The sequence below is a fragment of the Toxotes jaculatrix genome, chromosome 14, assembly GCF_017976425.1.
Source record: "Toxotes jaculatrix isolate fToxJac2 chromosome 14, fToxJac2.pri, whole genome shotgun sequence".
Taxonomy (NCBI): domain Eukaryota; kingdom Metazoa; phylum Chordata; class Actinopteri; family Toxotidae; genus Toxotes; species Toxotes jaculatrix.
Genome location: NC_054407.1, coordinates 8924899 through 9064961, shown reverse-complemented (window position 1 = coordinate 9064961; position 140063 = coordinate 8924899). Strand labels below are relative to the sequence as shown.

The following is a 140063-nucleotide window of genomic DNA, read 5'->3' as shown; positions in this document are numbered from 1 at the left end:
TGGACCTCAAAAAGTCATAAAAAACGTCATAGTATAGTAAGGCGTCAAAATCGGACAAAAAAAGTAAAAAATTTTTTTGACCTCAAAATGTCATAAAAAAAGTCATAGTATAGTAAGGCTTCAAAATCGGACAAAAAAGTCCAAATTTTTTTTGACCTCAAACTGTCATTAGAAACGTCATAGTTTAGTATGGCGTCAAAATCGGCCCAAAAAAGTCAACATTTTTTTTGGCCTCAAAATGTCATAAAAAACATCATAGTATAGTATGGCGTTTTTTGAGGGCAAAAAAAATAAAAAAAATTTTTGGCCTCAAAATGTCATAAAAAACGTCATAGTATAGTATACAGTTTTTTTCGGCCAAAAAAAGTCAAAATTTGTTTTGACCTCAAAATGTCATAAAAAACGTCATAGTTTAGTATGGCGTCAAAATCGGCCAAAAAAAGTCAAAATTTTTTTTGACCTCAAAAAGTCATAAAAAACGTCATAGTATAGTAAGGCGTCAAAATCGAACAAAAAAAGTCAAAATTTTTTTTGACCTCAAAATGTCATAAAAAACGTCATAGTATAGTAAGGCGTCAAAATCGGACAAAAAAGTCAAAATTTTTTTTGACCTCAAAATGTCATAAAAAACGTCATAGTATAGTATGGCGTCAAAATCGGACAAAAAAAGTCAAAATTTTTTTGATCTCAAAATGTCATAAAAAACGTCATAGTATAGTATGGCGTTTTTTTCGGGCAATAAAAGTCAAAAATTTTTGTGTCCTCAAAATGTCATAAAAAACGTCATAGTATAGTATGGCGTTTTTTTCGGCCAAAAAAAGTCTAAATTTTTTTTGACCTCAAAAAGTCATAAAAAACGTCATAGTATAGTATGGCGTTTTTTTCGGACAAAAAAAGTCTAAATTTTTTTTGACCTCAAAAAGTCATAAAAAACGTCATAGTATAGTATGGCGTTTTTTTCGGCCAAAAAAAGTCAAAATTTTTTTGATCTCAAAATGTCATAAAAAACGTCATAGTATAGTATGGCGTTTTTTTCGGGCAATAAAAGTCAAAAATTTTTGTGTCCTCAAAATGTCATAAAAAACGTCATAGTATAGTATGGCGTTTTTTTCGGCCAAAAAAAGTCTAAATTTTTTTTGACCTCAAAAAGTCATAAAAAACATCATAGTATAGTATGGCGTCAAAATCGGACAAAAAAAGTCAAAATTTTTTTTGACTTCAAAATGTCATAAAAAACGTCATAGTATAGTATGGCGTTTTTTTCGGGCAATAAAAGTCAAAAAATTTTTTGACCTCAAAATGTCATAAAAAACGTCATAGTATAGTATGGCGTCAAAATCGGACAAAAAAAGTCAAAATTTTTTTGATCTCAAAATGTCATAAAAAACGTCATAGTATAGTATGGCATTTTTTTCGGGCAATAAAAGTCAAAAATTTTTGTGTCCTCAAAATGTCATAAAAAACGTCATAGTATAGTATGGCGTTTTTTTCGGCCAAAAAAAGTCTAAATTTTTTTTGACCTCAAAAAGTCATAAAAAACATCATAGTATAGTATGGCGTTTTTTTCGGCCAAAAAAAGTCAAAATTTTTTTGATCTCAAAATGTCATAAAAAACGTCATAGTATAGTATGGCGTTTTTTTCGGGCAATAAAAGTCAAAAATTTTTGTGTCCTCAAAAAGTCATAAAAAACGTCATAGTATAGTATGGCGTTTTTTTCGGACAAAAAAAGTCTAAATTTTTTTGATCTCAAAATGTCATAAAAAACGTCATAGTATAGTATGGCGTTTTTTTCGGGCAATAAAAGTCAAAAATTTTTGTGTCCTCAAAATGTCATAAAAAACGTCATAGTATAGTATGGCGTTTTTTTCGGCCAAAAAAAGTCTAAATTTTTTTTGACCTCAAAAAGTCATAAAAAACATCATAGTATAGTATGGCGTCAAAATCGGACAAAAAAAGTCAAAATTTTTTTTGACTTCAAAATGTCATAAAAAACGTCATAGTATAGTATGGCGTTTTTTTCGGGCAATAAAAGTCAAAAAATTTTTTGACCTCAAAATGTCATAAAAAACGTCATAGTATAGTATGGCGTCAAAATCGGACAAAAAAAGTCAAAATTTTTTTGATCTCAAAATGTCATAAAAAACGTCATAGTATAGTATGGCATTTTTTTCGGGCAATAAAAGTCAAAAATTTTTGTGTCCTCAAAATGTCATAAAAAACGTCATAGTATAGTATGGCGTTTTTTTCGGCCAAAAAAAGTCTAAATTTTTTTTGACCTCAAAAAGTCATAAAAAACATCATAGTATAGTATGGCGTTTTTTTCGGCCAAAAAAAGTCAAAATTTTTTTGATCTCAAAATGTCATAAAAAACGTCATAGTATAGTATGGCGTTTTTTTCGGGCAATAAAAGTCAAAAATTTTTGTGTCCTCAAAATGTCATAAAAAACGTCATAGTATAGTATGGCGTTTTTTTCGGACAAAAAAAGTCTAAATTTTTTTTGACCTCAAAAGTCATAAAAAACATCATAGTATAGTATGGCGTCAAAATCGGACAAAAAAAGTCAAAATTTTTTTTGACTTCAAAATGTCATAAAAAACGTCATAGTATAGTATGGCGTTTTTTTCGGGCAATAAAAGTCAAAAAATTTTTTGACCTCAAAATGTCATAAAAAACGTCATAGTATAGTATGGCGTTTTTTTCGGCCAAAAAAAGTCAAAAATTTTTTTGACCTCAAAATGTCATAAAAAACGTCATAGTATAGTATGGCGTTTTTTTCGGCCAAAAAAAGTCAAAATTTTTTTTGACCTCAAAATGTCATAAAAAACGTCATAGTATAGTATGGCGTCAAAATCGGACAAAAAAAGTCAAAATTTTTTTGATCTCAAAATGTCATAAAAAACGTCATAGTATAGTATGGCGTTTTTTTCGGCCAAAAAAAGTCAAAATTTTTTTTGACCTCAAAATGTCATAAAAAACGTCATATTGTAGTATGGCGTTTTTTTCGGCCAAAAAAAGTCAGAAATTTTTTTGACCTCAAAATGTCATAAAAAACGTCATAGTATAGTATGGCGTTTTTTTCGGGCAATAAAAGTCAAAAAATGTTTTGTCCTCAAAATGTCATAAAAAACGTCATAGTATAGTATGGCGTTTTTTTCGGACAAAAAAAGTCAAAATTTTTTTTGACCTCAAAAAGTCATAAAAAACATCATAGTATAGTATGGCGTTTTTTTCGGCCAAAAAAAAGTCAAAATTTTTTTTGACCTCAAAAAGTCATAAAAAACGTCATAGTATAGTATGGCGTTTTGTTCGGCCAAAAAGAGTCAAAAATTTTTTTGACCTCAAAATGTCATAAAAAACGTCATAGTATAGTATGGCGTTTTTTTCGGCCAAAAAAAGTCAAAATTTTTTTTGACCTCAAAATGTCATAACAAACGTCATATTGTAGTATGGCGTTTTTTTCGGCCAAAAAAAGTCAAAAATTTTTTTGACCTCAAAATTTCATAAAAAACGTCATAGTATAGTATGGCGTCAAAATCGGACAAAAAAAGTCAAAATTTTTTTGATCTCAAAATGTCATAAAAAACGTCATAGTATAGTATGGCGTTTTTTTCGGCCAAAAAAAGTCAAAATTTTTTTTGACCTCAAAATGTCATAACAAACGTCATATTGTAGTATGGCGTTTTTTTCGGCCAAAAAAAGTCAAAAATTTTTTTGACCTCAAAATGTCATAAAAAACGTCATAGTATAGTATGGCGTTTTTTTCGGGCAATAAAAGTCAAAAAATGTTTTGTCCTCAAAATGTCATAAAAAACGTCATAGTATAGTATGGCGTTTTTTTCGGACAAAAAAAGTCTAAATTTTTTTGACCTCAAAAAGTCATAAAAAACATCATAGTATAGTATGGCGTCAAAATCGGACAAAAAAAGTCAAAATTTTTTTTGACTTCAAAATGTCATAAAAAACGTCATAGTATAGTATGGCGTTTTTTTCGGGCAATAAAAGTCAAAAAATTTTTTGACCTCAAAATGTCATAAAAAACGTCATAGTATAGTATGGCGTCAAAATCGGACAAAAAAAGTCAAAATTTTTTTGATCTCAAAATGTCATAAAAAACGTCATAGTATAGTATGGCATTTTTTTCGGGCAATAAAAGTCAAAAATTTTTGTGTCCTCAAAATGTCATAAAAAACGTCATAGTATAGTATGGCGTTTTTTTCGGCCAAAAAAAGTCTAAATTTTTGTGTCCTCAAAATGTCATAAAAAACGTCATAGTATAGTATGGCGTTTTTTTCGGCCAAAAAAAGTCTAAATTTTTTTTGACCTCAAAAAGTCATAAAAAACATCATAGTATAGTATGGCGTCAAAATCGGACAAAAAAAGTCAAAATTTTTTTTGACTTCAAAATGTCATAAAAAACGTCATAGTATAGTATGGCGTTTTTTTCGGGCAATAAAAGTCAAAAAATTTTTTGACCTCAAAATGTCATAAAAAACGTCATAGTATAGTATGGCGTTTTTTTCGGCCAAAAAAAGTCAAAAATTTTTTTGACCTCAAAATGTCATAAAAAACGTCATAGTATAGTATGGCGTTTTTTTCGGCCAAAAAAAGTCAAAATTTTTTTTGACCTCAAAATGTCATAAAAAACGTCATAGTATAGTATGGCGTCAAAATCGGACAAAAAAAGTCAAAATTTTTTTGATCTCAAAATGTCATAAAAAACGTCATAGTATAGTATGGCGTTTTTTTTCGGCCAAAAAAAGTCAAAATTTTTTTTGACCTCAAAATGTCATAAAAAACGTCATATTGTAGTATGGCGTTTTTTTCGGCCAAAAAAAGTCAAAAATTTTTTTGACCTCAAAATGTCATAAAAAACGTCATAGTATAGTATGGCGTTTTTTTCGGGCAATAAAAGTCAAAAAATGTTTTGTCCTCAAAATGTCATAAAAAACGTCATAGTATAGTATGGCGTTTTTTTCGGACAAAAAAAGTCTAAATTTTTTTTGACCTCAAAAAGTCATAAAAAACATCATAGTATAGTATGGCGTTTTTTTCGGCCAAAAAAAAGTCAAAATTTTTTTTGACCTCAAAAAGTCATAAAAAACGTCATAGTATAGTATGGCGTTTTGTTCGGCCAAAAAGAGTCAAAAATTTTTTTGACCTCAAAATGTCATAAAAAACGTCATAGTATAGTATGGCGTTTTTTTCGGCCAAAAAAAGTCAAAATTTTTTTTGACCTCAAAATGTCATAACAAACGTCATATTGTAGTATGGCGTTTTTTTCGGCCAAAAAAAGTCAAAAATTTTTTTGACCTCAAAATTTCATAAAAAACGTCATAGTATAGTATGGCGTCAAAATCGGACAAAAAAAGTCAAAATTTTTTTGATCTCAAAATGTCATAAAAAACGTCATAGTATAGTATGGCGTTTTTTTCGGCCAAAAAAAGTCAAAATTTTTTTTGACCTCAAAATGTCATAACAAACGTCATATTGTAGTATGGCGTTTTTTTCGGCCAAAAAAAGTCAAAAATTTTTTTGACCTCAAAATGTCATAAAAAACGTCATAGTATAGTATGGCGTTTTTTTCGGGCAATAAAAGTCAAAAAATGTTTTGTCCTCAAAATGTCATAAAAAACGTCATAGTATAGTATGGCGTTTTTTTCGGACAAAAAAAGTCTAAATTTTTTTTGACCTCAAAAAGTCATAAAAAACATCATAGTATAGTATGGCGTCAAAATCGGACAAAAAAAGTCAAAATTTTTTTTGACTTCAAAATGTCATAAAAAACGTCATAGTATAGTATGGCGTTTTTTTCGGGCAATAAAAGTCAAAAAATTTTTTGACCTCAAAATGTCATAAAAAACGTCATAGTATAGTATGGCGTCAAAATCGGACAAAAAAAGTCAAAATTTTTTTGATCTCAAAATGTCATAAAAAACGTCATAGTATAGTATGGCATTTTTTTCGGGCAATAAAAGTCAAAAATTTTTGTGTCCTCAAAATGTCATAAAAAACGTCATAGTATAGTATGGCGTTTTTTTCGGCCAAAAAAAGTCTAAATTTTTTTTGACCTCAAAAAGTCATAAAAAACATCATAGTATAGTATGGCGTTTTTTTCGGCCAAAAAAAGTCAAAATTTTTTTGATCTCAAAATGTCATAAAAAACGTCATAGTATAGTATGGCGTTTTTTTCGGGCAATAAAAGTCAAAAATTTTTGTGTCCTCAAAATGTCATAAAAAACGTCATAGTATAGTATGGCGTTTTTTTCGGCCAAAAAAAGTCTAAATTTTTTTTGACCTCAAAAAGTCATAAAAAACATCATAGTATAGTATGGCGTCAAAATCGGACAAAAAAAGTCAAAATTTTTTTTGACTTCAAAATGTCATAAAAAACGTCATAGTATAGTATGGCGTTTTTTTCGGGCAATAAAAGTCAAAAAATTTTTTGACCTCAAAATGTCATAAAAAACGTCATAGTATAGTATGGCGTTTTTTTCGGCCAAAAAAAGTCAAAAATTTTTTTGACCTCAAAATGTCATAAAAAACGTCATAGTATAGTATGGCGTTTTTTTCGGCCAAAAAAAGTCAAAAATTTTTTTGACCTCAAAATGTCATAAAAAACGTCATAGTATAGTATGGCGTCAAAATCGGACAAAAAAAGTCAAAATTTTTTTGATCTCAAAATGTCATAAAAAACGTCATAGTATAGTATGGCGTTTTTTTCGGCCAAAAAAAGTCAAAATTTTTTTTGACCCCAAAATGTCATAAAAAACGTCATATTGTAGTATGGCGTTTTTTTCGGCCAAAAAAAGTCAAAAATTTTTTTGACCTCAAAATGTCATAAAAAACGTCATAGTATAGTATGGCGTTTTTTTCGGGCAATAAAAGTCAAAAAATGTTTTGTCCTCAAAATGTCATAAAAAACGTCATAGTATAGTATGGCGTTTTTTTCGGACAAAAAAAGTCTAAATTTTTTTTGACCTCAAAAAGTCATAAAAAACATCATAGTATAGTATGGCGTTTTGTTCGGCCAAAAAGAGTCAAAAATTTTTTTGACCTCAAAATGTCATAAAAAACGTCATAGTATAGTATGGCGTTTTTTTCGGCCAAAAAAAGTCAAAATTTTTTTTGACCTCAAAATGTCATAACAAACGTCATATTGTAGTATGGCGTTTTTTTCGGCCAAAAAAAGTCAAAAATTTTTTTGACCTCAAAATTTCATAAAAAACGTCATAGTATAGTATGGCGTCAAAATCGGACAAAAAAAGTCAAAATTTTTTTGATCTCAAAATGTCATAAAAAACGTCATAGTATAGTATGGCGTTTTTTTCGGCCAAAAAAAGTCAAAATTTTTTTTGACCTCAAAATGTCATAACAAACGTCATATTGTAGTATGGCGTTTTTTTCGGCCAAAAAAAGTCAAAAATTTTTTTGACCTCAAAATGTCATAAAAAACGTCATAGTATAGTATGGCGTTTTTTTCGGGCAATAAAAGTCAAAAAATGTTTTGTCCTCAAAATGTCATAAAAAACGTCATAGTATAGTATGGCGTTTTTTTCGGACAAAAAAAGTCTAAATTTTTTTTGACCTCAAAAAGTCATAAAAAACATCATAGTATAGTATGGCGTTTTTTTCGGCCAAAAAAAAGTCTAAATTTTTTTTGACCTCAAAAAGTCATAAAAAACGTCATAGTATAGTATGGCGTTTTGTTCGGCCAAAAAGAGTCAAAAATTTTTTTGACCTCAAAATGTCATAAAAAACGTCATAGTATAGTATGGCGTTTTTTTCGGCCAAAAAAAGTCAAAAATTTTTTTGACCTCAAAAAGTCATAAAAAACGTCATAGTATAGTATGGCGTCAAAATCGGACAAAAAAAGTCAAAATTTTTTTTGACTTCAAAATGTCATAAAAAACGTCATAGTATAGTATGGCGTTTTTTTCGGGCAAAAAAAGTCAAAATTTTTTTCGATCTCAAAAATTTATAAAAAACGTCATAGTATAGTATGGCGTTTTTTTCGGGCAAAAAAAGTCAAAAAATTTTTGGACCTCAAAAAGTCATAAAAAAACGTCATAGTATAGTATGGCGTTTTTTTCGGACAAAAAAAGTCAAAATTTTTTTTGACCTCAAAATGTCATAAAAAACGTCATAGTATAGTATGGCGTTTTTTTCGGGCAAAAAAAGTCAAAAATTTGTTGGACCTCAAAAAGTCATAAAAAACGTCATAGTATAGTATGGCGTCAAAATCGGACAGAAAAAGTCAAAAAAAATTTTGACCTCAAAAAGTCATAAAAAACGTCATAGTATAGTATGGCGTTTTTTTCGGGCAAAAAAAGTCAAAAATTTTTTCGATCTCAAAAAGTCATAAAAAACGTCATAGTATAGTATGGCGTTTTTTTCGGGCAACAAAAGTCAAAAATTTTTTGGACCTCAAAAAGTCATAAAAAACGTCATAGTATAGTATGGCGTTTTTTTCGGGCAAAAAAAGTCAAAATTTTTTTGGACCTCAAAATGTCATAAAAAACGTCATAGTATAGTATGGCGTTTTTTTCGGGCAAAAAAAGTCAAAAATTTTTTGAACCTCAAAAAGTCATAAAAAACGTCATAGTATAGTATGGCGTCTTTTTGGGGCAAAAAAAGTCAAAAAAATTTTGGACCTCAAAAAGTCATAAAAAACGTCATAGTATAGTATGGCGTTTTTTTCGGGCAAAAAAAGTCAAAAATTTTTTGGACCTCAAAAAGTCATAAAAAACGTCATAGTATAGTATGGCGTCAAAATCGGACAAAAAAAGTCAAAATTTTTTTCGATCTCAAAAAGTCATAAAAAACGTCATAGTATAGTATGGCGTTTTTTTCGGGCAAAAAAAGTCAAAAATTTTTTGGACCTCAAAAAGTCATAAAAAACGTCATAGTATAGTAAGGCGTCAAAATCGGAAAAAAAAAGTCAAAAAAATTTTCGACCTCAAAAAGTCATAAAAAACGTCATAGTATAGTATGGCGTTTTTTTTTGGGCAAAAAAAGTCAAAAATTTTTTCGACCTCAAAAAGTCATAAAAAACGTCATAGTATAGTATGGCGTCTTTTTGGGGCAAAAAAAGTCAAAAAAATTTTCGACCTCAAAAAGTCATAAAAAACGTCATAGTATAGTATGGCGTTTTTTTTGGGCAAAAAAAGTCAAAATTTTTTTTGACCTCAAAAAGTCATAAAAAATGTCATAGTATAGTATGGCGTCAAAATCAGACAAGAAAAGTCAAAAAAAATTTCGACCTCAAAAAGTCATAAAAAACGTCATAGTATAGTAAGGTGTCAAAATCGGACAAAAAAAGTCAAAAAAATTTTCGACCTCAAAAAGTCATAAAAAACGTCATAGTATAGTATGGCGTTTTTTTCAGGCAAAAAAAGTCAAAAATTTTTTCGATCTCAAAAAGTCATAAAAAACGTCATAGTATAGTATGGCGTTTTTTTCGGGCAAAAAAAGTCAAAATTTTTTTGGACCTCAAAATGTCATAAAAAACGTCATAGTATAGTATGGCGTTTTTTTCGGGCAATAAAAGTCAAAAAATTTTTTCGACCTCAAAAAGTCATAAAAAACGTCATAGTATAGTATGGCGTTTTTTTCGGGCAAAAAAAGTCAAAAATTTTTTGGACCTCAAAAAGTCATAAAAAACGTCATAGTATAGTATGGCGTCTTTTTGGGGCAAAAAAAGTCAAAATTTTTTTGGACCTCAAAATGTCATAAAAAACGTCATAGTATATTATGGCGTTTTTTTCGGACAAAAAAAGTCAAAATTTTTTTGGACCTCAAAATGTCATAAAAAACGTCATAGTATAGTATGGCGTTTTTTTCGGGCAAAAAAAGTCAAAAATTTTTTGGACCTCAAAAAGTCATAAAAAACGTCATAGTATAGTAAGGCGTCAAAATCGGAAAAAAAAAGTCAAAAAAATTTTCGACCTCAAAAAGTCATAAAAAACGTCATAGTATAGTATGGCGTTTTTTTCGGCCAAACAAAGTCAAAAGTTTTTTTGACCTCAAAATGTCATAAAAAACGTCATAGTATAGTATGGCGTTTTTTTCGGGCAAAAAAAGTCAAAATTTTTTTCTACCTCAAAAAGTCATAAAAAACGTCATAGTATAGTATGGCGTTTTTTTTTGGGCAAAAAAAGTCAAAATTTTTTTCGACCTCAAAAAGTCATAAAAAACGTCATAGTATAGTATGGCGTCTTTTTGGGGCAAAAAAAGTCAAAACAATTTTCGACCTCAAAAAGTCATAAAAAAACGTCATAGTATAGTATGGCGTTTTTTTTCGGGCAAAAAAAGTCAAAATTTTTTTCTACCTCAAAAAGTCATAAAAAACGTCATAGTATAGTATGGCGTTTTTTTTGGGCAAAAAAAGTCAAAATTTTTTTTGACCTCAAAAAGTCATAAAAAATGTCATAGTATAGTATGGCGTCAAAATCAGACAAGAAAAGTCAAAAAAAATTTTGACCTCAAAAAGTCATAAAAAACGTCATAGTATAGTAAGGTGTCAAAATCGGACAAAAAAAGTCAAAAAAATTTTCGACCTCAAAAAGTCATAAAAAACGTCATAGTATAGTATGGCGTGTTTTTGGGCCAAAAAAAGTCAAAAGTTTTTTTGACCTCAAAATGTCATAAAAAACATCACAGTATAGTAAGGCGTTTTTTTCGGACAACAAAAGTCAAAAATTTTTTTGACCTCAAAATGTCATAAAAAACGTCATAGTATAGTAAGGCGTTTTTTTTTTCGGCCAAAAAAAGTCAAAACTTTTATTGACCTCAAAATGTCATAAAAAACGTCATAGTATAGTAAGGCGTCAAAATCGGACAGAAAAAGTCAAAAAAAATTTTGACCTCAAAAAGTCATAAAAAACGTCATAGTATAGTATGGCGTTTTTTTCGGGCAAAAAAAGTCAAAATTTTTTTCGATCTCAAAAATTTATAAAAAACGTCATAGTATAGTATGGCGTTTTTTTCGGGCAAAAAAAGTCAAAAAATTTTTGGACCTCAAAAAGTCATAAAAAAAACGTCATAGTATAGTATGGCGTTTTTTTCGGGCAAAAAAAGTCAAAAATTTGTTGGACCTCAAAAAGTCATAAAAAACGTCATAGTATAGTATGGCGTCAAAATCGGACAGAAAAAGTCAAAAAAAATTTTGACCTCAAAAAGTCATAAAAAACGTCATAGTATAGTATGGCGTTTTTTTCGGGCAAAAAAAGTCAAAAATTTTTTCGATCTCAAAAAGTCATAAAAAACGTCATAGTATAGTATGGCGTTTTTTTCGGGCAACAAAAGTCAAAAATTTTTTGGACCTCAAAAAGTCATAAAAAACGTCATAGTATAGTATGGCGTTTTTTTCGGGCAAAAAAAGTCAAAATTTTTTTGGACCTCAAAATGTCATAAAAAACGTCATAGTATAGTATGGCGTTTTTTTCGGGCAATAAAAGTCAAAAAATTTTTTGGACCTCAAAAAGTCATAAAAAACGTCATAGTATAGTATGGCGTTTTTTTCGGGCAAAAAAAGTCAAAAATTTTTTGGACCTCAAAAAGTCATAAAAAACGTCATAGTATAGTATGGCGTCTTTTTGGGGCAAAAAAAGTCAAAAAAATTTTGGACCTCAAAAAGTCATAAAAAACGTCATAGTATAGTATGGCGTTTTTTTCGGGCAAAAAAAGTCAAAATTTTTTTGGACCTCTAAAAGTCATAAAAAACGTCATAGTATAGTATGGCGTTTTTTTCGGGCAAAAAAAGTCAAAAATTTCGACCTCAAAAAGTCATAAAAAACGTCATAGTATAGTAAGGCGTCAAAATCAGAAAAAAAACGTCAAAAAAAATTTCGACCTCAAAAAGTCATAAAAAACGTCATAGTATAGTATGGCGTTTTTTTCGGCCAAACAAAGTCAAAAGTTTTTTTGACCTCAAAATGTCATAAAAAACGTCATAGTATAGTATGGCGTTTTTTTCGGGCAAAAAAAGTCAAAATTTTTTTCTACCTCAAAAAGTCATAAAAAACGTCATAGTATAGTATGGCGTCAAAATCAGACAAGAAAAGTCAAAAAATTTTTTGACCTCAAAAAGTCATAAAAAACGTCATAGTATAGTATGGCGTTTTTTTCGGGCAAAAAAAGTCAAAAATTTTTTGGACCTCAAAAAGTCATAAAAAACGTCATAGTATAGTAAGGCGTCAAAATCGGAAAAAAAACGTCAAAAAAAATTTCGACCTCAAAAAGTCATAAAAAACGTCATAGTATAGTATGGCGTTTTTTTGGGGCAAAAAAAGTCAAAATTTTTTTCGACCTCAAAAAGTCATAAAAAACGTCATAGTATAGTATGGCGTTTTTTTTCGGGCAAAAAAAGTCAAAAATTTTTTGGACCTCAAAAAGTCATAAAAAACGTCATAGTATAGTAAGGCGTCAAAATCGGAAAAAAAACGTCAAAAAAAATTTTGACCTCAAAAAGTCATAAAAAACGTCATAGTATAGTATGGCGTTTTTTTCGGCCAAACAAAGTCAAAAGTTTTTTTGACCTCAAAATGTCATAAAAAACGTCATAGTATAGTATGGCATTTTTTTCGGGCAAAAAAAGTCAAAATTTTTTTCTACCTCAAAAAGTCATAAAAAACGTCATAGTATAGTATGGCGTTTTTTTTGGGCAAATAAAGTCAAAATTTTTTTCGACCTCAAAAAGTCATAAAAAACGTCATAGTATAGTATGGCGTCTTTTTGGGGCAAAAAAAAGTCAAAAAAATTTTCGACCTCAAAAAGTCATAAAAAACGTCATAGTATAGTATGGCGTTTTTTTTGGGCAAAAAAAGTCAAAATTTTTTTCGACCTCAAAAAGTCATAAAAAATGTCATAGTATAGTATGGCGTCAAAATCAGACAAGAAAAGTCAAAAAAAATTTTGACCTCAAAAAGTCATTAAAAAAGTCATAGTATAGTAAGGCGTCAAAATCGGACAAAAAAAGTCAAAAAAATTTTCAACCTCAAAAAGTCATAAAAAACGTCATAGTATAGTATGGCGTTTTTTTCGGCCAAAAAAAGTCAAAAGTTTTTTTGACCTCAAAATGTCATAAAAAACGTCATAGTATAGTATGGCGTTTTTTTTCGGCCAAAAAAAGTCAAAACTTTTATTGACCTCAAAATGTCATAAAAAACGTCATAGTATAGTAAGGCGTCAAAATCGGACAGAAAAAGTCAAAAAAATTTTTGACCTCAAAAAGTCATAAAAAACGTCATAGTATAGTATGGCGTTTTTTTCGGGCAAAAAAAGTCAAAATTTTTTTCGATCTCAAAAAGTCATAAAAAACGTCATAGTATAGTATGGCGTTTTTTTCGGGCAACAAAAGTCAAAAATTTTTTGGACCTCAAAAAGTCATAAAAAACGTCATAGTATAGTATGGCGTTTTTTTCGGGCAATAAAAGTCAAAATTTTTTTCTACCTCAAAAAGTCATAAAAAACGTCATAGTATAGTATGGCGTTTTTTTTGGGCAAAAAAAGTCAAAATTTTTTTCGACCTCAAAAAGTCATAAAAAATGTCATAGTATAGTATGGCGTCAAAATCAGACAAGAAAAGTCAAAAAAAATTTTGACCTCAAAAAGTCATAAAAAACGTCATAGTATAGTATGGCGTTTTTTTCGGGCAAAAAAAGTCAAAATTTTTTTCGACCTCAAAAAGTCATAAAAAACGTCATAGTATAGTATGGCGTTTTTTTCGGGCAAAAAAAGTCAAAATTTTTTTGGACCTCTAAAAGTCATAAAAAACGTCATAGTATAGTATGGCGTTTTTTTCGGGCAAAAAAAGTCAAAATTTTTTTCGACCTCAAAAAGTCATAAAAAACGTCATAGTATAGTATGGCGTTTTTTTCGGGCAAAAAAAGTCAAAATTTTTTTGGACCTCTAAAAGTCATAAAAAACGTCATAGTATAGTATGGCGTTTTTTTCGGGCAAAAAAAGTCAAAAATTTTTTAGACCTCAAAAAGTCATAAAAAACGTCATAGTATAGTAAGGCGTCAAAATCGGAAAAAAAACGTCAAAAAAAATTTCGACCTCAAAAATTCATAAAAAACGTCATAGTATAGTATGGCGTTTTTTTCGGCCAAACAAAGTCAAAAGTTTTTTTGACCTCAAAATGTCATAAAAAACGTCATAGTATAGTATGGCGTTTTTTTCGGGCAAAAAAAGTCAAAATTTTTTTCTACCTCAAAAAGTCATAAAAAACGTCATAGTATAGTATGGCATTTTTTTTAGGCAAATAAAGTCAAAATTTTTTTCTACCTCAAAAAGTCATAAAAAACGTCATAGTATAGTATGCCGTCTTTTTAGGGCAAAAAAAAGTCAAAAAAATTTTCGACCTCAAAAAGTCATAAAAAACGTCATAGTATAGTATGGCGTTTTTTTTGGGCAAAAAAAGTCAAACTTTTTTTCGACCTCAAAAAGTCATAAAAAATGTCATAGTATAGTATGGCGTCAAAATCAGACAAGAAAAGTCAAAAAAAATTTTGACCTCAAAAAGTCATTAAAAAAGTCATAGTATAGTAAGGCGTCAAAATCGGACAAAAAAAGTCAAAAAAATTTTCAACCTCAAAAAGTCATAAAAAACGTCATAGTATAGTATGGCGTTTTTTTCGGCCAAAAAAAGTCAAAAGTTTTTTTGACCTCAAAATGTCATAAAAAACATCATAGTATAGTAAGGCGTTTTTTTCGGACAACAAAAGTCAAAAATTTTTTTGACCTCAAAATGTCATAAAAAACGTCATAGTATAGTATGGCGTTTTTTTTTCGGCCAAAAAAAGTCAAAACTTTTATTGACCTCAAAATGTCATAAAAAACGTCATAGTATAGTAAGGCGTCAAAATCGGACAGAAAAAGTCAAAAAAAATTTTGACCTCAAAAAGTCATAAAAAACGTCATAGTATAGTATGGCGTTTTTTTCGGGCAAAAAAAGTCAAAAATTTTTTCGATCTCAAAAAGTCATAAAAAACGTCATAGTATAGTATGGCGTTTTTTTCGGGCAAAAAAAGTCAAAATTTTTTTCGACCTCAAAAAGTCATAAAAAACGTCATAGTATAGTATGGCGTCAAAATCAGACAAGAAAAGTCAAAAAAATTTTTGACCTCAAAAAGTCATAAAAAACGTCATAGTATAGTATGGCGTTTTTTTCGGGCAAAAAAAGTCAAAAATTTTTTCTATCTCAAAAAGTCATAAAAAACGTCATAGTATAGTATGGCGTTTTATTCGGGCAACAAAAGTCAAAAATTTTTTGGACCTCAAAAAGTCATAAAAAACGTCATAGTATAGTATGGCGTTTTTTTCGGACAAAAAAAGTCAAATTTTTTTTTGACCTCAAAATGTCATAAAAAACGTCATAGTATAGTATGGCGTTTCTTTCGGGCAAAAAAAGTCAAAAATTTGTTGGACCTCAAAAAGTCATAAAAAACGTCATAGTATAGTATGGCGTCAAAATCGGACAGAAAAAGTCAAAAAAATTTTTGACCTCAAAAAGTCATAAAAAACGTCATAGTATAGTATGGCGTTTTTTTCGGGCAAAAAAAGTCAAAATTTTTTTCGATCTCAAAAAGTCATAAAAAACGTCATAGTATAGTATGGCGTTTTTTTCGGGCAACAAAAGTCAAAAATTTTTTGGACCTCAAAAAGTCATAAAAAACGTCATAGTATAGTATGGCGTTTTTTTCGGGCAATAAAAGTCAAAATTTTTTTCGACCTCAAAAAGTCATAAAAAACGTCATAGTATAGTATGGCGTTTTTTTTGGGCAAAAAAAGTCAAAATTTTTTTCGACCTCAAAAAGTCATAAAAAATGTCATAGTATAGTATGGCGTCAAAATCAGACAAGAAAAGTCAAAAAAAATTTTGACCTCAAAAAGTCATAAAAAACGTCATAGTATAGTATGGCGTTTTTTTCGGGCAAAAAAAGTCAAAATTTTTTTCGACCTCAAAAAGTCATAAAAAACGTCATAGTATAGTATGGCGTTTTTTTCGGGCAAAAAAAGTCAAAATTTTTTTGGACCTCTAAAAGTCATAAAAAACGTCATAGTATAGTATGGCGTTTTTTTCGGGCAAAAAAAATCAAAAATTTTTTGGACCTCAAAAAGTCATAAAAAACGTCATAGTATAGTAAGGCGTCAAAATCGGAAAAAAAACGTCAAAAAAAATTTCGACCTCAAAAAGTCATAAAAAACGTCATAGTATAGTATGGCGTTTTTTTCGGCCAAACAAAGTCAAAAGTTTTTTTGACCTCAAAATGTCATAAAAAACGTCATAGTATAGTATGGCGTTTTTTTCGGGCAAAAAAAGTCAAAATTTTTTTCTACCTCAAAAAGTCATAAAAAACGTCATAGTATAGTATGGCGTTTTTTTTGGGCAAATAAAGTCAAAAATTTTTTCGACCTCAAAAAGTCATAAAAAACGTCATAGTATAGTATGGCGTCTTTTTGGGGCAAAAAAAAGTCAAAAAAATTTTCGACCTCAAAAAGTCATAAAAAACGTCATAGTATAGTATGGCGTTTTTTTTGGGCAAAAAAAGTCAAAATTTTTTTCGACCTCAAAAAGTCATAAAAAATGTCATAGTATAGTATGGCGTCAAAATCAGACAAGAAAAGTCAAAAAAAATTTTGACCTCAAAAAGTCATTAAAAAAGTCATAGTATAGTAAGGCGTCAAAATCGGACAAAAAAAGTCAAAAAAATTTTCAACCTCAAAAAGTCATAAAAAACGTCATAGTATAGTATGGCGTTTTTTTCGGCCAAAAAAAGTCAAAAGTTTTTTTGACCTCAAAATGTCATAAAAAACGTCATAGTATAGTATGGCGTTTTTTTTCGGCCAAAAAAAGTCAAAACTTTTATTGACCTCAAAATGTCATAAAAAACGTCATAGTATAGTAAGGCGTCAAAATCGGACAGAAAAAGTCAAAAAAATTTTTGACCTCAAAAAGTCATAAAAAACGTCATAGTATAGTATGGCGTTTTTTTCGGGCAAAAAAAGTCAAAATTTTTTTCGATCTCAAAAAGTCATAAAAAACGTCATAGTATAGTATGGCGTTTTTTTCGGGCAAAAAAAGTCAAAAATTTTTTGGACCTCAAAAAGTCATAAAAAACGTCATAGTATAGTATGGCGTTTTTTTCGGGCAATAAAAGTCAAAATTTTTTTCTACCTCAAAAAGTCATAAAAAACGTCATAGTATAGTATGGCGTTTTTTTTGGGCAAAAAAAGTCAAAATTTTTTTCGACCTCAAAAAGTCATAAAAAATGTCATAGTATAGTATGGCGTCAAAATCAGACAAGAAAAGTCAAAAAAAATTTTGACCTCAAAAAGTCATAAAAAACGTCATAGTATAGTATGGCGTTTTTTTCGGGCAAAAAAAGTCAAAATTTTTTTCGACCTCAAAAAGTCATAAAAAACGTCATAGTATAGTATGGCGTTTTTTTCGGGCAAAAAAAGTCAAAATTTTTTTGGACCTCTAAAAGTCATAAAAAACGTCATAGTATAGTATGGCGTTTTTTTCGGGCAAAAAAAGTCAAAATTTTTTTCGACCTCAAAAAGTCATAAAAAACGTCATAGTATAGTATGGCGTTTTTTTCGGGCAAAAAAAGTCAAAATTTTTTTCGACCTCTAAAAGTCATAAAAAACGTCATAGTATAGTATGGCGTTTTTTTCGGGCAAAAAAAGTCAAAAATTTTTTGGACCTCAAAAAGTCATAAAAAACGTCATAGTATAGTAAGGCGTCAAAATCGGAAAAAAAAACGTCAAAAAAAATTTCGACCTCAAAAATTCATAAAAAACGTCATAGTATAGTATGGCGTTTTTTTCGGCCAAACAAAGTCAAAAGTTTTTTTGACCTCAAAATGTCATAAAAAACGTCATAGTATAGTATGGCGTTTTTTTCGGGCAAAAAAAGTCAAAAATTTTTTGGACCTCTGAAAGTCATAAAAAACGTCATAGTATAGTATGGCGTCAAAATCGGACAGAAAAAGTCAAAAAAAATTTTGACCTCAAAAAGTCATAAAAAACGTCATAGTATAGTATGGCGTTTTTTTCGGGCAAAAAAAGTCAAAATTTTTTTCGATCTCAAAAAGTCATAAAAAACGTCATAGTATAGTATGGCGTTTTTTTCGGGCAAAAAAGGTCAAAAAATTTTTGGACCTCAAAAAGTCATAAAAAGACGTCATAGTATAGTATGGCGTTTTTTTCGGACAAAAAAAGTCAAAATTTTTTTTGACCTCAAAATGTCATAAAAAACGTCATAGTATAGTATGGCGTTTTTTTTGGGCAAAAAAAGTCAAAAATTTGTTGGACCTCAAAAAGTCATAAAAAACGTCATAGTATAGTATGGCGTCAAAATCGGACAGAAAAAGTCAAAAAAATTTTTGACCTCAAAAAGTCATAAAAAACGTCATAGTATAGTATGGCGTTTTTTTCGGGCAAAAAAAGTCAAAATTTTTTTCGATCTCAAAAAGTCATAAAAAACGTCATAGTATAGTATGGCGTTTTTTTCGGGCAAAAAAAGTCAAAATTTTTTTCGACCTCAAAAAGTCATAAAAAACGTCATAGTATAGTATGGCGTCAAAATCAGACAAGAAAAGTCAAAAAAATTTTTGACCTCAAAAAGTCATAAAAAACGTCATAGTATAGTATGGCGTTTTTTTCGGGCAAAAAAAGTCAAAATTTTTTTCGACCTCAAAAAGTCATAAAAAACGTCATAGTATAGTATGGCGTTTTTTTCGGGCAAAAAAAGTCAAAAATTTTTTGGACCTCTAAAAGTCATAAAAAACGTCATAGTATAGTATGGCGTTTTTTTCGGGCAAAAAAAGTCAAAATTTTTTTGGACCTCAAAAAGTCATAAAAAACGTCATAGTATAGTAAGGCGTTTTTTTTCGGCCAAAAAAAGTCAAAACTTTTATTGACCTCAAAATGTCATAAAAAACGTCATAGTATAGTAAGGCGTCAAAATCGGACAAAAAAAGTCAAAATTTTTTTTGACCTCAAAATGTCATAAAAAACGTCATAGTATTGTATGGCGTTTTTTTCGGCCAAAAAAAGTCAAAAATTTTTTTGACCTCAAAAAGTCATAAAAAACGTCATAGTATAGTATGGCATTTTATTTCGTCCAAAAAAAGTCAAAATTTTTTTGGACCTCAAAATGTCATAAAAAACGTCATAGTACAGTATGGCGTTTTTTTCGGCCAAAAAAAGTCAAAATTTTTTTTGACCTCAAAATGTCATAAAAAACGTCATAGTAGAGAAAGGCGTTTTTTTTCGGACAACAAAAGTCAAAATTTTTTTGGACCTCAAAATGTCATAAAAAACGTCATAGTATAGTATGGCGTTTTTTTCGGACAACAAAAGTCAAAATTTTTTTTGACCTCAAAAAGTCATAAAAAACGTCATAGTATAGTATGGCGTTTTTTTCAGCCAAAAAAAGTCAAAATTTTTTTGACCTCAAAATGTCATAAAAAACGTCATAGTACAGTATGGCATTTTTTCCGGGCAAAAAAAGTCAAAAAATTTTTTGTCCTCAAAATGTCATAAAAAACGTCATAGTATAGTAAGCCGTCAAAATCGGACAAAAAAAGTCAAATTTTTTTTTTTACCTCAAAATGTCATAAAAAACGTCATAGTATAGTATGGCGTTTTTTTTCGGACAAAAAAAGTCAACATTTTTTTTGACCTCAAAAAGTCATAAAAAACGTCATAGTATAGTATGGCGTTTTTTTCGGACAAAAAAAGTCAAACATTTTTTTGACCTCAAAATGTCATAAAAAACGTCATAGTATAGTATGGCGCTTTTTTGGGACAAAAAAAGTCAAAAATTTTTTTGACCTCAAAATGTCATAAAAAACGTCATAGTATAGTAAGGCATAAAAATCGGACAAAAAAATTCTAAATTTTTTTTGACCTCAAAAAGTCATAAAAAACGTCATAGTATAGTATGGCGTTTTTTTCGGCCAAAAAAAGTCAAAAATTTTTTTGACCTCAAAATGTCATAAAAAACGTCATAGTATAGTAAGGCGTCAAAATCGGACAAAAAAAGTCAAAATTTTTTTTGACCTCAAAAAGTCATAAAAAATGTCATAGTATAGTAAGGCGTCAAAATCGGACAAAAAAAGTCAAAAATTTTTTTTACTTCCAAAAGTCATAAAAAACATCATAGTATAGTAAAGCGTCAAAATCGGCCAAAAAAAGTCAACATTTTTTTTGACCTCCAAAAGTCATAAAAAACATCATAGTTTAGTAAGGCATCAAAATCGGCCAAAAAAAGTAAATTTTTTTTTTGCGTCCTCAAAATGTCATCAAATGGTCATAGTATAGTAAGGTGTCAAAATCGAACCAAAAAAGTCCAACTTTTTTTTTACCTCAAAATGTCATAAAAAACATCATAGTATAGTAAGGCGTCAAAATCGTCAAAAAAAAGTCAACATTTTTTTTACCTCAAAATGTCATCAAAATGGTCATAGTATAGTAAGGCCTCAAAATTGGTTAAAAAAAGCGAATTTTTTTTTCACCTCAAAATGTCATAAAAAACGTCATAGTACAGTAAGGATTCAAAATCGGCCAAAAAAAGTCAAAAAATCTTTTGACCTCAAAATGTCATAAAAAACGTCATAGTATAGTAAGGTGTTAAAATCGGCCAAAGAACATCATATTTTAGTAAGACCTCAAAATGTCATAAAAATCATCATATTATAGTATGGCATCAAAATCGGCCAAAAAAAGTCATAATTTAGTAAGACCTCAAAATGTCATAAAAATCATCATATTATAGTATGGCATCAAAATTGGCCAAAAAAAGTCACTTTTTTTTTGGGCCTCAAAATGTCATAAAAATGGTCATAGTATAGTAAGGCATCAACATCGGCCAAAAAATGTCTTTTTTTTGGCCTCAAAATGTCATAAAAAACGTCATAATATAGTAAGGCATCAAAATCGGCCAAAAAAAGTCAAATTTTTCTTGGGCGTCAAACTATCATCAAAATGGTCATAGTATAGTAAGGCGTCAAAACAATGCCAAAAAAAGTCATATTTTAGTAAGACCTCAGTGTCATAAAAAACGTCATAGTGTAGTCAGGCATCAAAATATGCCAAAAAAGTCATATTTTAGTAAGACCTCAAAATGTCATTAAAAACATCATAGTGTAGTAACGTTAACGTTAACTTTTAAGATGAGTTTTGGCAGGGTTTTTTTGGCTTTATTTCTTATGTAGTATGACCTCAATAAGAGATTAATTATTATTTGAAGTCCTATGGTGTTATAGTTTGTAAGGAACTGACCTTCAGGTACGAGCGCTCGCTGTGTGTCACGGTTGCACAGGGTCGAGCTAGTGGGGTCGGACTCAGGGATTGTCGTGTACGCTTGTAGTTACCGCTTAGCTTTTTTGCCTAGCTGATTAGCTGATTAGCATTACGCTAGCTCGGTTGCTCCGTGGTAAGTGGGGGGGGTTCTCGGCCGGCTGACCCATAGAGTAACCGCCTATCCACCAAACATGGAAAGTACATTCCCACTAAAATCCAAGATGGCGCAGCTCAAATGCCTATGAACCTAACGTTAGACTGGGATGATTCCGCAACGCTGGACTGGGTGAAACTAATTTGAGATGATCCCTGTTTCTACTGAAATGCAATTGGCTCAGCCGCTCAGTCAGTCATCAAACTGTCAAAAGAAAACAAGAAAGATGGGCTAGGTAAATTAAGAAAGAAGCCACAGACACACACACACACACACACTTAATTGCTTTTATTTGAGCAATACCACATCCAAGCAATACACAAAGCATGTTCTTTTCCATGTTTTCATGCTACCAAATAAAGCAGAAATTGAACAGAATTTTGCCACCTCAACAGGGAACTACATAATTTCAATTCATCTTTAAGTCCATTCCACAATTTGACACCCAAAACTGAAACACATTTTATATTTGTTCTCACTTTACACATTTCAAACATAAACAATCCTCTTAAATGATAATTTCCTTCTCTTAATTTAAATAAAGTCTAAATGGAAATAGGAACACTATTTTTCACCACCCGAAAAAGCACTTCAAGTGTCTGTAAATACACTATATCCAGAAATTTCAAAATAGAGGATCCTATAAACAATTGATTAGTTGGTTGTTGGTATCCAACTTTGTTTATTATTCTAATGGATCTTTTCTGGAGTTAATAATAATAATTGGGTCTATATTTGTTTTATATGAATTTCCCCATACTAAAGCACATTATGACATGTAAGACAGAACAAGTGAAGAATATAGTACATGCAGACATTTCTTATTTAACAAATCTCTTACTTTATAAAGAACAGCAACTGATTTAGATAATTTAGATTTGATATAATCTATATGTGGCTTCCAACACAGTTTATGATCTATAATCATGCCCAAAAACTTAGTTTCATTTACCCTTTCAATTTCAACACCATTTAAATTCAGTTTTATGTCACAGTTGGCCTTAATTCCACCAAACACCATAAATCTGGTTTTATTTTCATTTAGTGATAGCTTATTAAAATCAAACCATTTTTTCAACATGATCAATTCCCTTTCTATAGTTTTTAATAACTGAGTCATGTTCTCCCCAGAACAAAATAAATTAGTATCATCAGCAAACATAACAAATTTTAATATATTTTAAACTCTACAGATATCATTTATATAAAGTATAAATAACTTAGGTCCCAATACTGAACCTTGTGGAACACCACAATATTATTAATTTTTACATATTGAAACCTGTTGCTTAAATAACTTTTTAACCAACATTGTGCAACACCTCTTATACCATATTGTTCACATTTCTGCAGAAGTAGGGAATGATCGATAGTATCAAATGCTTTACTTAAATCAATAAACACACCCACAGCATGCTCTTTCTTATCTATTGCTGTAGATATATGTTCTACAAATTCCATCAATGCTAGAGATGTAGATCGATTACTCCTAAAACCGTACTGATGGTCATTTAGTAGCTGATATTTGTCGATAAAGACATCAAGTCTTTCAACAAAGAGTTTTTCCAGTATTTTAGAAAATTGAGGTAGCAATGAAACAGGTCTGTAATTTGATACAGTGTGCTTATCACCATTTTTATAAATTGGAATCACTTTAGCTATTTTCATTTTATCGGGAAAAGTACCTGTTAAAAAGGATTTGTTACATATGTAGGTAAATGGTTCAATGACACAATTAATTACTTCTTTTATGAGTGACATATTAATTGTATTACAATCAGTAGATGTTTTATTCTTAAACTTTTGAACAATTTCTAACACGTCACTTGAACAAACCCCTCCAAGAAACATAGAGTTATAATTATTAAAGTCACTATCCGTTTCTCATCTCCAAACCAAGCTCCCGGGCTGAATTTCAACCCCAGCCCGCCCCTGTCTGTCATGGATGAACTTTGCCTCTTTATAATTTTGTATTGTGATTAAACTGCAAGGATTTTTCCCTTTATATTTGTGTATTTTCTTTGCCAAAGTGCATCGCACGTATCACCTGTTTTCCAAGTACCAGTTTTTAAAAGATACTGTGCAAATTCACCATAATAATGCTCATTAGAACGTATTCCCAGTCAGCTGGGCTTGATTTCTCTCTCTACTATCTCTGTACAGAGGGATCAATCACATGTCACGCTCTTATAATTTTATTGTTCTTTGTTTCTACCTTGTTTTTAGTGTTCACAATAAGGAATCTAGCAAAAGCGAGATAATAGTTAATTGATTTATTGTAAAAATACATCAGTCATGCAACATTCAAATGCTATTCAGGTTAAATTTCAGTGCACCAGTGGTTCAAAAATTGCTGCACTCTTGCTTTTTCATTGAATGTAAACTTTGTGAAACAAACTGGTTTATTGGTCATCTCTAATTTAATTAATCATTTAACAACCTGAATTATGCACATAGGAACTACTAAAAAAAAGAATTCAGAAGTCTTGTATTATACTTGAGTCTTATTATTCCATGCATGAAATGACATTTGGTGTCAGGAGGATCTACTCTCATCCTAAGACAAGGTGCAGTTTGCAGTATCAAACCCAGGGCAGATCCACTTGTTGCTGAACTGTTTGTATCCCTCAGCACTGATCAGGTCACTTCCTGAACAGAGAAAAGCACACAGGGGTTGTAAACCATTACTGATAAATCACAGGTTTCACAGATCTGAACTGAATCAAACAAAGAGCTCATTTACCATCCATCAGGTTCTGGAGGCTGCAGTAGTTTGTGCTGTTGTCAGCTGGATCTTTGGAAAACTCAGACACTGCCTCACCCTGAACATTAGAAACACAAGAGGACGCTGATTTTTCGTCAAGCACCAAAAGGGAAACAGTAAGTGAAAGAGGAATGTCAGTGACCAAAGCTGATTAAACTTCTGAACTCTGATTTTCCCCTTTAATTTGCCTTCATGACGCTTTAAAGTCAGGAAAATTAATTTTTCCCACACAGTATCACACACATAACATTTGGTTATTCACTTGAATTAAATTAAATCCTTTGGTCTTGAACAAAGAGGTGGAAACATAAAATAAAGTCAGTTTAAATGGAAGACAGGTTCTACTCATTGTGTAATTCAGAACAATAAATAAATAAATAAATAAATAGAAATATACTCACAGTCACTTTGCAAACAGTGGACTGCTCCAGGAGAAACTGAAGGTCATTCACTTTCTTTGTTCTGGGAGACGTGTGCGTGGCTTTGATCAGGTAAGGAGCTGTCGACACAAGCTGCAGCACATTTCAAATTCAGTCAAGTTTGACAGAAGCGCTGCACACAGCACATTTCAGGCTTGGTTTATTAATAATGGAAACAAGGACATTATATGCATCATTTACAACTGTTTGCAGTGAAGCCCAGTCGCCTCTTGCAAGTAGTAATAGCTGCTACAGCAGCTATTACTATTCTCATTTAAATTAATGCTGAAAATGTGGACTCTTGTAGCAGAACTGACTTGCTGGTGAATTCCTAATAAATTATCTATTAAACCTCAACAGCATGTCAGTGGACTGAAATGTTTCTGACCTCATATGAGCACTTCTCCCCCGCGTACAGGCAGCTTTGCCTGATCTGCCAGGCCTTGATCTGGCTCACCAGCTTTCCATAGACATCAGTACACGAGATTCCAAACAACCTGCAGAGCAGAGCCGTCAGTGTTAGATTTGTTAATACTATGTTCAGTCAGGGGCTCAAAAAGTGTTCATGAGAAAAATTTGACCAAGAGAAGATGAACTTGTTGTATCAGAAAAGAGACGATCACTTTAGATTATGTTAAACATCAAAACTTTCTGTTCCTCTGCACCGGATATGACTAATGTGAGTCTTGTGAACCCATGTCCAAAATAACAAGCATGAGAAATTACACTGCACAGAACTTTGAATTCATAAAGACCATGTCCAGCATGCATTTGACCCTGAATTTCATGCAACCCAGACAGCATCATAAAGCATTATCCAAGCCTAGCTGGTCACATGATGCTGCATCTGCTCTGTGAACCCAAACAGCAAGAACACCGGCTGCAGCACTGCTGTTAATAATCAGACAAAGTAGTAGTAAACAGTTCTGTATATTAGAAAAATACACTGAGAGATTCCATACCACCACTCACCTCACATACATTTTAATTCAACACAGAATTGTGAACAAATACTAAAAAAAAACAGAAAAATATTAACATTACCATTTAATTTTGCACTGAGCGGTGCGGTCTGCCAGTGAGATGGTGAGTGTGGCCCCCAGAATGAGAGCTGAAGCTATGAACAGGAATCTCACGTCCATACTGAAGGCAGGTGGATCAGGCCCCGAGTCCAGTGTGTGGTCAAGTGTGTGGACGTCTTCTGAATGTTGGCTCGATTGGTATCCGAGAGCTTAAAAGGGGACCACATCATGTGGAAAACTGGAAAAAAAAAAAAAAGGACAGTACGACAGTGATTGACACGGACCACAGCATGGCCAAAGATCTCAACACAGCATACACTACGTTAGCCAAGGTTTGTGCATCACTGCTGAACACTTTCCAAAGCATATCAGAAGTTTTTAGATTGATTTGACACCTTTTGCTGCCATTTAGGACAGTCTGAAAATCAACTTGCGGAAAGCTGAAATTGAAAACATATAGCTTATATTTGCTTACTCACTTACCATAGTGGTATCTGAGATAGTTTTGGTTTTGCTTATATATGATGGTTTTAAATTTCTGCCTCCTGTTCTGATACAGTGAAGGTGAACTGACATTCACATGTGGTGCTCACTGAGTTAACAAAATTACATTTGAAAAACACTGAATTTATCTCTTTAGTGTGTGTGTCACTCAATCCACAGACATCACATTTAAACTTTTGCACAGAAAAGCTGTTTCAGAGGGAAATAGCCAAACAGGAAGTAAAAAATAGAAGCAGAAAAGTGGCTTTTCTTGTTCCCTACAGTCAATCATAACAGGCTCGGATGAAAGGGGGTACAGAGTGAGGTGCCTTCACAGAGCAGCAGCACTGACATCACTCTGACTATTAGACTCACACTGACTACAATCAGTCTGCATTGTTGTTTTAACACCATGACATTGATTCAACTTAACTCAAACAGCATTTGTCACGGGGCATGACAGGCCACTGAGAGCACCCTGATGAAAATACCTCCTAAATTCTTTAAAGCGAACAGAGATTTTTGAGAGGCTGCTGCATGCTGCTGGATGTTAAAAAAAAAAAAAAAAAACTAAAGGCGAGAAAAAGGTCCAAATAAATTACTTCATGAGCGGGATGAAAACAAGCAGCTGTGTCAGAGGAGGGTTGAAGCCCATCTTAAAGCCTCAAACACAAACATGCAGTCTGTCCTCTGCTCTTATCACACAGGCTGATATCTGGGCTCAGGCGACCGAGGATGTGTTTTCATTTGTGCATCATGTGTAACATTATCTGCGTTTAAATCCCGTGAACAGCCTTTTGTTTGCAGCCTGTGACATTATCTTGAGTCTAATTCCTCACTTTGGTTCAGCTGTGGTTTCACTGTTCAGGATGCAGATTCAGGCCCATTTCCTGGCCCTGGATCTAAATGACTCTTTGAATTTGAATCAGCAAACAGCTTTTCAGTACAATCCACTATACAACACAACAGAAATGTCCTTTTTCTGCTTTAACCGGATTGTTTAGGTGTACTGAGCTGGAAGTCACTCGCACTCAAGTCATTCTGCTGTACAACTTGCTGCTGCTCCTCCTCCTCCTCCTCCTCCTCCTCCTCCTGCTGTCAAACAGGTTGTATTGACACTAATGATGACCTCTGGTTAGTCACGGACGAATTATTCATAATGACAGGGTTTGTGTGAGTCTCATCTCTCCAACCTTTAAAATAAAACACATCAGTTCCTCCTTAGGACATTTTCATGAACATGAACGTTGTCGTTGTGTTGTTTTCACACTGAAAACTCAAACACTGCATATCTTTTATTAGCCAAGATTCACGAACATGCTGTGTACACTGTGAGCAGAATCTGACCCCGAGTTAATATCCTTATCAGCACCCAATAGATTAAAAGAACAATTAAAAGATTACTTTTAATTTAGTTTACATTACATTGCATGTTACTGAATTTTTCCACAAATTTATTAGCCGGGTTTAACCTCTAACGCATCTCCAAATTGTTATGGTATATAAGTAAAAGAAGCCAAGTGAAATTTACAGCAGCTCAAGTAACTGTGTGTGGTGAAAATGGCACTGTAATGTTAGAACTGCTGGTGATTAAAAGCTGATAAAACAAGTTTTATCAAAGGTTAACTCCACATTACAGTGTCTCAGCTTTCATGCTTAGGTTGTAGACATATTTATTAAACTATTTTTAGCAGGAGCTCGGAAATATGGTAAGAATCAATTTACATTCCTCCTGTGCGTCACAGTGAGATCTAGTTTTAGTTGGAATAATTATTTGTACAGGAAAACGTGTGATTATTGTATGAAACAATGAATCAAGTTCTGATTCTTCAAACCTGACAATACTGTACAGTATTATACATATTAGACAATACAGTATTATCTATTTTTACTCTCTTTGCTTTTTCAAAGCAAATGCAGTAACTGTACCATTATAATTTTAAACCTAATCAGGCCTTGCTCTGTTTAAGACTCGTGTTTTGTCCAGTTCAGCAGCTTTCAAAGACAATAATCTTTAACAAATATAAAAATAGACACTACATTTTCAGGGGTTCTTTAAAAAAAAAAAAAAAAAAAAAAAAAAAAACACCAATGAGGATCCTTCTTATCCACATGGTAAAAGCCTAATTTTCAAGTCCAGTGGAACAGGTCACCAAACACACAGAAAACAGTGAGATGAGAAGGGTTCAGACTTCAGTGAAGTTCTTCACAGTCAGACTGAAGCTCAGATCTGGTTGGAGTTGCTGGATAAGTTCATGGAGCTGAAAGACACAAATCATTTTAAATCCATTAAATTCAAGTCCTGGTTCACTACACAGTTAATCATTATGATGTGAGATTAGACAGTGAACTGCAAAAATCAATATGTTTAATCACAGAAAAAAAAAAAAACAGAATTGGCTATTTAACTCAACAAGGCTGGAGAGTTACCTTGTTCAAGACTGGATCAAGTGTTGTTTCATTCAGCACCAGAGTGGACTGAACAGCCGTCTGAAGGATTGCCACAGCTGTGGCACAGAGAAAAACATGCATAAATTCAAAACCATCAAAATCATGTTCCATGTTGAGGTGAAGCAAGTGTTAAATGCACTTACCACTGTTCACTGAATCAGGCGCTGGGAGGACCGCTGTTGGCTGGACTGTCCCTGAAAAGGGAACAGTTGTCATGGTTGTCACCTCCGTAGCAGACGAGGAAAACTGGGGAGATGCTGATGCTGGAGAGACATTGAAATATTTTAGATCACGTTCAAAACCTAGACAGTTTAAATTTACTACAGACACCAGCTCAATAAATGTACTCACTGTATACACTTTAAAAATGATCTCCTTTAAATTTTCTGTCATTGTACTCACTTGTCTGTGCAGCACATGAGGCCAAAAATCCAGAAAACAGGATCAGCAGCAGCATATTGAAGCTTTATTATTATTTTCGGGTTTTTTTTGTTTTGTTTTTTTAAAGAGTGAAGTGTGTCGTGGGAAAGTGCTCCTTCTGCTCCTACAGAGCCTCTGCCTACTTTTGTTTTGTACGAGGAAGTGACACCCTCATTCAGAAGGTGTGGCGTATAGACAACAATACATTCAAAGGCATCAGAGAAATGTCAGGGCTGGGACGGCTCAAGCAGGAAACCAAGGTCAAAATAAAACCCTCGATATCCAATAAAATAAGAGGAACCTTTTTTTTTAGTCTGCAAAGCACGGCCCTTCTAAGGTTGTGATTTGCTTTATTATTAACCAGTGGAATTCAAAGTCAGGAGTGCCACAGCCAAATACATTCTTGAAAAAAAAATGTGGCTGCTGCTACATTAATAATCTCCTCACCCCGTAATCACTGAAAGATCATTCATGTCAGGAAAGGTTAAGAGAGAGATTTATGCTATTAAATAAAATTTTAGTTCAGTCTGTTTAACATTTATCTAGACATTGTAGGCATATCCAGTCTTTTTTTTTAATCAAGTCTTCATTTCAGGCTACATTGCATTTACATAAATAAACTATAGAGTGGAGTGACCAAAGTCTGCAAAACACAAACTTAAGAACACACTAACACAAACTATCCTCAACCTCCCTTCACAACTTAAACAATAACATATATCAGCAGTGTATTTGTCATGTAATGCAACACAGTTAATCTGTGAAACTAAGGGTTCTTCTTTTTGCTGCTGCAGCTGGAACGTCTGGAGGTGGTGAGAGGAGGGGGGGTCGCAGTCAGATCCAAACCCAGTTCCACAGTCTTCAGTACGGGGGAATGAAGTGCTGAGGCTCTGGGGCTGCTGCTGGCCGAGGATGCAGGAGACCTACAATACAGAGAAAGAACAGTGCCATGAAGATACAAAGGAATAATAATAAAAAGGTACATGATCTTGAACAGTACTAAACTACATCTTAATGTTTAATCTGCACAGATAAATACAAGTGAGCATCTTCAGGAATTCTTTCTTTCTCACAGTCAGAGAGTGTCTCAGCACAACCAGTCTTTCTCAGCTGACAGGTTACATTCCACTAACAAAAGACTTTAGAGTTCAATCATTTTCCTCATGTACAATTTTTCAGTCCAATAATTCAGCCTGTGTAACATCTGTCAGCAACGCCCTCATCACTTCTCTGCAATCAGACTCCCTGGAGAAGAGGTTTTATTAAGAAAGTCTGACCTGAGAGAGGCAGAGCTGCGGGCAGAGTTTGTGGTGGAGCTCCGGTGGCTAGTAGGAGTGGAAGAAGGAGATGGAAGAGACAGATTGGCCTGAGAGAAACAGCAGAAGAAAAAAAAAAAAAGTTAAAGCAACTTTGTTTTTGCCACTGGAAACATTGCAGGGTCAGCTGTTTTATACCTGCAGGAAGTACTTCTCCAGCACTGATCTGAGATCAGGCTTGTCCTCCACAGCCTCGCTCAGCATCTTACTGATGCTCTTGTTGAATTCTTTTAACTCCCTCAGCTTAATGTCCTTCTCTTCAAAAGTCTCAGTCTTGGTGTTTTTTGCGGAGCGGATCTCTTTGGTCAGCTTAGAGCACTGGCAAACCGACGAACAATGCAAAATAAAAATGGGAGCAACTGCCAATAAAGGTTTATATTTCAGGACACCGGTGTTACATACACCCACAACATTCATCCTGTATTTACCATTCACTCTCAGTACATGATGTAAACAGTTTGAAAGATATAAAGTGTAGTTAGCCAAACTGGTACAGACAGACAACACACCTGTTTCGTTGCTCTGTTGATTTTCTCTTGCTGAGATGCGATTTCTTTGTTCAGTTTACTGATGAGAGATTGTTTGTGCTCTATCTTATCTTTCTCCATCTGCTCTTCTTGTTGCAGATTTTCCAAGGTATTGTTCATGTCCTAGAAATGGAGAGCAGTACACAGAAACACTGACACACAGGCACACAAAAGAATGGCATAGAGGCACACACAGGCACAGAGATTCATGCAAGGTCAGTTTCACTGGATGGCTCAGATATTTTTTTTCTTTGTTTGACCTAATACTCTCGCAGGAGCACAGCTAAATAATACAACAAGTTACTTCTGTAATAATGAAGTAGACACACAAGAATTAAGTGATCAGAGTGTGCTTTAAGAAGAAAATATAGGAAGAGTATGTTTTGCTTAAGATTATTTCCCACTGTATTACATGTGGTGCAGTGCTAAGATAGCCTTGTACAGTAAAGTAAAAATGTTCAGAACACAATAAATTTAAAGGATTTGTATTCAGTCCAATTGTTATTATTTTTATGCACAAAGCCATATAAAATTTGAAGACTACATCCTGGGCTGTAAAGATTCATTTTACTTTTGATGCATTTTTTCCCCCTGTTTTTATCTGATTTGACTTTTGGATAACAAAATACCAGATAGTGAGTCAGGTCAACAGAACTCCCTCATTCTAAACTCCATAAACACCACTAACTCTGAAATACAAGTATTTCTCCATGTACACATATATAACTAAAACAAAGTCATGAGCATTTAGCATTAAGTAGTGTTATTGACATCTCCAATGGTACTGGGCCCTGATGCTACAATCACTTCCTGTTTACATAGTTGATTTTTTTTTTGATTAGAGAGCGCTGCAGATGTTTATTGACAACTGATTTACCCTAACGTAACTCTTTTGTAGCTAAGACATTTCTGAAGTTTTACTAAATTAATAGTTTCAAACCAGATGGTTTTTGAGAACTTAGGAAGGAGTCTGCAACCCAGTCTACAACAAGGACTATGAGTTCTTGGTCATGGAAATAAACATGGCAATTATAATAGTTTACTTTATACTGTTTAGACTACAAACTGTTATGAGAATGAATCTATGATAATAAATGAGAACTGGGCAACAAAAAGATGTAAAAAATGTTTGACAGTAGAATTTGGTGTTTAAAATGTGAGCCAGATATTTTCTGTGAGATCTGTAATGGGATATGTTACTGGTTTGGTTTGAGGTATTCAGTAGTCAGGGCCTAATTGCTTCCAGGCAGTCTGCTCAACACTGTCTATAAATAGAAATAACCTGTAAGTCCTGTTGGAGTTCTTGGACCTGTCTTTTCTTATACTTCAGTGTCTCTTCGGCTGCTCTCAGCTGCTCTTCCAACTTCAGTTTTTCCTGGTAATCTGGACCTAAAACAAAAACAATCTAGATTATTCGTGATCAGCGATAGCAGTTCTTTGACAGACAAAATCACGGAACTTCCTGCTGATGAGTGTTGTTGCTGAGTTGCTGGTTTGGTGTGATTCATCATACGTACTGGATTCATTTGCTTTGTTGAGGGATTTGCGAAATGCTGAGTTACTATTGTTGAACAGCTGGATGGTGTTCTCCAGAGCTCTGTTTTCCAGCACCATCTTGCGTATTTTAGCATCTAGACTGTCTCCATTCCGCTTGAGCTCCTCTTTCTCTTGTGCAGCCTGGTGAAAAGCACACAGCTGCAGTCACTCAGAGTGCTGGTGTGCACTACAGGTACAGTCTAACCTTGGCGTGAGTGAAGACCTCTCACCTTTGTGATATAGTAGGCCTGAGACTTCTCTTCTTGCCCCTCAGGAGCTGCCATTGAAAGTGTCACGATCTCAAAACGTTTCTTCATCATGTCGATCTTGGACAGTTTCTCATTCAGTTCGACACTGAAACAGAATCAGTCGCTGAATTTAGCATCCTTTTCAGATCTTTTTCTCTGAAAGTATGCTAATGTGGCTCAGTAGCATTCTGTTATGTCAAAACCAGATGACCGTACCACTGACAGCAAAGTTGTACATATTGAGATTTGATAACATCTGGGGTTTATACCTGAGTTTCTGTCTCTCCTGATCACTGATCTTGAGCTGTTGGCTGAGCATCTCTCTGTAGACCTTGATCTCATCCTCCCTCTCCTTCATGGTTTTCTGCAGCTCCAGCTTCTTCTTCTCCAAAGACAGCACAGTGTCCGCCTTGTTGTACAGCAGATCCCTGGAACGCTTGACCTCTATCTTCAAGATGTTATTCTCCACCATGCTGTCCTGATGAGGCACACATGAGGTCAACAACATTGCACATGGTATCATTTTTGAGCTACATTACATAATATCTGCATTGTTTTTAGTGTAAAATGCAGAACTTTGTACTGACATTTGTGGTCTTTGGAGGAAGAATCCTCTGATTTTTGCCTTTAACACCATCATGAGGTCAAATCTATGCAGTGTTTTCACTTCATTTGTTGAACTTTCAGTCTCAGAGATCCTGTAGGTTCTTAAATGCAATGTGCTGATGTTAAATTTAGTCCAAAGCACGGCTGTGCCTAAATACAGTCTCAGAGAGATGTTAGCCTGGATGCAGAGCAGCAGATCTTTTAACAGTGTGTTTAAGTGAATGCGTGCCCACAGATTGATGCCTGGTAAGATTGCATGAACTTGCTAAAATGTGAATTATCTCATTATCAGATTATTTAGATTGTGTAGTGATATTTTTTTCCATTAACAATTTTGTTTGTAAAATGCCAATAATAATGTAATTGTATCGTTAGTGCTGAAAACAATAGTAGATTAATCAGTTCATCAACGGACAGAAAAATAATCAACTATTTAAATTCAAGTCATTTTTTCAAAGCAAAAATATCAAATGTTTAAAAATGCCACCTGGCAAACTGTGACTAACACCTTACACAGGTTTATATCAGTTATAGGCTATATAATAAATTGATTCATGAAAAAAATGGACAGTTTAGTCGATTAAGAAGACATTTTAGTTCAGTTAGCTGCAGCCCTATGTATTCTTATTAAAAGCAGCCAAAGCCCATAAGAGGATCTTAAAATACCTTATTTTGTGTTGAAATATGCCATTAAATTTACAATGATATGAAAATGGAAAATTCAAAGTTTTGATCATCTGTTTTGATAATCAAACTCACCTACACCTTTATTTTCTGTCAATCAAATAATAGTCTCAGCAAAATGAGATATGACTTCAAATTAAACTTGGTGTGAAGAAGTGCTTACATCTGATCAGTTTGAACACAGGAAGTCCTGAAGTGGTAACCAAACGTCAGCGACTCAGGTGATTTCATGATGCCTGCTATGATGTCAGTCAGTTACCTGTTTCCTGAGTCTGAGTCTCTTCAGCTCCTTTTCATTGGTAGTACGGAGCAGAATGAGCTCCTCCACCTTCTCGGTCAGATCTCTCTTTTGAGCTTCTGACTTTTGCATTTCTTTCCTCAAAAAGCGAATATCATCCTGTCAGAGAGAAAGACACACGTGAGCAGTAATTATTTCACCTGTTCGTTTTGTAGAACAGTGAGATAGCGAAGCAGTGAGACTGACCTCAGACTCCTTCAGCGTGTTGGTTAGCATGCTGGCTGTCTTCTTCTTCTCCTCTAGAGCCTTGGTCAACTCAGCGATCTTCATGTCTAGCATTTGTTTTTCATCAGAGTGAATGTCACCTTGCAGCCGTGCCAGTTTTTCACTCAAGCTGCTGATCCTGGAGTCCTATAATGCAGGAAAGTGAGAGGAAAATCTGAATATGTGTACAGTATTGCAGAGTCTATTCACCGGACTGGTAAAGCTGGGTAGTGTGATTGTAAATGGTTACATTTGGGTGTGTGTGTGTGTGTGTGTGTACGTGTTTCTTTTTTTTTTTTGTAAGCTTGCCTGTTTACGAATGGTCATCTGCTGTTTCATTAAGTCCTCCTCCACTTTTCTGAGCTGGTTGTCCAGGTTGGTAACAGTGGATCTGCTCCTTGAAACGTGGGCGGCAGAGTCCTTCTTCTTTGTCTTTAGGGCCTGCAAATGCTCTTTCCGATGAAACAGCTCCTCTCTGCAGTCACGCAGCTGGACATCCAGCTCCTACAGCAAAACACAGGTCAACACAGGGTTATAAAGTGATATAACAGCACAAAGTTATGTCATTTTCAGCACAATATAAAAAGGCCTTGTCATATGTAATAGTGGTTCCTAAAACATAACTTTTTATTAATTAGTTAGTTTATATTAATGTGTTCATATTAATATATATAAACAGAACATGATGAAGTCATCCTGAATTTTGATATTGTGCTTTGCAGAATAATGGTTGTCCAACAGAAGGAAACAAAAACTGAAATGTACATTCAGTTTCAGAGTTAGATAATGTTGTATTTGCTTCTTTACATCAAAGAGTAACCATTTTTTACTCTTATATCTGATTCATGTTCAATTCTAGTGTTGTTAGGAGAATATTATGTGTAAATGGTAATAATTACATTTTTTGTTTGTTTAGTCTTTGTGTCGTGTCTGCAGCTTTTCATGCCAGACCACATACAGCCTTGACCAATCACAGTATGAAGTCTTGTCTGTAGCCCTGATAGGTGAAACATGGGACAAAATACACTCATAAAGCCCACACTACTGGCATAAATCTTATTGGTGTGAGCAAGGCATGTATTGACATTCTTTATTCTTTAAATTCATTTAGGTTCAACATCAACATGGAGTAGCTCATATTTTGAGCATGTTGAGATGAAAAACTGAATAAAACGTTATAACGTCGGCCACCACAGAAAATCTACAGGTCATGGTTCAGGATGGTCAGACTGCTCACTTTAATTGCCTGTTCCTCGTCCTTGAGAAACTGGTCCATCTGGGCAGCTCTCTCCTCCTCGCTGAGGGCAGTGTGAGCTACAACTTTAAGTTTCTCCTCTAGCGCAGCATTGTACGCCCTGGCCTCCTTGAGTCTACAACACACACATATAAAGACAGAGCTTGTGTAAAGTAATAGAGTTATTATTTATTGACAGAGACATGTCGTAAGATTTCACTCACTTGTTGTTATTATCCTGGATGTCTTTCTTCATTCTGGACATGTTAGATGTCATGGACTCCACATCAGAGGTGGCTCTGTCCAGTGTGCCTTTGCAACTGTCCAGCTGCAACACAAATGAGAATCAATTTGCTCACTTTTAAACATAAAGCCAGAGTACAGATGAGACATAACATGCTTAGAGCACACATTCAGTTATGGCTAAAGCTCTTTGAGAAGCTGACCTCATCCTGCAGCCTGCGGCAGTTACTCTCCTGCTCCTTCAAATCCTGCCTCAGTTTTACAGCCTGTCGGTTGGCTGTGGTTATCTTCCTCTCCGTTTCCTTGTTGTTGTTCCTCTGAGTATCCAGCAAGTGCTTCCTCTCTGTAATGGTGGCGTTCCTTTCCCTGATGTTCTGGTTGGCATGGGCAAGTTGCTGGATGGATGAAGGAACAAGATGGGCATGCAAATATGGGGTGTTATTCAAGTGTACTAGTTAGTGTGCATTTACATTCTGATGGCTTTTATTGTCCAGGAGTTAATAGGGGTTGGTCTACGTCAGCATGTCTTTTATCAGCGGATGTACAAGGTCACAGACTTTACCAGCGCACACTGCTGCATCTCAGCATCACGTTGCTTCATCTGCTTGATGGTGTTTTCCCATTGGTGGATGAGCTGCTGTGTCTCCTGGTGGGCCTGCTGCAAATTCTCTGTAGTCTTATCCAAAGCAATCTGTTAGAAAAGAAGAGGATTTTTTTTTACCCACTGTGTGATACTAGTACCCCCACAGGGCTAGAAGTCAAGACAGGTGACAAACTAAAGGAACAACCAACATAAAATGTCTCAGTAACATGCTGGAACCACCACATGTCACCAGAGCAGCTTCAACGTGCCTTTGCATTGATTCTACACTGTCACGCTTGTTAGCAGACATCCTAAGGGATGTGTATTTCAGTTTCAAACTTTCATCTTCCGTCTTCCTTTCAACAAAGTAGAATTTCCTTCCTCTAAAATATCAAATGTTCATGGTGTGTTTGATTTCTAGCACTGAGTACAAGCCAGACTTGGGCTCTGGTTGCTATAACGAGAACGCTGCGGCACTATAAAAACAGAACGTGTAAATGTGTAAGAAACATCTTTCAGCTGTCGCCAGGCAAGAATTAGCCACATCACAACAATAATACATCACAACACCGACAATGTGCAGTTTTTTTCTTGCTGTACCTGTGCAGACATAGTCTCAGTCAACTCCTTGTCAAGTGCTTTGTGTTTTTCTTTGGCTTCCAGTGTCTTCTTCTCTATAGCGAGAGTGAGGGACTGTATCAGGAGAGATAATAAAGCTATTTAGTTTAGGCAGTTTAGTTTGAATGTAAGTGCTGCTGAAAACAGAGCGTACAACCTGTTCATACTTATTTAATACAGGTCTTTTCTCTTTACCTTGATCTTCTGCTCATCTTGCTGGGCATACTTGATGATGGCCATTGTGTCCTCATCTTTGCGCGCTGACTCCTCCAAAAAGGCTTCCATGGTCTGCTGGTCCCAGTTCATTTGGTTCCTAAACTCCTCCAGCTTCTGTTTGATCTTGAAGATGTGGTTCTGAGTATAAAGACAAAGGTTAGCACATTTAAAATAGCAATTTGGCACCAAAAGCTAAAGTATAGTTGTTTCTGTAGTTATGCTGTGAACAGTATAGACCTCTAGCATGTTTCTCCTTTGTGCTAAAGAGCGTAGCTCATTCTCCATCTTAGCAGTCTCCTGTCCCAGACGACCTGTCTCCCTCTCTGCAAGGGCACTGAGATGTTTCTCCAACTCACTTTCTCTTTCTTTGGCCTTACACAGAGCCTATGTGCAGAAAAAAATGAGAAATTACCAACACTGACACTGTGACCATAACCCAATTGCCAGAAGAGATCCATACCTGTCTGACAATAATAAAAACACAGTCTGATAAACCTACCTCAGTATTTTCCAGCTCTTGTTTGCCATTTTTGAGGAATTCAGTCATTAACTGTTTTTGATCCTTGTTTCTCTGAAGTTTGTTTCCCAGTTGCTCCAGCTCTGTCTCCTTTTTACGAATCTGTTATTGAGGATGTCATCGGATTAGAGGCAGACAATCCACAGCATCTTTGCTCTTGTGAGCTGACTCAAAAGACTGTCATTCACTTTATGCAGTTTCAAACATTTGTCTTAAGACAGTATGTGGAAAGATTTACCATTTACCTAGCAAAACTTTGTTGCCCATTGTGTATTGATGTAAAACGCATATTGGGGCCATGTGGTCTTGGTGCTTAAAATGTAATGACCACAATACTATAACAACAACAAAAAAAACCTGATTACTATGTAGTAAGAGAATCTCACTGCATGCCTCTAGACCTGGAATGTATTTTAAAAAAATAACAAAACAAAAACAACACAAACAAACAAACAAAAACTCTTGTATGGAACCCTATTCTCCATGTGGTCATACTGTAGCTGTAACTTAGAAACATGACATACAGAAGTTATTTTCTGTGAACAGTTCATTATGGATCTTTGAATTCAGATGCACCTCTTATGCTGTAACTTTCTCTTTTAAATGGCGGTGTGTTGTAATCCCGTGTGGGATGGAGCGTTTAGAGTCTGGATCAAATGTCGAATGGACACTGGATCTCTATCAGTTACTCGGTTAGCATTGCTAAGATAAACAATCTCATTAATATTGTCATTAATAATTATTAAGCTATAACTTCCCTTCACTCACCTCCTCTATCAAAGCCCTGTTTTCAGCGTTGGGTTCGGGGATTGCAAAACGCTCGTCCCAGCCTACCTCCGATAAAAGTGTATTGATAAAGCTCGACATCTCCCTGCACTGTTTGACCAAGCCTCTTCGAAGTAACAAAAGAATAATTGACAGTAACAACCGCGACCGCTGCTTGTTTCTCCAGTTCGCTGTGAAACTGTTGCACAGCCGCTGTCTGTTGTCAGTCGCCCTTAGCAACCGCACGCACGTGCCCTGCTGTGTTGTCGCCACAAGAGGGCAGCGCGAGACTACAACGAATGCTGCAGGGCTCGAGACTTCACATTGTCCTGTCCGCTGTGCTTCAGGAGTCTATTATTACTGCTATTGTTATTGTTATTCTATTATTATATCTCATGCAAGTTACTGGATCTATACAACACACAAAGATGACAAATAAGTTTAAAGAGTGTATGTTGAAAAGTCACCATTTCACTACTTCATATCCTTAACCTTTACATGTGGTATCTCCCTGGTGACAAAGCTAATCATTTTTGATTTTACCAGATCGTTTTTATGAGAATGAATTAATTTGACATATCCAAAACCAGCTGTCCTTTAAGTTCATAGGACTTGTCTGTTAACATTACCATGGTCAACTATAAGACGCCCAAATGGACTAAGTCTATCAAAAGATATAACTTTGTGTTGTCCCTTATTCTTTTCAAATTCTGTTTGTAAGACCAAGGTCTGCTTTCAGCTTAAAAAATTAGTTAAATAGGATTCTCTGAGTAGAAAGAATATTGTAATGGTTGAGGGAAAACTACCTGTTAATCTTAAACCATGACCTCTCCTAAACTATTTACAAAACAGCATTTAGTACTGCAGTGAGTGGAACAAACAAGTTCCATTTTGGATGGCATTAGACCTAATTTAACACAAAACATTCCTCAGATTTATGAAAGCTCTAAATCATACCAACTTACAGTATTCATTATCCAATGGCTTACTGTTCTTCTCTCCTACACAGAAATCCACAGAGGACTGAAAACTTTAAAGATACCAAATTGAAACATTTATTTTATCCTTATACATTTGTGTTTAAACAAACAGCATTATGCTTAAAAAATTACCATCAATGTTTTATACTAACTTGTCACACAAATGTATCGTAAAACAAAAGCAAAATCAGGAATACACACAAGAGTGTTAAAATTCAGTATTTAAAGACCGACATCCCCTTGCAAACCCTCGTGTTTACAATTCAAAAGTGTGTCTATCTACCTGCTTCTGAGCAGAGCCCAAACATGTGGGCAAAAATGGTGGCTCCTCTGTAGTTGGCTTGAGCGCACACAAAAAGCCCAATACTTTAGATAAAAGTTCCAAACCACCACAAGTTGACCAACAAAGAGATATGCCTTTTTATATATGTACATACACACACATATATATAAAGTCTCTGCTGTGTAAAATATTTCAGTCCTGAGGGTTGAAAAGGCAACATAGTTCTCAGCTCAGTGTGGTCCCCTTGTCCTCCATTAACAGGGCTCTCTGTTTTGTGGAAACCTCACATGGATACATGGATGTTCCTTCAGTGAGAGCAGCCCTCAAACTGCCGTGCTTTTGGTCCCAATGTGTGGCCGTGCAAACTCCACAAAGTCATCAATAAGGACAGGCCATGCTCCTATTGAAGGAACAAACAAACAAAACTGAATAAACTAACTCCACCATGGTTGAAGACATAACAGTGAGATAATAGTGAGATTTCAATATTATGTAAACCAGTCTTAGAGGTTTTGAGGGAACGACTATGGGTGAAGGATGTTTCCACACAGCTGATTGTGAGCACTATACAAACCTTCCTCATCGTAATTCGACATGTCATCTGTGATCATTGTGCTGAAGTCTAGTAAGAGGTTCCAAGTGTCCTTAGGAATTGATCTTTTGTGGTGCTCCTGCAAAAGATGTAGGGCAAAATTGAAGCAACACAATGAGAAATATTTTCATTTTTATAGAAGTCTCAAGTGTGTTTTGACTTTTTAAACTTACAACTAAAAACCTGTTCCACAAGTCCAGGAACTTGAATCTTCCAGCCAGTACTAAATTCCAATATGCAATTGCCATTTCTAAATCTGTGAGAAAACCAAAAATAGGTCAATATACATTTAAAACAACAACAACAAGTATGACGAGCAGTAAAAGACTCTTACCCAAACCTTTCTGGCCTGGATTCTTGGCAAAATTAAATGTAAACTGGTAAAAGTCCTTAAATTTCCCTTGGTCCTTTAACTCTTGCTCCATCTTTGGCAGCTGAGCTTTTAACTTCTCTATACTGTCACACCTGGGGAAACATTAAGTAAGCTGTTAGTTTTGTTAGTATTACATTAATCTGTGTTTAACCTAAAACTAAGTAATTAGTAAGATTTGCGTGTCCATAACTGATCTGTCAAACAGAAAGTAAGGGCATACAGCATTACACTATAATACTACTTGTGGTCTGTGAATTAATGTTGGACATAAACATTAATTCACAGAAACCAGAGGAGCAGCTCCAGGACAGAACAAAGTTTGTTCTCTCTTGTTTGTACCATCTGAAAAATATACTCTCACCCCTGTTCAGCCATGCCATCCATGAACTCCTGTTTCGAGAACTCGCATTGCGTTGCCGCCCTAAACTTCCAGGCTATGAGGAGGACACTTATACTGGCCGGATCCAAACCCAGGTCATCACAGAACTGCTGGATCCCGTCAATGCCGATCTTGTTGTCATCCTGGGGATCTAGGGGTAAAAGTGTGAAAAGTGACTGGATGGACTATTGATTCACAGCCAATCTGAAAAGTGTTTTCAATGGAAAAAAAGTATTTTCATTTGTTACAATGTGTGATTTATTACTCTACTTTTGATAAAACTCTTTAACAAACTGAAAACTGCCTTGAGAATTGTAGTGGTGCTTTATTCTTCTAAATGAAAAAAAACATTCCATACCTCTATATCTGTTGTACAGTTGCTCGAGTTTCTTCTTGTCTAAGGCTCCCTTTAGATTTGACACGTAGAGCTCTGGATTTTGGAAAAACTTGTCCGTGGCAACATCTAGTTTCCAGTCATTCTGTGACAGACAGGTCAATGCGGTCTTCTCGCTGGATTGTGTGAAAATCATGAACTGGCGAACTTTATCCTTCTGTGAGGACTTCAGCTTGTTCTGCACAAAGACAGGCACCCAACACACAAAAATCAACAGCATTGTTGTTGTTATAATATACGACTGGACTAATGTAAAGAACAGCAACAACACAATCAAACACACCGTTTCTCTAATTGCACTAACTAAAGTTAAAGTTGTCAATTGTTAGAGAATGAATAATTCAACAACAACTTTAATATGACTGCAGGACTTTTACCATCCAAAACGGGACATAACAACCACGACGGTTAGGCTAGTTATTAGCTACATAAACACTGAACCATGGTAAAATACATCTAAATAATAGCCATTAGAGAACTAGCAAAAACATGCGATAATAACAGTAGTGACCGACTTTCAATGTGTTAGCTGTCTGATATGTTTACAATTATGGGAATACCAGACAAACCACCTAGACTTAAACCCTGTTGACAAGATATCATAGCTAACGTTGTTGCAGAATGTGTAATTGTTTGTCAGCTGGCTTAAATGCTAGCAAGCTAAGCTAGCTAACTATGCGAGCTGACTAGTCTCACCGTGAGCTAGTTGGCTAACGCTAACGAAGAGAGCTACGTTTGTTTTCACTATATAAAGGGAATGTTGGATTTTTAATACGCCTTTTTTCACTATATAGTCACCTCAAAGTGGTAGTTTATGTGTGTGAGCAGTGTTTACATGCATTGCATCACGGCAACAGAATAAAAAGAGTCATTTCTTACCATGTTTGTCTTCGCCCGACTCCCTCCTCCCATCCAGCTGGCTAATGCGTGTAAAGTTTTTACGAGTCACATAAACCGTTTTTCCGGTTGAAATATAGCTCTTCAAAATAAAATCACAAAATAAATCGCTCCTCGATTATAGCATTCCGTAAATAATTAAATTGTTCGCTTTCTGTCAATCATACAACATATTGTGCCGTATTGTAACATTTTATCAAAGTTCAAAACTTCTGAAACGAATTTGGAAATGTCAACATGAGTGTTTTTCTTTTATTTTGAAGCCAATTGTCGGAAGTGACAGCAGAAATCTTGAAAATAAGCTCATTTCTTCGTGTACGACTTGTCAGACGTCTGTCTGGATGTTTAGAGTTGTTCTTAAAAGATTTCTGGACAAATGGAAATCGTACAGACACAGATTTGTGCCTTGGGTTGTACTGAACCTTTCTAGAAATGAGAAAACTCTGCGGCAGGTGACGGAGCGCTCCAAAGACAAGCTGATCCTAGATGAGGAGGTTTCGCTGAGCCTACTGAAGCTCTTCAAAGTCCTGCTGAGGAGTCATGGGGCTAATCACGGGGAGCTCCAAGCAGCTGCGACTCACTTTCTCAGGCAGGTAACAAGTGAAGAAGAGAGTGTGGAGGAGTATGGAGGAAATACATTGAGTGGACATGATGCCATGTTAAAGTCTCTGGGATTCTGCATTGCCCGGCAGCCAAGCACTTTGCCCTTTGCCGGAACTGGAGTGTTTGTCACCAAAGGATTTGTACCCATAGGGACTACAGTTGCCATGTACCCTGGCACAGTCTATCAAGCCTATGAGCCTATTCTCCTCCAGTCCATCAGAAACCCTTTTGTATTCAGGTGCATTGATGGTGTTTTGATTGATGGAAATGACAAAGGCATCTCCAAAATGGTGTTCAAGTCATGCAGTGGCAGGGACAGAATAGGGCCCTTCACGATGAGTGACACCAGCTGGTTGACCGCCACTCCACAAAATCCACTTGCTGTGGGTCAATATGTGAACAACTGCTCCAACGAGTGGCCTGCTAACGTGTGCTACCAGGAGTATGATGTGCCAGACAACTTTCCCATTGAGCTCTACCAATATCTCCCTAATGTAAACTACAGCCGGGACACCCAGAGGCCTCTGCGCTGTGTTGTCCTTGTATCACTCAGAGACATTACTGCAGGGGAGGAACTCTTCTCCAACTACTACACCATTGTGCATTAGAATCAAAATGCACTCCACTGGCCTTCCTTGGTGTCAGAACTGAAGAAAATGAACATTTCTGAAACTGAAACATTTAAAATGAAACAACATTGTTATCGTTTTTCATATTTAATGGCAAAGCAACTCATTTTCAAAAATATTCTCTTTGTACACTCAGCAATACTCATTACAGAATAAAGGCAAAGTATGTCTTATGTGGTTTATTGTAATATGCAAGAAACAAAACTGCTTTGACGGGTAATACATGAATATAGAGAAAAATCCAAGATTAGTGGTGTAGCTAAGATGGATGGATGGCTCCAGAATAGCCCTTAAATAAAGGTATTATAGTCTTGTTAACTAACTAAAAAATATATATTTTGTGTAATTAGATTGTGATTACTGATTATTCATGTTTACAACATGCTGTTATAGAGGTAGAGCTTATACTGTTAAGTAGTTTAATCTATAACAGTGCATAAAGGTGTTCATATGTTTTGGATGAAAACTTTAACTTTTAAAGGAACTAGTAACCAGCTGTCAAATAAGTCGAGTGGACTGAACAAATCGATATTTCCCTATGAAATATACAATGGAACTATTCAAGCAAAGTACAAAAATCGTACAATTCTTGAATAGCAGTGCTTAATTACTAAGCACCACCATGGCCTAATAATGGAAACTTGCAAAGTGACTTACAAGCTCAGTTTAAAAAAAAAAAAAAAAAGTGTTCTAACTTTAATATCACAGCGAAATCCATGCACATTATTTGTTCATTCAGGGATCAATGTTAAGTTCGCACACAGAGGGTCAGCAGTGGAGGGGACAATCTTCAGACACAAATACAGTTAAGTTGATTCTAAAGAAGTTGTCTTTTGTACAAAATAATAACCAACTGGTAACATCAAACACAAGAAGAGTTGGACAAATACGTCATGTCTGTTATTATAGTGCAATACAGATCCATGTGAAAAAGAGGGTGAAAGGAAACTGGAGAGAAAAAGCAATGTAATTACTTTAAGTTGGAATTTTACCTTACCCTGATTTTGTCTCACATTGTGCTGTAAAAAGACTTTTAACAGCACCTGAAAAAGAAGTGATTGGTAAGAGAGGTTTGGCTGTCCAATCAAGTTTCTTAAGGATGTCTACTACACACACTAGTCACGTATGGGATTGTATACTTGTCAGTTACTCTTAAGCTTTAAAACCTGCCTCCAAACACTGCATTCACTGCTGCATCTTCTAAACTTCCTCCCAGTGAACAGTGTTTAATGATTATGGAGACTACAACATTTTCTTTTTTGCTCTTAATGGTTTACATTTCATTTTATTACATGAATTCCACATGTATCGGCCTCACACGAACCCTCTCTCCAAAAACGTTGCACAACCTTGTCAGGACGAGTTTTGACCTGTCAGGGACACTGTAGCAGCTCAAGCACCAGCTATTACTGCAATATCCTTCCGCCGAGAAATATAGTCTTAAACAATTTTCACATTTTTATCGGTTATAGACATGCATTGTTGTATATAGCAGATGGTGAATAAAATGTGGTGTGATCCAAACATTAAGTCCGTCAACTGCAACTGCACTGTCAACGAAACCGAACATTGAGTTCATCAGTGAAAATAGTCCGGCTGCATAAAGGCAGTTGGCATCGCCATTAGCGATCTTTCCAGTCGCATGCTGAAGTTGGGAACGGATCATGTCTAGCGATTCTGCTGATTACAACAGGTAAAATATTATAATTGGGTCATATGTTTTCAAACAGTACTCGACATCGGGGTATAGGTAAGCGCGCCACGCTGGTATGTACTGTGTATGTTACCGGATTAGTTATTATCTGGCTAGTTAGGCCCCAACCGCTGTCAGGGCGATCTGGTTGCTAACAGTTAGCTTTGTGACGTTAGCTGCCCAGCTACACCGCAGTTACAAATTACCGTTACGAGCCGTTTTGGATCAAACGTGATTTATAACTGTAGCGACTAATGTAAAACGTGTCAAGACCTGTATCTATTCTTTAAGCAACATTTTTTTCTACTGTCGTGGCCGGCGATTGTGTAAATCAGAAGAACCGTGGGGAAAGGCTACTGCTCGGCGTAGTTCTCAGGCAGCAGGAGCCACCGTTGGCAGCACAGGCCCAACTGTCCGACATATTGGCTAACGGGGAGCTCCATGTTGAGACCTGCCGAACGCGTACAGATGTGACTTTATAGCTTTTGAGACTATAGTTAACAAGAATTACGGGGGGTGTGTGAGCCGGCCTTTTCGAGGTTACATAATCTGGAATTTTCTGAGGGGCAGGTAGTTGAGCCCCGGTCGTGGAATTTGACACGTGCGCCCAGCGAAGCCCCGGACTGTAACGAGATACTCTGGGCGTAACCCGGACCACCGTGAACCAGCTCACTACATATTTGACGTAGCAGTTACGTTTTAATTCCCCAAAGTTAACGTGAAATAGGAGGTTTTATCTGTGGAGCAGCTTGACAGCGTTGACAAGTCTGATTACAGCCTTCTCATGTCATGACACGTGGTATGAATGAACTACTTGTCATACTAGTTTGTATTCAGTAATTTCTTCGCAAGATTTCCATTTCCTTCTTTGTGGTGGTGATATGATGTCAAATTTGACTTCAAGTGTAATTTGACCCATATCACTTCTCTTGTCAACAGCTCAAGAGATAGAGACCATGGGGGGCCAGATGGAATGGAGCCTGATGGTGTCATTGAGGTAAATGCATGAGAAGACCCCATAAATTATTTTCAAAGAATTTACTGGAAAAGATTAAACGATCTTCACTGAATGTACATGCACACTGTCACTCACAAGCTATTGTTTCCTACTATCCAGAGCAATTGGAACGAGATTACAGACAACTTTGATGATATGAACCTGAAGGAGACTCTTCTCAGGGGAATATATGCATATGGTTTTGAGAAACCATCTGCCATTCAACAGAGGGCAATCATTCCCTGCATCAAAGGTATAGAAACTAAATTTACTTAGAAGTGGATTGCAGACATTTGAGTGAAATGATGCTTAACCATCTTTCGGGACTTACCCATTAATGGGGATAACTTTTTTTTCCCACTGATCACTCAATATTGTTAAATTGATTCATCGGTAACTCATCAATAACCTGTAATGTCTGATATGGTCTGTTAACTGCATTTAGACAGTCTGACTTAACATGATTTTGTCAGATTTTGTAGAGGCAAACATTTGTACCGGTGTTTGACATATTCTGTGTTACGATTGATTTGGAATAAATCTTTTTTGTATTTCAAGTAATAATCTGTGTTCCCTTGCCATTAGGCTATGATGTCATTGCCCAAGCCCAGTCAGGCACTGGCAAGACGGCCACGTTTGCCATCTCTATCTTGCAGCAGCTGGACATAGAGCAGAAGGAGACTCAGGCTCTGGTGTTGGCTCCCACCAGAGAGCTGGCTCAGCAGGTATGCTGTTCCTGAGGTCACGATAACCTCATCAGTGTCTCAGACCTAGGCAGCATATTGAGGACACTGATTCAAGTGATAAGGTACCCTTTTTTTAAACTTGTCAAAATTCTGAAAATTTGAAACAAAATATCCTCTTAAGATTGGTGTAGTCTCTGTCCATGGCTGCATTGGTCTAAAAGGTGATCTGGCTTCATTGAAATTATTGTGCTTTGTGTTGTGTGGAAAACTGTGTGATATGATGGCATACCATCTTTTGGGACTGACTCTTGAAATGGAGAGTTCCTATTATTTTACTGATCACTTTGAACAGTTATTCTACACTTGAGTTTGCATGTCCTGCCACTCCATGTGTACCACGTTATCCTGAAACAGTTTGTTGTGTTTTGTTTTTTTTTTTTTTTCTCTTCCCCAATTTCCCCTGATTAGATCCAGAAGGTAATTCTGGCTCTGGGTGACTACATGGGGGCAACCTGTCATGCCTGCATCGGAGGGACCAATCTCCGTAGCGAAATACAGAAGCTCCAGGCTGAGGCCCCTCACATAGTGGTGGGCACACCGGGACGTGTGTATGACATGCTAAATAGGAGACATCTGTGTAAGTATCACAGGTCTGATTCAGAAGGAAAAATTTAATTTCAACTTTATTTTTTTTTGACTTCTAACGCCACACTTCTTGTACAGCCCCAAAATGGATCAAGATGTTTGTTCTGGATGAGGCTGATGAGATGCTGAGTCGAGGGTTCAAAGACCAGATCTATGAGATCTTCCAGAAACTGAGCACAAACATTCAAGTAAGTATCTGTTAGATACAGACACAACACTGACAGTTGACCAGTTAAATGTGATGCCCTTCTGTATTAACAGAAATTTGCTATAATTGTGTGATCCAGATTTGACCTGTTTCATGCAATAATGCTAGCAGAGTATTCCACAGAAGGAGATAATTGTACACTGTACTGAAAATGAGATGTGGTCGAACCTCTTTCTTAATGTTCATTGGCCTCGTTCTCAAGGTGCAGTGCCACAGTGAGGTCTGCATTGAAATCAATTACTTTTTAAACTGCATCATATTTTAACTTGGTGATAGTCTCTTGAGTCTTATGGTAACATGTAATGCTTTCTCTTCAGGTGGTCCTGCTCTCTGCCACCATGCCAGCAGATGTGCTGGAGGTGACCAAGAAGTTCATGCGAGATCCCATTCGCATCTTGGTGAAGAAAGAAGAGCTTACCCTCGAGGGTATCAAGCAGTTCTACATAAATGTGGAGAGAGAGGTGGGTTTACCTGTCACTAACAGTTTATTCAGTAACATTTTAGCTTCCTTTCTTAAAAAAAATAAGTAATAATAATAATTCTCATACTGTTATGAATGTTATAAATTTCCCTTCTCTCTAAAGCACCCTGCTAAAACTGCAGGAGCCAAGCCTCACAGACTTAGCTCATGTGGCCGTGTAAGCATGGGTACACCAGGGAAGGAAATAAAGGCACAGTATCGGAAATGAGGCTCGGATGGACCTCTTTCTTAATGTCCAGTGTCCTTTGTCTCAAGATCCTGTGTTACATGTCAGCTTCTGCTTTATTTTAATATGAATGCTTGATAACCGCCCCGATTTGTTCACTTTCAGTACTTGGCATAACTACTTGTTTTTCATGGATGTCTCCAGGAGTGGAAGCTGGACACCCTGTGTGATCTGTACGAAACTCTGACCATCACCCAGGCTGTCATCTTCCTCAACACGAGGAGAAAAGTCGACTGGCTGACTGAGAAGATGCACGCTAGAGACTTCACAGTCTCTGCTCTGGTACGAGCCATTCTCTGCATGCCTGCCTCTCTACTCTAACTGTTATATTAGAACAATTCACTTTTTGCTTGTATAGGCTTGTTAGTATTCATGCTTCACATTTCTCTTACTAAAATTATTCTCCATTCGCAGCATGGTGATATGGACCAGAAGGAGCGGGATGTCATCATGAGGGAGTTTAGGTCTGGCTCAAGCAGAGTGTTGATCACAACTGATCTTCTGGTTAGTATGTGGGGGGCGTTAATGGGCAATATATAAGAAACGTCAAATGATCAATCAAGTGAAAACCCAAAATGTTGTTAATCCTGCAACAGTCCTAAAATGACCAAGCAGACTAAACTTTTGGGAGATTAGGGCTCGTGCTCCACAGTGGGTTCTTCTAATGTAGGAATCTGCTACTTATACACGGGCGACATTAACAAGTACACAGTGTTCCAGTCCTCTGTCTCTTAGACTTAGAATATAATTGAAATGCCTTTTGTTTCTTATTCTCAGGCTCGTGGGATCGATGTCCAGCAGGTTTCCCTGGTCATTAACTATGACCTTCCTACAAACCGAGAGAACTACATTCATAGGTAGGTCAGAGTCCTGCGTCGCACCAAATGTGCACCTCAGTCTGAGTCTGACGTGAGTGTGAGTCTAATGTGGCTCATTTCTTTACTCTCTCCAGAATTGGTCGCGGTGGCCGTTTTGGCAGAAAAGGAGTTGCTATCAACTTTGTCACTGAGGAGGACAAGAGGATTCTTCGAGACATCGAGACGTTTTACAATACAACTGTGGAGGAGATGCCTATGAATGTGGCCGACCTGATTTGAGCCCTGAGGTTCTGTTTCTTTTTTTTTTCTTTTTTTTTAACGCAGTGATAGCGATCGTCCACTTGCATTGTGCTTATATTATTCGAGGGGGAAAAAACTTCTCAATGCTAAACCTTGGATCAGAATTTTTGGTATGTGTTAAAAGCGAGGTGACTTCTATGGTGGTCCCTCCTGGACAGTTGTAGATTCTAACCTCGACAGACGGCTGGTTGGAGCTACAGAGCCATGGGGTCTGTAAACATTAAGGTCCTTATCAGGTATTTCTTTCCATGTTCAATTAAGATGCGTGTATTCGATGTTCTCCACCATTTAGTAACTTACTTGTGGACTAAAAGGTATAAGTGCTGTATAAAGTCTGCAAATTATGTTATGCTAACATATGTGCGATGTATCGTGGGCCTGCTTAATAGAGGCACTTGTCATGTTATACTGTAGATTCACTTGCTTTTTGTTATCTTTTGTGAATGTGTTAATTTAAATGTATCATATTTTTTATCCCACTTGCTCTATCAGAATTCCTCACTGGTTGGCCATATTTTGCTGACGTGGTTTTACCCTTACCAGAGTATATTGCTACCCCCCCTCCCCTGACTACTTTTCAGATTTCCTCCTCCCCAGAATTGTATGAATGTCTTAATAAACAGAAATTGCTGTAAGTAAACTTGCTTTGTCTGTTATGGAGTACTAGTGTCCACATATGTTTGTGCTGTAAGATCTAGTTATAGTACTTGGGCAAAAACTTGAGTGACCCTGCTGCTGATGGGCACAGTCTTTAAGTAACTGGAATTGAAATGGCAGTGTTGAAGTGAAGCAGGGACAACAACTGAGGAAGATTTGTGACTCAGCACCACCTACTGGTGAGTCAGCAGCAAGTTCTCATCCTAGAATACTGAGGCAAACCAAAGTCTAAAGTGAAATTTTGAATGTATTCTCTCTGAAAAAAACTGCCAAATGTAATTTTAAGTTAAAAGCTCAGCAACAAGACAAAAAGTAGAGATCTTCAAACACACAGTATGACACATCCCTCAATGCACCTATTTTCCATAACCACATTCATGCAGAGCACATTTTCATGATAAAGGACATGTTTCAAACATTTTATTCATCAATGTGTCAGATTTGTGGTAGAATCAAAACCAAATAAACATTTTTAATATAATTGGACTGACTGAATTTTGGTTCATTTTGGTCAGAAAGTTGGATCTATTTTTTACTTTTATTTTTTATTTATCTGTAAATCACAATAATGTTGCAATGTTAATGCTGGTTTAAAGCTGCCTGAAGGGAAACCACCTGAGGCTACTTTTTCACACATGCAGCAGTTACTCCTCAAGACCTGTATACACAATTAGATGTGCAATATTGTACTAAAGTAAATGCAATCCTCTTCAGCCTGCGGGGTTTAACATGCCAGGACTACGTTCTCTGTCAGACCCTCATTTGCATGAGGTTCAATTTTCCATCAGTGGAATAAAATTTTGTTGAATTTGATACCTTTCCTTTTTGGTATTGTCAGCCTCGTGTGGTGCTGAAGAAATGCTGTGGTTTGTTTACGTAAGTGCAGTCGTCAGTACACACAGGTACGGTATGGTGATGGAAAATCCTCATTTAACCATAGTGGAAACAAATAACAAATAAGACTGAGCTGAATACATTTTGTGACCCTGCTGTTATACTCCATTTTTAAGTCTCACAGGAAATTAAATGATGATACCTGCTAACTGTGCAAACACACGTACAAGAGACATATTTGTAATTTTGGTCTTGCTCATGAGAAGGCTGTAGTACTGTCATGCCACATCACATCCCCCAGATGGCTGTGGTATTGGGTGAGTTGGGCTTTGTTTTTTTTAAACCTACAAACCGTTGAATGAGTGGGTTGGGGAAATGCACTCATGTCCCGACTACGCGGTTGTACAGTCATACACACACTATATAAACCGCTTATTTCTTCTTAAAATAAAAGCTTTATCTGCCAGTTTTCCTCAAAAAGTCTGTATCCTTGGGCATTTTCCAAAAATATGTGTCCATAAGTAACAATCATTTACATTTAATACATTACAAGGAATATTTAAGTCCATCCTACCCCCTCAGTAACAGTGTGTAAAGTAGTTTGTGTAGTGTTTTGCAGATAAGAACAGTGAATGTTTTCTGTACAACTGATTCCCACACAGTATCTTCTATATGATGCCCACTTTCACCCTGTCATCTGTTCTTCGTTGTCTGGTGTTGGTGTTTAAACAGTGTTTAAACACCAAATCCTGACATGATGGAAGGAAATCTATGATGCTATCCAAGACGTGTACAGATCTGTTCAGCCTCTTTCTCCTCATCTCTGTGAATTTAAGCTGGTTGGCAGACAAGCCACTTTTTAAAGTGGATAGTTTGACAAGATACAAAGTGTGCATTTTATATGTGATGTTTTATGTGATGTTATATGCGATGGTAACCTGGCTTTCACTACCTTTGGACAGAGCCAGGCTTACTGTTCCCTGTCTTAATGCTGAGATAAGCTAGCCAGTTGCAGGCTGTAGCTTCACAAAAAAAGAGACAATGAAATTACTTGGAAACTCTACTGAATTTTATAACTGACCATAACAAGAGTCCTGTGTCAGTAATCCACAAGTCCTGGATTTCACAGACTGACTAATATTACAATTGTATATGTGGATCCTAGACTGAGAAAGAAAATGATTATCTTACTTAAGCATAAAGAGTCAAAACAAAGGGCATAGTACAAAAGTAATAAAAGTCCACCTACTAGTTTTACACTCAGGAGTTTCAAACAAATGTGACACAACATGAGCTTTAAAGGTGCTGGAGGGAAGATTTTATCTCAGGACAGAATTATATTAGTTTCCCCACTTCCAGTCTTTCTGCTAAACTGTCACCTAGCTATAGATTTATATTGAGCATCCAGTCATGAGTATGCTATCAATATGACTCTTATCAAGAAAGCTAATAAGTGTATTTTCCTAAATGTTAAACTGTTCTTTTAAGTCAGTGGAAGTTATCTAATTTCGTCTGAACTTTGGTGCCTCATGCAAGCATCTTACCTGAATTGTGAAATTAGAGGCAAATTTGGCAACATCTGTAAAGGGTACAGAAACTTTGCACATTATGTTCGTCTTGAGCAAGGTTATTCAAATTTCCCCACATGTACAAATCCTGACCTAAGGTCACGTTCTTCCGGTTTCCAAAAAGAGGGGCCAGTTCTTATTCCAAGACAGTATTTTTTAATAAGGCGCAGTTATAGCTTGCCCGTGGGGCTTAGCTGGTACATTTGCCAGCAGAGTCGGCAGCTATATTTGGCATAACGCCTTTGTCGAGGCAATTATTTTGCAAAGCCACCTCTTGGGAAGTGACTAAAGATGAGTTTCATTGATGAGTTTGTGATGACTTAAGTCAGCGGCTGACTCCTCATGGGCTGATTCTCAGAAATGATCACTTGAGTAAATCTAAAAATAAACAGACCGGTTTCTGTCTCCAAGGAAAATTAGACAAAACAGCTCAGATACTGAACATGATTTGATCAGATTTTCTAGTTTAAATGGACATAAACTGCCTATTCATCACCTTTGAGTGAACACATTAAAATTAACCCACAGGCAGTTTTAAAACCAAGTCAGTTTCTGCAGTTTTAGTAGACAGATGTAGGCAGCTGGTTGTGTTTTTTAGGCCCGTCTAAATCCTTTGCGTGAATTATTCTTCTTTATGTGTTGCCATGGAAACAGAGCAGCTGTTTTGGAGAACAGCTAATCCAGGCAACATCACATTTCAGGATGAGGTGCCATAAATAAACATATAGACAATTCACAGCGAGTCTCGGGGAAGTGAGGAGAGGACAACATTTTCACAACTGGCAGACGCTGACAGACGTGTTTACATGTGTATGAATACCCGTCTTTTACTATTAAAAGATATTCAGTGAGGTGAGGTTTGGTAAAACATTCAGTATTCTGAATGAGGAAACCTTGCTGGTCCTGCAACAGAAAAGAGGATGTACAACACAACACAGTAGGGAATGAACACAGCAGATTAAAACAGACAGTAATTTCAAAATTGTTTACTGAGAATCATACAACAGATAAATAACTACACACCACTGATCCATTGGTGTGAAAATCTTAACCTTTGTGTATTAAAAAGTTTATTGTAGCTCCGAGCTGATAAGCTGGGGACTGGTATTTCCCACGGCCTGTTTTAATCAAAAAAATAATTTTTTTTTTTCTGTTGAGGTTCATGATATTGATCTCACTTCTGCTGAACAGTGACACAGGGCTAACCTCAGTTATTACTGTTAGCAGTGTGCCAGACACTCTGAGGACACTGATGACTTTCTGCCCGATGCCGGGGATATTTTTGGCATGTATCACATGTCAGATGGAAAGCAGCTCAAACGAAATCATAGTGAGCTGTATACACGCTCAGTCAAAAGTCCGTTCTGTTCAGTTCTTTAAAAAAAGGTGTTCGGGTCAAAAATTGTGGAGTGCTTTTCAGGCAAGATGTTTGCACCTTCACTTAAATGGGCCTTGTGTAGAAACCTACACCCCCTCTGCTGCTCAGCAAACTGTTGCTATGGCAAGGAAGGGCAAAGCCAAGCTGAGCAATAATTGGAATCTACGACCAAATGGTTTTAGAGCATTTTTTCTGCACGTAGGTCCTGCACGCAGCTAACCACACTGTGGTTAGCTGCGTGCAGGACTTCCGTGCTAACCACAGGCATGTGGCTCTCCATCTCCACTATGATTCTTTTTTCAAATTCAAATTGGTTTTACATTCATGTGATGCCTTATTTAACTTTTTATTTTTTTTAAAGGCACTTTTAATTACAACTTTTACACAAAATATCATATTTAGCTTGACTGTTTAGAAATGTAAAGACATTTTGGAAAAGCAATTTTTCTGACAGTCATGACAATGTTGTATCTATCGCTCTGTGTCTCTATTTCTCTGTTTTCACCTGGTGTAAAACAAAGTTACAGAAGATACTGAAAACAAAAGTTTGAAATGTGATCTGTAGTAACCACTTGTACCTTGTTCGGAAAGGCATACCAATTAAAGGAATAGCTTCACATTTTTGGGAAATACGCTTATTCACTTTTGAATTTTGTTTTTTATAGTGCACAAAACCATAACATGTCTGTTTTGCACTTAGATCTTTAAGGTAAATAAAGAGTTTTAGAGGTGCTGATTTTGTTACCTTTGCACAGGGCTATTTCCCATACATGGTTGTATTCAAACCACACACTGTGTAACAACATTAAGACGTGTACTTGTAGAAACAAACAGAATGGAAACGTGTCGTCCTCGTGCAAAAATGAACACTTCAACTGTGGGAGAATTTGATGTTCTACAACATTTTGTTGCCTATATGCTTGACTATTCTCTGAGAATGTTTAAAGAATTGAATTTATTTGACAGTTACTGTAACACAAAGTGCTTCATATGTCTGGGTCAGACTGCAGGAATGACATTGTTTTGAGACGCACTGTTTCCCTTAGAGTTGAAATAAAACAGTTCAAAGAGTTGTGCAGCGACACCAGTGAAATCTTCAACTGTTGCGGTCTTTCCTCATAGATACTTCCTGAGCTCAAGTTTCCTGGCCAACTGACTGACATGACTGTTTACTATTACTATTAATACTACTACTACTACTACTAGCAGTAGTAATAAAGTACTTTGACGATATTCAAAAACTAACAACAGAGCGTAGATTTTATTTCATTAAAAAACATTTTTCACAGATGTAATTTCCAAAAAAAAAAGAGAAACCTCTCATAACAAAATTGTCAATTTTGAGCCCACACGTCGCTCAGGAAAAGTCTTTCAAGTTACATGTCTATTCTACTTCACCATGAGGAATCTTGCACTTCATGACACAGAGACATTTTTAGATCTGACACTTCACTGGCCTGTTTTTTTTTTATGTTGACTCACATATAATGACCAACCAAATGTGTTTCATCTGCATCGCGTCACCATTTTAGAAACACAGACCTCCTTACGGGGCTATCAGTCGTTTAAAGAAAGCTTTTAGAAGTGTTTTTTCTCTCTTTTAAGGTAATGAAAGAGGTAAGTGAGGAGGCCCTGTGTTCAGAAAGGTTTGGTTAGAGCTTTGGGTTGAGACAGCAGGTGAACATCATCTTTATAGGACCTATTTTTTAAACAGTTTCCTGCTGCCGGTTCAAAACTAGCATTATTGCATTTTTACACCAAGATGACTATAGGTCATTGATGTGCTGATGATCTCACACTAACAGTGTGACCAACAGAGATAAATCATGTGATCTCTTTGCCTCTAGCAACACCGACCACATGCTCCAGTCTTTTGACAGACATGGGTGTCCAGCTTGAAAGGACTGAGGTAATACTCGCAGCAATGATCACTCGCTTCACTGTGATTCACAGAATGACACACTCTTTCTCTCTCTGTCAAACACTGACACACACTCAAACCTGAAAAATACTACAAAAAGGCAGCTTTGCAGGGGTATGTGTTGAAATAATAAGGTTTACAAAGGAGAGCTATTTTCACAGCTGTGCAGTACAGCCTGCCCATGACTCCAGAGGTCCACTGTTTTACCTGCGGGTGTGTCGCTGCCTCCCACAGGTCATAGATATCCTCCACATGACCGTGTGAGGTCATCATCTGGTCATAGATACACATGTGGTAAGGTGCCTTGCCCTCCCCTGAGAAGTAGACGTGCTCATGGGGGGTCACACCAATGGCGTTGGCGCAGATGCCCATGAATACATCATCTATGTAAAGAGAGGCGTTCAGGGTCAGCGTGGCTTGATAGACTTTGTCTGCTACGTCCCTGGAGACGACATACCCGGCCCCAGCTGTGTAGTCAGGGTACGACATCCACTGGTACATATCAAACGGTACATAGTACTTGCTGTCTTTGCTGCGGATGGGCGGTGCCCCTCTGTGCACTCGACCAATCCAGAAGTGAGTGACGCCTCTGCTGCTCTCATCCTGCAGGTAACTCACCAGGTTGGGCATGTGGACAAAGATGTCGTCGTCAGCGGTCATGAGGAAGCGAGCGTGTGCGCAGCGGCTGTGCATCCAGTGGAACTGCATGATCAACTTCAGGGTTAGGTTGTGGAAGGAGTCTAAGAAGTCTTGTTGGATCAAATCACCATGGAGACGGTCCTCGTGGATGAGCTGCTCCTGGAAGCCCACTCTGGCCCTCTTACTCCCCAAAGGCCCCTCCTTCTTGGTCTGAGGTGCTCCTAAGGCGAACACCACCTTGACTGTCACTCCCAGTGTGTTCTGGATGTAGGTCTCATTACCCCAGGTGGATCTGATGGCTTTCCGCCTCTCAGTGTTCTCTGGGGACGTTTTGACAAAGAGGAGGAGGAGGACGTCCTTTCCGGCACACTTGTCTGGGTGGTCAAGCAGGTAGCGGAAGTTGCTGAAGCTTCTTGCTTGCTCTCGTGGGATGGTGAGGCTCTTGTTGATGTAGATGAAACTGTTGACTAGGTAGCGGTAGGAGTAGGACTTGACGTGGTTGATGACGCTGTTGTCCAGCTGCTCCCAGCAAACCATCACCACTGACAGCACCAGGCAGGTGGTCATCAGCTGCACACACGGGCATCTTCGTATTCGGCGGAACCTCAAAAACATCCTGGAATCTTGTCACCCCTTGGCGGTGGTTCCTGTCTGATGGGCGATGGTGGTGGCAAAGCAGCTACTTGTGTCAGGGTGCGCGGAGGAGACAAGACAACTGAGGCTGTGGAGGGTGAGAGTTTTGTTCCGAGCAGCACGTGGTGGGTCTTCCATCCTAGGCTTTCCACATTCAGCAGGAGGCAGAGGCAGCAGTATGGGGGGATCACTGGATTTGCTGGGAAACACCCTCCATGGCAGCAGAATCGCTCACACGCTCACAGTCACCCAGAAGATGCAGATTCATTTTTCACCCATGAAGCTGTCGTCTGAAAGATCTGAGAAGAGACAGCACATTTACTGTGGTGTTTGACCAATAAATGAAAACAGGAGTGAAAAAACGGTCACTTTTTCTTTCAGCAGCAGAAACTGAAAACGCAAACATGACACGCTTTCTGCTTGGCTAATACCTTCCTCATTTGAAAGGAGTGTATGAAGGATGTTTCCTGTTCTGTCATGTTGGGTTGGGATTTCACAAGCATGTATTTATTGTGTTGTCTCATGTGAAGCATGTTTTTTTTTTTTTAGTCAAAATAGAGTCAAATAGATCATCTGCTGTCAGCACAAGCTATTAATTGTCTCAGGAAAAACAGAGACTATTCATTCCATTAAACATGTTTCTCAGAAAGCAATCGCTCAAATGCTCTCTGTGCTGTTTGTACTGTCTATACTGTGCTCATACTGTGTACAGTGGTTCAATATTGTATATACTGCTCACACTGTGTATATTGTCATATTGTTTATATTATTTTCCAGTAAATCTTATCTTTAGTCTTTATATTTTAGATTTTTTTGTGTATTCTAGGTGCCAACAAACAGACTCAAATGTGTCTGTTTGTTGCTGTGACTGATGCAATTTCCCCATTGTGGGACTAACAAAGGTGTATCTCATCTCATCTTAAATCATTTCAAGTGTTTCTTAGTAGCAGCATAACCGAAACTATGTCAAACGACATCTTAGGTTGTGGCTGGATTTAACCTTTGCATTTGACTACACCAACATGCACCTATGGTTTCTGTGTAAAAACAGTAACGTTCGCTGAAAAGCCAAAAGTTAGTGGGTGGGCTAGAGGGGTGGGGGTGGGGGTCAGCAACTGAATGCAAAAGCCTACACAGCAAATGCTGCAACACAAGCTGGTCCATAATGGAGGGGTTTAAGGTGCAGACCCACTGAAATCGCTGAGAGCCATGGAAAGCATTCGGACACAATGGACAGTGTCAGAATAGCTCTGCAGCACAATGTGGTACAAGAATAGTCTGCTTCCGCCCGGACCTGGGCTAAAACCAAGGGGGGGATCATGATGGGCCCAGAGCCTGGGACTCCCACCGCACCCCGAGAGCTTTTTAAACATCATTGGATGGCCTCTGTCTAATGGGATCACTGGCTCATAAATGGCTTTCTTCTCTCTCTCTCTGATAATGAGAAACTCTGCCTCACCTTTGTTTTATATCAGACTCCTGCTCTTACACAGTTTTCACCCAGTTTTTGTCCAGGCTAGGCCACATCCCTTACAGCCTGCCTGTCATAAATCATGTGTCAGTTACATATGCTCTCACGCTTGCCAGCATTTTGACAGAGGATGATGGATTTTTCGCTAGACTGCTACCTTCACATTTAACATATAAGTACTGGAATATTAGTGGGGTGTAGACATTGGATTCTACCCCTGCACAATGTTGTGTTCACATCACTGAAAAATTATGTTAAAAAAAAACAAAACAAAACATATCTCAGACATGACAATGCCACAGCTAGTAACAAAGACACTGTTTCTGGAAAAACAAGTTGTTGTTGTCCAGGTATGTCCAGCTGTTCAGCCACATGCCTTCTTTAGCTCTTTATAGGAATATAATCATATCTCTATGTATACAATGACATATATCATATATATTTATACATATACAAATTGTTGTATAGTAGTAAATGTAACCTTTTCCGTCATCCATCACAAAAGACTGGTTCACAGTGTGACTGCATGAGAATGCACTGTAGTGACATTAGGAGGAAACTTGCTGAAAAACATATGATGCCACATTATCCACCTGTCTTGTTTGCTCAGTCAGGAAATCGCGATAAACTGAATTGTCTGATTATGACGCCCGTAGTGACAGGGCTCACGTTACAGGTGCCCGGTGTCATCTGCCAACAGTGTGATCCTGCTTAATTGATTTGGCCTTTTGCCAGTATTAATTTTCACTCATCAGTCTGAACTTCTTTTCAGTTTTTCCTTTTTATAATGTTTTTTTTTTTGTTTTGCTTTGTTTTCAAATTTTCTCTGTGGTCCAGTAACAGGCTAGTGCACAATGGTCACCTGTCGTCCCTGAGTTAATTCTGTTTAGCTTATTTACTGAAGGTGTTGTCACTGTCATGTCCTGTAAACAGGTTGTGCTGCTGTCATTCCTAACATAAGTGCCGTGCTACACTGCACATACCAAGAGCCTTTCCTGGGAAACAAATACAAATCTTGATCCTCACTGTCCTGTCTAAGCTGCATCTAAAACAAGCACCGTGAAAGCGAACCACCCCAGTAACATATTTCCAAAGTCACCATTTTTATAAATAGATTTGAAAGACGCAGAGAGGACTTGCGAGGGAGGGAAGAGCACACGCCATAATTCAGCTGATCACTCCAGAACTCACCGGCAAAATAAAATATCTTTGTGTGAATCCAGTACAGAGGCAGCAATGGTCTCCTTTTCCTCACTGAGTCTTCTCTTCCCCCACACAGATCCTCTCCTCTGCTTCAAGTTTACTTTTCCTTCAGATGACAGGAGGTGAAACACTTGTCAAACACAGGCACCAGTCCTTAGTGTAACAGTGAAGCCCTCTGTGTGGGAATACCTGTGAAGGTATGAGAGAGAGAGTGTTTTTTTCTGATCCTTCCTCAGCAGTCAGTGTGTGCACTCTAAAGTTGATTGTAAATGAGCCGGTTGCCTTGGGTCTTCTCACTCCCCTCCCCACAGCGTGGGAGTGGTCAACACTCCACACTGTAAAACATCACTGAGGACTGTGGTGGAATCAACTGGTATCAACTTTAAGTAAATATGTACATTTTGTTCAAGTTAATTCAACTTAAAATGTCTGGTTTTCATTTTCAGCTTCCTTTTAGAACTCATAAACAGGACGTAAACTGAGAAAACTTATTTAATATTTTGCGATCAGTTAACTCACTTTTTTTTTCACGTAGCTGCTTTCTAAGGTGAATGAACTTAAAATAATTTGTGTGGTAGCAGTGTAGTAGTACACTGTTAAATTTTTCACTGTGAATTTACAGTAAATTACTGGCTAATAATTGCCATACTTTCACAGTAACTTCACAGCAATTTACAGGAAATATATCACAGTATTTTACAGTAAATATTTCACAGTAAGTTATTGTGAATATTTCACAGTAATTTCCACTAAAATTACAGCTTTATTGTAACTTCACAGCTAGCTGTAGATCACAGTATTTTTACAATGTTGCTGTAAAAGTAATGCAACTCATTAGCCAGTAATATACTGTAAATTTATAATTTAAATAAAATATGGTACAATATGGTAAGAAAACAAAGGCCATACTCATTTTATCTTAACAAGTAGAAAATTGCAACAATAAACTTACAATAACAATAGACTGGAAATTGCATTTATTTACCATCCAAGCTCAGTTTTCATATTTCATATTTCAAAAATAAAAATTTCATAAAAACAATTTCATAGCAGTTTTTAGGGCATAGACATGGAAAAAAAAAAAGACAAAAATGTCCGAGGAGGGGACCAGGGTTACACGTCTGCATTACCATCCAGTCAAAGTTGCTTTGCGCTTTGTGCTGGACTTTGACCCAGTTTCAGGGTTAATGCCCAGGAAGTATCTGTAAACAATAAGCAAAGACAACAACTTTTGGTTTTACATAAATGTATTATTGCATGGTTTATCCAAAGCACATGCTGTAGAGCCCCTTTCCCTGTAAGTAAATCCAACACCAAAGAAAGAAATTAGTACTGAAAGCCAAGTAAGACTGTTTAGAGGCAAGCATATCAGGTGCGTAGAGATGGAGACAGACATGCAAACATTGAACAACAAATCTGTGACCTAAGCAAGCATGCTTATGTTGTTTAAGTTATCCACCTGACACCCAAGTTAAGAAATGACAATAATACACTAAAATTTATGATACCAAATCAATTTACCAAAAAGAAGCACATGTCAGCTGCTCACAGGTTGTGTACTCTTTGCCATACTATCAAGAAGGAGAAAGTTGAGGAGTGTTAGGCTGCTGAATTTGAATCAACTCAACTGAGAGAATGCTCAATGATAGCACTCACTCCCACTGTATTTAGATTTCAGTTCAGTTTGGAAATATCAGACATTGGCTGAAAGCAATAAGAATGTAGCACTGATAACAACAAATGCTAAGAAGGTAAGAGAGCAAGGTGGGTTATCAAGCAAGAGGGTCAAGCAAGCAGTCCAATACAATACAATGGTAATTTAAGTATTACAATACGTTAGGAAAGTGCGTGAGCTATCCTCAGGATACTGCAGATTTAAGTGGTAGTAGCTTGCAAAAACCGCGGCCATCCCATTGATGAAACCCTCCTGTGGTCTCATCACCGCCTCTCCTTCAATGGACAGCATCCAAAAACTGGGTCTCATAATGTCACCAGAAACGAGCAGATACCAAGCTGCGTTATTGTAAAGAAGTGGAATGCTGCAAATGACTGAGCTACTTTGTTTACTTTAACTTCAACGGTCGCGCTAATTCGCGGCTAAGTCACTGCATCTTCGCCGTCAAATAATTCACAAATTATCGACAAATGGGAACCATAAAACTAAAGAGCATAATTTAAGCTTTAAAAGTTACTTGCCTGTGTAGCAAAGCTTCGCTGAGAAAAACGGCTTTGAAATGATGTGGGGTTGCTAATGCTGTAACTAGGCTACTTAGCTTACTTTAACTTCGACGTTCGCGCTAATTCGCGGCTAATTCACTACACCTTCGCAGTCAAATAATTGACAAACTATCGACACCTGGGAAAATGGCTTTGAAATGATGTCTGGCTGCCGCGGCCGGTGCTACGGCCGCTGCTATGGGCTACTTAGCGTTTACGCTAATTCGCGGCTAATTCACCGCAGTTTCTCAGCCAAATGACTCTAACTATCCCTCCCATCAACATGCGGAGACCATAAAAAAATGAATTCCTTTCATGTACTAACTCGCACACCTAATAGCAAGTCATAACAAGCTATCTAATATTTTAAATAATGTTCACCTTACCTCTTTGCTCTCCTGTGTGCGCCAAGTGCATCTGGTTCACGGCTACGTTGCGGTTCTTTCAGGCGGTTCTATCTTTCACGTTACTTGGTTGGGCTTTTATTTGCAGGCACTCGTCGAATTTCTCTGTGTTGTCTCAAATGTTGATACAGATTGGTCGTATTACCTCGGGACGTAGCGACTTTAGCTTTGCAGGTTTTACACAGCACGTCTTGCTGTTCAGGGTCGTCACACCTGAATCCAAAGTATGGCCATACAACAGAAGTAGCATTTTTTTTTTTCGCCACCAACTCTGCTTGTCCCTCGTGCTCCTCCTCAGCGTCCATGTCGGTTACTACTGTTTGCTGAAAGCCGGGTAGTCACGTGACCATACCTGCGGCTGCCCGCAGCGTGTGGATGTGCCGTCAATTACTTCACATTGGTTTACATTAAACATGACATTAAATCGCAAATTACGTAACCGCACAGCGTGACATCGCTGTTTCAGATTAATCGTGCAGCACTACAGTGTATGGTGGCAGGAGGAAGCAATGAGAATTGAGTAATGAGAATAAGGCCTGTCTGTCTCATCTCTGTCTGAGTGACACATATTTGACGCCATCCTGGTCTGACAAGATCTGTTATTTTTAAAATGATCTTAAAAAATGCATGTGAAGCTGTGGTTTCATGCTCCTGTTTATGTGGTCTTTTGACCTTTTGATCATAATCCAACAATACAACAGGTAACTCACTCATGTGTACGATGACATTTTTGTTTGTCTTGGTGTGTCAGCCAAGACAGCCCAACACCCCCCCCTCTCACCCTACCTCACCCCCCACCAAAACAGTGGCAGAATTAGCCTAAAGTCTGAATATGTCAAACACATGCAAGAGTAAATTGAAAGGGTGATATTAACCTGCACCGTTACTTTGCCTTACTGTGATAAGATCACTGTAGTTAAGGTATTTGCATGCCCTAACGTGATCATGCGGTTGGAAACTGTGAAGTGGTAACTTTTTTTTTTTTAAATTTGCCTTGTTCTTTTCATTACCCTAACAAACACTTATTTTTTTTTCTATTCTAACAGCAGGTTACAGTGCTCCCACTACAAATCCACTGAGGAAATTGCTTTGCATCAGAAAACGTATATGGGGTTCCTCTCCGCTTATTTTCCGTTCAGTGCAGACTCAGATAAACAAGCAGCCTCCAAACTGCCAAACCTCATTTAACAAAGCAGCTGCTCAGAATTTCACCTGAGAGTTTAGCAACCACCTGATACAGTAGATGGGTGTCTAAAAATATACAGAATGGCCTGATTAGAGGAAATGTTTGTCAGGAGGTCACAGATGTAGAGGACTACAGTACAAGATTGCTAAGTGTAGGCCTGTGTGCACTCTTACTCAGAGACACAGACCAAATACACACATGCTTCTTTGTTACAAAAGCAGAACTTGCTTTCGGCTGATGATCGCTGTTTGTTTGCATAAATGAAAACCTTCGACCTGCTCTCTAAAACATTTGCATGTTAATGTGTTCCTTGTGCAACTTTAACGTACAATAAGACACAGGGGGACAAAATCCCCAGTCCTATTTTCTTTTTAGAAACGTTTTATAAAGTTCAGCTGAAGATATCATGGGTCAGATCAAGATCAGATTATTTAATATTATTTCTTTTCCTTGTTTTGCATATGAAATTCCCTGTTTGTGCTTCTGTAGAGTACGTTTCCTGGATGTATGGGCGACGCAGGGATATTAAGCAAGTGACAAACAAGTGACTCATTTTGTAAGACACCCACTTAATTTGGTTAACTCAGACAGCTGAAGCCTCATGTTTGCTTCATTTGAGTTGTGGTAGGAAGAGTTGAAATGTAGACCGGCCAATAGGCCTATAGTTGGAAGCAATTATCACAGTAGCTAATGACACACACACACACACACACACACATATATATATATATATCAGTAAGGTTTTGGCGCAAAATTACACGAGGACACATCTGCGTGAGCTGAAAATGTTTGTAGAAGTAAGTGAAGTAAAATGACTTTTTTTTTTGCTGATTCCAGAGCTTCATGGATCTGCTTCACAAACATACAGAAACACAAGACAGGAGAGAGAATGGAGGGAAATAAAAGGGGAAAAAAACACACATACACAATCTCACAGACATGATCCGTGTGTTCGCTGCTAGTTGTATGGCTAAACATTCGCTAAACGAATAACCACAGATTTGCATGAATGACTGGAGGCAAAAACTTGCTTTGCTTTCTGTCTGAATGCGTCAGATTTTTAGCCACACTTCATCACAGAGCCTGACAGCATGTTAGTGTGTAGGCATATACAGAATAAAAAATGGCGCCCTTTTTTTTTTTCTTTTTTTTTTTTTTTTTTCTTAACTGTTTCGACCTGATGAGGATGTGGTCAAAACAATCTCTTCTTGTAAACAAGACAGTAACTGGGGGGAAACTTGTTCTTTTTCTGGTGGTTTAAACAGTACAATAAGCACTGGTGTTGTGCAGCGACAATATGAATATTTAAAAGTAAAATGTTGAGCCACTACTGACCAAAGAAAAAAGAAAAACAATGTGTTGTGTCATTTCTTAATTTTGTTGCTGTGGTTTATCTGTAGCAAAATATGATCAACACTGAAGAATCAGGCAGAAGAACTGAATCTACTTTGACGCCATTGACACTGAAACCAAAGTGAAAGCTCTCATTATGTTTTACATTGAATTGAGTCCAATTTTCAGTCATGACACTGAATCAGTACTGATTTACACATTATCTAAAAGCGTGCCGTAGATTGAATTGTAGTTGATTTTGATATATTGAAATGTTGCAACAATGAACTACCAGAAACCAGACCTTTCAAAAAAATGCAAACTTTTACAATACATTACTCAATTATTATGTAAATAAAATTGAAGACATGTCCAAAAAAATTCAAATGACAGCAGAATCAATCTAAATTTACATAAAAATATTGACTAATGAAATCATTAAATGTGGCTTTGTTATGACCCCTATGGTGACTTCAGTTTATCCCCTGTGTTTCTGGTATTTATTGCCAACTTGTGTCAGCTGGGTTCACCAGTATATCTCAACAGTGAAGTAAAAATGAAGGGTAAGTATTAATGTGTTCCATTTTTCACAGGGTGAAGGGAGAGGTAAAAATGTTATGTGGCGATAGTAATGATGTATGATAAAACTATAAATTCAAAAAACACCTTTAGGCTACCAGTTCTAGTATATGCACTGGTATTTACATGCATTTATGCTCCTCACACCCCCTGACCCTGGGTCAGTGAATGTGAACATTAGAACATGTATGTGGACGGTGAGCTGAGAGCGGATCGACTCTGAACATAGAGCTCTGCCCTCCAGGGGCCTCAGACTCACCGGCAGCTTCTCTCTGCTGCAGCTGCTGGTTTGGCTCTTTTCATCACAACTTCGTCATGTGAGTTTTGCTTTTTTTTTTTTTTTCGTTTCGACTTTAGAAGGAGATGGAAGTAAAATCACCCCTGACTGTGAGGGAAATCTCTCTGGGAATATAATGATACAGACATCAGAACATCAGAACATCAGAAAAGAGGTGGATGCACAAAAAGCTTTTTGTGGCAGCATATAGTTAATTGTTCTCTCTTGTTAGCAACAGCAGCTGTAATTACAAAGGATAAGTGAGAAACCTGTGAGGTAAAGACAAGGACGCAGAAGACTAACTTGTATAATTTCTCGTCTAAGTGCTTTATAATTGAAATGACATTTAAAAAGGCTGCTAAAGGCATCACTATCCTGATGAACTTGTGGTTGAGAAGCCACAGCCTGGGCCAGAACGACACCTTTAGTGCACCTCAGTATACTACAGTACAAATAACACTCAACAATCTTCAGAGTCTAATGTAGTGTAGATTCATTGCAATCAATATAATAAACTGAGCAGGAGCAACTGAAGCTAGCTCTGTGTGCACTCTCCTTTATGTTTTACATACACTAATCCCAGAGTGGAGCTAATCTATTAGCTATACCCCCACATTCAATTCACATTCCTCCATCATTTCTTATCTGGACACACCTAACCTCACGAAAAAGATGCATATTTTCATTTACTGTCCTCTGTCTTTTCTGCCATTATTTCCACATCACACACATCCCATTAAAACATAAATGACAACCTCTTTTTAGATGATAAGCTGTAATCACTTCTCAGACTGAGGTATCTGAGGTATCACCATAACTTATATAATGAAAAAAATAAAGTTTTACTTCAGTGTAAATGACTGAAATATTTTCCACAAATGTCTTTAGCGGTTTACACCACAGTGTGGAACAGCAGACAACGATTTCCTTTTCTTCTTAAGTCTACCGCCACGCTAATGTCTCTGTGAGTCTGTACTCCCACACTATAGTCCATAGCTAAATGCTAACATGCTTGCTGACAAGCATGCTTGCTAGTTTTATCTTGTTAGCATGGGGGGACAGAAAAATGTGCGTTTGATTTGTTTTATCATTTCCATAGTGTATCAGATTATCCTAGTTGTGCATGTTTAAATGTACATGTAAATGAATATGCTGTTTGTGAATACATACATACATGAAGTGTGCATTGTATGTTTGTCAAGCATGTCAAGCACGTTGAATCTCCCTTGAGGGCTTTTCCTGGAAGCAAGTTTAACAAACTCTGAACCTAACTTTCCTTTGAGATTCTGCAGATTTGTCAGCAGCACATTCAATCTCCTGTTTTACCACCTAACCCTAAAATCCTAACTCCCAAGGGGTTCTGCTGGATTCAGATCTAGTGACTGTGGATATCATTATCGTGTTCATGAGACCAGTTTGGGACGACATTTGCTTTGCAACATTATTCTGCTGGAAGTAGCCATTAGAAGATGGTGCACTGTGGCCATAAAAGGATGAACACGGTCAACTACAACACTCAGAGAGGCTGTGGTATTCAAACCATGGCTGGTATTAAGGGCCCACAGTGAGCCAAGAAAACATTCCCCACACCATTACACCACCACTACTGTTCTGTTTGTGCTGTCTGTTCTTCGGTAACGACACCATAGTCTAACCTGAATGAGATTATTCCTCAGTCATTCACAGGTTTACAGGAAACAGATGAAAGGTGTATGACCTTGGTTGGATTTCACTGAGAACAGTTGCTTTCTGTGCCCATGTGTCTGTTTTGTCTCTGATGCTCACCTGGTCGCCAGTATGAAGTTCATGCAGGTTCTGTGTTCCTCTGTTATAGTAGAACTTCTGCTTTACTTCTTGCTGCTCCTTGGACTTCTTCTCCTTCTCCCCCTGCTTTGTTTCCTGGATGGGCAGGTTTGACCTCAGGCAGCGTCCCATACGGAGTCATGCTAGTGACACACCACACTGAAGCTGTTGTGCTGTGTGGTACACAAGCAGGCACCCGAAGTGAGTTTCACTGCCCTTTATCTTCTTCATCAGCCTTTTCCTCTACAGCGTGGGCAGTGAGAACTTGAAGCTGTGTGCACAGACTTCCTGAAAATATTTCTGTGGCTTTAGTGGCATCTTCAGGAGGTGCTATACAGTTTGAAACTTGACTTGCTCCCATCCATGATGGTTTCATGATTTTATGAGCTCCAACTTCATATCTGTCACAGGCAGTGATCATGTTCACATTTTGTGATCACAACGTTGCTCACGTTAGTGCTTGCTGGCTGCTTTGGGTCAACAGTTCAACGTCACATTCAGAGTGTAATTTTGAAGAATATATAAGGACATTTAATTTTAATTTGGCACATCGCTAATTTTACACAGGATTCCTAATGACTCTGATTTTTTGTTTCCATGTTAATTTATTCTAATCAACTTCTTTTCACTTTACAAAAAACATAAATATAGTTTTCTTAACAATTTATTACCAACAGACCAAGTTTTGAGGATTTCCAAGTCCTTCTCAACATTGTACCAAAGTCCCCACAAAATGTTTCCAAGAGCAAAATAAATTTGTATATGTAAAGTCATTATATATATATATATATATATATATATATATATATATATATATATATATATATATATATATATATATATATATATATATATATATATATATTTATTTATTTATTTATTTTTTTTTTTTACAGCACTGTTCACAGCAGTTATTTTTGTCACAGTAGTGCAGAGGATGCTGTACATCTTTTTCCGTTGACTGGTTTCATTTTCTCTCACACTTTGGGGGAAGTGCTCTTCTTTTTTGACTGCACCATGTGTCTTTTGTCTAAAGTGTATTTCTTTCTCAGTGATTGCAGTAATGCATGTGAAATGTTTTATAAAGAGTTTTATAAAGATGGACAGTAAATAGATTTTAATTCTGAGCTGAGGACGAATCCAAGATGTGGAATATTTGAATGTGGACAGAGGACAGAGACATTAATCTCTGTCCTCACACTGATGACTGATTGATCATAGAAGACTTAACCTTGGTAAAGACAGGCCTTGGGTTACAATCCAGAGTCGAACCGTGATTTTGATCTTCTCTTGACCTTAACTCCAATAAGCTCTTTAATATTTAGAGTATGAATGAGTACATGAAACAGTGAGTCAGACAGCTGAGTAAAACCTGTCAGTGAGACATCAGACTCAGAGTGAAAGTGGTCTCTGTTTCTCTCAGTTCTAAACCCGGTTTCTGAATTTTGAATGCAGTGCCTGTTATTTCAAATAAAATTTGCTTTGCTTTACCCGTGAACAACATGACCATTGATGATTAACATTAAACACAAAGTACATCTGAGGCTGATGGGACTCTCACTGTTCTCACGCGTATTTTGTCTTTAGCTAAAATATCTCAACAAAAGTTAATGCAATCCATCCAGAATTAGTTGTAGTATTTAAATCTAGAACATAGAGCCACGCTGACAGCATGGCTAAAAACTGAAAGTTGTTGAATGTAGTTTGGTCTGTGAACCTGACATTTAACATACAGCTTATAGTATTCTGGTGCATGCTCCCCATGTATAAGGACATTTAGTGAAGAACCCATTTAGTGAAAAAAAAAAAAAGCTGGTGAAGCAGTGATGAAAATTAACAGCAAACGAGCAAACACGTTGATATTATCAAAATAGATTTTATTCTAGACCTTGAGATCTGAGTGATATTACAACAGTCAGATCAGGAGGCTGCAGACTGCAACCATGTGAGTGAGAGAGAAAGAGAGTACAACGTAGGTGAGGGCAAAGACAACACAAAAAAAAAATCTGCAAATTGGTATTTACATGTTCTGTGTTATAATACATCAACAGTGAAATCCAAATTTTATATTTTTTGTTCATTTTCAGTACATAGCTACAAATAAATCAGAATTACAAAAGTTTTGAGAAGTACAAAACCTTCAAGGGCTCTCCGACGTAGCAAAGATAGAATTAACATTAGTACTTTCGGTAGGAACAAAAAATAGCAAACACACTTGAATGCAGTGTAAAAAGCTTATCATCTAAAAACAAACCATTATAAAATACCATTCCACTGTCATAGACATCATCTGAAATAGTGTCTTTGTGGTACAGTCCAATCACTGCTGACTGCTTTAAAGCAAACTTGAAAATAGTCTTTAGCCTCAGTACAAAAATTTTTTTTTCTTTTAAACAAGTAACATTCTGAACAAAAACCTCACCGTGTGTGTGTGAGTGTATCAAGCCGTTAGATGTTAAGTTTATGGCTGCTAGATGATGCCTGCTTGGTTCGACTTACCCAGAGGAACCACACAAGACACTACTCATCCTTGTTTCTCCACTGGCACACCGCACACTTTCTGCATCAAGACGATTTTCATAGATAGATTTTCAAGAGCATTTTAAACGTTAGATGTGTCTATGATGGCTTAAATAAACACACCTCCTTGTTTCTCCATCTTTTTAGCCTAAAGTGCAGAGGGAAAAAAACCCTTTGAAGGGCTGTTTTTTTTCTCTATGACTGTTTAATGGTATTTTATTTAAAAAAAAACAAAAAAAAAAACAACCATTCCTCATGGTTACGACCCCTGGTGATGCACAGCAACATCACATACTGTTTTTCAAGCGTCTTCAAAAAGTTTCTTTAAAATCCACCCTCAGCACACGAGTGGCATACAAAAGAATCCCCTGTGATAGCACAGATATATATTTATATATTTATATTATATGCAGATACCATGTTACATCAAGTCATATGCTGCAAGTCTGCTTTTTAAACAAGCACAGACTTGCCTCACAATGGCAACTCTGAACACTACAAAACAAAAGCGCTGTCTATCCGTGCATAGGCCTGAACACAGCCCGTCTCCAGAGAGAGTATGTGTGTGTGTGTGTGTGTGTGTGTGTGTGTGTGTGTGTGTGTGTGTGTGTGTGTGTGTGTGTGTGTGTGTGAATGCTGGGCAACAACTGCCTCACAACAGCAAACCAAAGCAAGGACTGTAGTGTGTACTTGGGTCAACACTGGATATGAAAGCTGCACACACACAACAGAGTGAAAGTTTTAAGCTGACTCAAGGTCGTGAAGGACCGCTCAACCTGACAAACTGATATGAAACCCCGAGTCGTCGAGTCACCGTTTCAGTTGCTTTGTGAGCGAATGTTGAGTCATGTTTACGAAGGTGCGATCAAACACCCTGTGCCTGCAGAGGAAGTGATACTCCAGATGATGTTCTGATGTTTAATGACCAAGCAGGTGAAACAGGACACAATTAGACCGACTTAGTCTGATTATCATTCAGCATTGGATAGCAACAAGCTATTATCTGAGGAAACAAGCACAACTATGACTATTAATTGTTAACGTCAGATGGATTCAAGCGGTTATGGGCTTGTTTTCCCGTATATCTCTTTCTCTCTCCCTCTCTCTTTCCCCACAGATCCCAGAAGCTGCACTGATGCCAGAAAGAGAGATATTACTGTGCCACGTTACCTCACTACTGACACAAAAAGCACGGCCGTCTATTCGTAAGCTTAGGACGCAGGTCCAGGACGAGCTCGGTTTAAACGACGGGAACCTCGCGCTGACTAACTGCGCTGATGTCTCTCTGCCCCGCGCGCTGTTATAACACGAGAGCGACATGGTGTTTAACAGCTACACAGGTTATCTCTCAGCATAGAGGTTTTGAATTCTTTAGAGCTCCGTATTAACCTGATGAATCGTGAACACCTGAAAACCATTTCTGAGGATAAACGTTGCGAAAAGGATAGTTCACCCTTTGATTAACTGCTTTAGGCTTTGTTTTAAAAAAAAATGGCAAACCTGGAACAAACCTATCGGATAAAAATAGTTGACCATTTCATCGTCTGAGCTATACATCTGCATTTTTGAAACTTCGAAGACTGCCAAAACAAAAAAATAAAGATGAATGGATCACCCGATGAACAGTTTTGAACACCCACTGTAAAAGACAAACAACTCTCAACCCCCTCCCCCACCCTCCCTTCTCTCCCGACCCACATGTAATATAAAACCTACAGAGATCAGTAAAATCCAAATTCAAAACAACAATGTCCACAGGACACCAAATGCTGACATATGCAATATGCACACACCAACAGAGAACAAAAAATCTTTATAAATCTGGTACAAAGGATAAAAAGAGGAAAGCAAGAAGAATCCTGGTGTTTTGGTTCGGTTGTGATGGGTCCAACAGGGTTATACTGAGTGATAACACGTCCTGCAGGTCTGTCAGAGTGTGTCCATACAGACCTCAGATACATGTGCATAAGAACTGTATGTGATGAAGGTGTGGTCCTTGTGTGTACATAAGTGGGGATGATGATGATGGTGGTGGTGGTGGTGGTTTTGGTGGTGGGGGGGGGGCTCCGTTTGGCTGTATTGGCGGGCCATGCCATCTGATGGGACTACAGCAGTGTGACGGACAGGCAGGGACAGTCAGTCATTTTGGCTATGTACACATTCGTAGTCGGTCCATGGCTCCCCCAGACGAGCGTCATTTCCTCAGGTCTAATACACAAACCTTGAAAAACAGAAAGGAGCAGACAAGTTAGACGTGATGCTCCTCTCTCTGCTGCGAGAATTTCAGTTTCTGCCCCGTCAGGACTTCCACACGGCAAACATTCATTTCTCATCAGTAAGATTTCAGACGCTTCTACGTATAAAGTTTCATCACGCTTTTTGAGTGAGAGTCACATGTTAATTCAAATTCAGTTCATTCTTACTATAGTTAGTACCAGTAATGTGAGCGAAAGCCAGATATATCCTTTATACCGCACTCAGGGCAAAATATTGTGTGAACACCTGCTTTGTTTCGTCCATAAGCGTAGAAACCGGACAACACCGTGATGCATATTCTGATCCTTTATTCGGTATTTTTGCACAAGCTCGAGAGGCAGGGATTTCAGTGTCATGTCCACAGTTTCATTCATTTTTTTATATTGAATCCTCTCAAGCTCTGTCAGTTTGGCTGAGAAGCATCAATGAACTGAGATTTCCAGGTCTCTTAACAGACTTCCAACACGATTCAAGACCAGATTTTGGCCCCGGAAACGTAATGACATTCAGAAACTTGGTTCTCAAACCACCTCAGCGTGTCACAGCTATCTGCTGCGGAGCTGCAGTGTGCTCTCTGAAGCTGATTTTCTTTGAGGGTCTCTCTATATTATTCTCTCATCCTGGCCAGTCTCCCAGTACTCGTGCCAGGAAGTAACATTTCCCAGCGATTAATTCAAATGATCAGATTCTTCAATGATGTCCCTCAGATTCCTTTTAGTGCTATTTGGCAAACAACCAGGTGGCTGCAACATCCCTTTAACTCTGCAGTGGCGTCTGTCCAGCCACTCGACCATGAAACTCCTGACTGACAGAGTGTTGCAGTCACCTCCCTGAACACCTTCTGGTCCTGCTCCTGTGTTTAGTCAAACACTCCCCAGGTTAATGTTTAAAACTGTTGCATGTCAAAGGAGTGCACTGGATTATTAAAATCTGAACATTAATAAATATTATTACTTAATTTTAGAGTAAGACTCAACTAAAACAAAACATGGAAAAGTGAAGGGGTCTGATTTTTTCCCTAAAACTTTTTATGGTGTTTATCACAGGCTGTCATTTAGTGAGAACTAACATTTCAGCCTCTAGTGGCTCTATCTAGTGTTAACTAAAGGCACTGCAACATCAGCTGTTACACTGAACGTTTACCTGCAGTAGAAGCAGGTTTGACCTCAGTGTCAAAACTGAACCTGACCACACACCATGACCCCGTTTTATGGCGTCCGCTTACCTCCTGGGTCAAACCTTTAATACACGGGGTCGACCCTCAAAGTTCCCAGGTCAGTAGGCTGGTGTGAGCAGTGTACACAGGGGCCAGAGTAGCTGTTATGTGTGTGACACAGCGCTCGGAGCAGCACAACTCACCGATCCATCTGACGCACTGGCTCCTACTTTGTCCCCCGTTGCGTTCCAGCACACCTCGAAGATCCCTCCTGTCCCCCGGTAGCTGTGGACTAAAGCACCCGTCTAAAGAAACACAAACACACACGTTAGCAATGGCAAGCAGCTTCTTTATCGCATTTGTGCAGCTTTAACACAATGTTTATTAGCGTGTATGTGATTGCTGGTTGTCATCCCAGACCTGAGTGTTCCAGATGTGGACACACTTATCAAAGGAGCCGCTGGCGAGGTGCCTGCCGTCAGGGCTGAAGGCCACGCTGTAGACGGGCTCCTGGTGGCGGGTCAGTGTGTGGATACACACCCCGCGCTCTACGTCCCACAGACGCACTGTTGAGTCAAATGATGCGCTGGAGAGAGGGAAGCAAAGTGAGCGAGTGTTGTAAGGTGCAAAACACAACATAAAACTTAAGTAAGATAACATAAACCAACCCAGGATGATGATAAGAAAATCCTTATGAAGCAATTAAAGACTACACAAAATAAATCCAGGCTGATATAATGTATGATTTCAGAGGTACATTTCATGGAAAGAAAAACGTGACACACTGAGTAATACACTGTGAACGGCATTGCCAGTTCCTCACACTGATGACTGAAGGTTGCTGAGCCCACTCTGATCTGCTTGACCCTGTGATTTCCACAGGATCAGCTGAGCCACTGTGGCATGACTCAGAGGTCATCTGAAAATCATTCAAAGGTGGCCGTGTGGTGACTCACAGCACAGTCAGCCACCAGACCTGTCTCTTCAGATGTCTGTATCCATCCCAGGCCAAACTTATTATGGCCACTCAAACCTGCATATTAAAGCAGCTCGCTGCAACCTTCAGTTCGCTGCCAGATATTTTATTGATGAGGTTTGATCAGGGAATGGGACTACGACATATATCTGAACAGAGAGCAGAAAGCTTAAAACACGGTTTTAAATATTTCACACACTTAATGTCCCCTTGAGCAAAAGAATTAAGAATTTGCACAAGGTTCTTGATACACCAGAGCAGACTGGTAATGAACCCATTCAAGCACAGATGACTTGATAAATCCCCACCTGGATTTATCAAGTATCGACAGTCTATAAGCACAAAACTACCTAGTAGATATTTAGTCAAATGGCGTGAGGAGGAGATGAAATCTCCTGAAACTGAAGCTGGTGTTCATGTGCAGCTTTGTGCTCTTACCTGGCCAACATGAGGTTGGCGCTGGGGTTGTTGGTCCCGGGGCCTGTGGGGCTCCACTTGATGGTGTAGATTTCTTTGTTGTGGGCCTGGAGATCATGGACACACGAGTCCTGTTTCATACTCCAGATCTAGATGCCGGAAAGGAAGGAGGTGATAATAATACAAGCAGCTGTTAGACCAGCTTGTAACATAATGTACAACACTCTTATTTTAAAACGTGTCTGATTAATGCTCTTTTTGCTCTTTTCTTGGCCACCAGGTGCCACTCACTACATGTGTTTGTTGAGTGGACTGACCTTGAGTGTCATGTCATCAGAGCAGGAGGCCAACAAGCTGCCAGTAGGATCCCACTTGATGGCGTTGACCTCATTCTACAGAGAGTAAAATGCAAGTTAAACAAAAAATGTGACTGTGATTTAGACACAATGTACTTAGAGTAATACTCTTAAATTAACATCCAGTATGTCTGTGCATCCCGATAACTGATTTATAAAAGTATGTGTTTTCAACAGAAGTGGTTAAAGTTTTTTTAAATGAACATTAAAGCTCTGATCAGAAACTGCAGGGGTCCCCAAACACCCCTCATATTATCTAACAGTGGTGTATTTGGTACTTGGCGCTCACACAGAAGACTCGTGTCTTACCGTGTGTCCCTGGAAGGTCTTGACAGGTCTGTCCTGACCCAGCTTACACACATGGATGCACATGTCTGTGCTGCAGGAGGCAAACGTGTTGTTGCTTTGCCAGTCTACATCCAGAGCAGGTGCTGTTGGGAGACAGAGACAGAGTTTAGTGAGATATACAGGCTGAGCGTGAGATGCTAACATGAATATTATGGTCTGAGTACAAATTTCTCATTGCCACAATGGATCTTAATTAACAATAATACTGTAAGTGAAGACACTGGTTTCAAAACTATAACATACAATGTGCACATTCATTTGAGGGTCTGTTCTGATACGGTCACATTCAAACACATTCAACCAAACACTGTCGCAGAGCAGAGCTGTTGTGCAAAATGATTAAAGCTAAGCTGAATGTGGCCGAGCCAATGTTATCAGTCCCAGTGTGTGGCAAAGATTTGGTGACAGAAAAATGAAATTCATTCTCACTATGGTCTCACTGCAATTCAGCAAAAGGTAATATCTGTCGAAAAACAGAAACTGTTACATGAAAAGTCATGTGGAACAATCCAGCTGACTCCTGTCACTCACCCGAGTGGAAAGGAAATTGCTGCTTTGCCTCTCCCGTGTGTGCGTCCCAAATAATTGTGGTCTGTATAAAGGAGGAGATTTTTATTATTTATATTCATTTAGATGTTGTACACCTGAGACCTTTTTAAACCTGCAAGACAGCAGCACTTGTATGCTGAAGGTGACACTGTGCATGTTATTACACTTCAGTACACTAGATGGCAATGTTTAACAACATCCATAAACTGTTTCTGGATGAGAGCATCTGACGTTTGATGGAAATGCATCTCGCTCAGATGTCAGACCTTCACATCAGTGAACTGTAAGCACACGCTGACATGCAGTTATATACTGAGGACAGTGTGTGATATCACAGGCCTGTCTGTGGTTTACATGCTGTCCATATGCTGGTGCCTTTCCCTTTCAACAACTAATGTTTGTAGAGAATCATTTTAATACCACTGGCTTAGGTCAATGTGCTTTACCTTGTCTACACCAGCACTGAGGATGAAGTTTCCTTTCTTATTCCACTTGAGCGCAAATATAGGACCTTTATGTTGACCCAAAGTACTGGCCAGGTTACCTGAAAATGTAAAAAATACAAAGCAATTTAGAAAGAGAGCAAAAACATTTCATCACCCATACATCCTTGCAGTGGAAGCTGAGAATCTTACCGTCTTTTGTCCATATTCTAGCAAAGCCATCATATGAGCCTGTTGCCAGCAACGTTCCCTCACTCTGAAAGAGACAGAGGTGATTCTTATTGGTTTGAACTCAGTTGCATTTGATCTTTTTTCAGATTCATGTGCACATTTTGGTTCATTATTGTGCCTTATTTCACCGGTATATTCCACTGTCTTTATTAATGAGGCTTGTACTGTAACAAATAGTTAATGACAGATATAAATATTAGTGCATTGTGCATTGACTTGCACTTCTAAGGGGAAAAAATGGGATTGCAGCTGAGCAGTGTAGAAGGCCTGTTCCCCTGCAGGAGTGACTCGCCCCCATATATCTGGTTGGAAGAAATGCCTTTAGCAGAAGTAGTGGCCACAGGCATGCACACACAGCACTAGATTAGATTACTAAAAACTGCACTCAGTGGAACAGACGCGCACAATCATAGTGTTCAACTACACACACACACACATGCACACACTCACATTCCAGTCTAGTGAGGTGACGTCTTTGTTGCTGGGTACGTCCTGGCCCCCTTCCCGTATGCAGTGCCTCAGAACCAGCTGGGTGGATCCGCCTGTGCTGTTCTCACTCAGGTTCCAGATCCGTGCTGTTGAGTCCCCGGACCTGCCCGTGTCAATCCACACACAGACACACACACACACACAGATAACCTAACATTAGGCACAATAACTTGGCTTTGACCTTTAAAATCAGTACTAAAAATGGTATGAGACTGACCATTGTTGCTCTTGAGTAAGGCTGAGGTTTTAAGATATTCTACTTAACACAAACCCAGTATTAAATCCAAAAACTTTTAAAAACCCTATTAAATAATTTTCACATCATCTGTTGAGAAAAGAGAAGAAAGAAATTTTACAAGCACAAAACTCAGCAACTTTGACATCGTTTGTGTGGACATCTACTGTTTATGGAGCCCCTCTTATGTTACAGGACTGTGGCAGAGTGACTGTACTTCTCTCCAGCAGTGTGCCCATGATTAGTAGCAGGAATATGCTGAATACACAGTACACGTATCCAGCTTAATACTCACCTCTGTTGGGCTGGCTACGTTTCTAAATTAACACTAAACAGAATCCTTTACGCAGGAAAAAGTCTAACAAGGTTTTACATAAATGATGATTCCCTCTAATCCTTGTTTTTGTTTTGTCTGGCAAAGTTAAATCACTTCTCTCCACTGACCAAGGCATCGATTCATGTGCAGTGATGAAAATTTTTGTTATGGCTCAGGGTGATGGCCCTTTTACTGCCAGACAAACCCTATAGTGGGATGGATGTTTTTTTGAATTTCATTATCTCTACTCCAGGGAATCATGATAAGACCAGCTGGTGCATCTTATCCAATCACATGTACTTTGCTTCTTTTACCATCTGTGCGACTGTTCAGAATTTTAGGGATTTCCCATGAGCTATGTTGACAAACACAGTAGGACGAAGGGGAGGAGATGTAAACGCACGACAACATAAAAAGGAGATAGCTGATTCATTGAGAGGATTTGTTTAAACTGCAGACTAACAAAGCTGTGAATTTAAACGAGAACATATTAAAATGCAATCTTTGTGGTTTGGCCTGATCAGCTAAGAAGTGTGTGGTGTTAACACAAACCAACCCTACTCTTGAGGCACCCTGTCAAAAACAAGTAATGCAGACTGTTAACGATGGTAAAACTCAAGTAAACATCTTGGTTTGACACATAGCACTTAAATCCCTCCGTTAACCCACCAAACTGTTGTACAAGAATACAAGACTGCACTCAGACATAACTCTAAGGCTGCCCTCCCCCCCTTCGTCTACTGATCAGTCAAAAGGGGGTTGCTTTGAGAAATAAGTATTCAGTTAATTCGTTGTTGTTGTTTTTTTTTTTTACATAGGCAATAAGCCTTTAGTCATTAGCTGTTACTGGAAAATCTGTGACACGCCCAGCTTCAAAGTAATATTCTGAAATATGCTTTGCTCTTTAATAAACATCTGGGACAAAGACACTGGAAAAACAATGACTCTTGTCAACAAAGATTACTTAAGTAGTGATAAATGAGTTGGGACATGAGAAACAATTGTTACTCTTCTCATTAATCCAAAGTTTTCTCTGAAAAATTAGCTTGCTGACCCATAAGAGACAAAGATTGCGTTTTCAATTATCTCATGTATGTCCATCTAAGTTAAACAACTCAGCCTACTCTGGGCCACAAACAAGATGTGTGTCAAATGTAAGAATTTATTGGTAACAATGTGATTAACATGTAATTAAAACAGACTAACACATTATATGATGCGAGTGTCCTAGTAAGAGTATGGCACATTTCCTTCCTATCCCTGACACTGTATGAGCAGTGAAAACCACGTGCACTCAGAGGGATGATGTGGTGATACTGACCCAGAAGCGAGGAGGTCGTTCACTGGGTTCCAGGCACAGATAAAAACTTCGGACTCGTGGCCCCTCAGGACCATGGCTTTACTCTGGGGGATCTCCACGTCCCTGTCTACCTCCATCATCTCTGAGTGGTGATCTACAGGAGGAAGAGAGAAGCACAGAGAAAACCATTAACTAAAGGTTTGCATAAGAGTAATCACATCCACTGTCCTACTGCTCTGAAGGTAAGGATGATACAACTGCAGTTGTGGAAGGTAATGGAAAATAAAAACATATGTAATGAATCACTGCTTCCAGTAAAATAGCTTTTGAAATGAATAACCAGTTTCTCCCAAAACACAAAGGCTGTATCTGATACACCAGCAAAGTATATTAACAACCAGGCAAGCAAACTGGATCAATTTTAACAACGTTTGACAATATCTAATTTCCGAGGAACCTCCAGTCCCACAGCAGCACACGTGTACTTCATTGTCTGATGTTGTTAATTCAAACAGAATGACGACACCAGTGTTTCTTGACAAGAGTCAAGTAAACGGTGCTACACTGAGTGAACACCAGCCTAAACAGCTGACAGCTGTGGAATTAAAGAGCAGGCTGTGCTGTTTCTGAAAAGCCAAGAGTGTTTGTACCAAACACAGCTTGTCCAAAGGGTAGGCACTGAGTGTAAAATACAACTTATCAAGCCAATGCTAGACACTGTGAGTGAGTAAGCTAACGTTCACCCTGTGCGAACCTCAGAAGCAGTCTATAATTTGATTCTGAAGTTGATTAAAACGGGAAAAGGAAAGAGGTTTTGAAAGTAAACAACCAGGCCACATTTTCTCTTCTGTGCTAAACCACACAACTGTGTGCTAGGAGAAGGTGAGTAAAGACATGGGCACAGGCAGAACAAAACCAGGAGGAAACACGTGCGGGTACGAGGAAAACACCAGAGTAGCTTTATGTAATACCAAGCAAGCCACAGACATTTTACACCAGACACAATCCCCAAAGTTGTCCTGCAGCTGTCACGAGAAAGAGGGAACAAATCATACTCACACACAGAAGCACGCACACGCAGAGAAAGATTTCCCCTAAGGGAACTGGTTAATGAAGGGGGTTAGGTTTAAGTCCATGCAATAAGAAGTGCCTTACAGTCTTTTACAACATTCAAGTCATGTTCTGCTGAATTTAGCAGTAGAGTTTTATCTATCACTTTACTTATGAGGGGAAAAATTCAATACCATGATACATTACATTACTTTTTATAATAAATAAATATAATGTGATAAAAATTGCCGAACCATACACTGTATAATTTAGTCTCTTTTGATTATTGTTTTGGACTTTTATGTATTATCCAACGTTAAATATTCTATATGTGATAAAGGGTCGAATCCCAAACAGCTTACACGACTAAACTTTTAAAGTTCAATCTTACAATGTCGAAGTATTTAGCACCAAAATAACATCCTGCATAAGCTTAGGGAAAAAAAGTCTTGCAGGGTGGCCGACCATTTTTTTTTCCACCCACACACAAGGAAACACAGCTGTTTATTAAGAAGCTGATTCAGAGGCTGAAAAACCATGAGCTAGCTTACTGGCTAAAGTGTGGGGTCCGTTTTCCTCCCCGTTGGCAGCACCCTCTCCATTTTTTGCGCTTCCCTGGGGTCCTGTGCCGCTGCCACTGCCTGCCGCAGCCTGCTGCTGCTGGGCCAGCTTGTCTCTGTAGGCCTGCTGTCTGGTCTGGACTACATCTGGCATCACAGCATCGATCAGAGACAGCGACTCGATGGGCCGCCCGTCAAATAAGGTCCCATCCTACACAGAACACATGAAACTTTATGTAACCACACTTTCTTTATGTGAATACAGATTTCTTGTTAAAGTAGACATTATTGCACATCACCAAAACAATAATGAACAACTAGTCAATGTATAAGCCAACAGAGCACTTCCTTTTCCCAATTTGTTGTACGCTTACACTAATTAGTAGCTGATGGTGTAAAGATAGCAACTGACCTCATTGATGCTGACTTCAGCCTCCACATACTGCAGGCCCTTCTGGATGATGGAGATGAGGGCAGCAGGGGGCACCAGGGCTCCATTGATGTTGGACTGGCTGATGTGGCTCTCTATGCCAAAGGTGAACGCTGAGTGGGAGAAGCCTGTAGGAAGCACGATCATTTGGAAAGTAGGATTGAGTCAAAGTTCAACAGCAGCAGTGTAACACTTTTCATTTTAAATAATCAGAAATACTGAAAACAGTGTAATTCACAGAAAGTTATTTACTGAAAAAAAAAGGAGTCTCTGTCACACTTACCTGACTCTTGCAAGTATCTGTAAACCAGGAAATTGACCTCATCACTGCTTATGCTCATTTTTAGTCCTGGTGATTAAACCATTGGGTCAGCACAGGATAGGAGCCTGTAAAATCCAACCACAGAAAAGAGAGTCTTTGCCTATTCAGAGGTGATGGAATTACACATCATAGAAATGAGCTGAAAGCAGCTTTTACTCCTATCTTCAAAATATCTCCATCATCTCGTGCATTAACATCCCACAGAAACATAAATGGATAGTAAAACGTAAGATGACGTGCAGTGGCACTGAGCCAGGTGTAAAAGCGAACTGTCTCACACACACACACACACACACACACACCGAGGATGGTGTTACACTACGAGCTAACTTCCAAACTGGCACACGCGATGAAAATAGAGAAGAGGAAGAGGTTAAAGAAAACACATCACCTTGCTTGACCTAGATCTTGCAACTTCAGAACATGGAAGTAGGCAAACGTAAACTGTGATCTGCCATTTGATAAATAGTGATGTCTCGTTCCTCTCTACATTTGGTGGCTGCAGAAACCTCCTGGCTCTAGGCAGGGCACCAGTTTCCATTCATTAACCTACAACTGGAAATAATTACCAGCCGTCTTCACGAGGCAGGCGGGGTATTTTGGACCAAAATGTCTGGATTAGATGGGTTTTAAACCTCAGCAATAACAGATTGTACAGTTCTTGTGTCGGGCCTCCATATTTATTCATGCAGAACCCGCACTGTTTAAATGGGACTATGGAAATAAACAAGGGGTCTGGCCAAAGGACAGAACCTCTACTGTTTCCATCGTGCCAGCCCGCTGAAAAAGTCAACATGTCTTCTGCCGCATCCCAGAGGCTGAGATCCAAGACCAACTGAACCAAGAGGCCTGGAATCTAGTAGAAGCCCTTCAGCAATCCTTAACAAGGTGGTCACAAAGTCCTGATGGCTAGTGTTTCTCACAGTGAGGGACTACCAGTAGAACTGAGCAAATGTCTCGACACAACCAGAATAACTTACAGAACAGACTTCTGTTTAGTGTGACGCCAACAATACATGAGAACAATCTTTCACCATGAAATAAAACATAATTTCAACAATATATGGTCTTTTTCCATGGCACCAGTGCTGTGCTCAGGCTGCTAGAGTACGCTGTTTTTCCATTTTTTTTCTTTAAGGCTCGGTACAGTTAAGGTGCACTACAATCATGTTGATATAACACTTCTGCTTATCTAATACTAACCTGCTTTCAAAGGGTGCCGGCAAAATGTCATTGCCATACAAGTGACGCAGGAGCAATGGACAGGGTCAGAGCTTGGTTACAAGAATAGGTCGACATATTCATCTTCTGTTTTATGAACATTGGGGCTGATCACTGGCTCTATCAAGAGCGCTGACACGTCACTATTTATATCATTAAGCTGTGATTCTTTCTCCAGGGGAGTGATCAAGCTGCTAACTAGACTCTGGAGGTACACATGAAAATGACCCATCCTCATTTACAGTGAAGATTAACACTGCAACAAATGTTTTTCAATAAGTGCTTTAGCATGCAGCTAATCACAATTAAGAAAATAAGAAATTACAAACTTAAAAACAGCAGCACTGATTAATCTTAGTTATAAATGAAAGTACGAGTTGGTTTCTATGTGTCATGTTGCTAACTCTTACCCCACTTCCTCCCCCCTCACTTTCAGCCTCACTTACCCCTGAAAAGGACCTTCAACAATACTGATGGACTTTGAGTTACCACGAAATATTTCTAAATAATTTACACAGGTGTAAAAGGCAACAAACAAACAGAGTCACATGTACAAACAAAAAAGTCCACCTGAGAAACCCCCACAGTGTGGACCTACAATCACACACAATATAGGTGCTCTTTCAAAACAAACAAACACATTACTGCACACCAATGTTAAATTTGATTTAATGCCACTGGTTCCATTATTGCAGACCTGAGTTTTGAATAGAAAGTCTATGTTCAACAATAATGTTCATTCATTTCAACAGAAAACCAAAGTGTACTGAACCACTGCCACACCCCACCAAACCTAGGGCAGTGTGCAGCAATTCAGCAGCGGAACCATCGTATTAATAACACGACTCAGACCAACCTTATGACCTCAAAACAACAGTGAATGCCACTAATGTTGTACGGCCTTTATCAGTTTCTCCTTTGCTTGGCACCACAACAACCACTTCTCCAACACATAAGCTCAGCTCATTGTTGAAACAACAAGGCATGCTGGACATTCATTACACTTACATGCCAGTGAACAGCTGCAGTGGTAACTGATTAAAGCTCTTGATTACTGCAACAGTTATGTAAAGAACTGGATTATTTTAGGTATTGTACGGTGAAAATTATGGATGTTCTAAGCCATTTCTGGGACGTGTGTAACATTAACTGTTAGTCTTGTCTGAGTCATTCCTGTACACCATCCTCCCACTGGCTGAAAGGGAGGCTAAATTCATACCTCTGATTCCTGACACTTTGGCATAGCAATGTGATCTTCCATGCATCAATATAAGTATGCAACCACAAAAAGAGGCAAAACCAAATTCTGTGCATCAAAAAAAAAATAAAGTGAGATACACTACCCATGTGATCACGATGTCTTCAGAGGTGCATCATAGCTCTGCTGTCCTCATCAAGAACTCTCAGTCCCTGAGAAGAACAAGAAAGAAAAATGAATTCACCTCTCCCAACTCATGAATTGTGCTGAAGTAACTTCACTGGTGGAAATCATGCCTTAATTATATAAATAATACAGATTACATTGTTTCTCCATGATGAAATCACTTCAAAATGTTATAGAAAAAAATCAATACTCTGTACAACTACATCTTTTGTTGAAGTATTCCTATCAATAATTTTACAAACAAGAAAAATTAAAATCATTCATTCCATTCAATAATTGGGTTAGGCATGCTTGGCATGCTTTATACGCTTCAGACCATCTCCCACCATGGACTGTAGTTCGGTAATCTGACCCCAGTTTTCCAAGTAATGTCTAATTAACACTTTGCACAAGTGTAGCAGCAAGCAGCACGAGAACCAGGCAGGGCCTGTCAAATGTTCACAGAAGACTCCATGCGATTCTCTGTCAGTGCTGTGACAAATGACCTTAAATAGAATGGGCATTTTAGCAGCAGAGTGTCAGAGAGTGGGTGAAAAGGCAGCCAGGGGAGAGTGTTATGAACAGAGGGGTGTGTCACCAAACAATGAGAGAAACTGGGTCAGCAATGTAAAAAGCCAAAACAGCCAAAGGACATTTGTGCTATGCCCAGAGGACTGTAATTAAAAGGGGAAGTGTGCTTAGGGTAGAGCATAGAGTAAATGAAATACAGACACGTCACTGACAATTTGATTTAGTAAAGATATGTTTTAGATGCTTGTCGTCCACAATACTAACATAACCAACTTCTGATACTGGATCACAAACTGGGGCCAAGGACTGAGGTGTAGTCCTCTTTTTGAATGAAGTTACGCTCAGTTGTGTCTTTGAGATTTTGTTTTTGTCGCCATTTCATTCGGTGTGACTGCAGGGCCTTCATATCAGCTCATACTGATTTCGTGCAAGTTAAATGCATATCAGTTATGTCACCATGCTAATCTGCCGGTAGCTAAATTAGCGAAAAAAAAAAGCATGGCAGGCTACTGGCGGAAATACACTGCCCATCCCCCACACACGGCGGGGAGTGAATGGGGTGAACAAACTACAGTGTGTACGTTAACCGACACGCTGGTTGAGGCAGCCAGACACCAGACCTGTGGCACAGTATGTGTCAATGAATGACACAAAATGCACTTTACCGCTTTAAAACAAGCATGAACCACATGCCCCCTTTTCTGTTTGCAGAAAACAGAAATACGTTGCACCGCCGAATGAATTGTGTGTAACAATCATTTAATACAACTCATCACGGTTGTAATGTAACGGCAGGCTGACGATTGCCCACATGTCATGGGTCACTAAGTGGATGTGCCAGTGCGAAATGGGAACGGGCTTTGACGGCGCTTCTAACTTATTGTACGCGATTGTCGGCTAAACACACAGCGCTTACGTTGTCTTCGAATTTACCCCGCTAACTTGCAATTAGCAGCTTCCCATTTAACACACACTGCCACGAGCTAGGTAACGTTAGCTTCCCGGCTAACGTATGAGTTTACATTAGTTTTGCCTTGGCGGCGGCCGTACCCGTCACCACACATGCCACTCAGGCAAGGCGGTTTAAGATTTCGCTAATTTGAAGCAGGTCACCAACAGCTAGCGGCTAAACTAATGTACCTCACCCTGTATGAATTAGCGTTTTATTTAAATATTTTTAGAACACTTGACTCCAGAAACGTTAAGTTAGATTACTTAAAACAACATTTCTAACGAGGACCGTGAGATCGTCAGCCCGTCGGTATCACTCTAAACCTGCTAACACGCTAGCGAGCTAGCTAACACTAGCATGCTTATGCTAATGACAGTGTTGCTATAATCTCGTACCTCCTTGGATAAAACCTTTCAATTGCCGATATCTTCCACAGCTCTTGTGTTCAAGTCATACCATGTTATCTATTCAGTCGATTGCAAGCCAGATAGTTTTCGCACATATATTAACTGTCGTTGGGTTATAATATTAAAGCTAAAGCCAGGCGGTAAGAAGCCAGCAACGGCTTCAGACATTCGACACAGTGGAGTGACCTGACATGCACAAATGAGCTGCCTGTACCTACTGTTATTTCAAAGCGCCACTCACTAAAGCTCAATATAACGATTAACCCGTGACGACGGCGGTGGACATTATATTCACCGTCTCCGCCATCGACTGTTTCAGAGCGGGATGGGCTACTTACGTAAGAATAATAGCCAACAGATGCCTATTCATCAACAGCGTTATTTCAAATTTGTACCATGTGGCGCTAAAATTATAATGCTGTATAGACAACTAACCTATTTTCCAAACGCGCCAAACAGCACGTCGCGGTTTGCTTAAGTTTAAAAACCGTCCTCCAGCGTTGATTTAAATATTAGCTCCTGGTCCGTTTGATGGGTTCACAGCAAAATGGAGCCTAATTTCCTCACTGAAACCGACCAATGAGATGGAAAAAAAAAAAAAATACCGAGGCCTCCTGAAGTTTGTCCCGCAGCCAAGCACCAGTCATAACAAGAGCGTCCTCGCCCATCCCCCACTACACCTCCTTTTTGCTTGTCTGGTCATCACTAGCCATGGATTAATGACACCCCACCCCCTATCCTTTGCTCAGTCATTCAGACTGGGAAAGTCAACAACAAGCTTACATCATCAGTGCAATCTGTGTTTTACACTGATTTTTTTTTTTCTGTTTTTTTTTCCAGCTGTGTACATAATCCATAATATTATTTATTTGCCCTGTGTTCTCAGGGAAGATGATAGCCCGAAAGCATTCCATGCTGTAAGATTTATGAAATATCAAGGATTTACTTGAGTAAAAACTGTGGGGGACTGGCTGTCAAAACTCATTATACTGCATCTTGTTTGACTGTGATTAGTGCCTGCCCCCATTTAAGTGGCTACACTGCCTCAGCCTTTCGTTTGTGAGATGATGACATATCATGAAATGGTGAACTGGGGACCATTAAATTAGTTGTGCTACAGCAGCAAGTGTGCAGCATATTCAGTACATTCTTTGTTGCAGGGGTTTTTCTTGCTGCCGCTAATGTAATAATCTCTGCTCGGAACACAGATGCACTTACAACACCCCTTTTTAATTTCTCACACTCTGTGCATCTTCACAAACAAAAGGAAACCAAAGAACAACCACAACATCAAAACCATATGTGTGTCATTTTGTGAGACAAATAAGTTAGCAAAGCTAAAACAGCTTAGTATATAATCTTTTGCTAAGCCAACACTGATAATGTAGCTATTTATTATTTGGATAGCCTGTCTGATTAACTGTGCTGCAGAGTGATAGATTTGGCTGTAGCAGATAATGTATATTACTGCAGTCCACTGATTTTTTTTTTTTGCCTTTGCTCCTTCCCAGTCTCTGAGCTGTTTGATCCTCCCACTCAGTTATGCACTCATATGGCCCTTTGTCAGCATCCTTGCAACTTGTCCACCAGAGACCCCACAGTCTTATATCTTGTTCCCCCCATTCATCAATGTGGATGGGTCCGTGGACCTTACATTTCACTGTAATTTCTTTACATAGAGAAAAAACTGGTAGGATTGCACTAGAGGTGGTCTCAGTGTTAAAACCCCAAGGACTGAGGTTGAATTTTATGCACACTACACAAAACTGTGCTTAAAAGTCTGCAAAACAGGTTTCAGTTTCAGTGCTGTTTGCCTCTATTGGTCCATTTACGGGTGATTTCCCACATTCTGCCTCTTGTTTCTTTCTCCTCAAGCCAGAAATATGCGCTCCATCACTCCCACTGCGTGAGGGTGTTTTGGCTGCCAGTGAAGAAATGCAAAGCAAATTCCTCCTCTCCAGTGCCAGGCTTTACGCAATATATGATTCACTCTAGGGGCAAATATTGTGAATTGACTCACCTCTCTTCTGTGACTGTAAATCCCACTCATCCATTTTTACATACAGCATATGTACACGCTGTATACAGTACATTAATAGATATAAAAGATACACATCAGCATACATCTGTGAAAATCTCTAAACTGTAAGTTGTGTTTGTGTCAGCATGCTGCAGCTCTCCATAAAATGAGATTAGCACCGTTTCCCTCCATAAATGTGAGACTACGAGGAGTACAGCAGTATGGTATCTGTGTGTGTGTGTGGGGGCGGGGAACTAATCGGCAGGACAGTAACACGTGGTTGCTAGGGATGTGAGCACAGCAGCAACACTGATAAATATGTGCTGGACCTGTTGGCATTGTGTCATTGCTTGGATACAGCCACACAAGTGGCAGCAAGCTTTATCAACTGCCTTAGCAACAGCAGAATTTCCTTTTCATGGGATGTGTGTGTACATTTGTGTGTAAATAAGACAGAAAATTAATTGGAGATTAGTGACTACATTCGAGGTAAGGACTTACAAACCCTTTAAAATAAATAACACATTATTCGGATGCTCTGTTCATGCGCACAATACGAGCTCTGACAAGCCGATGAGTTTGTAGTTTCCCAAGATAAAAGCCCCTATCACAATGATGTTGAGCGTGATTAGACATATCTACAGTATATAATTGCCCATGAGACTGGGAATTGCTTTCCTACATCAATCAGCACAGTGATACACAACAGCACAGGTGACACTTCACTCAATTCTTGTACAAATATTAATAACACTCCCTGTATCTAAGGTACATGCTATTTGTTAGATAACAGCAATTGACACAGGACAAGGCCAACTTGACCTAACGGCTGTATCACATCTGAAGTAAAAGTCACCTCACATGCATCATTAGCATGATGCATTATATGTGCGAGAGAGTGAGCGACAGAAAAAGGCGGAAAAGGGAGCAGGAGAAGGGACTGCAGCTCAGCTTCACTGCCTGCTCAGCAAGAGCTATTTTTAGATCCTGAGAAACAAAGAAGCAGAATCGCCTTTCATCCCCTTCTGTAACTATGTTGTTTCACCTCCAAATGTGGTACTTGAAGACAGCGAGCACGTCTTTGTAGCTATGTTTAGGTCTAACCTCAAATAAATACAAATGCCTTTCCATCTGCCCTGTCTTTTTTTCTCGTCCTGCTATATTTGTGCACGTGTTTTCCTGCCATCCCACTGTATGCAAAAGGGATGCTATTTCTTTTTCAAGGCTAAAGGCCAGGGTGTAATTAAAGGGGAAAGCATGTGTGCTAGGAGGAAGGAAAGAGCTCTGGAGTTCTTCAGGGAGATTGTCTTTTATTACACTGTACTCTCTGTTCATCATTGGATGGGTCTTGGTCAGTGTAAAGTAGTAAGCAGTGTTCACTTCTAGTAGTAGAATATGAGCTGATGCTGCTGTTATACAGGGCAGACTTGGCTAGACAGCTCATCAACAGGGGTCTGCAAGGGAAAATCCCCCCTCTGGTCTGAGCAAGACTGTTGTGATAATCACTGGTCGAACTACACTTGATTTTCAAAATAAAAACATCCCATGGAGGCAAAGCGCAAAACGGTGGAACATTCGATGAACAACAATCAGAAATGATAAAAACAGTCCCCTGCAAGATTGTCCCCCTCACCCTCAATATGAGAATCTAAATGAGTATGTACAGGCTTTCAAATTATGTATAAATATGGTCCACATTTACGGGATCCCTGGAAACAAATAATGCTACAAGGCTAATTTACCTGAAAATGAGAATCACAAATTTACCTGTGAATAAATTGTGTTTTTGTAGCACAAAACCTAAACCAATGCAGAGTCATCTTTCTGATCCAACACTGAGAAATTCAGTTTTTTTTTTCAGTATTTCTTAATGTGCATCCTTTGAGGGAAAAATGAATGGGAAGCTGTTGTTTATGATACATCGACGGATAAAGATGTAACTTTACATGTTTGTAACCAACACACTGACAGGCACAATCTTTTTTTTCTTTTTTTTTTACACACACTCGCTTATTTCCCCACACGTTCACACATTTTCATTTTACCAAAATAAAAGCATCAACCCCAAAAATTAAGGGCATTCCATCTGATCTGTTGCTCCCCTACACCCCTTCTATTCCAGTTTCTGAGGTTGCAGAGACACCCTGTGGCCACGTGTTGCAAAGTTTTCCTGTCTCAGTGTCTGAGGTCGGGACTTTCAAGTTGCCTATACATACTGTACATTCGTAACATGAAAAGGCAGAGGGGTTTGAAATAACTGCTCCTGAATTCCTCTGTGGATGTGAGGCAGTGCCTGCAACAAACATAGCGATGGGCCCACAGCGCAGCCAGTCAGAGCCAGATTTTTGAGGGGGTGCAGTTGAGATTCATTGTGCTGGACCAACTCATTTTAAGCGTGACGGCATTGTACAGGGAACTCATATTACTAACACAGATATGGCAGGCATCCTGTCCACTTGGGGCAAGAGTTTAAATAAGAGGTAGCCAGCTGCTGTCCCTGGGAGCCCAGACCATGTTGGAGTGTCACTGCTGACAGTTGTAGCACAAAGTCTGGATTATCACAACAACCCAGGGACAAGAGGTAGGACCTCACAGATTGGACATATTAACACTGCTATTTCAACACAGCACACACAAGTCACACACATAAGCTGGGGTTTATTGTAATTTGAATGTGCAAAGAAAGAGGTGATTTCAGGCACCAGGGAGAACACACATAGCACACACCATGTGCTATATGTGTTGACAATAGAGGGTCAACTCACAGAACATAGCTGGGAATACAAAAGAGTTTTAATCTTTTATAGGTCTTTACAATCATGTAAAGTACTCAGATTTAGCCACAACATGGATTTTGTGTCTGACCTTCTGAATAAGATAATTTATAGCCTACTGCGATTTTTCGTCTTGAAGTGTCCTTATGAATGACAATTGGATCATTTTAATGGGCACATGCTGTTTTTCCACTCTGTTTGAGGAACAGCAAGATGGTAACAACTGTGAAATACACATAATACGATTATAAAATGGATGATTGAGTTTTGACACATTTGGCATTTTGTACAATAATATAGACAGAAAGTACAATATGTCTGAGACATGCAGTTTAGCTGGCTATGCCTTCCACTGTTCACACTGTTCACTACTGGCTTTTTTTCTGTGTGCACCTCAGGTAAGTGTTTACTGCTTTGTTATGCCTCTGCGGGGTGCCGTGCAGTGGAGCATGTGACTGTTTTTTCAAGGCACCAAACACTGGGACAGCTGACAGAGAAGCAATAATCACTGGAAGGACAAGGCAAAAAATACATCCTGAGACATTCTTCATCAAAGAATGCGTTGATAGCAGGCCAGGCTTTGAATTCCACAGAGCTGTTAAGCACGCAAGGTGAAAGTAAACACCTACTAAAGCAAAATTTGCAGGATCAAAGCTGAGTCCTCAGATCTCAGGTTAGTCTCCATATGTTGTACTCACCTTCATTTCACTTTTGTGATGTACATGCAATGTGAGCTCAGTAAAATCCAATGAAATTTACAAGTAGTCATATAAGGCATTGGATGAATTATGAGACAATGGGCACCTTGGCACAGACATGTGAAAACCCTCTAAAATAGACACAAAACCACTACAAAGACTCAGCTGTTTTTTGTGTGCTTCTTTTTGGTCATTTTGCTTCTTATTGTTGTGTCTTTGTGGTCATTTCGCACCTGTAGACACACATTTCGTGATTGGGACATTCTGCAGGTTAAGCAGAATTATCAGGTGCTGCTTCTGGTTGAAAAACTGCAGCTGGCCTTCAGTAATTCAGTAGATCACGCTGAAGATGAAGAGATGCTGTCTGTCTGACCCTCTGGACCCCAGGGCCTGTGCCCGGTGGGCCCGTTCAGTAATCCATCCATGTATGACATGACACCTGCTCTACAATTATTCAGTCACGCTTTCAGTCTTACAAGATGGTAGAGCGGCAGCTGGAAGAAATATGACCCAAGGACACACCCATGAAGAATATATAGTGAGGTCAGCTGATCCTATCAGCTTCTGGCTCAGGATATGTAGTTCATTAAACTGATAATATGAAAATCTGAACGACACGTTTCTGCTGGGATAAGCAGTTTCACAGCAGTGCCGGGTGTTGGAGCATCTCTTCAGACACACAAAGACTGTCTCCCTCCACTGCTGCATGTGGCAACACTGCAGACACAGTAGCTTTTTTAAGTAAGCAGAGATATGAAAAAGGACACAACTATATCTGAAATCAAACTTTTGGTGTTGGTGACTGTCATTCAAAATCTCTTTTCATCCTATGGCTATGATACTATTTCTGATTCAGTTCAGTTTTAGCCATTTCACTTCAGTAATTTCAGATTTTCAGGGGTCTCATGAACTTTGGAAATGAACAAACCTTTTTTTATTGCTCCTGTGAATACAATTTCCATCACTGATTTTAACAAATAAGAAAATTATAAAACAGTGATTTCCTACTTGCTTTCTTTTCTTGCAGCTTACTAGGAAGGTCCTGCAAAGTCAGACTCAAAGCCTGAGAGAGACTGCTTACCCCACATTGCAAAAAGGACAGCATCACCGTCCATTCCTTTTAAGTTATTAGGTAGGAAGTCACCTGCCACTGTAAGTCCAGCCTCCATGGAGCATGAGACCCAGCTGCCAACACATTTACAGCCCTCAAAACCCTTTAAAATCTTTTGCTTGACTGTAAACTAGACACAAGGGGTGAGGTGGTCTCTCTGAAAGCGTGTGGCTCCATGTTTAGCTGAAATCAATACAGTTATGTGTGGAACTTGAGGCTCTCGAGGGGCTATGGTCAGTGTGCTTTTATAAAGGAGAAAAGTTGGAAAGTTGTAAGACAGAGCAGAAAATTTACGTAAGTGTGACTTTTTGTTGCTTTTTGTTCCATGTTGTTCTGCATGGAAAAGCGCATGGAATCTTTCAAGAGAAGCATAAATACAGATAACACATATGATTTCCTTCAGATGTCTTGTGTCCTACTGGGGTTGTCTCTCAGCAACAGTTCCCCTAAGCAGCTGGGAATGTAATACAATAAGGAAATTACTCATCTAAGAAGAACGTGTTGGCTTGTTTTCTAACTATTCTGCTCCCAGCACTCTGGTGAGGTTGTTATCCCCCACAAAAATGAAAATGTTAGAGGACTGAATGGTGGCTACAGAATGTCCACTGTTCCAAAATCTGAGCCATTCTCTACTGATTATTCTGCATCTGAAAGGGAGTAAATAAACAATATGACTTGATTTATTGGTATTTCTTATTCACTTTTGGCTAATGATGGAACACACTTTTGATTTTGACAAAGCAGTGGTATTACTGTTTTGATATGAGCAAATGACCACACATGACTAATAACACAGCCATGTAAACACATTTGTTCTAAATTGTGTTTTTAAATAAATCCCTGGCAATCTCATGAGTGGGTTTGCATCGACCCTCACATTAACGAAAACCCTTGGCTGAACGAGAACTAATAACTCATAATGTCTCAGTTGCCATTCATTTGCATCTGAATCAAGGCTAATGTTATTTATGGGACAGCACTGAATACTGTGTTTTCTGCAAACGATAGGACCTGCAGAGAGCGAGAGGAGGCACATGCAAGGTGTTGTTGTTGTTGTATCAAGAGAGGACCCAATGACTTTGTGTTGACAGCTGAAGTGGTCAGGATACAGCAGGTAGGTTTGTTTTTTTGTCATGGAACACCTCATCAGCATTAACACCTTTCATTTGTGGCTATCTGTCATCTTGTTTACTCTATTGTAGCGTTTCTTTGTGTTCAAAATGAGATGTTTATCCGGCAGAGTCCACTGTATCAGGGGCGCTTCCTATCCTAGCACATCATAGCACTGTGATAATCAGGAACTGATGTCTGCAGGGTTGTTAGGAGACACATATACTTATTTCTTTTGTACAAAACTGGACATATTGGAGAAATTGTGAATTTGACAACAAATATGCATCAAAGGTACAGTATGATTTGTTGTTCCTTTTACTCACTAATTTGTTCTGTAACCAGTGGCTTGGGATTTCTTTTATGATTATGATCCTTGTAGTGAAAGTGAATTTCTGTGTGTCAACTCCTATGCTATGCTATGCTATGCTACATTACAGCTAAACATAAAACTGGCTGTAATTCTTCCCAGGTCTTTTCAACAATCTTTCCGTTCGGCTACAGTGAGCAAAGGAGGACGTGGATCATCAGGAAAGATGTTCTTTGTGGCAGGTGCCAAAAACACAGCAGGATCGGGGGGAGGAAATGAAAGGAGGTAACAGGTTTATACCATTCCAGGCCTAAAAGAATTCACTTAAAACACTGAGGTTAAAAATGGATTCGCATGCACTTTGATTTTCCGTGTCATTTGTACAACAGCTTTTAAACAATGATTCCTCCTCAATTTCCACCATCAGGTCAATCTACCAAAAATTTCGTGAGGTAGATTTATTGGACAAGAAGAAGACAGTGACAGCTCTAAAGCCTGGTGAAGATCGAGCCATTCTCCTCGGTCTTGGAATGATCCTCTCATCTGTCATGATGTACTTTGTCCTGGGGATCACCATATTACGCTCCTATGCAGACAGGTACAGGCCTGTTGTGAGAATAGTTGTTTTTTTTTCACCTTATAAAGGAGTTAACTTTGATGTTCCTGTCAGAAACATGTTTTATTCATCACATGTGCTTGTTGACAAACTGCTTCAGTGCTCTCTCAACCTGAAATTTGCAAAATTGATATTATATGAAAGCAGATTTTCAGGGACAAATTACACCCCAAACTGAGCTCATTTCATACCCCCAGACCCCCCAAAATGCATTTCTTTTTTTTTTTTTGGCATTAAATTGGATCTTCATTTAAATGTCAACACAGTGTGTGGACAGAGGAAGGTGTGTGTGTTGTTCTCAACTCCACGGTCACAGCAGACATGAACTGTTCCTACAACTGTGGGTCAGACTGCTGGAGAGTCTCCAAATACCCCTGTCTGCAGGTCTTCGTGAGCGTCAATAACACGGGCCGTGTCAGCCGTTTATCTCACAATGAAGAGACCCAGGACGCCAGCTCTGAAGTGAGTACTGTGCCAGAGGGAAAATAGAGGGAATTACTGAACCGTTTCAAATGTTGACAGCGGCTGTCAGATGTTGGCCTGGTTATAAACGTACTCTGCTCCCAACGCAGAAAATGTTAGCTGATAGGATTTGGAATTTTTCCTGGTCAAGCTAAAAGATGATACATGAAGGGCAGTGTACTCAGTATTGTCAAATATACAAAACTCAAAAGCTCAAATCACCAAAGCGAAAAGTGTGACTCGCTGATTGCCCTCGAGATAACCTCAGTGTCCTTCAATCCTGTCCTTGCAGTGTTTCTATGTGCCCAGGTGCCAGAAGGACAGCATGGCCATGCACGCCATGATAATGAACATCTCCGAGCACCTGAAGGTGAACCAGCAGGTCCCCTGTTACTACGACCCGAGCGAGCAGCAGGAGACCATTCTCCTGACCCGGCTGTATGACCACAGCGTTGTCTTCCACTCGCTGCTCTGGCCCTCCTGCATGCTCACAGGAGGGGCCCTCATCATTGTGATGGTGAAGCTCACACAGTACCTCTCCAGACTGTGTGAAGAGATAGGGAAGATCAAGAGGTGAAATACGTGCAGCAGCTGTGAAAGCCAAGCATATGGTGGTTTGGTGATGGACATATGACATGAAAGGGATTGTTTGAACCGAACAACCTTGCTGTGACCTCTTGCAAACTTTCCACTTCAGCTAAGACATTTGGAACAGCTGACTTTCACTCCGGACTGAGGATGTGACTGTTTATAAAAGTGAACTGAATGTTCCGACGCGGAAACTATCAGACATGTAATTCACTGTTATACAGGGAAAACTATGACTGGATTGTGCATGGTGTTAAAGCCCTGTAAATTGTTCTGACAAACTACAGTGTATTATGAGCACGTGCTTGCTATGCTGCTTATACAATAATACCAACATATATTTGAAGAGACAGAGCAAAACACTACTGTCTTTCCAAAAATGTCTCCTATGTTTCTGGTTGTTAATGTTGGGCAATGTTGTACAATTTTGAGAACTTTATGAAACTTTCCTGTTTTTTGATGATGATGTTTTCTGAAATAATGTGTTCTTATTCTATACACACTATCCCAATTACTGTGACCAATTACTATGCAGTAGGTCTTATATTATAAAATGTAGTTATATAACCTGGTATGTGTATATAAAGCATGATATACTCACATGGGGAAATGTACCTTACCTACAATGAAATTATTAAGCTCTGCGCCTCTATTAGTATTTGAAACACTATGCACATTCTTTAAAACGAATCTTATTGATCTAAGGCTCACTTACATATACCTGCAGATTTTTAAAAAGTTAAAAAAAATATATATACTCGGTTTACAAAATAGGGTCACAAATCCACTCTTCAAAAGAACAAATAATGCATCCATCTCCAGGTGATCTCATTAACAAAAACAGAAATTTAATGCTCTCATTGTGGTGACCCTGCACAAAGTGATTTGGATCTTTCTGGTCACACACTGCGGCTCTACAGCTGTAATAAATGATCATCTCCATGGGATAAACCTCTGGCAGGGCTGTGCAGTCTTCTTAAACTTCTTTAAATAAAAAGGTTTCGAATATTTTCATCTTCATTAAAACATAGAGTGATAGATAATAGATATATAAATAATATCCCTATCTTTGTTTTTTCAACCAAGGAGCAATGGACATTTACATTTGTTATGTCACTAATAGTTCCTCTGCCCATGGCCTATAACTTTCCACTGAATTCCATTGAAATTATGCCTAGTTTTATAAGTACACCACAACAAGCGCGAAAAAACGTATTGTTCTAGGTAATAAAATAAAACACAACGTGCAGTGGAGTTTATGAATCACACATCTAGCAGAAATACTTTTTTTTTCAATCCACGTTTTCTCCGGGGGAATCCATCCATCCACGCACATGCTGCGGAAAGAATTTGCTTTGGGCTCTGCATATGACTGGCTTCAGCAACACAACAACAACTTTGCCGCTGTTTTTCCTCATGTGCTCTTTGGTGGCATTTCCTAAGAGGCATTTCATCTCCCATCGAAGAAAACAGTGAACAAGCGGTTTCCCGTGAATTCCCCAGTCTCATCCCATGACAAACTACTCCCTCCACCAGCTAAACACACTCCGTGTGTGGGAGGGCGGTCCATGATGATGAGTCTGCTAGCAGTCTTCGAGCAGGCTAGCTGTGTAGAGCTAGCGTGCTACCAAACTGTGTAGTGTATTTTTCGGGATAGCACGATGAAGAACATCATGAAGTATTATACACTTATTCCATTACAGCGTATTGACAACTTCACCGGGAGCTAGGGGCGTCTTTTCTCCACAAAGCGGGACTGCCCCGACCCCTCAGTATCATTGTTTGGATGAACTAAGGTTAGAGCTAGCACCGCTGGTTGAGACTTCCCGAGCGAGCACGAATGGGATTTACTCAGCTAGCCGCTGCTAATGATTGTGCTGGCTGAGAAGCTTCGCGGCTAACCGGTTGGCGTTAGCTATCTGACCCAGGTAGCGTTATATTTGTTTTTTTCATGTTTTGTTCTGTGTTCGCTTTTACTCTTAACCAGAGCAGCTGCCCAGTAACTCACACGGCAAACTGTCGGTTCGCACCCCTACATTGTAGTAAGATCAAACTGACATCAGCTTGCATATGAGTCGAGCTTTTCATATTGCAAATGACATTGATCTGCTTAGTGAATCTGGTTAGCATGGTTAGCTAGCTAGGCAAGAAACAACACCTAATGTTAACCCACCAAGCAGCAACAGCAGCAGCACAACCTTGGGACTAGTTTAGGTGACTGTCAAGCCTGGGCTAAAAGCTAACCCGTATTAGCGTTAGCCACACTTAACTAATGTGTGGGTAATGCTTGTTAGCTAACGAGTTTGTTTACATGATTTTTGAAGTCCTTTCATTCGACACTACTGGACATTCATCAGTTCATTGCTCCCCTCTTTGACTAAGCATGAGTTAGTTTGACTTGTTAAAGCGAAAGCCTATTCAAAGATTTTTCTGTGTCTAATGCAAATGAAAAGTTGTGTAATCCTTTGCTTTGGTGCTGACGTTATAACAATTAAGCAAAGTGACATGTTCATTTGTTGTAAGGTACATCGTTATGTTGTCATAAATGTGTTGCTACAACATGTCAACCTGAACGAAAGTGCCTTTACACAATAGGTATGTACAGTATGGTGAACTCAAAAGCATTAAAGCAAAATACAGTGGCCCTATAGGCATTCCCCTGTGACTTAATTACAGACTTTGCTTAGGTCCTTTGTCAACTCATGTTAAATTGGGAAACCCTCAGGAGTGTGTGTTTAACATTTTTATATTCTGTTCTATGCAACTGTTCCATCACTGAAGTCAGATATTTACCACAAGCATTTTATATTATTGTACACAGGTCAGTGCTTCTTATATAATTCTGTTTCCTTCTTTCTCACAGTTGGTTGACATCACTCATCTGATAATTACCAGCCTCTGAAAAGAGCAGATTTGCTGGCACGACCATGCCTCCCAGGCCCTCCTCAGGAGAACTATGGGGGATGCACTTGATGCCCCCCAGCATCCTAGTGGACTGCCTTCTGCCAAATGGCATGATTCTCACATTGGAGTGCCTCCGGGAAGCCACACTGATCACAGTCAAGCATGAGCTTTTCAAAGAGGCCAGGAAGTACCCTCTTTACCATCTGCTGCAGGAGGAGAGCTCCTACATCTTTGTCAGTGTCACCCAGGAGGCAGAGCGGGAGGAGTTTTATGATGAGACCAGGAGGTTGTGTGATCTTAGGCTCTTCCAGGCCTTCCTCAAAGTTATTGAGCCAGTAGGCAACAGAGAAGAGAAAATTCTCAACAGAGAGATAGGTATGGTGCTTGACTTCGTATGCAGTTACTAAACAACCTGCTGTACTATACAGTAATGGACTGTAACAGCCGCTGGCCTTGACAATGTCATTACCCACACTTAGGAAGATTAACATAATACCATTGGGTTTAACTGTTCACAACATATATTGCGCTATGAATTGCACTGCATTATTATTTCATGTCTCATGAAAAATGCATCCTAAAGCATTTTGAAGTGAGAGAATTCACAACTTTAATTTTTATTAACCGCTTCCCCTTTTTGTAGGTTTTGCTATTGGAATGCCTATATGTGAGTTTGAGTTGGTGAAAGACCCTGAGGTGCAGGACTTCAGAAGAAACATTTTAAATGTCTGCAAAGAAGCTGTGGACCTCAGAGACAGCAATGGACCCCACAGTAGAGCTTTATACGTGTACCCTCCCAATGTAGAATCCTCAGCAGAACTTCCCAGGCACATCTATAACAAGCTAGATAAAGGTGAGATATTTTACTCTGGGCTCTGGGTAGCAAATGCTCACTGCAGTAAAAATGTCATGATATATTTACAAACATTCACAAGTTTTGTTTGTTGGCTCCGTCTCTGTGGATGTGAAATGATATCCAATTTGTTAAAATTTGAAATTTTATTTTCTTCCCCTCAGGTCAAATCATCGTGGTCATTTGGGTTATTGTGTCACCCAGCAATGACAAACAGAAGTATACCCTGAAGATCAACCATGACTATGTGCCAGAGCAAGTGATTGCAGAAGCCATCCGTAAGAAGACACGCAGCATGCTGCTCTCCCAGGAACAGTTAAAGATGTGTGTGCAGGAGTATCAGGGAAAGTACATCCTCAAAGTCTGCGGCTGTGATGAGTACTTACTGGAGAAATACCCTCTGAGTCAGTACAAGGTAATCTAATTTAATCTTAGCTTAGCTTCATCTGATGCTGTTGTACTCAAGGGGGGGGGGGGCAGAGATGCACTTCACATCAAATTATCATCCATTCCAAATGGGCCTGACATTCATGACATGAAATAAAATGTATGAGAAAATAAATGTAAAATGTCCCTATTCAGGAATAGACCAAACATATCACGGTATATTAAGTACAAAGTGCCAGATGTTTCAGTTATTGCTCAGTTGCAATTGTAAAATCCAATAATTTACATGTTAATAAACCTAGTAATTGTATGAAGGGCTTGAAAATGTCAAACAGCATGCAAAGCTTCAAAATGTCACAGTCACAGCTACTTCAAAATGTCACTTTGTCTGTCCTCAACAGTATGTTCGCAGCTGTATCATGCTGGGACGGATGCCCAACTTGATGCTAATGTCAAAAGACAGCCTGTATTCCCAGCTGCCCATGGACAACTTCACCATGCCATCATATGCAAGGCGAATATCCACAGCAACGCCCTACATGAATGGGGAAACAGCCACCAAGGGTCTGTGGACCATCAACGGAACGCTGAGGATCAGGATACTGTGCGCCACTTACGTCAATGTCAACATCAGAGACATTGACAAGGTAGAGATGCAGTACATCAGTGTGGTTCTGTGACTGCCTCATCTTTTGTTTCTTTAAAGATCCTCTGCTTTGTTCTGGTTCGACTAAAATACATTCTGACTATAATCTCACATCTCCAGTACCTTGGAGGTTATTTGAAGACTTGAAGTGTCCTTCACTTCATACATTCAGAAATGCAGTGATACCTTTATCACTCACTGGCTTAGTATAGTCTTAGTGTAATCTGCTATTCTTGTGACTGCTTTAGATCTACGTCAGGACGGGGATATACCATGGTGGAGAGCAGTTGTGTGACAATGTCAACACCCAGCGGGTGCCCTGTTCGAACCCCAGGTAGTAGACACTGATGAATAGTGTTATATACTCAGGGATTTCACTTAGTAACGGTATTGATTATGGTAATGGTTGTTTCCCTGTTTATTCCAGGTGGAACGAGTGGCTTAACTACGACATGTACATTCCAGACATCCCCCGTGCTGCCCGACTCTGCCTCTCCATCTGCTCTGTGAAAGGAAGGAAGGGAGCTAAAGAGGTTAGCAGTGAAATTCTGAAAAAGTTATAGCATTTAATATTTTGTTGACTTGGCGATGCCAATGGTTACTGATGTATCTGAGCTGACTAGTCAAAGAAGAAATCTGCCTGACTGGCTCTAATGTTATTATAACATAGGATATTTACCCTGCAATAATGGACTGCTTGGCTGGGAAGCAGCGGCACTTGTGCACAGATAGTCAAATATATGGCTCCTGGAGTTTAAGCCTGCATGATGTAGAAAGATGTTTCAGCATATTACTGGTGTTTTCACCCTTACTTGAAATGTTGTCATCCTTCGTGAAACGTGAAATGAAGCCAGGCTTTGGACTGTTTCCTCCTCTCCACCATGACTCCTTTTTGTTTCAAGTTTCCAGCAGCGTAGATGCATGAGATTGGCATCAATGTTTTGCAGCTGTCAGAAAAACATGCCTGCACTGATAAAAGGCATCGATAAGCTTGAAGGCATGTGATTCTTATGCTTCGGACATTTTGGAACCTGTTCTTAGTTGGAACTGGTTCTCGACGCCCATCCCTAAAAATGATCCAGTCTCAAAAAGTGCAGAAAAGAAAAGGACCACGTCATGCTCTGTTGATGCATTTGTGATGGGTAATATTGCAGATTTCTGTGACACACATTGTATTTCCTGTGACTTCTCAACAAATGCCACCAGCTGAAATTTTTTTAATGTGAAGCAGCAGCTGTAGAAATTGTTCGTTTAGCATTAGCGGTATCTTAATACATCTCTGACACGCTGTCGGGGGAATGAACAGTAAACACTAATGCTAGATTACATGCACCCTTTCCTGCGACTCCCTCGTGCTTGGGAAGGCAATTTGAGACCAGCGCAGGTATGGCTGCCAAAACCTACTACAACCAGTGCTACTGAAAACTACTAATTGGTGGGGTAATTACAGGTTGTTAAATAATTTAACAACTATTGCTGACCAAAAACAGCTGACCATTAATAATATGAAAAACGGATTTGATGAAAATCTGAAATGAAATGTTACTTTAAGATGCTTAATTGTTAAGCAGTGTAGACATTTAAATGTCTGTTTGTTTAATGAGTTACAGCAGTTAACAAAGTCTAATGTGGGCAATGTGGGAAATGGAAAACTTTCCTGTGTTCTGCACTGCACCTGTCTGTTTCACAGCCCTGGGCTGTTGCTTGTTTAATCATCATCGTATGCATCATCCTACCGGTATTTTCCTGTAGGAGCACTGTCCTCTCGCCTGGGGCAACATCAACCTGTTTGACTACACCCACACACTAGTAGCAGGGAAGATGGCTCTCAACCTATGGCCTGTCCCACACGGCCTGGAAGACCTGCTCAACCCTATCGGTGTCACAGGCTCTAACCCCAACAAGGTGAACTGCAAATTCACAACATTCTGCACATAGTGCTCACTTACTGTGTGCTTTCAGTAGTGTCTCATATTTTTTAGAGAGCAAACATTGATGTGATCGAGTGATTTCAAATGTAACATTTACCATGGAAGTATTTTTTTTTTTTTGTTAAAAAAACATTTTATTATAAATATTAGGGCGATTAAGATGTTTTACAATTTTTCTCAGGGAATCAATAGTCTGTCTATCTATCTATCTATCTATCTAAGCTGCCTTGATTTAAGCAGCCAAGCTTCTTATCCTACTTAATTAATTATTCATTGACATTCATTGACACCTTTCTTTGATTACAGTAAACACTTTGAGTGACTTCTCCCTTTACAACCCTTTCTGAACGTGCAGGAAACCCCTTGTCTTGAGCTGGAGTTTGACCATTTCAGTTGCCCTGTCAAGTTTCCTGATATGACCAGCATAGAGGAACATGCAAACTGGAATATATCCAGAGAGCTTGGTTTTAATTACTGCCACACTGGTTTGGTAAGATAGCAAGCTTTTTTTTTTTTATCAGATTCATCATCACATCTGATTTTCATTCTGAGCATCTGCCACATTATACACATTCTCTCACATCACAGGGAGGGACATGGTATCACTGTTTTATTCACATGTTAAGTTTTATATGACACAACTACCTGCAGACTGTAGTGCTGACATTGTACTGTTCACTGTATTAAACTGTGTCTTATATTTGGTCGTAGAGTAACAGACTGGCACGTGACAACCCAGTGACTGACAGCGACAATGAGCAGCTACGGCAGGTGTGCAACAGAGACCCGCTGTCTGAGATCACTGAGCAGGAGAAGGACTTTCTATGGAGGCACAGGTAATGTGTTTGTAGCTGTGTGCCAATAGGTGGGGTTTTTGAGGGTGTATGAGGGGTCTGTTAAGACTGGATCTCAACACTCAAAACCAGTACATTTTTCACAAAAGTCATATGACCTTGATGTTATAAAATTCTTTTTTTTTTAATCTCCAAACTGTTCTAGACAAGACTGTGTCAATATGCCAGAGATCCTTCCCAAGATCCTCTTGGCTGTGAAATGGAACTCCAGAGATGAGGTTGCACAGGTGAGCTCAGGTTTCCACTGCTGACATGCCTTTGTTTTGAAGGACATCATGTGGCGTAACAGATATGTGCCTGACTTGGTTATTGTACAAATGCAACTCAGCGGATCTTTACACAGATAGTGCACACTAACACAGAGTCTCATGCACTGTGGGGTGGTTTGAAATTGAAAAATGATTTTTAAAATATACGTATCTGTAGTAAGTGTGTTTTTTTTTTTTTTTCATTTCAGATGTACTGCCTTCTGAAGGACTGGCCTGCTATCAAGCCAGAACAAGCCATGGAGTTGCTGGATTGCAACTTCCCCGACCCTATGATCAGAAACTTTGCCGTAAAGTGCCTTGAGAAATACCTAACTGATGACAAACTCTCTCAGTACCTCATTCAGCTAGTTCAGGTGCGTTGCATCTTTATTTGGCTATACTGTAATTGTCTAGTGTGAATTGTGTTGAGTTATCCTGAAAAATTTATATAATATACTCTAGCAGTGGTTTTTAAACAAGAAACTGTTTTTATGGTATTTCCTTTGTTTTTCTGTGTCTGTGTCCAGGTTCTAAAGTATGAACAGTACCTTGATAACCCTCTTGCACGCTTCCTGCTGAAAAAGGCATTAACCAATCAGAGGATAGGACATTTCTTCTTCTGGCATTTAAAGTGAGTTAATTTAAAAAGGTCTCCTTTCAGTAAGTTGGGCCTGTTTGGATGTGACTCTAAAGGTTAAACTCTTGTTTGAATATCACTTCACTGTCTGGTCCCAACTCATGTTGAATTTAAGAACGTTCTGTGAAAACAGCTGATTTCAGTTTCACACTGAGTGTCTGTGGAGGCTTGTACAAATTTTCCGGTAGGACACAAACAACCTCTTCATGTTTTTGTTTTTTTTTGTTTGTTTGTTTCTTGCTTGCCTGCATGTGCGCAGGTCAGAGATGCACAACAAGACTGTGAGCCAGAGGTTCGGCCTGCTGCTGGAGTCGTACTGCCGGGCCTGTGGCATGTATCTGAAGCACCTGAGCAGGCAGGTGGAGGCCATGGAGAAACTCATCAATCTCACCGACCTCCTCAAACAGGAGAAAAAAGATGAGGCACAGAAGGTAATCTAACAGCCGGCAGCTGTTAAATGTGATCCACTCAATCGTTGCGTTTAATCTTGACAACATCTGGACCAATCTGGCCACAGAGATGCCTCAGTATAGTTGAGTGATAAGAGGACATTTGCCTCCAGTTTGCTTGAAGCTAAATATATTTCAGTCAAACCAGGATAATATGTCTCTAAAAGATGGAGTGATCCCTAAAGTGACAGTCAAAGGTTAATATGGAAAATAGATGCATAAAATAAAAGCTGGTACTTAAATAAAGTTTACTTCCAAACAAGGCCAGGGGCAAAATGGTGTCAAAATAAGAAATAAGTTAGTGGTGCCTGTGATATAATGTTGACATTTAGCAAAATCTGAATTTCCGCAGCATTATTTTCATCAGTATCAGTTGCTCCTAGATTATTCTTCTGAAGAAATACAGTTTTTATGTGCTGTTAAATTCTAATCAGCTGTACTTTATGCATCGGGCACTATTAAAGATTTAACGTTAACATCATTAACATTATTGAAATCATTTGCAGACATTTGACTTAACTGTCTTATTCATAATACTCAAAAAACAAATGATTTTAACTTCCTAACACGCTCAGCAAAGTAAGTAATGTTAATTTAATATCTAACTTTGGGCTACAGGAAGGTTTTAGCCACAAGCTTAGCGGATGTGTTGGTTAGTTATCTGACTAGCAAACAGACTTAATGAATCTAAACTTATCTGATCAGTAACTTGTGTCTGTGACAAAGTGACCGGTGTCCATCCAGTCAGCACCAAGTTGGACAACTCTGTGTGTATCAGTCACAGGTTTCAGGATCTCTCAAACTTTTTCCACTTGTTAATGCCAAGAGCTGTGGACCTTCAACGCGGCCACCAGAGGGTGAGGGTCATTACCCAAAAGCCCTCTTTGAGGTAGCATTAACTCATTGTGAGAGGTTAATGATTTTGCTGAAGAGAACAAGCTGTTTGCAGTTACGAGGCTGGCCTGCTCCACCGGCTGCTCAACGCCAGCTTATTAATAACTGATACATTTGTTTATCTCTTCTAAGGTTCAAATGAAGTTTCTGGTGGAGCAGATGAGAAGGCCTGACTACATGGACGCACTACAAAGCTTCACCTCCCCACTGAATCCAGCGCATCAGCTGGGAAACCTCCGGTACATCAGCACTATCTTACCTAACTCTCTCCTCTTAAATGGTTGGCATTTAATGTTTATTTCTTCTGCAGGTCTTGCTCTTGCCGTTCCGTCTCCAAGGCTTAAAATACTATCAGGTGTAATATAAATTGCATTTTGTGTGTGGGTAAAGTACATTTAGGAACATAATGTTCTCATTGCTCTTAGAATACAGCCTCCTTTTACAGTAAACCCAGTACACATGACTCAGTATTCAGACCCCATCACTTTTTCCAGTTTATGTTGCAGTCTTGCGCTGCAAATGAATTATTTCCCTCATAAGTCTACACTCTGTCCCATAACGACAAAGTAAAAACATCATGTTAGACGTTTTTGCAGATGTATTAAAAAGGAAAAACAGACATATCATTCTGAATGAACTGTATTGTTAAGAGTCAGGACACGTGAGCTGCAGCCACAATTAGTGAGGACTGATTGTCCTGCTTTCTGTCATTTTTCCTCCTTGTCCCTTTGTCTGTCTCAGCCTGGAGGAATGCAGGATGATGTCCTCGGCCAAGCGACCTCTGTGGCTTAACTGGGAAAACCCAGATATGATGTCAGAGCTGCTCTTTCAGAACAACGAGATCATCTTCAAAAACGGAGACGGTGAGTTCTGTCTCTGTGTGTTCTCTCCTTGTACCTCCGGTTTTCCCTGCTTCTCTTTGTCCACCCTTTCCTCTCTGTCTCACACACTCACACAAACACACACAGACTTGAGAGCGCTCTTGCTGTGCATACAGGTTAGTTTAGTATACGCCTTTAGGTTATATGTACGCAAACACAGCCTCATCTATGCTCTTTACATGGAATTCAAAACGAGTCACATTATTTGAATCACACTTTCCCTCGGCTGCTTGTGCATTTCCCTGCTGTGAACAAACAGAATTTGACAGCTCTGCTCCATAATGCATCTTGGAGTTGATCAAAGAGCAGCTAAGCAGCTAATATTCACCTCCCTGTCTCTCCCTGCCTTCACAGATCTGAGGCAGGACATGCTGACGCTGCAGATCATTAGGATAATGGAGAACATCTGGCAGAACCAAGGCCTTGATCTCAGGTAGGCGCTTCACTTCACCATGACAGCAAGGATGCAGGTACACATTAACAGGCGCTGGACCTTTCATGTTCTGCACTGCAAGCCTGAATGCAGATTGGTGGCAGCCCCTGCCAGGTCATGTAATATGAAGTCCATCACGGCTGTCCTCATTTTTTTTTTTCCTGCCTCTCTGTATGCTTTCTGTCCTACCTCTCGCAGGATGCTGCCGTACGGTTGTCTGTCTATCGGTGACTGTGTGGGCTTGATCGAGGTGGTGAGGAGCTCTCACACCATCATGCAGATCCAGTGTAAAGGAGGCCTGAAGGGGGCGCTGCAGTTCAACAGCCACACACTGCATCAGTGGCTTAAGGATAAGAACAAGGGAGAGATGTGAGTGGCAAAGGCAGTGATTTATACAGCTTTTCTGGTCCTCTGTAGGGTGTAGAAGTGGCATTAGCGATAAATTTAAGACTAATGTGAAGACTTAGAGTCTAAAAGCCTCACTTTTACACAGCTTTTCCTTGTTTTCTTTGAGTAATATCCCACACAGTTACTGGATCCTCTCTGAGACTAAAGTATTTTCCACTTCTTTGATTTCTCAGGTATGACCAGGCCATAGATCTGTTCACACGGTCATGTGCAGGCTACTGTGTAGCCACATTTATCCTGGGCATAGGGGACAGACACAATAGCAACATTATGGTCAAAGATGATGGACAGGTAAAGATTACATTTGACATTCTTTCTGTTATATATGTATATACACAGACTTTGTGTTTCTTTCTCTGGTAACTGTTTAATTTTTGTATTTTTTTTTCTTCTGTTTTCACAGCTGTTCCACATAGACTTCGGCCATTTCCTCGACCACAAAAAGAAGAAGTTTGGGTACAAGAGAGAACGCGTGCCCTTTGTGCTTACGCAGGACTTCCTGATCGTCATTAGCAAAGGAACGCAAGAGTGCACCAAAACGAGGGAGTTCGAAAGGTAGCGCCAGCAGTTGAGTTCGTTATCTTGGGATGAAAGAAAAATGATCTGTGATTTATTAAACCAAACCAAACAAAGCAGAAACAAAACGTGAGGTTTAACTGTTTTTTTTTTATGGCATTATGAGACTGAGCGTTCGTCTCTTCCTTGTGGCCGATGTGCAGAATTTCCCTCTTGACCCTACTGGTCTGTTATTGTTTTCTCTGTCCTCACACGTCTTTGCTGCTTCCATCTCTTTTGATATATTTTTTTTTTTCCTTCTGCCGTTCAGGTTCCAGGAGATGTGTTACAAAGCGTACCTGGCAATCCGGCAGCACGCCAACCTCTTCATCAACCTCTTCTCCATGATGCTGGGCTCCGGGATGCCCGAGCTGCAGTCATTCGACGACATCGCTTACATCAGGAAGACCCTGGCCCTGGACAAGTCGGAGCAAGAGGCCCTCGATTACTTCATGAAGCAGATGAATGACGCTCACCACGGCGGGTGGACTACCAAGATGGACTGGATCTTTCACACGATCCGCCAGCACGCCATGAACTAAAATGGCAACTAGGGAGAGAGAAGAGTAAAGGACTGTGGCCACAGCAGCACACTAATAACCAAAAGAATACTGAGAAGCGAGCGAGGTATTTTTCTCAAACACACCATGGCCTGGTTAATATTTCTGCCAGCGTATGACTCTGAAACATTACATGCCAGCGCGCCACAAAATAAGGGTGCTCCGAAGGACCTATTTCAGGGACATAATTCCTCAATGCTCCTGTTTCTACAGGTGTCTGAATTTCTTCTCCCCGCACTACAAATTCGAGAAGGCAGGGTGGAGTTACACTTCATCTGTCTTCTCCATAGGAACTTAACAAGTGTAATGGACCTCGACTACATTGGCCTTCTTCATGGAAACAAGATACAGACAAATTTTTATTTTTCTTATGTTTTTTTTTTTTTTTTTTTAATTCCTTTCAGTACATCAGCAACCATCAGCATTAGGAAAGGAACATCATGAAGTGGTATCCCATGAGCACAGCTGGCTTTTTCTAAAGATAAACTCACTGTTTATTTCCACTACCTATTTTGAACTGATGAAGATGGGGGAGACATTGGCGCACACAGCCAGGCCAGCTGGGACACAGCGAAAGAAGCCTGGCAGGTGCCCTCAAAATCATAATTCCCTTTACAATCATAGAAACAATCACCAACACTATAAGTACAGGACTGACGGAGGACATGTTGAAGACACACTAGCATTTAACACTTTCAGAGCAACTGAAATAATGACTTATTTGTAGCCTACAAACGACGTGTCCTCGGTTTAGAAATCACGCCACGCCAGGTAACTGACTTTTGTACAGCGGTATATCCATAGACTTGTATGCATTCGGTGCACATATTCCTTTATGAGTCTGTTTTCTACTGAGCCAAAGTACTAGATGTATAACCCCACTACTCAGCAGTCTTATTGTAAAAACAAAAATAGTCACTACTATTCCACGTCTCATGTATACTCATAGCACTGATCTCCGCAGTATTTGTTTTTGTTTTGTTTTGTCTATCAGTATTATTCTGTGTCAGATGTTGAGGCACAAATGTCCGTCATCGACCCCACGCAGTTGGAACACAGATGGACTGCAGGAAAGCTTTCTGACGGCCAGCTGTATAACGTGTTATGAATTGGTCTTTTGTTATTCAGCTGATAAAGGCAAGAAACGCAGGGGGGAAAGGACGCGTGGTGTTCCTTACGTGTGGTGTGCTGTTACACTATGCAAGTTGCGATCCTAATATGTACTGTATACTGCAAAAAAAAGTTGATGTCAGAGTAAGACAGAGAGAGGATCGCATCTCCCCTGACATGCTCACATAGAGAAGTGTGTCAGTACATGGAAGAAAAAAAAGAAAATGCACAATGCTGCACTGTAACAGTATCGTCTACTTCTTCCCAGCAAAAAGAGCTGTGAGTAACGCCTTTGGACCCTGCCTTTTGCTTCTCCTCACCAGGTTTCGATGTGGAGCTTCAATCTAAGCCATCTGTAAAGTGTTTGAGGTGTTTTGAGTTTCGCTCCCGTCTCCTTGTCCTCGATCACACGTGTGAAAGATGATTAAAGACAGACTCTCTCTCCTCACATTTGCCATACGGTCCCAGATCACGACATCCAGGTAAACAAAAGTAACCGAAGTGAATTTTTTTCTTTTTTTAAACCTTCCAAGTGTCTTCTTCCCAACTCTTTCCTATGATTGTCAACCCTTATGTGTGGAAGAATAGTCTTTGCAGTTTTGCTCACTGCACAGACACATATATAAGAGGTCAGTAAATGTTCTAGCTTTACCAAATGAAACACACCAGGGCGGTTTCCTGGACACTCGAGTCTGTCTGAAAGTCCTTTTCTTTTTCGTTTTCGTTTTGTTTTCGGTTCGTGGTTTAAAAATTGCTCAGGAAACCGATCCTACCGAGATGCATGTGCTTCTGTACAGGATACAGAGCAGCGGGCCGGACCCAAACTGAGAAAACTAGACCCCATATTCTTTATGGAAGAACTATCTAAATGATGCTATTTCCCTTTGTATTTGTTATGGTTGTTTTCTGTTTCTCACACTGCATTTTGCATGAGGTCCTCAAATATCTACTTTTTTTTTTTGTTGTTTGACCTGATGTTGTTTACTTGAATTTCATGTATAGAAATGACCTTGTTACTTGTGTGGGGTACAACAGTCACAATGAAGGTAACAGATAACTGATACTGCTACTACATGTGCAAATGCTTTCCTTGAATAACTACAGAGGTAATATATTTTTGTATTTTTAAATGTAAGCAAACTCATATATGTAACTGCTAACCAAAAAAAAGAAAAAAAAAGAAAAGAAAGGAGGAATCATGCATAACATGCATCATTCTCATACAAAACCGAGTAGACAGCTTCTAGTTGTTGAAATGAAATGAATGACAAAGCAGAGGTGAATTGTTGAATGAAGGACAAGGACTTGATGCTGTTGTCAGAGTACGATCTTCACGTCGAGTGGAGACCTCTTGCCCCAAGTAGAAGTCTGTAAGCACAATAAAGAGGAAGAAGCTACCCTGCATGTTTTAAAAAGAGAACAGATTCATATGTTAGTTATCTATCATCTGTATATATATCATAAAAAAAAACCTCTTCAAATATTTGTTTTAGTCATCCTCATATGACCATGTCTGATAAGAAACTGTATGCATTCATTTATTGTACTGTTGAATAAAAACATTTCTCCCTATTGAAATAGACGATTTTATTACATTTATTTACACATTATCATAATGTCTGTCATTTACAAGGCTTTATACCTATCAGCCCTTGTTCACAATGTGCACCAGTTACATGACAACAAACTGTGTTTTGGCTTGTTTGTTTTACAGTTATTGGCAGCACAAACGCTGAATATGTCAAGTGGGCGACTGAATGCTGGACCTCCGGTGGAGTCTGTACAATTTCCCCCGTGTGTGTCCTGATGTCAGCCTGCTCCTTGCAGTCTCACTGCACATCTCAGAGGACAGGTGAGCTAAGAACTGTGTCAGCTTCACGAGGCCCACCAGCAGGGCTCCACCACCCAGCAGGAGACAGGGCCACAGCAGTGCAAAGAGGACAGTCTCCAACGTGTACTTCCTTTTTAAGATGACATGGGGGTACCAGGGGGTACCAGTGGGGTCGGTGAGGCATGATGAGTTCTCCAGCTTAGAGGCCACGATTGTTTTCACTCTCTGGACTTCGTCTTGAAGAGCTGCTCTGTCCATCTGACATTTGGGTATGTAGAAACACTGTGAAAGTACAGATATGAATCAAGTGTAATTTTTTTTTTATCATTGACCTCCTTTTTACAGTTGGCAGTGCTGATTGCAATCAGTGAGACCAGCTGCAAGGTTCTTTTTTTTTTTTTTTTTTTTTTTTTTATTCTGTTTTTCTGTCTGTTAAAAAAGGAAAAGCCTCTCCGTTTGCTGCGCAGGTACTGAAAAGTGTTTCATACAATCTCTTTGAATGGAGCAGAAGAGCAGCATCCCCTAATAACATCTGCTGCTTATCCACAAGGGCACTGAATCAGAGTACTGCTAGTTTTCCATCCTGTCAGCGAGTTCAGTTTTTTGCCTTCACCTCTCTCCCAGGTGCTTTCTGAAGTCCCTGCTTAGATGGCTAATATGAAAACTAGGATTACTCTGAGTCCTGAGAAGCAAAATTAACATCCACTAAACACAGCGGTCCTACATGTCACATATAGTAAACAGACGTAAAAGCTTTAATGCTCAAATCCACTCCCCCAGGGCCTTGAGTTTCCTGCAGGTGTTCCTTCCTGGCACTCGACAAGCCACACCTGGTGCAAAGCAAATGCAAACCTCATAAAGCTATAAGGTGAGACCGAAATGCTGGACTTTGGTGCAAGACATCCCTACCTCGGGAGAGAGGAAGACCGATTCTTCATCAAAGTGCAGTAAAGCACTTTGATTGGAGGCTGTGAGGTTAACTGTCACCCTGAGGCACGGCACGGTGCTCACACCTCTGCAGTCCACCCACTCCTTCAGGATGTCGGCCTGCAGCAGCACACAGCTGGCCTCCTCCTTCCAGTTACTGGAAAACAAGAACCAGGAAAGAAAATTCAGGTTTCACGAATGTTTCTTTGTTGATCTAGAGAGGAGTTTCTCCTAAAAGTTCTACACTGTAAATCATGAACTGACAGTTATGATAACTGATTCTTCATTTAAGTCATTTATCATGCAAAAATTCCCCCCTAAAAAAAAATTGCCAGTTCCAGGTGCACAAATGTGAGGAATTGCTTTTTTCTGTTTTACTGGACAGACCACAGTGTACCTGTTGACATAGGGTTTGACCGTAGTGATGCCAACCAAAAAGAACATGAGCGCGGAGAAGGCCATCATGGAAAAGCCCAGCAGGATGGCTCTGTCCTCCCCAACACTTGACACTGGCATCTGGGGCCGAGCTCGCTCCCCTCCACGTCCATCTACGCCTTTGCTCCACTCCTGCTCTTGTGCCACTGTGGTGCGGAGGACCTCCCTGTCGCTCATACACAAACACACGCACACACACACAGGGATACATACACACATATGAATGCATGCATGGCCACCGGGGATGTGATGATTCAATCCAACAGCCAGTCAGATTAAATTGTTGATTCGATGCATCAACAAAACTCGTGTTCAACTCCTGAATGGATTTGGTTCACTTGATTCATTTTCTGTTGTTTCAGACGACATGATTCCTCTTCAGGGAGAAAATGCAACAAGTATTTGAACAGTTTAGATTTTATTTTTTTATTAAAATGCCTGTGATCTCGAGTTCAAAGGCTGAGATTCACCTTCACATTTAAACTGGAGCCTCCTTGTGTGTCCATGTAATGTTTTTTAAAAATATATTTTTGACCTGGTGATGGTGCAGGAAGGACCACTATAGTCAGAAACAAGGGGGCAGTTTCAGCAGTGAGGATCACTTCCGCGTTCAAAAAGCTGCAGTTCCTCGGCTGCCGCTGGGGGCTGGCTGAGCAATTCTCCATTGACCCCCATGTTAAAATAGCCCTTTACAGCCTGGGGGGAATGTTTTTTGTACCACAACCCTTTTAGTGTTATTTAGGCTTAAAATTCTTATATAAATTATGGCGTAGTTACGTTGAGTGACAGCCCCATAGACGGGCACTGGCAGTTAGCTCTTTGCTGAAGCATCGGCTGGGCTAGGCAGCTACATCCAGAGGCCTCCGGCTACCTCCAGTGGCTGACAGGGGCTGCAGTGTCCGCGTTTGTTTGCCAATGTTCGGGTAGGTTTTTGTGACAGATAGGGCTTGTTGTAGTGTAGACTGTACTAACCGACCGTCGAAGGAGTCTGTGTTGCAGTTTTTTCGGTAAGTAAATTTCTCACTATTTTACCTGGATGTTTGCACTAATTAGCATGTATTAGCATATTTTGCCGCTGGCTTATGACTTCATTGCCGATTTATGGTCGCTGCTGATACAGATAGGGGACCGGAGCAGCTAATGTTAGGAACGCTGCTGCGGTGTGTTCCGTGCTCTCAGAGTACGTTTATTACGGGAATACTAGGCTACAATTTTATTTCGTCTCATTTTTCTGTTTAAAAAGTCCGACATTGCATGGACAGAGCAGCTTCGTCAGTAAGCGGCTGCTGTAACTCTAAGTGGATAGTGGGTGGAGGCAGCGGTGAAAGCCGGTAAATATTAAATATTAAACATTTTAATATATTGTTATTATTATTATCATTATTTTGGTTATCATAAATAATAATATTTTAATATGTTATAGGTATAACTTTTTAATATATTTTATCAATATGAAATAATAATGATTGTTTCACAGTTAAATAATAGGCTAGAAATAAATTTCCCCACACAACTCCACCAAACCCTGCAGCTCCATCTAAAATCTCTCTGTCTGAAACAGTCATGTTTAAAAGACAGCAGCAACATTATGATCTCTGTTGTATGTTCTGTGTCGCGGTTGTACGGGGTCGAGCTAGTCGGGTCCGACTCGGGGACTGTCGTGTGGTGGATGTAGCTGCGTGTAGCTGCCGCTTAGCTTGTTAGCCTAGCTGATTAGCTGATTAGCTTTAGGCTAGCTCGGTTGCTCCGAGCTAAGTGGCCGAGTGGTTCTCGGCCGGCTGACCCATAGAGTAACCGCCTCGTCGCCAAATATGGAAAGTACACTCCCACTAAAATCCAAGATGGCGCAGCTCAACTGCCCATGGTTTGGTCACAAAACCGACTCCCCGAAACCAGTGGGTGACGTCACGGGTGCTACGTCCATGTCTTATACAGTCTATGGTCAGAAGGCATAAAACTCCACCGGAGACCTTTAAAAAACCCTGGTGACATCTTTAGGGTTATTTTCTCTGAAAGTTTCTCCAGGGCCACAGAAGACATGCAGCAGTTTTCACAGGCTAACAGTTTATAGAATATTGTCTCCATGACAAGTAAATTTAAGTTCATGAATTTTAGCCATTACAATCCTGTCGGTTCCATGCATTTGGCTCATCTAACCTCACCTAACCTTTTTTTTTTTTTTTTTGCACACTTAACATACATATACATCATGTATAACAATACATGCTCATCTTTTCCCACACATTCCCTCCTGAAGCTTTGTCAAACTTCTCCAGTGTTTTTCCTTTCATAATGAACTCCCGACAGTGTTTTCAAAGCCTTGCTGCCTGGCCCAGTCGATTGTCCTCTCTTACCGCGTCTGCCGCCTGCGAGCACCCTGCAGGTTGATGTTAATGGGGATGCTGAACGACCGCCGGGGAGAAGCTGTGTTCAAGAACATGCCCTCTCCTATTGCAGCCACCACCTAGCCCCAAGTGTATGTATAGCCACCTAACAAGCTCCTCTCTATCTGAAAGTCAAATGTCTTTCTGTCAACAGCTCCTCTCACATCTTCAGCAGGCTCCAGTGCAGCGTGGTGACTGACTGAGTGGACTAGATTGCGATTTATTCACAGAGGAACTCCCTGTTGTTTACCAAGGCTCAAAGGTGAGTGCAACAACACCTTCCACTCTCATTTGTGTTTCTATAGACACCACCACAGGTAAGGCAGGTAGGATGCTAATGGCCTCTCAGTGGGCCCGTGAGGCTCAGCTGCATGCAGCAGTTTGTCATGGAAAAGCTGAATCCCCTCTTGGTTATTAACTTTTTGCACAGAATGAAACAGCAGCAACGAAGTCAGCTTGAAAGCCAGACAGAGCAAGACAAGAAGGAGGCACAATGTGGCAACTGTAAGTCAAATCAGCCATCCTTACACACATTAACACACACACATACATACAGAAGCAGTACTGACCCAAACACATGTGTCCTATGACGTTTCATTATCCAGTCAGGCTGTTGAGCTTGAAACCTGTCAGACTGTCCCAAACACTTTGTGATATGAGTGCAAGATGCTGAGCGAGTTTATATATGTTATTCAAACAATCGAAACTCCCTGTATTATTCATGGCTTGCTGGAAAAACATATGGCGGTATTAACTTGGTGACAGTTCTGTTTAATATAACAAGCCCAAGGCTAGGAACACCACAGCAGCTTGGAAATGGAGCCAACCATTCAATAAAACAGACAGCGACGTCGTACCTAATTTATTCAGTATTGAATACAATGGAGTGTTATTTTGAACATTTTCTTTGATCACACACTCTGGTGTTAAAGTGCCATATTCTGGCAAATGTAATCATGGTTTATCTGAGATATTTTATTACCTGTATGGCTTTATGACTACGTGTGATTTATTGTGTCTGTACACTGGCAAACAGTGTCTCTGTTTTTCTGTGAAAACAGTAAAGGTATTCATGCCTGTAACCAACAAAAAGGGAGCAGGCCTGGCCACATTTCTTCACAGGGCTGTGGGAGAATCAAGTGCTTTTGATGAAACTGAAGAAAACAAGATTAAAAATGTATAAAGCTCAGTGTACTTTAGCTCACCTGGTAACCCGAGACATTGCCTCGTCCGTGACGCTCACGGCGTGGTGCTGCACTGCGGACGTGACTCAAACAGAATTTCATCTTTAACATAAATGCCTGATGGAAAAGGACTACTGCAATGATTTCAACACTGGACCGCTCTGTCTCAGACGCTGATTTGATGTGTTCTGTCCTGCGTTTCAGGTCTCACCCCTGCTGAGCCTCTTCTATTGCAGAAGCTTTATGTGATCTCTGTTAACTCTCTGTATGAAGTTCTGAAATGGCCTTTATACAATGGTGAGACAAATTCCTCTGATTATCTGGACCAGCAGTGGTAATTGGACGCACAGTGTCTCCTGTTATCTGATTATGTCTCTGAACAACATTTCTGAACAACATGTGCAGACAGAAGTCAGTGTATGAAAGACAGCAAGCCACTGAGCACAATGGATAATCACCAAAAGAGGAATCTAACTTTTCTTACCATCGGACTGATATTCATGCTGAGCGGCATTGAGTATGGTAAGTCCATTGTGACAGCTTTGATAGACTTGAAGACATGACATAGTGGTCTCATTAGAGCAGAATGGAAAAAAAAAATCTGCTTGGCATTTTGGCTGTATGCTCACAACACAGAGGACCTGGCATCTGATTTAATTTAAATACATTTTACTGTGGGTAAATTAAGTTTGTTATTTACACGTCTCTCTGCATCTCTACACGTTCCTCCATGCTCATCCTCCATCTTTTGCCTCGGGCGGTCTCAGCCGTCATTCTGCCTACAATATGGAGGTATCTGCAGATTTTGGAGGCCCCTCCTTACTTCCTGGGTCTGGGTCTGTCCGCTTTCAGTCTGAGCGGGCTGCTCACGGGCCCGCTTTTCGGGTTTTGGTCGGATCGGTGCAAAACTACAAAGTCCATCATCCTTTTTTCCAATCTTTTTGAGATTGCTGGTGAGTAGTCGCACCACAAGACAAATCACATGACAGAGGTTTAGACAGTGTGTTCAGCTGTTGACTGAAACTCTGTAGCTCATGTTTGGGTTCTGTCTGAAACCATTCACTGAAGTTATAAGGCATTTCAAACAAAATCATAAATGTTAAACTTCTGGTGTGGTGCACCATTAATGTCTGCACAAAATTTCGTGATAGTCCATCCAATGGTGGTTGAGAAAGTTCACATTTTATCTATGTTGCTTGAACGGCTGAAACCATTGTTGGAATTTCATCTAAAATGGAGATGTTTTTATTTTCATTTTTATTTTCTCCTCAGGTAACTTCATGTATTTTATTGGATATTCAAAGTGGCTGTTGTTAAGCAGTCGGCTTGTAGCAGGTGACACACACACACACACACACACACACACACACACACACATACATACATGTAGTGAAATAACACACACAGCATGTACTGTATCAGTGATATGTAGACTCTGAAGGTGTAACAGGAGGATACTGGTTTCCTCTCAGGTGTCGGTGCAGGAGCGGGCTCCTCCATCTTTGGTTTCCTGACTCGGAGCACGCGGCCGGAGGAGCGTGCCGGTATCTTTGCTGCCATTATGGCCTGTCGACAAGCTGGCCTCCTTGTCGGTCAGTCACCCCCCCCCCCACAGCCCACCCCCTTTAATCTTACCACAGACAGAAGTGTCATTTCACCTCTGTCCTCCTCCCCTCTCTTCTGAGATATATCAGACAGTAGGAAGGGTTTTGTGATTTTTTTTTTTTTTTTTTTTGATGTGCAGTTTCAACTGTGAGAAGGAGACATTCAATAAAATCACTAAGGTGGAGGCTACTGTCTCCACACATCCTCTGTTTTTATTCCATCTCCTTTTTAAAGTGCTTCCTCCTGTCTCTCCAGGGCCGGCGTTCAACCTGTTCCTGCGGCTGTGTGATTTCAAACTGGGGCCCTTTGTTGTGAACAAGTATACATCTCCTGGGGTAACAGCTTCCAGATAATCAGTAATCTTAAGGTTCTCCGAAAGCCTCATGAATACAGAAACAGTCCCGCAAAATAGTCACTCTGCATTCTACACTCCTCCTGCCTCACATGTAGTTTTTTTTTTTCTTCTTTGTTCTCCTCTGAGTAAGGAGAATACAGAACACCTGCAGCAATACGCGGGTCCTTAACAATCCATATCGATCTATTTCCATCTCACGAGTCTCTGAATAAAACACCTGTTGCACGGATGTAGCTTAAATGAGATATAACAAAGCTCTTCTAAGCTTACTTTCATTTTTCCACATAATTTGACGAGACATGTCTCTCTTTATTTCACTGCGCCGGGTGATGTTATTGTTGGAAACTATCCTCCACATATCAAATACTTTGTCTCTGCTTTTCTAGGAATCTGATGTTGTGAAGATTTTTTTTGACGTTTAATTCTAGTATTCTAAGTATACGAGGACGTTCTTGTCTTTCTTCTCCATACTCTCAGATCTTCATGTGCCTGTTGTGGGTGCTGCTCCAGTGTGTTGTCCTGGCTATGTACTGGGACGTGCCACCCATCAGCTCAGAGGGTGGAGCCGTGATGGTGGAGATGAAACGGGGGGAGGATGATGATGAGGAGGTGCCTCTAATGGGGTCCGACGAGGAGCCGGTGCACACCTACAGAGCTGTCAACTCCAACCAACTGGAGACCTCCACCTCGTCTGAGATGCAGCCTGTCCACGACGCCTCGGCAGTCTCGAACCCCTTCAAAAACTTCAGTGCTAGCAGAGGTGAGGGAGCAGGTTTGACAAGCCTGTCCTCAGCAATGACTGTCAGTTTTCCTCAGCCCTCTTTGTGGGATTCAGGTAGGAAGAGGTGTCACTGCCAATGCACACGGTTCATGTCTGCTTTATTGATTTTCTTACAAGTGCGCACACACGCACACACACACACACTAACAAAGTACAGAAGAAGCTGATCAATAGCAACACAGAATCACAGCTTGCTTCCCATGTTAACTTGTATAACACTAATCCATAAGGACACGTGACATCATATCAGTCCATCCAGCTATATATATATATATATATACATACACACATATATATATATATATATATATACACACACACACACAAGCTCTGACATAAACCAGACACACACACAAGTCCAATCTATACACAGGGAATCTAATCTGACATGCCACACAGAATTCCTGAGAGAGACCTGGAGAATAGTGTGTCTGAGTATGAGTGTATGTTTGTGTGTGTGTGTGTGTTTGTGTCAAACCTTTGTATCGATTCTCTCACTCTTTGAAGATGTGGCAAACGGATGGATAGCAGACTTCCTTTTTTATCGACTGGCTTGCTGTGGCTGACTTGTGGATGAAATGGAGACAGAATTGGTAATGCGGCCAACATTCATCTTATTGATTCGGCTTTGTTTTAAAGAAAATTTAACAACTCCAGAAACTCTCAAGCAGAACCGGAGGATATCTGCAGCTCTGGCATGTACTGTGTGAGTGTCTGTTAGCAGTTACAGTGTGTCTGGTATTCACGCTCGTAAATTATTGATCTTCCCTGACTTCTTGTGTATCAGTGAGGAACCTTTGAAACTCGGGCATATCTTTCACTTTCTTTTATGAAGTCCTTTTATTTTCTGCTTTGGGTCGCAGAGAAAAAAAAAACATCTCAAAACCTGTGTGAAGTTTTGCTTTTGGAACAAGGAAATTTACACAACTTTCTTTCCCTCTGACTCTCTCATATATTTTTCAATGAATGTTGACTTTATTGGCATGAAAAGGGAAAGTCATACTGTCTGTCTTGCCAATGCATTCCCTCTGAACTGGGTCAGTCTTTCCACAGATGTACAAAACCCCAGTTTTTTTTACTTTAATATGAAGTATTTCAGTACCCAAACACACACCAAAGAATAAAAACAGCAAGTTGTGTTTTCACTGTGTCAAAGCTATAAAGAGATAATGTATAAATTGGTGAGTTTTAGAGTTGCAGGTAGATGGATTTTGTTACCTTTGCGCAATGTGAACTGCTTCTGGTCTTTATGCTAAGCTAAGCTAAGCAGCTGTTGGTTCTCACATTATAATGAAATCACAGAGAGTGGTATCAATTTTCTCATCTAACTCTCAGCAAGAAAGTGAATAAACATAAACCTTTCCCAAAAATGTTTTAAAATGACTGCTTGGATGACACAGTAGAACATAGTGTCCACAGAGTTTTGTTAGCAGTTTTAAATCCGCTGCTGAACAATTTGGGCATTTCTTTGCGGCTGATAAATGCTTCATAACAAACACACTGTATATTATTACAAGCCAATATATCTGTATCTAGTGATTGGTGATTATTTATTTGCTTATTTTTTTAGTTCAAAGGGTCACTTTGCCAATTTTTAGACCAATTTCAGAAGATCACTTTACTCTTCATGACGTCTCTAGACAGCTCAGTCTTAAAAATCAGGGTTATCTTGTCTTGGAACTACAGGACTTTACCAGGCAATAATGGTCTAAGGAAACAGAAACCAGTATTTTAGGATGTTGACTCACACTAGGGACTAACAGTCAGACTAATTTAATCTCGGCTGCTCTAATTTGTTTTTAAATCAAGTGTCTTGCATGTCCTCCATCTTAATGGAAGTACAATAATAAGTCACCTGACGGCCCCTTTAAGCTTCTATGAGTTTGTGAACCTATGTTTACCTACACACAACTAGTGCACACCGCATATATGCACATCATGCAAGAGTATACAAAAGTGAAACCTTGTAAACAATAGCTCAAGCACTAAACAGAGAGGACTGAAGCACAGAAGACCACACACTGTAATATCAAGCCATTCCTCCAGCCATCTGGCGCGTACATCCAAATTTAGCAGCAAGCCCAGCTCATTTTTCCTCCTCTCCAAGTCCATAAGGGAGTTTTTGTTCCAGGAAAAGCTGGTATCAAAATTTGGAATTTATTAAAATACTTTTTTTTTCTTGTGTTACCATGTTTTGGACATAAGAAAAAAAAATTAGAACTTACACTTATCTCTAGAAAAAGAAATAGACAGCTTATTGGACAAGAGGATCAACATGACCAACCCGCCAGGATTTGTCACGCCCGTCTCTCTCAGTCTAAAGATTACTTTCAGATAGTCCAAGTTTTCTTTTCTCTTTAAACTCCTTTATCTCAATGTAACTTGCCAGTCGAAACTTTCAATTTAATGTTACCGCTTGAGCTTGTTGGTTTTTTTCTCTCTCTTTGGTTTCTCTGGTTTTCAGTGTCTCTCTCTGTCTTTCACTCTGCAGAGTTCCTGAGAGAGGAGGTGGTTGTGCTCCTCACGGCTCAGTTCATCACTCTCTTCAATCAGACAGCGCTGGAGGTGAGAGCAGTTACCGTTGAGATCCATCAGCCTGAGTTTCCAAACATTTCACCGAATGTCACAGTATTTTACCCAGGGTTTCATCCATGCTGCATCCATCTGGGCCTTACCTGGAAAGACCTGCATTGTTACTTCGAGAAAATAATCAAGTATCAATGCTCAAAGTAAAACTGATGCAACCAGTGAACATAATCCGTCTGAGAGGCTTTCTCTTTTCTTATTGAGCTGCGGAGACTGAATAGTCACACAGTGCTGACTTAGATTATATAATCATTTTAATATCAAAACAGAACACTTCTTTTGATCTGGACTGAATGAAGCTTCTGGAACATGTAAAAGGTGCTTGTTTCAGCTCTAATAAGAATCTCCTCCTCTACCTCTGACTGATTTAAGTGACTGACCTTGTGAACATCTTTCTAAAAATCCCCAGACCATGGTGACTCCTCTGACGCAGCGCTACTTCAGCTTCAGTGAGCTGGGCAACAGCCTGATGTACAGCCTGTGCGGGGTGGAGGTCATCCTGGGCTTCTTCTTTGTGCGCTGGCTGAGCGGGAAGGTGGCGGACCGCGCCGTGCTGGCCGTGGGCCTGGTCATCTGCTGCTCCGCCTGTATCTGGTGCCTCATCTTCCTCTGCAACCCTCGAGGTGCAAACCTGGCCGAGAAAACACGCAAACACACTCCAAGACACGAATGCAAAGGCACAGGCAGACTCAAAAATGCCTCGTATTCTGTGCCAAATCCTCTCTGTGCGACTGGTGTTGGTGTGTAGAGCACAGCGGAGCCATATTGGGTTACACACTGGCCGAATTGAATGTGCTCTGTGAATGATATCATTCAGGGTCTGGCAGGCCAGCAGGAGATCATACAGGCAAACTAGATTCTGTATGTTCATGATGGCCTGTGTCTGTTGCAGCTCGTCACGTTGATCGCTCTGATTACAAGTAACAGGTGCTGGACCCCTGGGAGCGCCTGAGTACATACAGTATAAAAGGATTACAGTAATCTAATTAGACAAAAATGCTATTTGTTAAAGCACGTCCTACATTTGTTTGCTATTTGTTACAGTTACAGTTAAAACAGCCAGACAAAAAATATAAAACCAATAAGAAACATACCTGAAGAAATTTTCTTGAACCACTAAGAAACATGTTTTACTGGTTGTGATGCATTTTGATTGTAAGATTATAGACTTTCAGCTTATGCAGGAACATCCAACAGTTTGAGTGGGCACAAATTCACACAAACATGTGCATGATGCAAAGCAGCAGAGAACAAAAATGTAGTGGCTGCCAGCTTGGCAGTGGTTTCGTTTTCAGATAGAGCTATCTCTGGTGGTGCCAACCCGTTTGTGGAAGGAACTTAAAAACCCGAGAGAAGAGGGGCTGGATAACTGAAGTATGATCTGTCACACACTTTAAATCATTATCACCGCTTATCAGAAATAAAAAGCAGCAAAACATTATAATTTCATAGCTGTGAGATCTGTGAAATACACACATTTTAGTTATGTGAGAGTTTTAGAGTGTTAGTGTTAGATTACAGCCTAAAAATGTCATTTTTAAAATTATATATTTCATATAATTTGTGGACAAACAATTCTAATTATACTGTTATACTGTGGTATTATCTTTCCATCCCCACCAGGTGGTTATGGATGGGAGCTGACGGCTTTCATCATCGGAGTGTTTCTTCAGCTGCTGGGGCTTCCCTTTGTGGCAGTGTCTCAGGTGTCTCTGTTCTCCAAAGTCACTGCAGAGAAAACACAAGGTTGGCTTGTTTTAACTTGGAACTGTTTGCACGAATCAACATGTTAAAACGAACAGTTTGCTGCTCAGCATATGTGATGCAATGAAAGAGTTATTCATACTGTACTTGTACCATATTTTAATGTTTGTAGATGAAAGAAACAACCTTTAACAACCTTTTGTGATGTGTCACCTCAAGGTTTCAGCCAAGGTGTCAGACGCTCAGTTGGGGGCCTGGCCACCATCTTGGGTCCTTTGTGGGCTGGAGGACTTACAAATAATTTGTACATCATGCTGGGCATGATGCTAGCTCTCCTCGTAATGATCACAGTAAGCAGATCACAGCACCTTTGAATATTTAATAGCATCCAACAGATAGAAAAGTGGTAATATGATGAACTGAAGGAATAGCTTGAAAGTAAGATTTACATCTTACAGTAACTGTTTGATATTTTGAGAAATACACTTCACTGCCGTCCTGCTGAATTAGATGAAAATATCTATAATGCTATGTCCATGAACTATAAAGCTGGTTAGCTTAGCTTAGCACAAAGACTGGAAACTAATTAAACTAATTAACTAATTAACAAGTTATATTTCGTTTGTTTAAAGCATCCCAAAAAGATTATATTTACTGCACAGGCATGTACAACGATGTCTTTTTTCTACCCTCTGTGTACCTTCTCCTTTTGAAAATATTCAACGCTGTCGTGTAAGAAAACATTTTTTTTTCACATACCCAAACTGAAAAACAGTTGCTACAGGGTGTAATTGCCAGGAAAATCCTTAAGTCAGCATGTCTTTGATAGCCTCTACTTATTACTTGGTGCTCTCTATTCTCTAAAGCCATATCATGCTGTACTCTTTTGTAGGTTATGACGGCGCTGTCCTACGAACGCCTGACTGAGCCCAAGGCAGTGCAGTGCGCCCAGAGCTCTGACAGCGGAGGATAGAGCTGCAGTCTGTCTGAAGAGCAGAGCAGGCCAAAGACGGACAGAGGGAATGCCCTTCACTTCTGAGAGAATCAATACAAGTTTGCTGCACAGGACAACGTATGAGTGTGGAATAAAAATGTTCAGATAACATGTACCTCATAACCTGCCACCGAGGTGATCAACACTTCACAGGTAAAACACTATATTTTAATGCAATGCACAGTCTCTGCTATCGGTAGATTTTATTAGAATCCACCTTGTATGCATATCAGACTATTAATTATATTTTACACAAGGGGGCACCATTGCTCTCATTTTGAATATTCAGAGGTGTAATTGAAGATGAAAGCCATTATTTTTAAACTGAACTATTTATATTCCCAGGTGTTGATGAAAAGATAAGAGAGCAGGGTTTTACAATGTGACCCATGTACCAAAATTTTCATTTCTTGTCTTTCTTCCTCTAAAAAAAACCCCCGCTCTCTCTGAATATGAAACAGTTGACACAATGAGTGCAGAAGCGGAGTTGTCAACATCTTAGCAGCTCCATGTCAGTGAAGCTGATAGAAGAAGAAGGTCAAAGAGAGTGAAGCTTTACAGATTTCTTGGTATTTATTTGTAGTGTTGTGCAGGAAAATTGTGCACTTGTGCGCACAACTGTGCAAAGTTGGATGAAACTAAACCAGTTAGATGTTACCTGGACCTATTCCTCTGTATCTTATGTGCAAATGAGAAGCTCTTGAATTAAAACCAAAATTTAAAAAAATACTTGTTAATTAGCGTTCTCTGTCGTTATTACTATGGGGGGAGGGTTAAAGTTTAATTGCCTGTATGCATAATTCAAAACATGACAAGGTGTGAATAGTGTATAGTCAGCCGTTCTAGCCTAAATTCTCCTCTAGGATGTGCTGTATGCTACACATTTGTGTCTAAGAGGAGAATGCTGTAAGCAACATCAAGGCATTGTAAATTCCCTTTGTACCAATGAGCATGGGTTTGGCCAATCTCTGTGTTTTTGCATAATTGCAGATAAGGCTCAGTAACCTTTCCAGTTTTCTACACTCAGCATGTGATATTTGGTTTTCCAAAGGCTTTTCGCCTGAAATGGAAATTCTAATCTCAGGGACTCAAGGACATAATATATATAAGTACTTTCATGCCCTGATCAGCGTATTCAGGTACTTGACATTTTAAGGGAGATAACAGAGTGCATAGAATCAGGTCAAGCCTGAATTACTCTCTTTGGACTGGCTCGCTTTTTCAGCATGATTCCTGCTGTCTTGTGTTTTCAAAGAAACTCCTATACAACAACTTAAAGCCCCTGAAAACTTCAGTTCTCCTCTATAACAGTAAATATTCACAGTTAAACAAGCACCAGTCAGTTAAAAAACATTTTCAGCAGTTATTATTAATTAAAATGTGAGATATGTGAGTGACTCCAGAAATATAAGATTCTTTCTCTAACAAATTAAAAGTTGAATTCATGAACAGTGAACTGCACCCTTGCTCAGTTTAATATACTCAGGGCTTTTGCTGCTACAGCCTTACTGGTCTGGTAATGACCATGGTGGCTGATGTTGACTAGCTTTAATTAGCAAAGCTCTGATGGATACCACGGCCGTGTAACTGACATTACTGACACTGTCTGCAGATTTGTCACTAACGTTAAGTGTTACACTGCATTTGCTAATATCACACTAAATTTAGCATGAATATACAGTATATAAGACAAAAATAAAATGTAAATACACCATACTTCACCAGCCAGTATATGTGTTTGTGCCCTAATGATGATGTTTATCTTATTTTGAAGGTGTTTTTCTTTTGTGTTTTTGCCTTTTTCTATATTGTTCAGAAAATGAGGGAGAAAGGACAGGCTCAAACAGGTACATTGCGATTACATGGAAAGCTTGGTTTCAAATTATTTCTCTATAACATCAAAGTGAGAAACACTTGGAGTTTATCACTGACAACTCAGTCTATATCCATCATGGGCTGTGTGGATGTGGTTTTCATTCAGATTTGATTGACAGTAACTCAACAACCCATCTACTATCATCAGATTCTGATTCAAATGTTTCCAAATCCTGATTGGTTCTCAGAAGTACGCGATCTCACCTTTTTCTAACCAAGCCACGCCCACTTCAAACGAGTGAGAACAGCACAGAAAAAAAAAACCTCTCCTGAAATAGGTGGGCTTCACGTGATGTCACGACGCAGCGGCGCGAGGGCGCCAAATTCTGATGGAGGGCAGGTGTTTCAGCCTTTACCTGACTGACACACTGAGAATCTACCGTGTGGAAAAATGCCTATGTTTTGTGTAGTTTACCGGCGCTCAAATCGTTCCAATAGAGAAAAAGAAAATAAGCTATTATAGGGCACCAAACGTAGTCACCCACCAAGGTGAGAAATATAAAAAACTTACAGAGCAAGGCCGTAAAAGGTGGATCTTAAACCTACGTCTGCGGTGGGGAGGAGCAGTCTGCTAATGCCTGTGTCTGCAGTGACCACTTCGTCAAAGGTATGTTTGCAAGCTAACTTGGTTTTTGTGGCTGTGTTTATATCATTAGGTTGTCGCTTAATGCTTGTTTACATAGTAATAATTATTAAGTTGCCGGTAGTCTTATATGGACTTCATTGGGACTTTTTAGGCTGCCCTAGTGTTTTAGGGGACGTTGACTCAGTAGTCCAAATGTTGTTTTGCTGTCATGCCATACATTAGTATTTCTATGTAACTGACAAATAAACCCCCTTGTATCGCTGTAAGATGTGTTTGTTGACATTATAGCCGCTACTGCTAGCTAGCGGCCTAAGGCTAATCAGCTAGGCTAACAAGCTAAGCGGCAGCTACACGCAGCTACACCCACCACAGGACAGTCCCAGCCGACTAGCTCGACCCCGTACGACCGCGACACACAGCATATAGCAGAGATCATAATGTTGCTGCTGTGTTTTAAACATGAGTGTTTCAGATAGGTTTCAGGTGGAGCTGCAGGGTTTGGTGGAGTTGTGGGGGGGAAATTTATTTCTAGCCTATTATTTAACTGTGAAACAATCATTATTATTTTATATTAATAAAATATATTAAAACGTTAAAAACATTATTAATGGCATTATTATTAATGATAACAATAAATATAATAATAATATATTAAAATGTTTAATATTTAATATTTGTCTTTATCAGTGCAGTCAACTATCTTTCAACTCAGCCTTGGTAACACACTATAGAGGCGGCACACAACCCCCCAAGGACATAAATAGAAAAGTCAGAGGCCTTGGGCTTTTATGTTAAATATACCAAAGGTAGTCACAGATGCACAAGTTATGAAATTTTAAAGATACACAGAACAACCATTTGATGCAGGAGCCAACAATTATTTCGGTGAACCACGGATGAGAGTTTGTCGCTATGGAGATGGAGTTTTGTGAGCAGGAAAGTAAGACGCCAAAGACAAAATAATGTTATGTAATTGGAGAGTGGAAACTCTGGTTGCTTTGGTGGAGCTGGTTGTGGAACAGATGAAGGTGTAGTAGAGCTTTAGTGGAAGTATCCTCATGTACTACTATGTGGTTATAAATGACTCAGACTGCTTTCTATATAGTAACTGTTCACATGCCATGTCGAGGAGGAATAACTCGGCTAATTGCAGTTATTTCAGTGGATTGTAAAAATACCGTGGTAGCTGTTGGTAGCAACCACTGTTCAGTGTTTAGTGCTTTTTTTTGTGTTGTGTGTTGTATTGTGTTGTGAACTGAACAGAGAAGAACGAAGCAACTAAGGTTTAGCCTTATCCTTGATTGCTTTGGTTGGAACAAAATGCAAGCATGTGCATGATAATAAAAGCATAACTGATGGTTTGAAGTTGTTCCTTCAGAGCAACAGTTGGGCTACTTGTCAGGACAATATAATGTTGTTGGTCAGAATTAGATACGTCTAAAACCAAGACTGATCCATATTTGCAATTCAGGAAAGCAAAGTGTTGGGTGGAATAGGGTGGAAGCAATGAACAGGAGAGAATAACATAATCATGTTATACTTCTTCTGCAAAGGCAGAGTGCAGAAAATGTCATCCTCCTGTGTGTTTCACAACCAAAAGCAACTGTTTCCCAGGGTAATGTGAAACCAGAGAATGAAGATATTGGAAAAACAATAGTGAATTATTGCATGTAAAATATTGATCTACAATCAAGAGACTCAAATCTTCCAAAAAAAATAAAAAATCTCCCCAAAAAATACAGTTAATGCAGTAAAGGGTTAACTATATCCACTTTTTATTTTTATTTTTGCTTTGAAGGCAAATTGACGCCGTCATCTAACAAAGATAAAGGTAATTGGTCACAAAGAGGAAAACAGCATTTGACTGGAGCCAATGTATAACAATTATGTTAGCGGCAGCAGAGGGGCAGAGAGTGGCTCTTCCCTTCCTGATGGTATTAGCTGAACTGAGGATGGTTGTTAATGGCTTGTAGATGATAGATGAGTTATCGTTTGGAGAAAAATACGAAGGGGTGGGGGGTTGGTGGGGGTGAAATCAGGCCAGCTATATTCATTCCATGATTCACTTCTTCTTTTTTTTTTTTAATATCCCCCACTCCCATCCATATTTTGTGCAGAAAGATTTGTCCTTACAAATCATTTATTAAGAGATTTAATTTTACCGGAATATATTTATTCAGGATGTAATTTTGTTTCCTTGGTGGGGGCTATTCATTAAAAAATCTTTTAAAAAGATGTCAGCGGCTGGTCTCCTGCCAGCTTGGTCAAAGATTTACAGTTTCCCCGTCATTGTTGCTGACTTAAGGCTCTGACTTCTGGATGTCATTGCCAGGGTGTGGCTCAAGTCCAATACTGTGTGTGTGTGTGTGTGTGTGTGTATGTGTGTGTTGGTGAGATTTAGAGGAACTGCTTGTCACACACACACACAGAGGGAAGGAAATTTGCGACCAATAATGTGAAAGTTTTTCTTTATCTAATTCGCTGTCTTTTGTGTGCGAGCGGGCATAATTGGATGAGAGTTTGAATCTACACCTTATAGCAATATCGAGATGGGCGGCTAATGAGCTGACAGGGGAGTGGGAAAAGAGAAGAGAAGAGAGGGGACAGCGTGTGCTCACGGCTCGGTATCGATGAATACAAATCACAGTTTTTCATGTCCCCCTTTCTCATCATAAGCAGCACCAGACTCAAAAACAAAGCAGGACTAGCTGGTGGGGAAGGCAAATGATTTGATTTATTACACGTGATGCAGGCGCGCAGGGGGATTGTATATGTGCAGAGGCTACAGTCACTCAGGTAGCCTCCCTCAGCATTTTGTATAGCTCCTATCACTGTGATTGTGTATTCTACACGTCTGGCATCGCCACAGATACGTTGAATCAATTGCCTCCACCCACACCAACCATCCACCCCCGTACTCATATGTGAGTCTTAGTGAAATGAATGCCTTTGGGACATACATGAGCACTGAGTTTAAGGCGGCCTCGCTCATTGATTGGAGCCCATTGTAATTGCAATGGAAATATATTCAGATAATTATCAGGCTCATTTAGGTATGTGGCTTGCTTATGAACCTCGTGTTACTTTGTGAAGAGATAGAGTTTTTTTTCCCTCTTAGTAGCAGCAGCAGCAGAGAGCCTCAGAGCTGACAGTAAATTTGCTCATCAACCAGTTTCGTTCCAGTGTGAGGTAAAAATTATCCAATATTTCACGGTCTGGCCCTTTGAAGGTGCCGTTACTCAGCAAAGCTCAGTGTGCTATGGAGCCAAAATGGAATAGTGTTCAAACTAACACCTTATTTCTATGGGTAGATGCAGGGCCTCTCCAGCCTCCTGCGTGAAGAAATAATGAGAAATAAGAAACTCTTGTTATTCACTGTTGTATATGACCGACTGTGGTAAACAAATCAAGTAAATAAAGAATCCTCACGTTTCATTTCACCCTCCTTTATCTCCCTGTGGCGGTAAAAAGCCCGGTCATGCCTGTTGTCTGACAGCATTAAGGTCAAGGTTTATCTGTGCATGGACCCGTGGGAGCCCATTGATCTCATTAACAGTATGTGTGAAGAATATTATAAAATGATGAGAACTTCATAGGAGGTCAGCCGAGGATCAATATTAAATCCTATCTCATTTATAATCCTGCTGAGCGGAGAGGCTCTGCGGGGCTTAGCTGCTTAAAGAAGACAGCATTTGACAATTTACTTTAATGCTCATATGAATAAATGTAATGACACACAAGTGTTTCGAGATGAGATTTTTTATTGCCTGTTTGCAGGCACTTTAGTACTGATTCGTTGTCAACAAATGCGCTATAAATACACTGATGGATGATGGGCTTGACCGAAGCATACACACACGCAAAAATCTGATCAAGGAAAGTATTGACATGGAGGCAATATGAAATTAAAATCAATTCATCAAATGTTTGTTACATCTCCTGGCAGACTGATGTTGGGTCCTTGGCTATTTTTAAGGAGATTTGGCTGCTCTTATCTGATATCTCCACCCTCTTACACACAGCGTCTTCAGATCAAGGATTAAGCTTTCCATTATACGTATCACTTAGAGGATTAACCCTTTCACACACTCTCATCTCCCTAAGTTATGAATTTGAGTGCTGGTGGATGCAAAACTCGATGAGGCGGTGGGTGGGGTGGTGGTGGGGGGTTTCACAAGATTGATTTTGAGGCAAATTCCAGCAGGCAGCTGCAAAGAAACTCCGAAACTTTGTCTCCCACTCTCCCAAATGAAGGAATTTAACCTTTGATTTTGTATGTTCCTGAGCCAATTAAGCTGTGAGATTTGTTTGAAGTTGTAGATTGAAAGGGGAGCCCACCGGTTTTCAGGCCCAAACAGTGAAGGGAGACCACAGGGGTCCAGGTTCCCAGAGCCTGCATGTGTAATCCAGTCTAACACGCATGCAAATCTCATCTGTGCCCGCACACAATGGCCTGTCTGTGTGGAGGACGGAGGACGGGAGGAGAGAGAAAGGAAAAGCTGGAAGTGTGTGTCCTCTGTGCCACAGCATATGCTGTGATAGGTCTTTGGAGACGGAGCACAGACAAACTAAGGTTCACAGACCAGTAAGAGTCTTTTTTATCAGGGTTGATATTTAAACATCTGCATAATTAATCCAATATCTGTGGAGCTCTCTGAGGAGAGGAAAAACACAGCATCGCCCGTGGAAAAGAGAACATTGTAAATTCCTGGCACTGCTCTGAGTGCTCTTCTTCTTCTTCTCTGCGGTGTAAAAACAAAAGTTGGCAACCCAGATCTCAGGGGAAATTAAAAATCTTTGTCTCAACCAGCCAATTAAATGAAATACACTTTTTGTACATGGCTGGAGCTGGCCCCTGGAATCTATTTATGACTGTGTTGTGGTTACCACTTCTACTACGCTGCTCACCGCAAGAGAGCTTCACTTCACTTCAGGGGTGCAGGTTTTTTTTTTTTTTTTTTTGGTTCCAGAGACAGAGACACAGAGAACTTACTTTCCATCTGTCTCGATCATATAGATTTATAGGATTAGACCAAATGTCCTCAGCAGAGGCTCAACTCTTTCATGTGAAACATTGGATTAGATAGTCAGGGAGCCTTTGTGTGCGTGTCGTCTCCAGTCTTCCAATGGCTCCTTTCTCTGGCGTCTTATCATTGTGTGGGAGGCTGTTTCTGTGTGCACACCACGCCTTGAACTTTATTACATTTCGATAACTTTATACGTGTGTGTGTGTGTGTCTTTATTCTCCCAAGCTAGCACCTCTGCTCTATTGGGACCCCTGTGGGCAGACCATAGCTCAGCAGGGGGCCTTCACTCCAATTTGCCATCGTTTGTCACCATTTGTTCGTCCTGACAAACAAAATGTTGGCCCTCGGTCCCCTCCCGTTTGGCCACAGTCACACATGGGATCAGCTGCTCTCTTCTTCTCATGGCTCTATTTTAGCGGGATGCCTTTTCTTTTTATTTTTTTTTTACTTGATAGTTTCTGTGTGCATGCTAGCCCGGGCGGACATGTGCTCAAAATAGTTTCCCCTGTCTAATTACCTCATTTCATCTGACATTAATATTGTAGCATGTTTCTGTTGCATTATTGATGGTGTGTTTGTCTTGGTGTATGAGACATTAATTAAAAGATAAACTGGAGCTGTGGCTGTATGACAGTCTCTTTATCTGGGAGTCAGCAGGCTTCCAGAGATTTCTTTTCTCCGACCCTGTCTCCCTGTCTATTGTTGATGCAGTCAGACGTCTCTTCCAGCCGCAGCTTCATTGTGTACTTAAATATCTCTATTATAGGCCCTTAGATTTCAAGGTAATTGCATAATGCACTTTAAAACCAGTTTTATAATAAACTCTAGCAGGACTTCCACGCACGAGGCCAGCTGGGCAGAGCACTGATGAATGAGGTTGAGATGTTTCAGGCAGATATGAGCTTCTGCATACTGTGGGCATGGAAACCTTCTCCGCAGTCAGATAGCTGGTGCTGATTTCCAGCCTCATATCAGTTTCTTGCATCTTAGCTGGTGTAGCAGAGAAACTAAAACATGCTAAATTGCTCCCCAGCTCCATAAAAACACAGGAAGGTCAGGCAGTTAAAAAGCTTTCTGAGACTTCCTGGGAGAGTAAAGTCCCTCTTTGGATTGCTTGCAAATGGACAGGCAGTAAACTTTAGGTGATTTTACGGTGTTAACAGCAAGGAGTGAATCCAGTCGGGGATTTGGTTTCACCTCTACCTCTGCCTTCTTCTCCCTCCTCCGCCTCCAATTCCCTGTGATGTTCTGTGGTTTTAGCTGCGAGTTGTGAGATGAACTGACAGATGACCGTATCATTAGGCTGAGTGGCTGGCTGGTTCTCTGGTCAATGAGGCCACGGTGACAAATAAGTTGGCAGAGATTTACACAAGAGGCTCCTTGGCACCGAAGCCCAGGCTGCTTCCTTTCGGCCCCAATGAGGGACGAAGAACAGATGTCTGGTTTAAAGCCACCGAATTTCTCTTGAGCTGCAAATTTTGTCTTGTTTGAAGTGAGCCCCGAGGCATATCTCATTTTCAGCCCTTGTACCAAATCATATGCATACCTTTATTCACATGTTGAAGACTCTCATTACGTGAAATGAAGAGTGTCAGATATAGAGGAAGCTATTAAGGAAGAGCAGTGAGCCCAGTGGCCTGTCGTAATTGGAGACACTAGTGCTGAGATGAGCTTTATATTACCGATGCCAGAGTAAATACTGACCTTGCTGTTTTCATGTTTGTGGCCCTGAGGGTGGTTTTAGTCTCCAGTCGTGATTCATTGAAAAGTAATAGTGAAACATAAATTCAGCCTTAGAAAAGAGTGCAAATTTGTTGGCTCTTACCCACAAAGGACGAAAAGACACGTTAGTCATTAAAAGGATTTATGTATAAGAAAATCAACGAGCGTGTAGGTGTGTGCTGGTTGTATTCTATATTTTTCTTATTGTTAACAAATCTCACGAAAAGACCAACAGGGAGCTGATCACGCTGACAAGCATCTAAAGTCTGATGCAGTATTGCTAATTTCTATGTACCATAGAGCTATTAAAACTACTAAAAAGACATCAGTCAGCCACACTGCTGCGCCGGGTGACATGTTCCTTCATCACAACGAACACGGGCCCTGTAGTTTATTTTGAGTCAGTCCCACATACACCATCCTGCTGCTGTGAGTACTCACTAGGGCACCAAATGTGTGTTAATCCACTGCTAAAAATAATCCTTATCAAAAGCATTATTTACTCTTGCTTAAGTAACTTTTTTTTTAGGAAACTGCCACAGCTTTTCAAACAAGACTCAGTGGCCAGGTTATGCTGGAAAGGACTGGTTCACCAGACGTGTTGTCTGACCACACTGGAAATTGACTGTGTTCATATCTGTTATGAAAGGTGACACTTAAATGTGGGGTGAAAAGGGAGCTATTGTAGCGAGGGGCCAAAAATAATAATCATTTAAATGTGGGGAAAATTGTGCACGTTTCCTGGAAGACATTCATGGCGTTGCATTCATTTGTATGTAAAATTTAAAAAAAAAAAGAGGGCTTAAGGGACAAATGAAACCTTTGAAAATGTTCTCACCACTATGGGAGTGAATTATGGACTGTTTTGGAAAGTTACCACAATTGGGAAAGTTTCCAAAGTTTTTTGACCATCATACAATCCTTTCTGATGAAGCACTCTGGCAGCTTAAGAGTCTACAGCTTTAGCTCTGTGTGAGGCTGCACTGAGGCTCAGCGGTGCTGTGAGCTAAATGCTAACGTGAACATACTCACAATGACAATGCTAACGTGCTTATGTTCACCAGGTATGATGTTTACCATCTTCGCCATCTTTGCTTGTTAATCAAATTAGTCCAGTTGAGGCTGATGGGAAAAGGATACGTTTTGCAGATATCTGATCATAAACCAAATAAGTAAATATTAAGATTTTGACCTGATGATGATGGTACTAGATAAAAACAACTAAGGAATCACCAAAGTTATTCCAATTTATTCTCTGAGGACCATGAATATCTGTGGTGCACTGATAGACCATTATTACCATCTGCACTGCTAACTTGTCTAATAGCCACAGGACAAACTTCATATTTGTGCCTTGTTTTTAAAGATTGGTGCTTTCAGTAACAACCAGTGGGCATGAGGCTGAGAGGCACAGTCAGAAAGAGTTGACAGACAAAGTTACACATTGTTATTTTTGGTCTTTTTATGAGTTTTGTTGTTTTGTTGCCCCTAACAAAAATAAACACTATCCAGAAAATTAACCATTAACACTCATAATATATTATCTTGAGATTTCTGCAAGTATCTTAATGTATTCTAACCATTAAAAAAAACTGTTTATAATACTTAAGAGAGCTTTTCATAGATTCAAACCAGGATCCTCAAGATTATCATTTATCTCTGTGAGAGTAATTATTCAATATTAATCATCCACTTTGATTCTTCAGTTATTGATTTAAATTACTGCAATAAAATTGGAAGCAACAAGCTGACAGCTTTTCTCACTCCTCAGTTGATTCACGTTCAAGGTTGATTTTATTGGTATTGAAACTCACCCGTAGGTAATAATGTGAAATGATCTCCATTTGTAAAATTTGCTTACACTTTCCCGGGCTCCACAGGGAGGTCAGAGGTCAGAGTTTGTGCTTGGATCCACTGTTTTGTTTTACAACAGGGGACTGGATTCTGAAAGCCTTTGGTTGAAGGTCTGTTTTGTTTTGTTTTTTTCCCACCACACTGCTGCTGCAATGCTAATGTCATTAGCCTGATGCACGTCGATGCAATATTTGTAAAAATACAGAAACAGTTCCTGAAAATCAGCACTCGGTTTCACGGACTGTTGGTGTATGCATTTCAGGAAGGGTTTTGTTACAACCAAAATCCTTTTTTATGTTTGTTAAATTGCTAGTTTTGTGAATAACAACATAACATTTGTTGGTGTCAGTGTTAAAGGGTCTTTTTTAGGAGAAGTGCAATCAGTGACTGTAGTATAAAAACCTTTCTAAGTGGAATTAACCAAGGTTTTCCAGCCTTCATTTCATAACCATCCACCATTTTCTAATCAAATCACTTTCATCAAGAGCTCATCTAGGTGTTGCAAACTATGTTAATGTGTTAAAATGAGCAGAGGATCCACCAGTGTGGTTGCAATCAGCACAGACTTTCATTACTGTATGTTAGAAAATAATGGCAAGGCACAGCAGAGGAAAAACAAGACGATTATGAGTCAGCACCCGGAAAAATCTCCCTCCTAATTAAATCAAGTGTGCCCTTCACTTCACTAAACTTCCATATCTTGTTTTGATCACGCAGTGACTGGGGTAACCTGCTCGGGACATAAATAAATAAATAAATAAATAAATAAAGCCTTGCAAATTTACTTGCAAGTTTACTCAAGAAAAAGGTGTATGTTTCGTAAAGACTTATAAGGTCGACTTATTTTGGACCTTTAACTGGCACCTGCAGCTATAACTCGCAGACTTTAAATAGAATCTTAAGCAATGCATTTGAAAAAAGGCTTAGAAACAAGTTAATTAATCTTGTTTTCACTCTTCTATGCAGGGAAGGAAATAGTAGACTGGGGTGCACTGTATTATAGGTATATCATGCATCACACTGTAAGAGATTATTAAAGGATAGTGTTAAAATGGAATTAAAGGACATTTAATCTAAGATCTGTCCTCTCATGTGCTTCATGAAGTGTGTGTAAATGATGAAGCATACACACTGAATGCAAAATAATAAGAGCTTGTTTGTTGTTATTCAGGATTTCAATGCCAAATATGACCAAGATTCTAAACATTGGAGCCAATCCCTCTTCTTCTTCTTCTTCTTCTTTTTTATTGCAAGTAAAAACCTTTATTTATCAGTTATAAGCCATAAATAGGAACAGTCATTGGTTGTGAAACCAATTGGTTGTGAAAAATCCCTTTGGCAGGTGCTTAGTATTTTTATTTGGGAATACAGTTATAAATGTTGGTAATCTGTTAATACATACACTTGGGTTTCTCACTTTTTAGTTGGCCATAGAGCCTGAAGTTATAAATGTTAGTAAGTCATTTTTAGCGGGGTTGTAATTGTCTCTAAAAAAATGTATTTCATCCAGATCTTTTTCAATTAGAGGGATTTTTCACAAACTGCCAACCAACAAGTTGTTGTTATTAATGGCTTATAACTGATCCATCAAGCTTAAGTATGTAATGATTCATTAACTATTAATGCAGCCATAATTCGTTACTAACTTACTGTATAAATGATGCCTTATTATTAAAAGGTGGAACCATACATGTTTAAGGAAAGCAAGTAGGTTACTCCTGATGTGTGTGTGTGTGTGTGTGTGTGTGTGTGTGTGTAAGGAAGAAACATAATGTAAGCTGTAAGACAAAAGTGTAATGAGACCAGCGTTCATCTATAAACTCAGATTCAAGTGACAATGATTCAATTTCCATCCTGCTGAAGTGCCTTAAAACAAGATCAGCATGCTCAGGGTGGCTCTCCTATTATTGAACCTATACTCAAATTAAGCCAGACTTAACGTTTGCTTCCAGTGTGTTTCCAGTTTGTATTTCCAGTTGAGAACTGTAGCTGAAGAAGCAGAGATGTCCTGATTTTGGTCCATAGCATGGGTCCAAAAATACCCTATATTTCCCATAAAACAACTCAAACGTGTCTTTTGTGAGAGCCTCCCTGTCTGGCAAATACATTTCAAACTCCTCAGCAAAACCTTGCAAAACAGGTTTTGGTTCAAAACTTGAAGCTACTGAGACAAATACAAATACCCCCTGGTGACATCACTATTACATCAACAGGGTTAGTCAGTCCAGTTTTGTTTACACAAACAAAACAAAGGCCCTTCAGGGCCACAGAATATACTATACAGCTTGTGTAATATTGTATAATGGTATTATGCAGTGTATTGGATTGCCCCTTTAAGCTGACTTACAAGGATCAATACAACATCATATTACTGTTAAATATACACCATGTGGCTATAGGGGTCAAAGCAGTTGCCATTTTTATTATTTTATGGGGTTTTTTGCAGTATTAAAACAGCTTTGCATTCCTTATTGTCCTCTTTACCTTAGCACACATCTGTACACACACATATGGTCTCTCTAGTGCTTTCTCAGTTTCTGTTTCTTTTTTTTAATAATTTCTACCAAAAACAGCAGGAAAGTCTCTCTCTCTACAGTCCTCCTTAAATCAGATGTCAGAGTCTGAATTCCTGCCAACACTTTGATGATTCAATGACAACACAAAAACTCACAGGAAAACATTTTTCTTAGAAACAAACAAACAAACAAAAAAAGCTGTTTAAGTATACTGAACTTAGCTTGGTAAGAAAAATGTAAATGTCTTTGTTTGTGCTTAGAAAAGCTTGAGGCTATCATCATTCAGCATCAATAAGACTGTGCAGATGTCCTTCACACTGACCATCTCTTATTCATACAGTAAGCAGCAAGAACGAGCAGCAAGCTCTGCTGCCAAAGAGAAACATCCGTCAGTGTAACATGAATAACATACTCACTATAAATAATTCATCTTAAACACTTAAATTAGTTTAATTGTGTTCATCTAGACAGATTGAACAGGTTTTCTGGCACGTTGCTAATTGGAATTACATCTTATTACAGGAAAATAGATTATTAAGTGCGAGCATGTCATGCATTATTATGTTTTCTAAAACATTATGCAGGGGGGCTGATTGGATTAGCCATTTGACCTCACTTAAGATGTCAGCAGCTGTGTGACGAGTGCGTGTGCAAAATGAGGCTAAATATTAAAAAGATGAGAGTTTAGCAATCTATCTCAGGCAGTGTTATAACTTTTACTTGACCTAAAGTGCGTGCCCTAATGAATTTATTATGTGTTCATAAATGGTGTTTCAACTGATAAATCACTAAGCGGGTCTGAAGGGACACATTAAGCTACACACTGCATGAAGCTGCCAGACAGATGACTGAAAAATAACAAGCCACTGTGACGCAACTGTAATGATTATAATGATCATGATCGTTTTGTGTGACATGTGAGAGCATGTGTGTGTGTGGAACAACAACATGAAAACATCTGTCATTATGTTCATCTGTAACACAATTAAAGAATTATGTGGAAATAAATCTATACTGAATTAAACCTTTACAGATCACATATTGAAACAGAGCACACAATTTAAAACATTTCTACAGATTCCAGTGTAAAAACATGAAGCCTCCTTGTGAAAAGGCAAATTCATTGTATTTAACTGTTTCTATTTTGCCTTCTGGCTGTATAGTTTATATTTTGGGGGAAAATTTACATTTTCATTAGCATAGTGAAAAGCTCATTTACATGTTTTAGTAAAGTCAGCTTTCAAGTTTGTTGTGTTCATTCATTTAGCTACAGCCGCTGACTCAGTCTGGCTGAGATCCTGAAATCATATTTACTGTTCGACACTCCTTCACTGAACAAAATGTGCAAATGATGCTGCAAAACAGTTTCTGTGTATTATGAAATGCAGAGTGCAATTCCGTTCCTTAATTTTGACCCATTAGACTTAACATTTGGATGTAAATCATATTTTGGTCACAAAATTGGAGGGGGTTTTTTTAGTGCCACTACAACACTTGCAGGACATGTTGTTCAACAAAAGAACAAGTCCTGAAGTCCCTCGTCTTCATGCTGAATCCCCCATCTTCTCCTGACTTTTCATTATCCTTACAAATCTCCCAGTGTGCTAACAAGCCGCCACGCTCAGTGAGTGAACAGACGGAGCTCAGGGGGGAGAGGAGGATCAGAGAGACTTGGAGCTCTTGGGTTGGTGTGTGCACAGAGATTCACATCTTTTTTTTTTCTACATACAGCTGGGGCTCAATTAGAGTCCATTTTTACTAATTAAGTACACTCTGCCTGAATCAGTGGTGCAAAAACTAACGTTGTTTGTCAAATCACACGCTGTATCCTGCTTTCTGCCCCTGAGGCAGGCTGGAGGCCCTCCTACTGTACATTACTCTTCCTCATCCTCTTTTTCTCTCTCTTCATGTGTTCAGAG

At 39.0% G+C, this 140063-nt stretch overlaps 11 protein-coding genes and 4 non-coding genes across 23 annotated transcripts; 9 read left to right on the top strand and 6 right to left on the bottom strand.

Moving 5' to 3' along the window:
- Positions 1 to 23832: 23832 nt before the first annotated feature.
- wu:fc46h12 (uncharacterized protein LOC568958 homolog) lies at positions 23833 to 26041 on the bottom strand. Its single transcript, XM_041055447.1, has 5 exons — positions 25699 to 26041; positions 25043 to 25151; positions 24637 to 24747; positions 24215 to 24293; positions 23833 to 24120 (listed from the first exon to the last, which is right to left on the bottom strand). The coding sequence occupies exons 1-5, from the start codon at positions 25794 to 25796 to the stop codon at positions 24029 to 24031; spliced, it is 489 nt and encodes a 162-aa protein (XP_040911381.1). The 5' UTR covers positions 25797 to 26041; the 3' UTR covers positions 23833 to 24028.
- A 2191-nt stretch (positions 26042 to 28232) lies between these two features.
- Positions 28233 to 38727, bottom strand: ccdc39 (coiled-coil domain containing 39). The gene is made up of 23 exons (XM_041055438.1): positions 38629 to 38727; positions 37843 to 37962; positions 37581 to 37727; positions 37323 to 37481; positions 37110 to 37202; positions 36489 to 36617; positions 36130 to 36321; positions 35908 to 36011; positions 35687 to 35819; positions 34759 to 34953; positions 34432 to 34596; positions 34207 to 34344; positions 32927 to 33135; positions 32640 to 32763; positions 32391 to 32550; positions 32156 to 32262; positions 30856 to 30996; positions 30485 to 30664; positions 30308 to 30396; positions 29013 to 29953; positions 28754 to 28873; positions 28590 to 28666; positions 28233 to 28420 (listed from the first exon to the last, which is right to left on the bottom strand). The coding sequence occupies exons 1-20, from the start codon at positions 38725 to 38727 to the stop codon at positions 29797 to 29799; spliced, it is 2841 nt and encodes a 946-aa protein (XP_040911372.1). The 3' UTR covers positions 28233 to 28420; positions 28590 to 28666; positions 28754 to 28873; positions 29013 to 29796.
- Positions 38728 to 39662: 935 nt separating this feature from the next.
- Positions 39663 to 42548, bottom strand: dcun1d1 (DCN1, defective in cullin neddylation 1, domain containing 1 (S. cerevisiae)). Its single transcript, XM_041055446.1, has 7 exons — positions 42506 to 42548; positions 41591 to 41804; positions 41215 to 41383; positions 40815 to 40945; positions 40654 to 40736; positions 40463 to 40559; positions 39663 to 40288 (listed from the first exon to the last, which is right to left on the bottom strand). Exons 1-7 carry the CDS (start codon positions 42536 to 42538, stop codon positions 40212 to 40214), a joined length of 804 nt encoding a protein of 267 aa, XP_040911380.1. The 5' UTR covers positions 42539 to 42548; the 3' UTR covers positions 39663 to 40211.
- A 298-nt stretch (positions 42549 to 42846) lies between these two features.
- On the top strand, positions 42847 to 43909 carry setd9 (SET domain containing 9). Its single transcript, XM_041055445.1, has one exon. It carries the CDS (start codon positions 42865 to 42867, stop codon positions 43732 to 43734), a length of 870 nt encoding a protein of 289 aa, XP_040911379.1. The 5' UTR covers positions 42847 to 42864; the 3' UTR covers positions 43735 to 43909.
- Positions 43910 to 45381: 1472 nt separating this feature from the next.
- Positions 45382 to 50444, top strand: eif4a2 (eukaryotic translation initiation factor 4A). Its single transcript, XM_041055439.1, has 11 exons — positions 45382 to 45448; positions 46388 to 46445; positions 46566 to 46698; positions 47031 to 47170; positions 47600 to 47768; positions 47855 to 47964; positions 48302 to 48445; positions 48836 to 48973; positions 49106 to 49195; positions 49469 to 49548; positions 49644 to 50444. Exons 1-11 carry the CDS (start codon positions 45420 to 45422, stop codon positions 49786 to 49788), a joined length of 1236 nt encoding a protein of 411 aa, XP_040911373.1. The 5' UTR covers positions 45382 to 45419; the 3' UTR covers positions 49789 to 50444.
- LOC121193848 lies at positions 46741 to 46815 on the top strand. The gene has a single exon (XR_005895332.1). It is a non-coding gene; the product is annotated as a small nucleolar RNA SNORD2 (small nucleolar RNA).
- LOC121193847 lies at positions 47402 to 47476 on the top strand. Its single transcript, XR_005895331.1, has one exon. It is a non-coding gene; the product is annotated as a small nucleolar RNA SNORD2 (small nucleolar RNA).
- LOC121193846 lies at positions 48021 to 48202 on the top strand. The gene has a single exon (XR_005895330.1). It is a non-coding gene; the product is annotated as a small nucleolar RNA SNORA81 (small nucleolar RNA).
- LOC121193845 lies at positions 48554 to 48736 on the top strand. Its single transcript, XR_005895329.1, has one exon. It is a non-coding gene; the product is annotated as a small nucleolar RNA SNORA81 (small nucleolar RNA).
- A 3395-nt stretch (positions 50445 to 53839) lies between the features above and the next one.
- On the bottom strand, positions 53840 to 68087 carry b3gnt5b (UDP-GlcNAc:betaGal beta-1,3-N-acetylglucosaminyltransferase 5b). 4 transcript variants are annotated; one of them, XM_041055440.1, is made up of 3 exons: positions 67894 to 68087; positions 60102 to 60302; positions 53840 to 57738 (listed from the first exon to the last, which is right to left on the bottom strand). In XM_041055440.1, exon 3 carries the CDS (start codon positions 57419 to 57421, stop codon positions 56258 to 56260), a length of 1164 nt encoding a protein of 387 aa, XP_040911374.1. In that variant the 5' UTR covers positions 57422 to 57738; positions 60102 to 60302; positions 67894 to 68087; the 3' UTR covers positions 53840 to 56257. The 4 variants fall into 4 exon arrangements, with proteins under 4 accessions (XP_040911374.1, XP_040911377.1, XP_040911376.1 ...); XM_041055443.1 differs by having other exon boundaries at positions 60102 to 60219; XM_041055442.1 differs by lacking the exon at positions 67894 to 68087 and adding an exon at positions 61949 to 62860.
- A 2529-nt stretch (positions 68088 to 70616) lies between these two features.
- Positions 70617 to 86912, bottom strand: tbl1xr1b (tbl1x receptor 1b). Of its 5 annotated transcripts, none has more exons than XM_041055358.1 (16): positions 86775 to 86912; positions 84430 to 84496; positions 81827 to 81930; positions 81526 to 81671; positions 81105 to 81324; positions 79525 to 79657; positions 77614 to 77755; positions 77125 to 77188; positions 76936 to 77033; positions 76472 to 76532; positions 75902 to 76023; positions 75554 to 75628; positions 75258 to 75385; positions 74264 to 74429; positions 74047 to 74148; positions 70617 to 72652 (listed from the first exon to the last, which is right to left on the bottom strand). In XM_041055358.1, the coding sequence occupies exons 3-16, from the start codon at positions 81882 to 81884 to the stop codon at positions 72626 to 72628; spliced, it is 1542 nt and encodes a 513-aa protein (XP_040911292.1). In that variant the 5' UTR covers positions 81885 to 81930; positions 84430 to 84496; positions 86775 to 86912; the 3' UTR covers positions 70617 to 72625. The 5 variants fall into 5 exon arrangements, with proteins under 5 accessions (XP_040911292.1, XP_040911290.1, XP_040911291.1 ...); XM_041055356.1 differs by lacking the exon at positions 86775 to 86912 and adding an exon at positions 86328 to 86506; XM_041055357.1 differs by lacking the exon at positions 86775 to 86912 and adding an exon at positions 86389 to 86500.
- A 7103-nt stretch (positions 86913 to 94015) lies between these two features.
- kcnmb2 (potassium large conductance calcium-activated channel, subfamily M, beta member 2) lies at positions 94016 to 96147 on the top strand. Its single transcript, XM_041055591.1, has 5 exons — positions 94016 to 94056; positions 94525 to 94647; positions 94790 to 94960; positions 95245 to 95440; positions 95733 to 96147. Exons 2-5 carry the CDS (start codon positions 94589 to 94591, stop codon positions 96015 to 96017), a joined length of 711 nt encoding a protein of 236 aa, XP_040911525.1. The 5' UTR covers positions 94016 to 94056; positions 94525 to 94588; the 3' UTR covers positions 96018 to 96147.
- A 1492-nt stretch (positions 96148 to 97639) lies between these two features.
- LOC121192815 (phosphatidylinositol 4,5-bisphosphate 3-kinase catalytic subunit alpha isoform) lies at positions 97640 to 110968 on the top strand. The gene is made up of 21 exons (XM_041054718.1): positions 97640 to 97956; positions 98892 to 99307; positions 99576 to 99785; positions 99950 to 100200; positions 100574 to 100819; positions 101067 to 101152; positions 101246 to 101351; positions 102571 to 102723; positions 103105 to 103239; positions 103461 to 103585; positions 103749 to 103830; positions 104061 to 104225; positions 104379 to 104482; positions 104748 to 104919; positions 105964 to 106070; positions 106573 to 106694; positions 107067 to 107145; positions 107344 to 107514; positions 107727 to 107844; positions 107957 to 108108; positions 108380 to 110968. Exons 2-21 carry the CDS (start codon positions 98956 to 98958, stop codon positions 108648 to 108650), a joined length of 3207 nt encoding a protein of 1068 aa, XP_040910652.1. The 5' UTR covers positions 97640 to 97956; positions 98892 to 98955; the 3' UTR covers positions 108651 to 110968.
- A 357-nt stretch (positions 110969 to 111325) lies between these two features.
- On the bottom strand, positions 111326 to 115995 carry LOC121192816 (calcium-activated potassium channel subunit beta-3). Of its 2 annotated transcripts, none has more exons than XM_041054719.1 (4): positions 115925 to 115995; positions 112934 to 113137; positions 112519 to 112693; positions 111326 to 111891 (listed from the first exon to the last, which is right to left on the bottom strand). In XM_041054719.1, exons 1-4 carry the CDS (start codon positions 115951 to 115953, stop codon positions 111520 to 111522), a joined length of 780 nt encoding a protein of 259 aa, XP_040910653.1. In that variant the 5' UTR covers positions 115954 to 115995; the 3' UTR covers positions 111326 to 111519. The 2 variants fall into 2 exon arrangements, with proteins under 2 accessions (XP_040910653.1, XP_040910654.1); XM_041054720.1 differs by having other exon boundaries at positions 115326 to 115994.
- A 990-nt stretch (positions 115996 to 116985) lies between these two features.
- On the top strand, positions 116986 to 124998 carry mfsd8l2 (major facilitator superfamily domain containing 8-like 2). Its single transcript, XM_041055622.1, has 11 exons — positions 116986 to 117061; positions 117307 to 117492; positions 117812 to 117874; positions 118012 to 118131; positions 118400 to 118479; positions 118977 to 119259; positions 121772 to 121845; positions 122276 to 122489; positions 123490 to 123612; positions 123790 to 123920; positions 124463 to 124998. The coding sequence occupies exons 1-11, from the start codon at positions 116986 to 116988 to the stop codon at positions 124541 to 124543; spliced, it is 1431 nt and encodes a 476-aa protein (XP_040911556.1). The 3' UTR covers positions 124544 to 124998.
- The last annotated feature ends 15065 nt before the right edge of the window (positions 124999 to 140063 follow it).

What these genes read in the sequence shown, in the direction of transcription:
- wu:fc46h12 (XM_041055447.1), bottom strand. Translation starts at nt 25,796, where the DNA reads ATGGACGTGAGATTCCTGTTCATAGCTTCAGCTCTCATTCTGGGGGCC. An exon ending in GCTCAGTGCAAAATTAAATG is followed by an intron (nt 25,152 to 25,698) that starts GTAATGTTAATA and finishes TCTGCTCTGCAG; the next exon opens with GTTGTTTGGAATCTCGTGTA. An exon ending in CCTCCAGAACCTGATGGATG is followed by an intron (nt 24,121 to 24,214) that starts GTAAATGAGCTC and finishes TTCTCTGTTCAG; the next exon opens with GAAGTGACCTGATCAGTGCT.
- ccdc39 (XM_041055438.1), bottom strand. Translation starts at nt 38,727, where the DNA reads ATGTCGAGCTTTATCAATACACTTTTATCGGAGGTAGGCTGGGACGAG. An exon ending in ATCCAGGATAATAACAACAA is followed by an intron (nt 35,820 to 35,907) that starts GTGAGTGAAATC and finishes TGTGTGTTGTAG; the next exon opens with ACTCAAGGAGGCCAGGGCGT. An exon ending in TCAACAGAGCAACGAAACAG is followed by an intron (nt 30,665 to 30,855) that starts GTGTGTTGTCTG and finishes TCGGTTTGCCAG; the next exon opens with TGCTCTAAGCTGACCAAAGA.
- dcun1d1 (XM_041055446.1), bottom strand. Translation starts at nt 42,538, where the DNA reads ATGGGAGGAGGGAGTCGGGCGAAGACAAACATG. An exon ending in GTCGGGCGAAGACAAACATG is followed by an intron (nt 41,805 to 42,505) that starts GTAAGAAATGAC and finishes GTCTTTGTGCAG; the next exon opens with AACAAGCTGAAGTCCTCACA. An exon ending in ACTGTACAACAGATATAGAG is followed by an intron (nt 41,384 to 41,590) that starts GTATGGAATGTT and finishes TTTTACCCCTAG; the next exon opens with ATCCCCAGGATGACAACAAG.
- setd9 (XM_041055445.1), top strand. Translation starts at nt 42,865, where the DNA reads ATGTTTAGAGTTGTTCTTAAAAGATTTCTGGACAAATGGAAATCGTAC.
- eif4a2 (XM_041055439.1), top strand. Translation starts at nt 45,420, where the DNA reads ATGTCTAGCGATTCTGCTGATTACAACAG. An exon ending in GATTCTGCTGATTACAACAG is followed by an intron (nt 45,449 to 46,387) that starts GTAAAATATTAT and finishes TCTTGTCAACAG; the next exon opens with CTCAAGAGATAGAGACCATG. An exon ending in TGATCACAACTGATCTTCTG is followed by an intron (nt 49,196 to 49,468) that starts GTTAGTATGTGG and finishes TCTTATTCTCAG; the next exon opens with GCTCGTGGGATCGATGTCCA.
- b3gnt5b (XM_041055440.1), bottom strand. Translation starts at nt 57,421, where the DNA reads ATGTTTTTGAGGTTCCGCCGAATACGAAGATGCCCGTGTGTGCAGCTG.
- tbl1xr1b (XM_041055358.1), bottom strand. Translation starts at nt 81,884, where the DNA reads ATGAGCATAAGCAGTGATGAGGTCAATTTCCTGGTTTACAGATACTTG. An exon ending in CAGATACTTGCAAGAGTCAG is followed by an intron (nt 81,672 to 81,826) that starts GTAAGTGTGACA and finishes TGCTTCCTACAG; the next exon opens with GCTTCTCCCACTCAGCGTTC. An exon ending in CCAGTGCGTCAGATGGATCG is followed by an intron (nt 72,653 to 74,046) that starts GTGAGTTGTGCT and finishes CTGTTTTTCAAG; the next exon opens with GTTTGTGTATTAGACCTGAG.
- kcnmb2 (XM_041055591.1), top strand. Translation starts at nt 94,589, where the DNA reads ATGTTCTTTGTGGCAGGTGCCAAAAACACAGCAGGATCGGGGGGAGGA. An exon ending in GGGGGAGGAAATGAAAGGAG is followed by an intron (nt 94,648 to 94,789) that starts GTAACAGGTTTA and finishes TTCCACCATCAG; the next exon opens with GTCAATCTACCAAAAATTTC. An exon ending in TTACGCTCCTATGCAGACAG is followed by an intron (nt 94,961 to 95,244) that starts GTACAGGCCTGT and finishes ATGTCAACACAG; the next exon opens with TGTGTGGACAGAGGAAGGTG.
- LOC121192815 (XM_041054718.1), top strand. Translation starts at nt 98,956, where the DNA reads ATGCCTCCCAGGCCCTCCTCAGGAGAACTATGGGGGATGCACTTGATG. An exon ending in AAAAAGATGAGGCACAGAAG is followed by an intron (nt 104,920 to 105,963) that starts GTAATCTAACAG and finishes ATCTCTTCTAAG; the next exon opens with GTTCAAATGAAGTTTCTGGT. An exon ending in AAAACGAGGGAGTTCGAAAG is followed by an intron (nt 108,109 to 108,379) that starts GTAGCGCCAGCA and finishes TCTGCCGTTCAG; the next exon opens with GTTCCAGGAGATGTGTTACA.
- LOC121192816 (XM_041054720.1), bottom strand. Translation starts at nt 115,411, where the DNA reads ATGTTCTTGAACACAGCTTCTCCCCGGCGGTCGTTCAGCATCCCCATT. An exon ending in GTCAAACCCTATGTCAACAG is followed by an intron (nt 112,694 to 112,933) that starts GTACACTGTGGT and finishes CTTGTTTTCCAG; the next exon opens with TAACTGGAAGGAGGAGGCCA. An exon ending in CGGTCTTCCTCTCTCCCGAG is followed by an intron (nt 111,892 to 112,518) that starts GTAGGGATGTCT and finishes GTACTTTCACAG; the next exon opens with TGTTTCTACATACCCAAATG.
- mfsd8l2 (XM_041055622.1), top strand. Translation starts at nt 116,986, where the DNA reads ATGGATAATCACCAAAAGAGGAATCTAACTTTTCTTACCATCGGACTG. An exon ending in AAGCAGTCGGCTTGTAGCAG is followed by an intron (nt 117,875 to 118,011) that starts GTGACACACACA and finishes GTTTCCTCTCAG; the next exon opens with GTGTCGGTGCAGGAGCGGGC. An exon ending in CTTCCTCTGCAACCCTCGAG is followed by an intron (nt 122,490 to 123,489) that starts GTGCAAACCTGG and finishes CATCCCCACCAG; the next exon opens with GTGGTTATGGATGGGAGCTG.